The sequence below is a fragment of the Malus domestica genome, chromosome 15, assembly GCF_042453785.1.
Source record: "Malus domestica chromosome 15, GDT2T_hap1".
Taxonomy (NCBI): domain Eukaryota; kingdom Viridiplantae; phylum Streptophyta; class Magnoliopsida; order Rosales; family Rosaceae; genus Malus; species Malus domestica.
The window spans coordinates 24353672-24465219 of NC_091675.1; the positions used below are offsets into that span (position 1 = coordinate 24353672).

Here is a 111548-nt window from a genome sequence, read left to right on the forward strand (position 1 = left end):
AAGGCCCAATCCCGAAGTATCCCGAAAATCCCGAAACACTTTCGGGAATCCCGAATTTCGGGAAATGCACATATTCGGTTCGGTTTCGGGATATAAAATCCCATCCCGAAATGTTTTGGTTTGGGATTCGGGAAAGGAGTTTCGGTTCGGGATCCCGACCCGAACCACCCCTAGATTCACATGACAGTTTTGGCTCCTTTGGTTTTTCATTTCCCGTGAAACATGAGGCTCTCTATTGTGTTGGCTCTCTATTGTGTTTGAGGTGCACGTTTTTTTATTTCTCGTTCTATTATTTTTTTAATAATTATTATTCTTAATTTTTTTAAGTCTTTCAATTCGTTTATTAAAAAGTCAAGAGTCGTGTGTAAAATATGAAAACAAAATGTGTAAAATTACGGACGACGCCTTCCTCCAACAAAGAAAAATCAATCAACTATCAATAAGGGCACCGTAAAAAATCTCATACAAAGAACTTGCCCAATAAAATTACTTTTAATTTTGCCAAAAGGTCATCTGAGCAAAAGAAGATAAAGAATTCAATTCATGTTAGCGGCAAGGGCATAGTTGGCTATCAGAATATGATTTCTTTAAAAAATAAGAAATACTGGTTACTTCTCACATCCTTTTCTATCCTCAGTTTATCATAGAAATCTACTACATTACTCGAGTCATCCAACATTTCATAGATTTAATAACGACAGCATGTCAAATTTGTCCAAAAAGTTGGAATTTATAACTGTGATAATAATAAATTTTTGGTCATCAACTTGATTGTTCTTGCACTAATTGAGTTGACGACCAAGAGTTTGTCATTTTCGCTGTTATAAATTCTGATTTTTTGGTCAACTTTGGCAACATCATAATGATTGCGTGTCTATTATAACAGTTTGCTTTTCGAGATTCGTTCCACTTAGCCCTCATGTATAAACAATCATCGGCCATTGGTTGATGAAGATCCCAAATTGGTTGTAAATACTAGTCATGTAGTTGGACAACTTCCTATGTGCGCACGGAAATTGTGTAGGATGTATGCGCTCTACTCACCTAAAAGCATCTCCAATTTCATGCTTTCTATTTTCAAGTCAAATTTTAGCTAAAAAGACTATAAAGTTAATTTAGGAGACCACTATAAAATTTGAACTCCAATCACACTCTCTATTTTAGAGAGTCATAATAATTGTGAACCAAGGAATAAATTTTTTACTTAAAATTCTATTGAAATTATAATAGTTAATGCTATGAGCTCCTTTCGCACTCCCTAGATTTAGGAGCTCCTATAGGTTTTGCTATCTTAGGAGCATAATAGGGAGTGTGATAAAAATATATATTTTTCAACTTCTCTGCTCCTTATACAGAATTGCTCTCCTAAGTTCCGAATTTTGAGGACATGTGAGGTCCTTTTTTTTTATATGAACTCTCAAATTAATGTTATGGTATATTAAGCTATCAACATAAATAATCTATATCACACCGAAACACAATAATTCTAAAAAGTTAATAAATTAAAAAAATATCTTGCATGAAACCTACCTTCTTTTTCCCCAACTGTCTGACTCCTCCACATCCCCTTCCTCTCTCCATCTGTCTCTCGATTGTTCACTTCCCTTTTCTCTTCTTGAGTTGTTTTTCCCCCTTTTTGCGTATGAAAATGGGAGAGGGACTTGTTTCAAAATTTTCACTATCTTCGAAGATTTTCATATGAAAAAAGGGTTCATCCGTTCAAGAAGAAAGGGATCCCAAAATTTCAAAACCGCAAAATCTCAAATTTTTTTGGTTCCTTGTAACTGGGTTTGAATATTATTGATAAAAGATTGGATGAAATTGGACGTGTAAAATTATTAGGGTTGTTTATACCATATTTAGGGTCTCCGTATTTAGATCTCGTATAAATACTTGGAGGACTTAAATGTAATTATGTAATAAAGGAACGGGCAAATATGTAATAAGTGAGGAGCCTTTATTCTATAAAAGGACTCCTCACCCTCACAATGGAGGGAGACAATTTCTTAAGCCTTCTCACCCTTCTCACATCCCCTCTCATATTAGAGGTTCTCTCCCTCACCTCTCAGATAAATACATAATCAGTGTGGACGTAGCCCAAACCTTGGGGTGAACCACGATACATCTTGTATTATTTACATTACTTACAGATTCACGATCGAATTTACGTTGTTCCAAGACCTCCGGTTTTGTGCATCAACAAGGGTTTTATGCAATTGGATTTTTTTAGGTTTAGATATATTCAATGGGGAGACTAGGTTTTGCATACGGAAATGATTAGACATGACATCAATCCTTCTTCTTTCTTCTTATTTTAATTTTGTTTTATCAATTAGTATTTTGTTTCCATATAACATGAATTATTTAAGTTGATAGCTTAATCTACTTAAGATTAAACTGAGGGATCATATGAAAAAAAACCTCACAGGTCCTTAATTCAGGATCTTAAAAAAGCAGCTCTGTCTTCTTATATTTGGTTAAGATCTCATTTAGAGAGCCCATTAGAGATGTTCTTATACGTGGGTGCCCATTTTCCTCTAATTCATGCTATTTTTTTCGTTTATAATATTTACATATTCATGTATTGTATAAATTTTGAAGCATTGATTTATTTCATTTACAATGTTGTACAAGTAGGGGAAGTGAAGTATTTGTGTAATTTTTGTTTGATATTAAAAATAGAAGTTACAATTTTTTTTCTCACAGGTAGTTTGCTTTTTTATTTTTTGTACTTTTTGAGTCGAGCAGTAGCATTAACATATTAGATTAGTTATCAACGGAGTTTGAATTCACATCGTTATGCAAAGGCACAACATTTTTTCACTATTTTGGTATATGGCCACTTGCAGTTTTTTTAAGAGCGTTTGAGCAAATTAACAATAAATTGCGTTAGTGGTTAGCGTCTTTCTAAACTAGATCCAAATCTTTTTCTTTTGATAGTGTTTTTAAGAGTGTTTGAGCAAATTAACAATAAATTGTGTTAGTGGTTGCGTTAGTATGGGATATGAACCATATTTGACAACAATTGAGTTCAATAGAGTTTCTGTTTACTTTTCGTTTCTGTTATAGGGCTGCGCATCAAGTGGCTTCTTATGTCAAGCGTGTGGGGGTTTTCATATGTGGGATCGTTTTGAACCATAGTGGTTGTTTAATACTATGGCTTCTGATGTAAACATTTCAATTCATCTTTAATAATATTTGAATTTTGACAAAAAAAAGGTAAATTGCACTTTACCACCTCAGGTTTGGAGTCGATTTCAATTTCTTACAATATCTTTAAAATATTTCACTTTCATACCTCAAGTACTATTTTATTTCAATATAGTACATCAGTTACATTTTCCATCCATTGGTCCGTTAAGAGCTGACATGGCTGCCACATTTGTGCCATGTGGCAATTTATTTATTTATTTATGCATTTAAAAATTAATAATTTAATCATAATATTAAATATTATAAAAATTAATTAAAAAAAAAAACCCCTAAAACTAAAACAATTGTCTTCCCCATCCTAGCCGCATTCACCCGAACCCATGTTTTCCCCATCCCTAGAACTTCCTTTCTCTTCATGTTCTTCCATCACCACATGGTCAATCATCGTCTTCATCTCCCACCCGAAGTCGATTTTCATCTTCCACCCAAATTGAGACAAATCTCAGCAAAAAAATTTGAGAATTTTGGGAATTTTCAAAAATAGAATTCAAATCAAGAGAGATTAACATTAACGTACATCGTAGGCTTCTGAGATTTGCTTGAATTTGGCCTCAGCGGCCTTCTTGTTGTTAGGGATTTTATCAAGGTGCCACTTCATGGCGAGCTTCCGAGGTTAGAATGAGAGAAGGAGGAAGAGAAAGAGTGAAAGAAGGAGGTTGCGGGGATTAGGTGGGACGGCGGCAATAGTGTGTAGGGGATGGGCAATAGGTTCCATCTTTACCTTTTTTTCTTCTGGGTAATTTATCTTAGATCGTGTGGGACGGCAGCAATGGTGTGTAGGGGACGTGGCTGCCACATTTTCCATCCCTAGTTGCTGGTTGTTTTTGGGTGAGGTGGGGGTGGTTTGGGGGGTTCAGGGGTTGGGTTGCAAGTGAGGGGAAGGAGGAGGTTGAAGGGAGGGGAGGTGAAGAAAGTGGAGGGGGGTTGCAGGGAAGGAGAAGGGATGAGTTTCTGGGTTTGTTTGTGTCTTTTTTTTTAGTAACTTTTGTTTAATTAATTATTTTTAAATGTATAAAAAATTATTTTTTGCCACGTGGCATAAATTTGGCAGCCACGTCAGTACAAATGTGGATCCTATATTTGCCACATCATCACTTAACGAATTTTCTAACGAATGTATTATATTAAAATAAAATAGTACTTGAGGTATGAAAGTGAAATGTTTTAAAGATGTTCTAAAGAATTGAAATCGACCCCAAACCTGAAGGGGTAAAATGTAATTTAATCAAAAAAATATCTATTACATTTTCTACAATTTAGATGAAATTCAGACGTATCATATTCTTTTGTCGAAAAATAAAAACAAAAAATTCAAATATGACTGGATTGCCCTTATTCTTCTCGCATTAAAAACAACAAGGTCAACGATTCATATTAACCCACGTAACAAAGAATCTCGAAGAAGCACCCCACAAAATACCAACCGAAAGTAAAAGAAAAAGGAAAATAATAAATACTAATTCATAATTACATTTTCGCCGCGTGAGTACGGATTCCAAAGATTCCCTTACTTACCGTGAAAACTCGTTCCCGAGTTAAGGAACTGAGTCAGCGAGTTGACCCGGGGACGCGAGGACCCGCTTATGTGAACCACTGAATCTTTGTGTGTCCTGAATCTCATATTCCATTTAAATTCGGGCCTCTCTGTTCCTTATCAGGTTTTTATCTGGGCAATGCTCGAAGTCGAGATAGAGAGAGAAAATTAACAACAACGAAGAGAGAGAGAGAGAGAGAGAGAGAGAGAGAGAGAGAGAGAGAGAGAGAATGGAGCTGCTGAGCTTGGACTCCAGTCCTCTGTTCGTCCCGAAAACAATCACCGACTTTCTCGCTCAGCTCTCCGCCATTAAAGACGGCTCTCAGAGGTCTTCAGAGCTCGATGGGAACGTGAAGAGACTGGAAGACGAACTCAGAAAGATTGAAGTTTTCAAGCGGGAGCTTCCTCTCTGCATGCTTCTCCTGAGGGATGGTGGGTTTTTGTTCTCTCTCTAGACTCTTGCTCTCTAAACTCTCTCTCTAGGATTTGGTTTTTGATCATATTTTTGAGATGGGTTTTTTATTTGGTTTGATGGGTATGCAGTGATTGAGCGGTTGAAGGAGGAAGGAATGCGGTGGAGGCGAATGGAAGAGCGGCCGGTGATGGCGGAGTTCATACCGTGGAAGGGCAATTCTGAGGAGGACGGAGGGGCAGTTTCGGGAAAGGAAAATATTGACAAGAAGAACTGGATGAGCTCTGCGCAGCTATGGAGCACAAGCATCAATGTTTTTGATTACACCAAACACGACTCTGAACTTAAACCGGTTAATTTCTAAATTCCCCCCCCCCCTTTTTATAAGACTGAAACTTTATTGGGGGTTTTCTGAAATTTCATATTTTCTTGGATTTTTATTTTACAGGGGAATGAGGAAGATGATCGGTCGGCGGCGGAGAACCCAATTGAGCTGAGTAATAAGAAAGGAGTGGGAGGGGCCTTACTGGCATTCAAGGGTCAGAATGAGTTGTCTGGTTTTGCAAACCCACGTTTGAAGGGAGACAAGGAGGTTACCGTGGTTCCAAACCTTTGTCTTATGACTCCATTGATGTCTGAAGCACTGGCTGGTTCTGCAAATGCAAACTCTAAGACCAACCATGGCTGCAGAGGTGGCGGTTCGGGTTCTGGTATGGCAGGACAATTGAAATTACAGAACAAACCCCAACAGCAGCCACAGCAGCAGCAGCAGCAACCCTTAAGGAAACAAAGGCGGTGCTGGTCGGCGGAGCTCCATCGCCGCTTTGTTGATGCCCTTCAGCAGCTTGGAGGAACACAAGGTTGGAGCTTTATGACCCGAAAATATTTTAATTGTGCTAATTGAAAAAAATTGACATTAATTCTCGGACTAAGAATTGGAAAATTTGACGAGTTTCAAGATTTATTGTTGGTTTTCGGAGAAAATGTTTGATCTTTATGCTGCCAAACTACTTGAATTTAGTCCTTTTTTTTCGAATTATTCGAATTGAATGCTCCTCTATGTTTAGATTTTATGTGCTTGTTTCTAATTTGTCTAATCTGTTTTTTGTAGTAGCCACTCCTAAGCAGATAAGAGAACTTATGCAGGTGGAGGGTCTCACCAATGATGAAGTTAAAAGCCACTTGCAGGTTCGTTAATTACTTAAGTTTCTCTTATCTGTAATCACAATTTTCTTTTTCTGACTGTACTGGATGATTGTTTGCTCATATTTTTTTCTGATTTCTGTGCAGAAATACCGCCTTCACATCCGAAAGCTCCCGCCTTCTTCGGCTGCTGGCCAAGGCAATGACTTACTCGTGCCCGTGGATCACAGTGGAGAGCATACTAAGGCAAACAACGCACAGTCTGGTTCTCCACAGGGTCCTCTCCTCGCAGGAGGGTTTGCCAAAGGCCGATCCACAACTGGAGGCGAGTCGGGCGACAGCAGGGAAGGTGAAGAGGATGAGAAATCGGATGGACAGAGTTGAACAAGTGGGAATCACAACCACCACCACCACCACCACCAAGGAGCTGGAGATGTATAGAGTCTCATCAAATCATCATCCCGCATGAGTTTTGCAGATACAAATATCCATGGGGAAAAATCAAAGTCTCTGGATTAGGGAATTATGAGCGTATAGTAGTAATAAGCGGAGAATTTGCCATTGTAGAGCAAGTTTCTTCCTCTGGTTCTTTTATATAGGTTTATTATTATGTAATGTGCCCTTGATTAATGTAGGAAGTAACATGTTAATGTTTCCCAACATGACGTTATTCAGTTTAATGTGTTTCTATGCCTTAGTTCTGTTGTATTAGCTTAATTATGCTCTAATACATGAACTGAAGGTTCAAATTGAGATCTATGGACTAGAAGAAATCTGCTACATACTGTTTTCCTTCGGAAATACATTGCGGTTGCAGATATGACAGTTCCGGACTTGGAAGACCGTAGGATTCGACATGAAAACCTGAGTCCATCCTGAATGGAGAATAGGTATACCTGCAGGCAATTCCCCTTTCCATGTCCAAAATAGAGGGCTTGCCTTGCTTCTTGTGTTAATGCTTGTCATCAAGCTCTGACATCAAAATTTTGTCCAACTGAACTGAATCCTAAAAATCTTGTCCATTTGCCAGTTAACCTTTGCACCTGCATTGTCCTTGAATTCTTAGTAGCATGCCAACTTCTCTCTCTCTCTCTCTCTCTCACTCTCACTACTTTTATTTTCCGCTGCAAGAGCATTCCTAGGGTCAGTGGCACACGTCCACCGACTGTTCCCGACCATTATGTATGCGGAGGCCAACATGTATTCACAGTTAGAAGTAATTGACACGTGTTAGCGATTGATCCTAGCATTTTCTCTGTTGCAAAACCAATGTCACGCTACTATATGTATTATTTTCAATCTTAATGGATTGCCTCAGATTACTCTCCAAACAAAACGGCATGGTATTCGCTGAAGCAATAGCTTCGTTTCTGGTCATGTACACGGTTAGGTATTCGTCAATTCCTCAGAGTCAGCGTCAAATGAAATCTGGAGACCTAACTAATCATATAATCGATTTCTTCTCTCAGACTAATTAATGGGTTACATTAGTTAATGTTATCCATTTAAATTAACATCTTAATAATCCTCATCTTACAGCTAGGACCATGTAAAGACAAAGCAGTCACCTTCAAGATCGCAAATTTTTTTTTTTTTTATTGAATCTCTCAAAAGAGAGTAAGACCTAGTTTGGGAGTGAGGTGCTTAAAAAAAAAGCACCTATAAAAAAAAGCTGTGAGAGTTTTAGGTGTTTGGTAAACTGAAAAAAAAGGGCTTATTTTGGAAGCTGCTGTGAGAATAAGCTGAAATCAAAGGAAAAAGCTGAAGCTGCTATTTGCAGCTTTGGAAAACTGGCTTTTTTTCAAAGCACATGGAGCTACAGTGCTCCTTTAATGAAAAGACCCACTATCAGACTGCTTTTTTTTTCCAAAAGCACTTTTACAAAAAAGTTTACCAAACGTTCTGCTGCTTTATTTCACAGCCGCTTATTCTCACAGCACAGCCGCTTATTCTCACAGCAGCTTTTTTTCAAAGCACAGCAATACCAAACCAGCCCTAAGCCTCCAAGAATCTTATGCTTAGAAAATTAAATATTTCAAACGATTATTTTTTTCCAAAAATTTCAGAAGATGATTAATTAGTACCAAACATTTTCATATTTTAATTATCTTGAATGTCAACTATTTGATTTGGTTTTTATTTATTATTTGTCGGGTTTATGGATTCTTTAGATTGTATGGGAGCACAATCCTGACCTAAGATTTTGGTTGGCCTAAATGTTTGGACTGTCACTGTTTTATACCAACAAATAATCTACTAATAAAGTCTCAACCAACCAATTTTTGGAGCATAAATAACAGAACAATTTTTAAACCAGCAAAGAAGCGATCTACGAGTATGTTTAGAGGGGGTATTGTTCTTGTATCGAGATTTCCGTGGTTAAACAAATACTTGCAGTGTCAAACTGTGAACTTCTACGTCAGCGTTAGTGTCATGTAGATGGTTTGATTTTGGAGAAACTTTTCAGATAAAAACCATGCTGAATATATATATATATATATATCTATATAAAATATGTTCCAATTTTCCTTTTTGGAGTGTATGGTGCCATGCTAATAGTAGTCTCTCAGTTAATATTAATGTTTGCTACGATTATAATGGTTAAACCGGATATAGTGGCAGATTTAGAAATTTTTTTTTTTAATTTTTTTTTGTGGACGAGGTATAAAAGTTTGGTGTGGTGTTATTGTCTCCTTGTTGGTGGGCGGGTCTTAATGAGGTAGCATAGAAGGGATTCAGGAAGGAAGTTAGGATGAAGAAATTTGAGTGAAGTATTTTAATTTGGGTTAAATGGATTTGAAAAGCATGAGAAAGAAAAATGTCAGGTGGTTTCGGTTAGAAAAGAAAATCTGCAGCGTGGTCTCACCCTGTATTGCCTAGGTGATGAGTTAGGATATAGAGAATTTTCAAGGACTAAGTGGACAGTTGCTCACCCTTGTAAGGATCTCTTGTTGGCCTGTTAGTGAAATTTTTTTGTTAAACGAATATACCGTCCCCATAATGTCCCACAATTATGACAATATACATATTTCATATAAGTCATTCTTAGTCGCTATTAACTTGTGTTAGATTGGCACTATATATATATATATATATAATTTTTTAAGCACTTTACTTCCTAATCAATTAATTCTTTCAATTGATGTTAGACCTTGCATTGAGGCCTTTGGAAGGTTCAACTGAGAGCTACGCACTTCTGATTACAAGTCACAAGCGGTAAGGGGTTTTGGAGGGACAAAGCGAGACCGAAATAATAATACAAGCAAACTATGCTAATTTAGTTGGGTTGAGTTGTAAATTTTAACATTTTACTTTGGGTGAAAACTCGATTGCTCGTTTAATAGGTGCGTTGTAAGTATTATTAACACGATTAAAACCAACTAATGCGAATATCAATAATCCCAACACGTAGAACTTGCCCAACATAACTCGCCTTAGAGTGCTTTGGGTGAGTTAGGTTTGCCCCTTCTTTTGGGTGGAAATTTGTTTCAATTATAGCAACCCGAATCTATTAGATTAGCTAACGGGTTGAAATCCAACTCAACTAACCCACTCAATGCGCACCCTAACCCCCTTCCTCTCCCTTTTCCCTCCTCCTCTCCTAACTTTCTACTTTTTTTTTAAACAAATAATATTATCTATACTAAGGAGTGGAAGAGTGTGCTAAGCAAGGTTCTAAAAAATACTATGCGCTAGTCGTGCGGCGGGTGGGGGTCTAGCATAGACGGCTAGGCGGGCGCCTAGGCGGTCTAGGCGGATTTATGTAAATTTATTATATATCTTGTAAATAAGTGTCTATATACACCTAAAAAAAACTATACTTTAATTGTATGGATAATAAAAGAATGATAAAATGCAAAAATAGAAGTAGAAGAATACACAAAGTATATACATAAAAAAAGTTCAATATTTAAAAAACAGTAAGCATATAATCATAATGAGGATGATTCTTGGATGATAGACTAAATTCTTCTTGTTCATGATCCTTGCATTGGATTGGATATAGACTAAATTATTTAACCTTATTGTATCTAGTTTATTTCTTTCCTTTATATGTATCCCCTCAAAAGTGCTCTAATTCGTTTCACTATTGGATGAACTTGTAGTAAATCCATCATTTGCAAATTAGGTACACCATTTTCATAAGTATACCACCATGAAACCAAAAAAGAAAAAAAACACACAATTAATAAAAAAATTAAAAAATAAAAACAGCCTAGGAGCCAGCTAGGACCGCCTAGGCAGCTACCTAGCTCCAGACCGATTTTTTGAAACGATTTGCCCTAAATTGCGGGAGGGCTAACTACACTTGGCACATTTCATATTTTGAATATTTTTAATAGAAGCCACAAGATTTTAATTTTCTCATATTTCTAGGTTTTGAAATTGTATCCATTTACACATTTTATCTAATAAATTATTTAAATGTTCATTAAAGTGATAACATGGTAATCATGTAGCTCGTAACTCGATTGACATGTAAGCTATATTTGCACTATATAGCCTAAAAATCTCATCAATTTAATGAATAAATATACAAAAAATGCAAATTGATATAATTTCAAAATTTTTGGAGACATCGTGAGAAAATTGATGCTTCCTTACTCAATTTAAAAATCACCTCAAAGTGTAAAATGTCGTTGGCCGATTAATTTACAAGAATTAATTCCAGTTAATTCAGCACTTAAATGGGGCGTTTGTTTCACCTCTTTAGGAGGGACTGGACTGGACTGGACTACAGTCCCATGTTTGATAGGTGCTTGGACTAAGTTAAGTGGGACCAAAGGGGACTTGTGTGGACTAAAGGCCTCCTTAAAGGTTCTTAGCGAGGCACTCCCCAAACCACGGGACTTGCTAAGACCTGCTTCTTCCTCCTCCTTGCGAGCCCCTCTGTGAGTTATTGGCTTCTTCCTTTGCTCCTATGTTTTCATAAACGCCGAGAGCCACCATCATTCCCCCTCACCAATTCCCCCTTCCCCTCTTCCTCTCTCCTCGCTTTCTTCTCTTTCTGCTCCGCCAAGATCTGAGCTCGACTCGAACTCGACCGCGTTTCAATTCGAACCTCTGAGATCATGCGGTGCAAAATCCATTGCAGGAAGGAGCTGCGATCACGGTTTTGGATCTGATGGTTTCAGTGTGAGTCTGCGACTCTGTGTGGGTGTGGAGGAATTGTCGTTGCTTTTGTAGACTTTGAGGTCTCTCAATCTCATCGGTTAATCTTGTTATTCTTAATTGTTTTTGGCAGTTAGTAAAAAAAAAAGAGGAAAGAGAAGGAGAGTGTGGGACGGAGAGACCGAGGAAGAAAAGGATGGAGGCTTCCACAGAGAGAGGGAGAGTATTATTAGAAAAAAAAGAAAATATAGAATTAATTAATATAATATTATTAGATATGAATTAAAAAATATAAAATATTATAGTTTGTTATTATCCTTCTTTCTAGTCCGACATTGCATCAAACGTTTCACTAAGTTAGTCCAGCTTAGTCTAATATAAGACAGTCCAGCTTAGTGCTCAAGATAATCCAGTTCGAGATCCGGTGCAACAAACGCTCCCAATTAGTCCAAGTTAAGAACTGCGTGGCGGCGTGGCCTACCAACCGACTCACCGAGGATTGCCTCCAGATTCCTTCCCTCCCTCCGGTCCGACCCCTTCTCTCTAGTTCCGGAACCATGAGAGAAATCGTCACTCTCCAAGTTGGAAGCTTTGCAAATTTCGTGGGCTCCCATTTCTGGAACTTCCAGGTACTTGTACAGCTTTACTCAAAAACCCATTAACTGTTTCTTTCTGCAAATTTCTTAGCATATTCATATATGTTTGAAGGATGAACTACTTGGGTTGGCGGAGGACCCTAACTCCGACCCGGTATTCAAGAATCAGTCTTTGAACATGGACGTGCTCTACCGCTCTGGTGAGACGCACCAGGTTTGCAGATTTTGTAGTTTTTCAATTTATACAATTTAGACAGTTTAAATCAATTGTTGTGCTTATGGTTCACTTTCTTTACGAGACTGGTGAATTTTGACATGAACAGGGCACTGTGACTTACACTCCCCGCCTCGTTTCGGTTGATCTTCAAGGTACTTTTAAAACTTCAATTGGGTTTGTGTATTTGGTGGCTTAGGAGCTCGTTTGGAGTGCTTTTGAAAAGATTGAAAGCTCTTTTTGTGAAAACGTTTTCGAAACCAATCCTTAGTAAAAAAACAAGTGAATCCTGGAAAAAGCACTTAAAGTGCTTTCGGAACCAAAAGCATTTTCTCTATAAGCGCTTTTGTCACTTCCAAACGAGCCCTAGAATGTATGGAAGTCGTAAATTTTCATTCTTTTTGCCTGTTGCAGGTTCCCTCGGGTCTATGAGTACACGTGGCACGTTGTATGATGAGAGTTCATCTGCATCATCAAACATTTACACATGGTCAGACCCTTTTTTTATTGGGGCTTTAAAAAATTGTGAATTTGAATGTGTTACCATATATGCTCTCTTTATTGTTGTATATATGAATTTATTATCCCTTGGACCAATGTGTAGGGGTGGTAATGTTACTACTCAAGTCGCCGAGCCTCATAAGAAGAATTTGTTCTTACAAAGTTTGTATGAGGAAGAGCAGGTGAATCTTTTGACTCTTGGAAATGGTGTCAATGCTGGGGGGAAGAGTTGTCGAGGAGAAATTCATGACAGTGACAAAGTGGAGAGTTTAGAAAATGGGGTCCAGTACTGGACTGACTTTTCAAAAGTTCACTATCATCCCCAGAGTTTATATGAATTGAGTGGATTGTGGGTAGATCCTCAGAAATTTGACAATTACGGGATTGGAAGAGAGTCCTTATCAGCAGGTTTACAGGGAGAAGAAGTTAGTGAGAGGCTTCGCTTTTTCGTAGAAGAGTGCGACCATATTCAGGTATATTTTGTCGTACAAACCATTCTCCTTTACTTTGATCTATTTGCATTTTTCTTGGCTTAGTTGGTTTTGTGGAGGGGTTGAGTTTCGCTCTAAAGCTGTCGGTTGGTGCTAGTAAAGTGAGCTACTAAGGAGTGTGTGATGCCTACTTTGGTATAGCGGCTACTACACCAACCCCGTTTTCTGTTGTACATGCATATTTCACATATGTAGATACTGAAGTCGGAAGGGCTGACAGTATTCAAAGAGTGAATTTGTTGTCCTTCTAAAATTTTCGTTCAAGTTATGGTGTTAAAGATCTTGACATATTTGTGAAATTACTCTCCTTTTTTGGTCTTCATTAATTACTCCACTTAGTGGGATAAGGCTTTGTTGTTGTTGTATTAATTATTCATCTGCAATACAAACCATCTTTTGCTGTCAAATATACTCTACGTGTACTTTCTATTGATCATGTATAAATAGTGTCTTTCTAGTTATGGACAATTGTGTTCACTGTCCAAACTACATAAGCTGTGTTTACATGGACAATTGTTTAGAGACTGAACGCCGCACAGGCTAATACTGACTTTGGTAAGTATATCTTTGTTAGCCTTCTGAACATCTAGGGTAGAAGTAGTATCCAGTATTTTCAGTTTCAAATGAATTTTCAGCGCTCCTTTTTTGCATAAGCCTCTTAATGTTGGTGTTCAACATGAATTTTTTAATGAATAAACTTGAGTCTTTGTGTTTTGGCAGGGTTTTCAATTCATCGTTGATGACTCGGGAGGTTTCTCTCCTCTAGCTGTGGATGTTCTGGAGAGTATTGCAGATGAATACACAAATGCTCCAGTGTTGCTCTATGCTGTGCGTGGTCCTGGTTCTTCCATGGACCCCAGAAGCCAGAAGCAGAGAGTTAGTAGGAAGCTTCACGATGCCGTTTCATTTTCAAAGCTATCATCCTTATGCAAATTGATTGTTCCAGTCGGGTTACCCTCATTGAGTACAAGTAAGAAATCTTGCACTTCTTGAATGCATTATTCATTCAATTGATTTTCAAGTCTCTTCAGATTCATTTTACATGTTGGTCCAACATTGTGATTTTAGAGCCTTTTTCCCCTTGGATATCTGGTGTCATCCTATTTGTCAGGAACTCTGCTTAGGTTGTTAAATGGCCCACCAAAAGGAGTATTGGCATAATTGATATGGAGGCTAGGTCTAAAAGCTTCATTTGAACCAGTGGTTTGCTGTTCAGTTTCTATGAGAGTGTAGATACTCTCTTGGTTTCTCTGTTTTGAATAAGTTACACTTTCTTGTGGAATAATATTCTCTTCACTTGATTTGAAAGGTAAAGCTTCAAGATTTCTCAGCATCAATGATAAAAAGCCTTATCACTGCAGTGCAGCTTATGCTGCTACCCTACATTCTATTAGTCTTCCGTTCCGAATGGAACCACTCGGGCCCACTGCAGACTCATCTTATGCTTCTGGTGCTGTGACTATTAGTGAGGTTGTGCAAATCCTAGCAGGGCAAGCTAGGCAGAACATGGTTGCCATTCTGGATGCTGCAATGCCATCCCCTTCTTTAACTGGTATTTACTTCAATTGATTTTTGTATCAGACCCTCAGTTGTTAGCAGTGATTTTGGTTAATTATTGTCATTTCCAACAGGGAATTGGGTTGGTCAAAATTTAACAGGGAATTTGCAGCCATTGACACCAGAGATAGCAGAAGATGTCGAGGATTTACAGTCATTAGAATCCATGATAGTCCATGGGGCCCTAGGATCAGGTACTTTCTAGATCAGTGAAGCACCAGTTTTTCTTTATTATTTTTTCTTTAGTACCTAGAGAATGTTAAACATGCTCATTCAGGATACTTCATACTGTGCACTTTTGGCACATTGTTCAATGGTTATATTTTCTGAATATGAAATTTAATGAATGCCTAGTTGCCTTAGTGGCTACTGGCTAAAGCAATGTAACTTTGAGCGTTGGTGTTAAATAGATCTAAAATCTTAAGGTTATAAATTTTTTATTTATTTTTTGTTTGGTCATGACATTTTATTCACTAGAAATCAAATCTGGTGGTATCTGTTAACTGGAACTTGGGAGAGACTTAAAACCATCTATCAGAGGTTACAAGATAACTCAGGAGAGACTTAAATCCATCTATATTTCTTGGCAAAAATATCTCCAAAAATTTCGCTCTTGTGATAACTGCGCTCTTCTTCCATCTTATTCTTGTTATCACGTTCACTGTTATTGATTACACTCTGAAACTGTACTGCATTTCATTGATGTATATGGTATAGCTAATTTGTTACTTTAGAGGAAATGTTAGTTTTGTGCTTGTGGAATTACAAGGCCTTTCATTGGTGAAACTTAAAATTTCCACTCTTTTGACATGGTATCCGAACAAATTAGTTTGAGAATTAATGATGAGTTTGGGAAGGAATAAAAGTATGAAATGTACTTTTGGACCTTGTGTGGACCGGATGCTTATTATATTTTAATTCATTGTTTCTGTGCAACAGGAGGTCATCGAGCATCAATTTCTGAAGTTAAGGACACAGTCCATGCTGCCTATGAGCATGGAATAACAAGGCCTATGTTCTGCCATCTGTCAGTGGCTCAATGTCCTCTTCCAATACCTTTGCCTTTTCCTTCAATCTTTGGCAACCTTGTTGGCCAACATGGTGAACTTTTGAGCACGCCAATTGTTGGTTCCCCATCAAGGGGATCACTTGATATCCATTCCATCCCCATGGCAGCTAGGCTACGGTCTAGCAGTGCCGTCTTGCCATTTTTAGAGAATAGATTGGGCAGCCTTCGTAGCTGTGGGATTGCCAGAGGAGCACCTGGGGCGGAGCTAGTTAGAAATTGGGGCTTTGCAAAGGATGAATTGGAAGACATGGGTGAGATGCTGTCTAAAATGATTGCAACACTGGATCTGCGTTCTGAAATGTCCTCTGATTCAGATTAATTTTCCTGTTAGTGTCTCTATGTCTTTCTCTTTCCATTTGTTCTCTGTATATTATATAAGTGAGACAGTAGTTGGTCTCATAGAACCTCGAGTCCAATATGTATGAGTTAAGCTTTCATAGTCTTGTTTTCGGGTCCAATATGCATGGGGAGATTTGTGTGCCTATGTAATTTCTAATCATTTTAGCCAACTTCCCTAGATTGTTGTGGTTGTATATAAACGATGGTCCAATTCAAACGTAGATTCAAAATTCAAAATTATTGAATCAGCTTCGAACAGATGAATATCGAGAAATAGAGATAAAGTTATCATATAAACCAAAATTTTATGGTGATGTATGATGAACATCAAAATTATAATTTAGTTACCGTATTTAAGCCTCTGCTACTGCTAGAGTTATGCAACAAGTCATAATTCTAGTGTGGTGAATTGGTAATACATTGACCTCCAAATATACCAGATCAGGTGCAAGTGCAACTATTCTATCCAGTAACAAATATAAATTCGTAATTCATATTTATATTCACGTAAAACGACACCGCATCATCATGACATGCGACGTTTCAATCAATCAACTTTCTTAATATAATTTAAATTTCCCCTGGCCAAACAAAAACGCAAAATGAAGTCGACGTTTCAACCAATTATTGGACAGCATCGTTTCTTGGAAAGTCCTGCAATCCGAGCCAGTCGACATGGCGGAGTCAAGTAAATAAAAGCGTCTTTGAGACGTCTCTGACGACGGCGGCGAATACCAAATCTTATGTGGTAGAAAATTCGGCGTCTCTTCTCGCCTTCCGCATTGTCTTTCCTAGCATTTTGGTGAAATTCCTAACCTGTTCGTTAAGTTGTATATATATATATATATATATGTCACATGTGACATGTGTGCTGAAACCAACAAACAACTTACATAACATTCTGAGTTTCTCATCAAACTAGATTACTTTACATTCTCTCCGTATATCCATTCCAATTTCTCTTCTTCTTTCTTCAGCCAAGAACAGCTTACATGATTGACTAAGTTTTGAGTCTCTTTGTTTTGCTTAATATGTCTCTGGTTTCAGTCGCAGTTGGTGCTCTCAGAACCGCATTTCAAATGCTATTTGATGCCGTTAAATCAGCGCAGGAGGAGAATAAAACGTTCCAACACCTCCTCAGAGACATCAAATCAACACTAGACTCTCTACAACCACTCTCATAAAAAAAAAAATATAACCCTGAAAGAGGGACTGGAAAATTTCACAATACAGACAGAGGAGGGAGCAAATCTTGTTCAAAAGTCCACACGCCAACTTTGCTGCACTTTTGAACAAGATTTGCTCCCTCCTCTGTATTGCAAAATTTTCCAGTCCCCTCTTACAGGTTATATTGTTTGATGAGGGGTTGTATAGAGTGTAGTGTGGATTTGATGTCTCTGGGGAGGTGTTCGAACATTATATTCTCCTCCTCAACTGATTTTACAGCGACAAACAGCATTTAAAATGCAGCACCCATTTCGACCGAAGCCACATACATTATCTTGAGGAGGGATACAGTCAATTGTTTTCCACTTGATTTTGCTTTATTCATACCACTGCCATCATATCAGTGGCTGGATTGGAGGGCAATTATTAAAAATTAGGAGGGTGATTTTGTGCGTTGGTTTGGGACGGATTGGGATGGGTAAGGTGCCTCAGTCAAACAACTTTTTATATCATCAATCAAAATCTCATCATCTATCTTCTCTTGCATAAACAATCACAACTTATTCACATTTCGTTGATATAGATGTAACCAAACATCCTGATTTACCAATCAAAATCCCATTAAAGAGAGTCTATTCAACTTTTTCACATTTCGTTGATATAGATGTAATGCCTTTTACATATAAATAATTAACTTTAATTTGTTTGTTTGTTTGAGAAATTTGAACCTTTTGTCTTCGCTGTTAATTTCGTTGATATAGATGCATGATTACATATCATTCAATCATTTTTGTTCAAACATGACATCCTTTATCCTAAGCATCTATGTATCAAAAAGAAGAACAAAGATCAAGTAATGAGATACACCAGTCTAATTCAATGAGAAGCACTTTGATTTGATTTGCAATTGAACAACCTTAGATTGTTTGTTTGAGTTCAAATTTAGGGGGATTCTGAGTTTTTTTCCGACCAATTTCAGGCCTTTTCGACCATTTATTGTTCCGGCAAGGGTGATATTCTTACTCTACACCCTCCAATTAGGTTAGATTGTAAATTAGAGCATCTAAGTTTTAGTTGTCCATTGAATTTTGGTTCAGTTTTACTTTAGGCCAACACGGGATCCACCCACTTTGGCTCAATTTTCTATTGTAGAAATACTTTCTGAAAAATGCCTGTTACATGTGTGGTTGGAAAGAAATTATGCAGAATTTTAGGAGGGTGTATTTATTGGGAATTTGAGATATTTTAATAGATTTATAAATTCATGGATTTTTATGGAGTAATTGATTTGTAAAGATTTCATGTTCTCCCTCAAAATTTCTTGGGGAGATCTGAGATTTGTAGATGCTTAAAAATACACTACAAAATCTCTCCAATTCCCTCTAGTTTCTCAACTTTTTCAAATTCTTTAAAATCAAATTCTAATTGAATACACTTAGATGTTATAAACTTCTTTAAAATTCTAATTGAATACACCCAGATTTCTAAGGATTTTAATAAACTATCTTAAAATCCTGATTGAATACACATTGATTTTCAGATAATCACTTAAATTCTTGATTAAATACTCTTAAATTTATTAAAAGAATTAAAATTCTTCAAAATTCAAATTGAATACACTCCCTTTAATTGGGTTTAAAAAGGTTGCTAAGTCCATGGTTGATTCTAATTGGTATACATCCCTTGGATGGTTGCCTTGGCCTTTTAGCCTTTGGACTTTTTGATCGGGGCTTTGCCCTCCTTTGGTTAATATATTTATCTAATTACAGAAAAAAAAAAAAAATCTATGAATGATTACCAAGAAGACAGTCATATATTTTCAATCTGATAGTATTTCATTACCTGATGCAAAACTTTTCCTCTGCCAGTTTATCAATTTGAAATTCCAGGTTATTTGTGGTTTGTGAATTGACAGGTATATATTGAGAAATTCTTTATTTTGAGTATGTTCCTACCTGAATAAGCTTTTAATTAGTTATGAAAGGTCATATATTTTTTGGGTGTTCATAATTTATGACACACACTCCGTTTCTTTTGAGTTGGAATTGAATATTCTGCAAAATTTCATCAATTTCATCAATTGGGTTGTTCGTCTTTTCTGATTTCGAGAATTGTATTATTCTTCTTTTGTGATTTCTGGGTCTTCTTCTGGTTGTACGGTTTCATGGTTTTTTTTCCCCTATACTCAAATTGTTTCGTTTGACAGGAATCCATAAAAAAAAAAAAAATGTTTGAATCTGATTACACACCTCATTATGGTTTAATTTGAATATCTGCATATTTGATTTTGACATTGTTTAATTAGGATATTTTTAATTTGAGTTTTTAATTTGAGTTTTTGAGTAGGAGGTTCATTGATTGTATATTATGGGAGGAAATATAGATTGAAGGTGTCTGCTCTGTTTGGTTCCTGAGAAACTGAAATGATAGGAAAAAGAAAATGTTTTATCTGTTGATTTCTCTGATCTCTTCGTTTTGTTTGAACTTGGTATGTCTCTCTAATCTCTGTTATTGAGGAAGAAATTGGATATATTGTTCTACTTTTTGATTTGTTACAAGTCATTTGATTGTCACTGAATGTGGTCATATTATTTTCCACTTTTGAATCCTGCATTGATCACAGAGGTACACCTGAGCACCCTGCTCGGACTTGCACTTTGGAGTATCAAGAAGGGGCTATTTGCGTAAGTAACCATCTAGAGTTATACATATTCCCGTTAAAACATCCGATTATTTTTTTAGCTTTCCTTGTACAGTATTAAGCACTGCCGATGCATTACGATTAATTAGTTGATTACACCAAAGTGTATGGACTAATCTCTTGATTCAAGTATCATTATGAACACTTAATAAAGAAGTATGTAACGTTAACAGTTAAAAATATTTCCAAAGAAATTGTTTACTGGGATTGCTGGTATCCTGATGTATAGTGAGTGATGATGATCATGATAATTATGTGAAGTTTTCTTGCCTAAAGGTGATGCCTTACATGTACTCATGTATTTTTATACTTGCCTATGCAAAATTAAGGAATTCATATTTATACATAGATAGTGTCTTGCTCGAAGGTGATGCTGATTCAATGATTCTAGTGTGACAATGACATTATGTTGCATTTTTTTATCACAAACTTATGAATTCACAGAAAAAAAATAATGTTATGCAGGTTTTAACATGTTGAACCTTATGAATATTGAGAAGCTCCATGGTAACAATTTCTGAAAAATCTCAAGTTTTAAAATTTTCAAAATTGAGGTTGAAAAACAATTGGAAAGACTAATTAAGGTAGTAAGGTTTGATCGTGGAGGGGAGTTCTATGGCAAGTGTACTGAGAGTGGAATTGAATGATGAATCTATTTCTTTGTCTCTTTGTCAATAAAAAAACATCAGAATTATCATTGAGAATAGTAGGAAGTATGAGATTATAATGACCCGTATATATGATTTCCTATATTTGAAGCAAAGTGTTGTTTGATTAAACCACGAATTACAATGTTTGGAAAAAGCTCTATTGCTATTTCGCGAGGCAATCCACATCAATGTAATGAAAGTGAGGGACCTACGACAATCACAAAACGTCCCAAATAATCGACCCATTTGCCAAGCAGAGTCTCACGAAATCTTCCCATTGAATAAGTTTCTTCATATTGAGTTGGGTTAAAAGCACGGAATGTATTTGCACCATCACCATCTTCAAATAAAATATTTTCTATGATAACACCATGAATAGCGCATAACAGAGTAGTGCCCAACACCCTAGCAACTCCCATCATATAAAATGGGTTCATATGATACCCCCACCGAATTTTTTTTCATTTTGATGTAAAAGATTTATGGATGAACTTAACAATTTGGATAATATATCCAAATCTATTCCTTCTTGATTGAGGAAAGGAGAAGCCGTTAAAAATGCAAATTATATATTGAATCGAGTGCCTACAAAAGTTGTTAAGGTCACTTCTTTTAAAGCTTAGACTAGTAGAAAACCAAGTTTGTCACACTTTCATACATGGGATTTAAATGTGAAGCCCAACTCTACAATCCAAAAGAAAGGAAATTGGATTTGAAAACACTTTGTTGGATATGCAGAGAAGTCAAAAGGTTTTCAATTTTACTGTCCTCATCATTATACAAAATTGCAGAAAGTCACAATGCCATATTCATTGAAAATTATGAGGAAACTTGCGTATCAAGTAACATATCCTATGTTTTTGAGGAGAGAAATGAAGATGCATCAGAAATTGAGAATGTTTCTGAGATGAATCATTCCATTTTGTTACCATTGGCTCCTGCACAAATTGGATCAAGTTCAATTTCAACTACTACAATTAATGCAGCACATGTGAGCGGAAATGTGGGAGCTTGTACCAACTTGTAGAAGCCTGCACTCTCTTCCAGCACCACCAACTATAATTCAAGATAGTATATTGCCCTCTCAAGCAACACTTCATGATCACAATACCAAGCATGCCTGAGCCTTAACAAGTTGTGAGAAAATCCACAAGAACAAGGAAATCAGCCATACCAGATGACTACATAGTTTATTTGCAGTAAATAGAATATGATATTGGTGATGAAAATGATCCTACAAGTTTTAAAGAGGCTATGAAAGTACTAATTCTAGTTTATGGAAAGCTGCAATGGAAGAAGAACTGGTTTTAGTGCACAAAAATAGAATTGGGACTTTAGTTGAAGATACAGAAAACTTGAAATCAATAGGTTGCTAATGGTTCTTCAAGACAAAACATGATTCACAAGGAAATGTTGAAAGTTTAAGGCAAGGTTGGTGGCAAAAGGATTCACTCAGAGAAGAGTGGCTTATAATGAAACATTCTCTTCAGTCTCTACCAAATACTCATTTGAACCAGTGGCTTTCTATACATCAGGATAAAATGAGTAACAATATCTATGTCATCCTATTGATATGGAGGCTAGGTCTAAAAGCTTCATTTGAACCAGTGCTTTTCTATTCAGTTTTTATGAGAGTGTAGATGCTCTTTGGTTTCTCTGTTTTGAATAAGTTACACTTTCTTGTGGAATAATCTTATGTTCACTTGATTTGAAAGGCAAAACTTCAAAATTTTTCAGCATCAATGATGAAATGCCTTATCATTACAGTGCAGCTTATGCTGCTACCCTACCTCCTATTAGTCTCTTATTCCGAACGGAACCACTCCAACCCACTGGAGACTCATCTTATGCTTCTGGTGCTATGACTATTATGAGGTTGTGCAAAACCTATCAGGGCAAGCTAGGCAGAATATGGTTGCCATTCTGGATGCTGTAGTCCACCCCCTTCTTTAACTGGTGTTTACTTGAATCCGTTTTCGTATCAGACCCTCAGTTACTAGCAGTGATTTTGGTTAATTATTTGTTATTTTCAACAGGGAATTGGGTTGGTCAAAATATAACAAGGAATTTGCAGCCATTGACACCAGAGACAACAGAAGATGTCGAGGACTTGCAATCAGTAGAATCCATGACAGTCCGTTGGGCCCTAGGATCAGGTACTTTTTTAGTTGGTCATTCATATAAACTTTGAGTCCCTGATTTCCTTACCTCTTTGTTTTGCTCACTCGATTGTGATTAAAATAGGCAATTCTCTCTTGCTCCGATGGTTATCTTTCGGGACCCTATCTTTGCTAATATTCGTTTAATTACTATAATCGAAAAAAGATAGAAAAGACGACCAACCATATGTATATGAAAATTTGACCAAGTTATAATGATAATGATGTATGGACATGGTTCAACATATTAAGTTGGATTGAATGGTCCGTTTTCTTTTCCTTGGGAAAGCAATTACTAACGCGCGGTTTTACACGGGGAGATACATGGAAGTGGGGAAGGAATGAGTTTAAGCATTGTACAAGCTGTAAATTTGTGGTGAAAGTCGAAGATATATATTAAAAAACTGGGAATACAAGGCAAACTGGTAAAGGATGAGAGACCAAAGAGGTATGAATTTCCATGCTGCTGGATTTTTTTGAGTTAAGCTTTCATAGTCTTGTTTTCGGGTCCAATATGTATGGGGAGATTTGTGAGCTTGTGTAAAATCTTGTAGTTTTTACTTTCGGTTCTAATATGATGTGGATATAAAGGAACTCTCCAATGTTGGAAGTCAAACAGTCTCCAGCAACACAAACAAGAAGCTAACGACTAGATTTGAGTAAATAGGCTAACGACTAGTTTTCTCAAGCTAAAGACCAAGAGACAAATGAAGGGCTGAGATTGAAAATGTGCTGTAAGGCCTAGATTAGAGTAGTACAATGTTAGGTTGTGTTCCTTGTCTTATTCCTAAATTGAGATAAGAATGTTGACTGTAAAACCCTACTACTCTAATAATATATATATATATATATATATATATATATATATATATATAAATGAAATGAATGCTGCTGCAATGACAAGCAGCCATCACTCTTATTCTCATTCCCTTTTGCTCTTAATACCTGTTTGGGCCTAAAAATATTGTTTTGGCCCGAGTTTAGAATTGTTCTCGGCCCAGTGTTGGTTGGGCCTAGTTTAGAATTCTTCTCGGCCCAGAGGCCGTGTACAGGTGTCGTTGGGGGTTATCTAGCTTATGGGCCGCGCGGTCGAAGTTGGCCATATCCCATTGGGGAATTGGGGATGTGGATGAATCCTGTTATGAGAAGGAGTTTCAACAAGATCAGGATGCTGGAATTGAATACGGCATGATAACGAGTTATATTCAAAGTCCTAGTAGGAATAGGATTGGCCGAGATAAAGTTGGATCATGGAAAAGAGTTCTAATCTAGGAGTGATTGGGATTCAATATAGGTTGGCTGCTATAAATAGGGAGGGAAGACATCGAAACAACCCCCTCCAATTCAACACACAAACTGCCCTGCGCAAACTCTCGCTCTACGCAAAACCTCTCAACAACCTTGAGATTTTTGTTTTCCTTTTTCGCCAACACATCTTCAGTTTGGATAAACAGCATTGTGAAGGCAACCGGCAAACATCTTCAGTTTGGATAAACAGCACTGTTGTCGTAGAATCAGCCGACCGTGAAGCACCTTCAGTTTGGATAAACAGCATTACGACAAGGCCGACTGGTTATCTATCTAAGTCTCGGTCGAGAAGGATTTTCGAATCCTTATTGGCAGAGGTCATCTCGTTAGCCTTCTCGGCGAAGCGAGATGTTACAAGTTACTATACTTGACACATTGAACGCCGAGTCGTTTATGATTGGTTATTCGCAATTAGGTTTTAGAGTTCGGTATTTTGACGGCCGAACCACTTTCACAATCAAGACATACATTTGTTTTGAGTATTTGTGTCCCTATACTTTGGTGTCGATTCGACGTGCTTATACTCTCACGAACATAATTACCGTGATCGAATCCGGCGCCGATGATTTGTGAACTTCGCAGAACTAGTAGCTTTGTCTTCAAGCTCTAGAACCTGAAGGCCGAGATGTGTTCCTTCCTTGGCCGTAGTCGCAAGATCGAGAAGTCAACCGCGCACCCAACGCAACATCAACAAATTTTACTCCTCGGTCAAGCTCGGCCGACGAGTTGGCACGCCCCACATACAACCGAAGGACGTAGTTAGTATACTAATTACTCGGCCTGCGCGTCATGTAGGCTTGGTAGTTTTTAAGGTCAACATTTTGGCAAGCTAAGTAGGACCCAATGCTAAAACTACGAAGTTCATGACCATCGAGACATGATTGGTAAAAAAGAAAACAACCATGGGAAGATCAGCGACTGATTTGCCAGTTTAGAGTCCTGGACAAGAGGTGTCACATGCATGAAATCCTATCGTCGCTGTGACCCTTGAGGTTGTAAGTGTGACACACCGAGAAAAAGAAGTGTGCCTCGGTGCCTAGCTTCGAAATACAGAAGTACCCGACCGAACCGCATGCGTTTTCATTGAAGGAATAGTAGAGGATTGCGATGAAGATGGTGGTGAAGGCTCTGATCCTCCGACTAGGTCGTTTCTTTGAAGACGGCTTGACGAGCAATCTCGACAAGTTGACCAGACAGTGGGCCACAAAATGAACAGTTTGCTTCAAGTGATACAAAGCAATGGTCAGACCCAAACCAGATTGCTCGAACTAAGAGAAACATGTTGATCAGGCTCGGCAGCTTCCACTTAAAGGTAATTCCCTACAGGCCAAAGTAGTATCTACTCGACCCAAGGCGAATGACTTAGAAAAAAAGGAAGGATTAAGTAGTAGGTCAGATGGATCCGACCAGAGAGTGGAAGCAACACCCGTTGATGTGACCGAGGTCTAGCAGATGATTGATTCGACCATGAAAAAGAGGCCGAAGTTCCCTAAATTCATCCACCTGTATCCAGCTTATGTGGAAAAGTTCGAATATCCTAAAGGTTTCAAGATTCCAGATTTCAGCCTTTTTGCTGGAGAATCATCCTTATCCTCGTTAGAACATGTGGCTCGTTTCACTGCGCAATGCGGAGATGTTAATAGTGACTTTCACAAACTACGGTTGTTCAACTTTTCATTGACAGGCTCAACATTTGCATGGTATATCAACCTCCTACCTAATTCAATCCAAAGCTGGGAGGAGTTGGTCGAGAAATTTCATGAACAGTTTTATCAGCCAGGGATGGAAATGTCAGTTTCTTCATTGGCTAGGATGGCTCAAGCCTCTGATGAGTCACTAATGGATTATCTTACTAGATTTAAATCGGCCAGCAATTGGTGCCAAGTACCTCTCCCCGAAGTTGAATTTGTTGTGCTTGCTCTGAACGGGCTTAACGTGGAGTACAAAAAGAAATTCTTGGGGGTAAACTTTGGGGATATGTATGAATTAGCCTAGCATGTCGAGCAATATGATTATTTGCTCCGAGAAGAGAAGATCTCGAAATCCCTATCTCTAGGAACGATTTACAAAAATCCCATGGTTAGTTAAGCATCGACTGAAGGTGAGGATTCTCAGTACATCAGCGTGGACGCAGCCGAGATAGTAATAGATAAACCATACATTTGCAAGGCATTGACTCAAATTAATTCCAAGGATGCCAAAACCCGCTCGGCCATTCAAGAGACGGCGAAAACATCGAAAGTTTACACTTTTGATATCACAAAGGCCAAAGCAATTTTCAATCAATTGTTATTAGCAAAGATCATCAAACTTCGGCCAGGGCATAATATTCCCAAGGCTGAAGAGCTTAAAGGAAAGACGTATTGCAACTATCATAACTCGACCAAGCATGCCACAAACAATTATGTTGTATTTCATGATGATATCCAGAGCTGGATTGACAATGGCAAGCTAAAGTTTCCTGAAAAATGAATGACGGTTGACAGAGATCAATTCCCTTCGACAACAGTTGGCATGGTAGATGCCCGTTTGCCCAAGAGCAAAGGGAAAAAGAAAGTCGGGTTTGCCCCAGTACAACACATCTTAAAGAAACATTCCTAGCCACGACTCAAGATCGACCTATTTTCCAATGCGCCACCTACCGGGTTTTCAGGACTGGCTATAGTTGAATCCATGTCAGATTCCAGCGAAGAAGAAAATGACGGGTCGATAGTTTTGTGCAGCAATTGTAAGGCATGCGTTGTATTAACCGAACCCAAGGAGAAACAGCCTTAAACTCAGACGCCGACGTCATGAGAGCAATCGATGACCACGACAGCACCTTCAAAGGAACCTAGTGAAGGCCAGCGCTAGAAAGTGTTTGATAGGCTCGGCCCCAAGAAACAGACGGACGACCCTACCTCGGTTAGACGGTGCCTTGATTTCGACGCACCATTTTATAACGAGGATTATTATTCACGTAATTCTAGTAGCTCAAGCTTATCAGCGAATCCAAAAACCTACAGGCTGCCTAAACCACGTGACTAATGTTGGTATAACTACAATTCTCCCATCGACATGTATACCGCACTTTCCAAATCTTAGAAACGTCGACGTCAGCGTATAGATTGCATGGCTCGACGGCAGGCGGCCCAGATTATTTCGGCCACTTAATGGCAGCCGAAAGAGGCTGTGGGGAGCAGAGATGACCGGCCAACCCCAACAATCATGGCTGAGTTACAAGGGCAGAAGGAAACCAATCGCGACTTCGAAACTACCATCGAAGAGTCCGAGAAGCGCATCAAACTCCTCATTCGGCCTGAGGAGATGAAAGCTAGCTTCGAGCAATTTAAGAAAGAGGCCGAAAGCCAATTGTCCCCATTACCTTTGAAAGAGCCACTAATCAAAGTTCGGCAGAATCTGCACCCCTATTCCTTGGCGAATCTTTGGAATACATGAAAGAGTTTCACAAGAAATATTCTGCCAACGATTTGTATGGTTTACCTAAGGTGTGCCAAGAAGCTCTTGACCTGGCACTAACTTACCCCGATGCTAAACAAATCATCCAAAAAACCACTGATCCAGCAATGAAAGCTAGATTCTAGCACATACGCGAGGCTAAGGTTCTCGGCTTCGAGGTCGACCCATACACGAACATTGACATAGCCGAACTCTTTTTTTCTCTCGAAGACCTTCAACACCTTCGATATCACTTCGAAGTTTTCTCGACCATATCCTTATTCGGTTTAACGGTCGATGAGAAAGATCAGGTGGCACGTCTGGACGCTTACCTAGATATAAGGGACGCCCAAATCGCTTATGAGGAACGAGCTCGTAAGACACTGCAGGAGTAAAATCAGACACCAGGCGCATGTAAGCCCGACGACAACAGTCAAAAGGACATAAGGTCGGATTACATGACACAAGAGCAAGAGCATGTTGAGACACACAATAATCAGGCTGATGATGCTCTAACACACTATGCTATAATCCTCACTAACTAGAAGACGACGACCAGGATCCAATGGGCCTTTCAGTCCTTGAAAATATGAAAATCAGCATGGTCCATGTTCTACCTACTGAATTCCAGCTGACTACACACCAACCAAGTTTCTTGGATGGCGATGTGGTCGCGGAGGAAGCAACACAAGTTGATTTCGTCACCACCACTAAAGATGAGTCAGCAAACAATGATGATAAACTTAAAACAGTCTTGGACATCTTGTTTCCCCGTCCCTCATCGGCTAATCTTCAACATTTAAAGCCGTTGTATGTCACAACCCGCATTGAAGGTTACCCAATCTCTAAAATTTTCATCGATTGCAGGGCAACAGTCAATATCATACCTGTATCCATCATGAAAGCATTACGACGATCCAACGACGAACTCATTCCTTTAGGAATAACCATGAGTAGCTTTGTCGGTGACAAGTCTCAAACCAAAGGAGTACTCCTTCTAGAGGTAAACATTGCAGGTCACAATCACATGACCGTATTTTTTATCGTCGACTCCAAGACTGAATATAATGCTTTGCTTGGTAGGGATTGGATCCATCAAACGAATTGCATCCCTTCTTCTTTATACCAAGTTCTCATTTTTTGGGATGGCAAATCGGTCGTGGTCCACCCAGCTGATACTCAGCCATTTGAAACCAACATGATTCAGGCCCGTTAATATGATGATCACATTGGCTACATTACCCTACAGGGTTTTAATGAAGATGGACGGCCGACTCGGATCTTAGTCCAGAAAACCATCGAGGTAGGTGCTGAGATTGTCCACCAGGATTCGGCAAGACTCGGCTTGGCCAACTTGACCCTACCACTGATGATTGATGTCAAAGGCGAGGGGCGTCGGGCCGCGGTTTCATCCACGATGGAACGCCTGCTGGCCCATTGGTATGCTATTTCCAAGCACCTACATTCGAGCATCAACTTAATTGAATTTTTGGCCGAAGAAGATAACGGCCCGGTATTGTCGTTGGATAAAGTTTAGGCCGCACCGGTCGAACTAGAAGACAGTCGACCTCAAATTAAGGACCCTTTAAAGGAAATAAATGTCAGAACGGTCGACGACCCTCGGTCGTTATTTATTAGTGCATTATTACCCCATACCATGAAAGTCGAACTTTGTCAATTACTCAACGAGTTTAAAGATTGTTTTGCTTGGAGTTATCATGAGATGCCGGGCCTTGATCAGAATCTTGTTGAACATGAATTACGCATCAAAGCTGGTTGTAAGCCTTTTCGCCAGCCCACTCACCGGTTCTTGACCGAAGTACAGCTTAGCATAAAGGACGAACTAGTTCGACTTTTAAAAGATGGGTTTATTCGGACCGCTCGATATGTCAAGTGGCTGGCCAATATCATCCCGGTGCTAAAGAAAAATGGTTCCCTACACATCTGTATCAATTTTCATAATTTGAACCTGGTAATGCCCAAAGACGAGTACCCGATGCAGATCTCTGACTTGTTAATTGAGGCCGCAGCACATCACGATATCCTATCCTTTATGGATGGGCATGCCGGTTATAATCAGATTTTCATCACCGAGGTTGATATCCACAAGACTGCCTTTCGGTGTCCTGGGGCACTCGGCACATACAAATGGGTCGTCATGCCATTCGACCTCAAGAACGCCGGGGCTACATACCAACGAGCTATGAACACTATTTTCCATGATTTAATTGGTACCATCGTCGAAGTCTATATTGACGATGTGGTCATCAAATTAGCACGACGGCAGATGTATTTGGATGACCTCCGTCAGGCATTCCTGCGTATGCGCCGGCATAATCTGAAGATGAATCCCGCCAAATGTGCTTTCGACGTATCAGCAGGGAATTTTTTAGGCTTCCTCGTCCATCATTGTGGTATTGAGGTAGACGACAACAATGCTCGCGCATTCATTAATGCTTCACCACTGACGACTAAGAAACAATTACAGTTATTGCTCGGCAAGATCAACTTTCTCAGACGATTCATTGCTAACTCGGCTGGGAAAATGAAAGCCTTTTCCACGCTTTTGAAACTCAAGGACTCTGACACATTCGAATGGCATGCCAAGCACCAAGAGGCATTCATGCAGATCAAAGTCTCTCTAACGACTCCACACGTCCTCGTTCCACTATGATGGGGTCAACCTCTTAAGCTATATATCTTAGCGGTCGAAGAATCCATCGATTGCCTTCTTGCACGTGATAATAACGCTGGGCGAGAACATGCCATTTTTTACCTTAGCCGAAACCTCAACCCACCAGAGATCAATTACTCTGCTATCGAGAAGCTATGTCTTGTTTTATTTTTTGCCGCATCAAAACTCAGACATTACATGCTCTCGTCAGTCACTCAGGTCATTGCCGAGACCGATGTTATTTGTTACATGCTTACTTGCTTGATCGTAAATGGCCGAATCGATAAGTGGATGCTGGCCCTTTTTGAATTCAGCTTGCAATATGTACCCCAAAAAGCTGTCAAAGGTCAAGCTCTAGCTGATTTTTTGGCCCACCACCCTTCCCCGTACGCATTCGGGGGCAATGCCGTTGACATCGGCCTGATACAAACACGTGATAATTATTGGACGATGTACTTTGATGGTTTCAGTACTTCAGTCTCGGCTGGCGTTGGGATCGTTGTTCAATCCTCTACTCATAATCATTGGTATTTTTCTCTCAAGCTCGATTTTGAATGTACAAATAATCAAGCCAAATACGAAGCCCTTGTTATCGGCCTCAGCGTGCTGCATGATTTGTGGGCAACTCATGTCCTTGTTCTTGATGACTCCGAACTTGTCATTAATCAACTCAATGGGACTTTTCATTGCATGAGTTGTACTCTGGCACTTTACCACATGATTGCCAGCTATTTGGCCGAATCCTTCGACATAGTAACTTTCAAACATATTTCACGAGTTCATAGCATTGACGCCGATGAATTGGCTCAAATAGCTTCCGAAGCCCAACTCATGGGGGGCAAATTAGCTTGAGAAATACTTGTGTTACGACAAGTACATTTAGCCTTGATTAATCAACAAGTTCTCCAATGAGACTGCGTGATCCGTACACAGGTCATGTCTTTGCCGTCGTTGTTAGAACGTAAGGACATTATTGAGGTTTGTGCCGTCCAGGCATTACCAGACGATTGGAGAAGGATGATTATGCGATATATTGATAACCCTAACGAAAAACATAACGGACGGACAAGGGTCCATGCCACAAATTACGTGTTATACCAGAATGAGTTATATCGAAAGGTGAGGACAGGTTACTGTTGCAGTGCCTCGACCTGCAAAAAGCTGCTTAAGCAATGGTAGAAGTACACGAAGGAATTTGTGGAGCCCACCAATCTGGACGAAAAATACGTTGGCTACTTCGACGGCACGGCTATTTTTCGCCGAGTATTCTGAAGGATTGTATTGAGTACGCAAAAGGTTGTGTACAGTGTCAAATCCATGGGCCTATAGAGAGAGTATCTGCCAAATTATTACATTCGGTCACTAAACCATGGCCGTTCCGAGGATGGGCCATATATGTTATCGGTAAAATCACCCCATCTTCTGGTGCAGCCAAACATGCGTGGATACTTGTTGCAACGGACTACTTCACCAAATGGGTTGAAGCCAAGTCATATGCCGAGCTAACGTCCAAGGAAGTTTGTAGTTTCGTTGAAGAAAACATTATGACTAGATTCGGTGTGCTAGAAACAATCATAACAGATAACGGTACGATTTTTAGATTCGACAGATTTAAGGACTATACGGCAAATCTAAAGATTCGACTTGAGCAATCTACGCCATACTACCCGCATGCGAATGGACAGGCCGAAACAAGTAATAAGGTTTTTAGTGGTATTCTTGAAAAGATGATAAAAGAAAGGCCAGACATATGACATTTAAGGATAAACGAAGCATTATGGGCTTATCGAACCTCTCCACGGACAGCCATTGAAACGACTCTGTACGCGTTGACTTATAGACACGACGCAATGTTGCCCGTCGAGCTAAGTGTAAACTCATTACGAATAATTGAACATAATAGTTTGTTCAGCGCCGAGTACAGTCAAGCCATGAGACAAGAGCTAGAAGATTTAGAAGATGCTCGACTTGATGCTTATAATTTATTAGTGGCTCAAAAAAAGATCGCCGATCATGCATATAATCAACGAGTTAGACAAAAAACGTTTGGCAAAGGAGAACTGGTTTGGTAAACCGTACTACCCGTAGGAATTAAAGACCCTAGGTTCGGTAAGTGGTCGCCGAATTAGGAAGGGCCATTCGTTATTCATAAAGTCCTCGGCAAGGGGGCATACCATCTTAAAGATCGAACCGGTATTATTCATAAGTTGCCAATCAATGGAAAGTTTTTAAAGAAATACTATCCAGTCACATAGGAGATGCAAGGATAAAAGCTCATTTCATTTCATTAAGTTCAATTCATTGGTCGATTAATTTACAATAATCCTAGGGTGATGAAGGAATAAGAGATTCAAGAACAGCCTTTAGCTCTAGCCATCTCACCTCGCCCATTGTGACCTCAGCTTGCTGATTCCTCTTGTCCATTTTTAGCTGCTCGACTCACTTCATGCCCGCCGCATATTCGGTCAGGCAAGATTTGCCGCCCGACTCAAAATCCTTCGCAAGCTCAGAAGCAATTGTCGACCTACGATTTTGAAGTTCGGCAATTTGACAGTCAAGGTCAGCTAGGGTCTTCTTTTTTACCTTTAAAACTTTGACCTTCAGACGAAGAGTGTCTCGAACAGCTGTTGCAGCTTTCAAGTCATTGTCAGCCCAAAGAGCCTTCACGAAAATACTAAAATATTCTCGGGTCCGTTCTAAGGCGGACGACCTTGAATGATAGCTTCGGCACTCAGTTGACCGTCAACTCTGAGATCGTTCAGACATGCACCTACCGAATCAATGCCCTTGCGCTCGAGGACTTGCGAAGCTGAGAGAGACAAAAGCTTTTGCAACCGAACAAGAACAGTTGATTCGACGGGTTTAGTTGTAGTTGTCAAAGGACCAGCCACTCCCGAAGTGCTTGATAGAAGAGCATCAAACTCGACTTCCCATGAAGGTTGCACACGAAAACAGTTTAGGCGCAAGGAAAATCATAAAAGAATGTAGCAAGGAGGATTTGTTTTAAACCTGTCGAGAGGAGACTTCGGCCATATCTTCAGGTTCATTGCTCGAACCTAAAGAGCTTAATGGCTGAGCCTAATGTTTCAGACTACTTTTTAATGCATGCGGCCGATGAAGGTTATCTACATTCGATGGCCATTGAGGTGGCCAAGAAATATAGATATCACCTTTCGGCGTATAAAATTTTCGGTGAAATGAATAATTGGGCACCTGACATTTAATATTTTCTCGGTTCAGACTTGTTATAACAAATTGACAAAAGAAAGTAATCAAGCCTTACAAAAGTCGAGGTCACTTCTTGAGAGGGGATGCTGAGATCTTGGTCCTGTGGGTGAATTGGAGTTTCTAACGTCGCTTCAGGTTCAACGATATGCCTCTTTCTGCGGTCGGCTACAGGAGGATTAACCTGATCGGTGTTCGCAACCACGGGGGGAGGATCAACGGAAATAGCTTAGGTTGGTCGAGAACGACTCGCCGGTGGAATCTCGTCACTCTCATCATCCTAAAACAAAAAGTATTAATACTTTTTTGACTTAACAAGTAAATGGATTTGACAGCATAATCATACATATTCCAAGATGACTGCCGAATGTTTTGGATTCTTAGGAAGATTCTTCCCAGTTGAAGGGGTTGTTCCCCCCAGTATAGGTACTCATGTCGACCCTGGAGTTGCAGGTGATTCGACCGATGGTACGGTAACTGGCTCAACCACGACCTTGGGGACTTCAGGTATTGGTCGAGCTTGGGTTGTCGGGCTAGCAGAAGAAGGCTGATTCTTCGCTGAAGCTTGAATAACAGAAGCAGGAAGAGAAACACTCGGAGCAGTTGTCCTAGTGGTGTGGCTAGAGATAACATGAATCTCCCGTGCTCCCTTCTTCGCCAATTACTTGACGCATTTTGGGGGACGGGGAGCTTCACCTGCCATCTCAACGTCCGGGTAAGGTCGTTTACTCGGTGTGTTTTGTGCGACGACTTTGGTTGTCTTAGAGGAAGGGGCCAATTTTTTCTTGACCTCTGCCGGGACGACCACGTCCGCCTGTTTCAGTACCCGAACACCTAAGAAAGTGAAATCTCGTTAGCAAAACCATTCAAATGTTTGAAGAATAAAGGTAGAAATAGGGGAATACCTTGGGGCGCCTCTTTAGATTGAAGGGCGGAGGTTTTCTTGGGCCGGCCACCAAAAATTTTGTTGACTACTTCCTCGATCGAAGAGCCAAAGAAGTTATGCGTATATTCTTCCTACCAGTCGTTGAAGATATCGATGCCGAGAGATTCAGGGATAGTTGGTCGAATGCCAAAATTTCTTACACCGTTCCTGAAATTCTTTCTCGGTGTCCTTACACTCCCTTTCTGAGGAACCAGAGACGCGCATTCAGTTTAGAAGGGAGCGAGAAGAAAGTAAAGGCATCGGTTAACCTTGGAGGTAGCCGAGTTGTCGGGCGGCAAAGTGAGGATGATAGACTTCCCAACTTGCTCGGCGAGCATCACAACCAAGGGGAAAGTCACAAGTTAACATGAACGACCCCCAGTTTTGACGAAAAACGGCATCTTCGCTTTCACTCTAAGTCGATGTAGGAAGTCTGATGGAGCGGGGGTATTTTTGACGACGACATATCAAAAATTCATCATCAGAAAGGATATCTAGGCCGAAGAGGTGCTAAAAGACTTATTCGACTCGGTGATGGGGCACTGGTCGAGAGGCCAACTGAAGGCCGAGCGCTACAGTAGACTGGAAGTCGGAGACTTCTGGCCGAAGTATAGAGAAATAAACCTGCAGCTAGAGTTAGAACACCCATAGAGGTTCATTCTGGTGCGGGTTGATCTTGTTGATGGTCGTTTCTGCCAAGCAACGTAGAAGGTTGACGAGGATGGCGGAACTGAGCGCCAGAGAGTGACCACTAGCCAGGGCTTCCGCCACCGGCATATTGTCAACCAAGCATTTATTCGACTTGGTACAACAGATGAACTTATTGTACCAGTAAAATAGGAAGGCCTCGTGTCCCCCTTCTGTAGACAAGCTTCTCCCCGACCAGCAAAATAGAGGATAAGGGTGTTATAGTTCAGAAAATTCTTGCGCAATTTCTGAAACATCTTTTGAAGGCTTTTGACCTTCTTGGCTCAACATCTCGATGGCCCGATCATCGAACAGCGCCTTGAGGTCAAGATTGGATGGGCATCCAATAAAGGTGGCGTCGACTGGGATGCCAGAATGAGGAGTCCCGATGATAGCTGAGATGTCGATGATGGTAGGGGTCATAAGGCCAAATGGAAGGACCATGGTATTGGTGGCCGAGCACCAGAGGCTTAGAGCTGCCATGAGGAGCTCTTTATCCATTGTAATCTCCATGGTCGAGAACTTGATAGCGTCGTAGATACAAAGAGCTTTCCACTTTTTACCAAAATTTTTTTCCATTCGAACGACCTATGTCACCCAATTCGCATTGGTTGAGGGCCAGGATCCTTGGGGTTTTGTTTGGCACCACTTCGACCAATTGAATCCCTGCAGCAAACCTGCCAAACAGTGTTTTTTGAATAGGTTGGTGATAGACGACGACACCGTATCCTTGAAGAGTGGGCCTAGAATTTGGTGAGTAGTATTTAACTCACAATCGAAGCACAGAGTCTTCATGGCATGCTGATCGATGAAATCCTTGCACTTGTTGCATTCGGATGAGAGTTCTGAGACAAATGAGGCCATTGATGAAGGCTAAAAATTTCTGAGATGGAAGTTTCAGATTCCCTGGTTTTTGAAGGTTTTGAGAACAGAGTTGCGAGAAAATTTTAAGAGTTTTGGATAGCGTAAGGTACGAATGGAAGGGATCTAGGTATTTACAGGCACTTGGGACAGAAGGCTAAATGTTTGATTTTCAAAATCAAGGGTGAAATCAAGCGGGAAAGGTACTAATCATTGTACATGCTCAGAAAATTGAGACAAAAGGATCGATATTTTCGCGGTTTGAGGACGCACGATGGCGTGTTACGGCGGGTTTAATGCGAGAGAAACGTTTCGGCTGTCGTATGTTTTCGAGGATCATGATTAAAAGCTGCTAGGGTAACGAGGGGGTTAACATGTGGCAGGATGATTTGGAAATCGAGATCGTGGGGCTACGTCTCATAAGTGCACATGGTGGTAGTTCCCAAGAGTGGGTTTCACTTCTTCAAAGTCGAGGCTTGAATTAAGGAGTATAGGTTGGCGACCTCAGAAGCAAGGGGGCAATGTTTGGGCCCAAAAATATTGTTTTGGGCCAAGTTTAGAATTGTTCTCGGCCCAGTGTTGATTAAGCCGAGTTTAGAATTCTTCTCGGCCTAGAGGCCATGTCTAGGTGTCATTGGGGGTTATCTAGCTTATGGGATGCGCGGTCGAAGTTGGCCATATCCCATCGGTGAATTGGGGATGTGGATGAGTCTTGTTATGATAAGGAGTTTCGACAGGATCAGGATGCTAGAATTGAATATGGCCTGATAACGAGTTATGTTCAAAGTCCTAGTAGGAGTAGGATTGGCCGAGATAAAGTTGGATCAGGAAAATGAGTTCTAATCCGGGAGTGATTGGGATTCAATACAGGTTAGCTGCTATAAATATGGAGGGAAGACATCGAAACAACCCCCTCCAATTCAACATACAAACTGCCCTGCGCAAATTCTCGCTCTACGTGAAACCTTTCAACAACCTTAAGATTTTGTTTTCCTTTTTCACCAACACATCTTCAGTTTGGATAAACAGCACTGTGAAGGCAACCGGTGAACATCTTCAGTTTGGATAAACAACACTGTTGCCGTAGAATCAATCGACCGTGAAGCACCTTCAGTTTGGATAAACAGCACTGTGACAGGGCCGACTGGTTATCTATCCAAGTCTCGGTCGAGAAGGATTTTCGAATCCTTATCGGCAGAGGTCATCTCGTTAGCCTTTTCGGCGAAGCAAGGTGTTACAAGTTACTATACTCGGCTCATTGAACGCTGAGTCGTTTATGATTGGTTATTCGCAAGTAGGTTTTAGAGTTCGGCATTCTGACGGCCGAACCACTTTCACAATCAAGACATACATTTTTTTTGAGTATGTGTCCCTATACTTTGGTGTCGATTCGGCATGCTTATACTCTCACGAACATAATCACCGTGACCGAATCCGATGCCGATGATTTGTGAACTTCGCAGAACTAGTAGCTTTGTCTACAAGCTCTAGAACCTGAAGGTCGAGACATGTTCCTTCCTCGGCCGCAGTCTCAAGATCAAGAAGTCAACCACGCACCCAACGCAACATCAACAAATTTTACTCCTCGACCGAGCTCGGCTGACGAGTTGGCACGCCCAGCATACAACCGAATGACGTAGTTATCTTAATAATTACTCGTCCTGCGCACCACGTAGGCTTGGTAGTTTTTATGGTCAACAATACCTCATAGAATTACTCACTGAAATTCCTTACAAAACACTCAGAATACAAAACATTAACATGGCCTCAGAGCCTATATTGGATTAAAAACCAGCTGGGCTTTGTGAAGCTGTTTTTAAGGGGAGATTTCGAGTATTTGAAACCCAGAAAGTGATTCAAGAACCAAGAAATGTCTGGATCAAGTAGCAGTAGTGGTGAGCTTAGAACTCCTATTTTTAATGGAGATAACTATGATTTCTGGAGGATAAGGATGACCATCATTTTCAAGTCTCAAGACCTATGGAAAATGGTTCAAGAAGGGTATGAAGTCCCAGATTCAGATGATGAGTCAGAGGATGATGAATAACTCATTGCAACTTGAAGAGCATCTTTGAGAGAAAATGGGATGAAAGATGCTAAGGCGCTGGGGATAATACATAAGGAGCAATCTCAGATGCTATTTTTCCCATGATATCAAATGAATAAACATCCAAAGCTGCTTAGGAAGTTCTTCAAAGAGAATACAGAGGTGACAATAAGGTAACCAAAGTAAAGCTTCAATCTTTAAGATGTGATTTTGAATATACTCGCATGAAAGAAGATAAACCCCTTAATGATTACTTTACTAGGTTGTTGGATGTTGTGAATCAAATGAAAACTCTTGGTGAAGAACTACCTAGGGAAAGACTTGTACAGAAATTGTTAATCAGTTTGACAAAACCCTATGACTCTATAGTAAATGTTATAGAGGAAACCAATGACACTGATACATTTGATACATAAGAGGTTACAGCCTCATCAAGAGCTTTTGAGCAAAGGCTAGAGAGACATGCTGATGCAGCCACAGAAAAGGTTTTTCAGTCAATTCTAGAAAGGGAAGTTCAACTGGGCAATACAGCAGTTTCAAGCAACAAAAGAAGCCATGGAAAGGGAAGTCTAAGAAATAGGAAGGAAGGCCAAGTGAGTCTACCAGAAACAATGGTGCTGGTAGGACAAAACCACAGTGTACAATCTATGATAAGGCCCATTTTGGTGTCTGTTGGTTCAAAGGGAAACCTAAATGCAGTAAATGTAACAAGTTTGGTCACTTGTCCAAAGATTGTGGTTCTAAAATAAACCAACTAGTGAACTATGCATAAAAGACTAATTGAGAAAAACAAAGATATATGGTATATTGACAGTGGGTGTAGCAATCATATGACTGCACAGGAATCCCTACTTATCAATATTGACAAAGAATTCACTGGGAAGGTTAAGATGTGCAATGGTCAACTTGTAAGTGCCACTGGTAGAGGCACTTTGGTGATTGACACAAAGCAAGGAAGGAGATACATCAAAGAGGTTATGTTGGTACCTGGACTTGATGAGAACTTATGGAGTGTGGGCCAAATGATTATACATGGTTATTTCTTACTCTTTAGAGATTCCATGGTTGAAATCTTTGATGACAGGAGTTTGCATAACATGGTCATAAGAGTAGAAATGACAGAGAACAAGAGTTTCCCATTGCCACTCAACTATAATCAAGCTATCTCACTGAGGGCTAGTGTCATTGAAAGCACATGGTTGTGGTACAAGAGATATGGTCACTTGAACTTTCAAAGCTTAAAAGATGTGCAGAGAATGGATATGGTTCAAGGATTACCAAAACTACATGGAGAAAAAGAAATATGTGAAGGGTGTGTTCTAGGCAAGCACCACTGGGAAAGTTTTGAAGCAGGAAAGTCTTGGAGGGCTACACAACCATTGGAAACCATCTATATTGATGTATGTGGTCCAATGCAAACTGCAACAGTGAGTGGTAATAAATACTTCCTAACCTTCATAGATGATTATTCTAGAATGTGTTGGGTGTACTTCATGAGACAAAAATATAAGGTATTTAGTATATTCAAGAAGTTTAAAATGATGGTTGAATTGCAATGTGGTTACAAGATCAAGAAAATAAGAAGTGATAGAGGAGTGAATATACCTAAATTGAATTCAACTCTTTCTGTGAAAACATGAGATTGGAAAGATGGTTGACAGTGGCATACCTCTCAATAAAATGGGGTTGCTGAGAGGAAGAACAGAACCATAATTGAAATGGCGAAATCCATGCTCCATGAGAAAGAGATTCCTTATCAATTTTGTGGAGAAGCTGTGAATACAGCTGTTTATTGGTTAAATAAATGCCCAACAAGTTCCTTGGAAAAGAAAACTCCATTTGAAGCCTTTAATGGAAGGAAACCAGGTGTGAAACACCTAAAAGTGTTTGGCTCAATATGCTATGCACTAATACCATCACACTTGAGACACAAATTGCAGGAAACCAGCAATAAGTGCATTTTTGTAAGTTATGGTAACTGTGAAAAAGGGTATAGATTGTTTAACTTGAAAACACAGAAAATCAATATCTTAAAGGATGTGGTCTTCAATGAAGATACAAGGTGGAATAGGGAAGATGGTGTAAAAGTTAACATATCAGTACCAATGATAATTGGTGGAACTGACAATGTAATTGAGTCACAAACTCAAATCTTTGCTCACTTACCAAATCAATCCCAACAATCTCAGTTGTAGTAATCACCTCAACATACTTCACCTCAAACTTAGAGTGAAAGTTCTCAAAATCCACAGAATGCTATCTCCCAAAACTCCACTCCTAGTTCTACTCCTGTGAAACTGAAGAGCTTGAGTGAGATATATGTAGCCTGCAATTTCTGCATAGTGGAGCCTGAGAACTTTGAAGAAGCTGAGAGTGATATAGCTTGGAAGAAAGCTATGGAAGATGAAATGGCAATGATTGAGAAGAATTCCACTTGGGAATTAGTTAATAGGCCTAGTGAAAAGCCTATGATAGGTTTCAAATGGGTTTATAAAACTAAACTTAACATGGATGGCACAGTGCAGAAAAACAAAGCAAGATTGGTAGCAAAAGGTTACTTTCAACAACCAGGAGTTGATTTCAATGAGACCTTAGCTCCAGTAGCTAGATTGGACACCATTAGAACTCTGATTTCTCTTGCTGCCCAAAAAGGTTGGAATTTATTCCAACTTGATGTCAAATCTGCGTTTTTGAATGGTGTACTTGAGGAGGAAGTTTATGTTGATCAATCTCAAGGTTTTGAAGTCAAAAATGAAGAGAACAAAGTCTATAGGTTAATAAAAGCATTATATGGGCTCAAGCAAGCTCTAAAAGCATGGTACAGTGAGATTGACACTTACTTTTCACAAAGAGGGTTCAAGAAAAGTCCTAGTGAAGCCACTGTGTATGTGAAAGGAGGAAATGAAACTGATGTGCTCATGGTTGGAATTTATGTTGATGATGTGGTATTCACTGGCAACAATGAGAAGATGATGATGGATTTCAAAGAAGATAAGATGCAGAAGTATGAAATGTCAGACTTGGGGTTATTGCATCATTTCCTTGGAATTGGAATTATTTAGGGAATTGAAAGGATATTTATCCACCAAAAGAAATATGCTCAGACCTATTAGATAAGTTTGGTCTTTAATGTTGCAAATCAGTAGCTACACCACTGATCTCAAATGAGAAACTCATTAAAGATGATGGAATAGAACTCGGAAACTCCAATCTTTACAGGAAAATTGTTGGAAGTCTTCTCTACCTAACTGCCACTAGACCTGATGTGATGTTTGCAGCAAGTCTGCTTTCTAGGTTCATGTGTAATCCAACTAAAATTCACATGGGAACAGCTAAGAGGGTACTCAGATAGATTGCAGGAACCATTGATTATGGTATCAAATATGACAAAGGTAAGGCTGCCATTCTAGTTGGATTCTGTGATAGTGATTGGGGTGGCAGTGATGATGATATGAGAAACACTTCAAGGTATGCTTTCACTCTTGGTTCAGGGTGTACTTTCACTGTTTGGTTCAGTGAAGCAGCAAAGTGTTGCTTTGTCCATTGTAGAAGCTGAATATGTATCAGCTGCAGAAGCCACTTCACAAGCTATTTGGGTTAGGTGATAGGAGCATATTTATGCAACTTAGTGAGCTTGCTTCTTGGCATTTACTTAGTTTAACTCTAGTTATTTTAGTACTTTAAGCTATTTTCGTGTGTTTGTAGGTTCAAATAACAAAGTTGGCAACAAAGTGCTATTTGGAGCATTTTGGAGCATTTTTGGGCCAAGATTGGATAGTGCAAGCATGGAGACATGAGGATGGACGTTTTTGAAGATTATAAGGCTAGAAATCAGCATGTGTGTGTGCAAGTGTGTTGACCTACAACTACAAACACTCATCCACTACACCCATTACATCCACTCATTACCAAACACTCATCCACTACACCGATTACATCCACTCTTACATCCACTCATTACCAAACATCCATCTACTACACCTATTACATCCACTCATTACCAAACATCCATCCACTACACCCATTACATCCACTCATTACCAAACATTCATCCACTAAACCCATTACATCCATTCATTACCAAACACTCATCCATTACACCCATTACATCCATTCTACATCCACTCATTACCAAACATCCATCCACTACACCCATTACATCCACTCATTACCAAACATCCATCCACTACACCCATTACATCCACTTATTACCAAACATTCATCCACTAAACCCATTACATCCACTCATTACCAAACACTCATCCACTACACCCATTACATCCACTCATTACCAAACATTCATCCACTACAGCCATTACATCCACTCATTCACTCATTACCAAACATTCATCCACTACACCCATTACATCCACTCATTACCACAACACTCACTCACTACACCCATTACATCCACTCATTACCACAATATACACCACTACCACCTTAATTAGATGGTGGTCCTCTCCCTAGCCTATAAATACATCCACCCTTCACCATAACAAGGGGATCAGAAAAAAATCGATCTAAAGACACTACATTCATATCTCACAACTCCATACACTTACACTTCCATTCCTTAGCCGTGAGCACCATCCATTCATCCATTCATTTCCCATATATCTTAAAACACAACTCCATACACTCCCTTCCCTTGGCCGAGACATTCACCAATCCTAAAAATATTCATAACCTTTCCATATATCCATACACATCCTTAGAAACTTGTGCTGCAACAAGGTGGTGAAAATGAAGGTCCTTGGCGTTTCAAGCTTGAAACTTTGGAGCGTTTTAGGTGTACTTCGTTCTTGCTTTCAATGTCTAAATTTGTTTATCTTTGCTTTGTGAGTATGAGGAACTAAAGCCCCCCTTAGCTAGGGGGAATTCGAAACTATGTTCATGCTTGCAATATGATTTGATTACTTTCAGTTATGATTCATAAGTTGTGATTTTTTACTCATCCATTTGAATTAAAACTGATTTGTGTATGTTGGTTAAGAGTGCATGCTTAATTTTCATGCATAAATCTGATGCTAGGATATAAGGAAGTTTCACCTAATCGTTATGAACTTATATTCACAAGTAGTAAAGGTTGCTCGTCACAACCGTGTTAAGTAAATTCTTGGCATAAGTTTCATGCAATTCATAGTTACAAGTGTTTTGTCAATGCTTATGATTTTCATAGATTTAATGATTCTTGCTTGTATCTCTATTATGCAATTCATGTAGGGAATCTGTGGGGAATGCTTTGGGTTGTTGTATGCAATCATCCAATTCAATGAAATTAGGAAAATCTGAGGGTTCATTAATGCAATTCACAGTTAATCTGGGCCGTTGAGAATTCATAGTTTATTGAAAAGCAACTGGAAATCGTTTTGTTTGCAAGTGTGTCATGTGTGGAGAAGACCTCCCAGCTAGCCTTCCATCCATTCAATTTACTCAAATTCTTGCATATTTCATTAGTTCTTTAATTTACTTGTTTTGTTTTCAAATTCATCAAAACCAAAACCCCCTTTACCTTGTTGAGTTATATTAGTTAGAAACTGATTTAGTTTGTGCTTTTAAGTATTTCGAACCAAGTTGAAACCAAAATTCGTCCAAAAGTGTGTTTAGAGTCCAAATCTGCCCAATTTGTGTTTTTAGGCAGATTTGAGTGTTTTTAGCTTGTTTTGAGTTCTTTGAGTTTGTTTTGAATTCTTTGAGTCTAGTTTAGTGTTTTTAACTTTGTTTATATGTTTTTAAGTCAGTTTAGAGGTTATTAGCAAGCCTTCCTAATCCCCGGTCCATAACGATCCATACTTACATTCTTTACTACAATTGATACAAGAGGGTTTAATTTGTGTGTTAAGTTATTTTCGCACCAAATTTTTGGCGCCGTTGCCGAGGATTAGCAACTTTGCTAATCCCCCGTTGTTTCTTTTACATGTCTTTTGTTTTAGTTACTGACTTTGTTTTTGTTTTTGTCTTTTATTTTTACTTTTGATAAGTAAGACATGGATTTTGCTACCATTCAAGCTCAATTGGCGAAACTTACTTCTCAATTGTCACAACAAGCCGAAAGGACCATAATGCAAAGTATCCCGACATGTGGTGTGTCCTATGGGCAAGGATATCCAACTCATCAATGTTCTCAATTCGCTGCAAATGAATATGCTTGGGGTTATGAAGGCCATAGCCAATCATGGGACAACATGTTTTCCAACGCTTACAATTCGGATTGGAGAGATTGTTCAGATTACATGTGGGGAGAACCTCAACAATTCCAACAAGATGGATATTGGCAGCAAGAAGAGGAGTTATATTCAAGACCTATGTAGCCACCACAACAATCTGCTCAATTCAATTCAGGTACGTCTTTGGATAATGATATGTTTAATAAGTTACTTACTTCTTTGAACTAGGAAGTAGAAAATCAAAACAAAGAGATGCAAAATCAAGCCAAGAAGACGGGCAAATTGGAGATGCAAATTGGGCAGATTATGGAGTTCATGGCACAAATTCAAGAGCAAAGTGAACTCTCCAACTCAACTATTGAAAATTTTTAGGAAGATTTTGAAATCCATGATGCTATCATTTTGGGAAGTGCTATGGAGGTTGGAGCTGACCTAAAAATGTCCAAACATAGCCTAGAAGTGGATGAGGAGCTGCTGATTGAGGAGGAGGAAGAAGACATACACACGACAAGGGTAGAACAACCCTTGCCGCAGCCCCCTAAGCCCTCTAAACCACCCATCACAAGTAAGGACGTCCCAATTTCATTTCATTCTAATGTTATTCCTCCGAATGCACTTTTTCCTCACAGGTTTTTAATTCCCAAGAAAGATGAGAGTGAAAAAGACATTCTGGAAGCCATTCCAAAGGTGCAAAGTGATATCCCAATTCTTGGCACACCAAGTCAAGTTCCAGATTGTGTTGAAGTGTTCAAAGAACCTTGTACACCAAGAAGAAGGAGTCAAGAGAAAGAAGTGGCTGGCGAATGTGTAAATTGCATCAAGGAGGTTGTACATGAGACAACAAAGCCCAAAGAAGTTGAATTTTATGACACGGGACAAGGCCCAACCATCACATTCAATCTAGCCAAGTTCAATATCCCTGCAACCTTCAAAGATGTGGTGTTCGTAATTGAGTTTGCGCCGGAGCAAGCAAGTAAGCCATCTTTTCCAACTTCGATTTTGTTTTCTACAACTTGCTGATTTTGATGATTCAGGCACCTACACTAGAATTTAAACCATTGCCGGATCACTTCAAGTATCACCTTTCGTTTAAGGATTCAATGTGTGAGCACTTTGAGAAGCATGTCGTGAAGAATGTACCCCTCTATGCCGTGGGCCTTGTTCAAGCTTAAATGGAGGTATCGTCCTGCTAGAAGACGTTAAAGCAAGCGCTTCTTAGGAGGCAACCCATGTACTCAAATAAGGAAGATTTTGGAATTGCTCCACGATTGGTTTTGCGTTCCTAAAAACCTTCCCTTTTCCGCAGTTTTATTTTGTCATGATTGTCATTTTTATTTGTTGCTTGTTTAATTGTTTTTGGTGTGGGTTTATTTTGAAACATTGACAGACACGCAAGGTATTTTTACATTCATTTTCCAAAAATTTGATGCGAATAATAACTTAACACACAAATTAAACCCTCTTGTATCAATTGTAGTAAAGAATGTAAGTAGGGATCGTTCTGGACCGGGGATTATGAGGGCTTGCTAATAACCTCTAAACTGACTCAAAAACGTAAAACAAAGTTTAAAACACTAAACTAGACTCAAAGAATGCAAAACTAAACTATAAAACACTAAAACAACTCAAAAGACTCAAAACAACTCAAAACAAGCTAAAAGACTCAAATCTGCCACTAAGAGTGAAATTGGATGAAATAGGTTTTAACTTGGTTCAGAACACTTAAAAACACAAACGAAATCACTTTCTAACTAATATGACTCAACAAAGTAAAGGGGGGTTGGTTTTGACGAATTTGAAAACAAAACAAGTAAAGTAAAGAACTAGTGAAATCTGGATGAATTTGAGTGAATTAAATGGATAAAAGGCTAGCTAGGAGATTCTTCTCCACACACGACACACTTGCATACAAAACGATTTCCAGTTGCTTTTCAATAAACCATTAATTCTCAACGCCCCAGATTAACCGTGAATTGCACTAATTAACCCTCAGATTTTCCAAATGTTATTGAATTGGATGATTGCATACGACAACCCAAAGCATTCCCCACAAGTTCCCTACATGAATTGCATAATAGAGATACAAGCAAAGTTCATTAAGTTCTATGAAAATCATAAGCATTGAGGAGGCACTCGTTACTATGAATTGCATGAAACTTATGCCAAGAATTTATTTAACACGATTGTGACTAGCAACCTTCACTACTTGTGAATATAAGTTCATAACGATTAGGTGAAACTCCCTTATATCCTAGCATCAAATTCATACATGAAAATTAAGCGTGCACTCTCAACCAACACACACAAATCAGTTTTTATACGAACGAATAAGTAAATTGAATTTATAACTTATGAATCACAACTGGATGTAATCAAATCATATTGCAAGTATGAACATGGTTTCGAATTCCCCCTAGCTAAGGGGGGTTTAGTTACTCATAATTGTAACAAAATCAGAAAATAACAAAGTAGACATTGAAAGCAAGAACGAAGTACACCTAAAAACGCTCCAAAGTTTCAAGCTTGAAGCGCCAAGGACCTTCATTTTCACCACCTTGTTGCAGCACAAGCGTCTAAGGATGTGTATGGATATATGGAAAGGTTATGAATGTATTTAGGATTGGTGAATGTCTCGGCCAAGGGAAGGGAGTGTATGGAGTTGTGTTTTGAGATATATGGGAAATGAATGGATGAATGGATGGTGCTCATGGTTAAGGAATGAAAGTGTAAGTGTATGGAGTTGTGAGATGTGAATGTAGTGTCTTTGGATGGATTTTTTCTGATCCCCTTGTTATGGTGAATGGTGGATGTATTTATAGGCTAGGGAGAGGACCACCATCTAATTAAGGTGGTAGTGGTGTATGTTGTTGTAATGAGTGGATGTAATGGGTGTAGTGGGTGAGTGTTGTGGTAATGAGTGGATGTAATGGGTGTAGTGGATGGATGTTTGGTAATGAGTGGATGTAATGGGTGTAGTGGATGAGTGTTTGGTAATGAGTGGATGTAATGGGTGTAATGGATGGATGTTTGGTAATGAGTGGATGGAATGGGTGTAGTGGATGAGTGTTTGGTAATGAGTGGATGTAATGGGTGTAGTGGATGGATGTTTGATAATGAGTGGATGGAATGGGTGTAGTGGATGAGTGTTTGGTAATGAGTGGATGTAAGAGTGGATGTAATGAGTGTAGTGGATGGATGTTTGGTAATGAGTGGATGTAATGGGTGTAGTGGATGTGTGTTTGTAGTTGTAGGTCAACACACTTGCACACACACGTGTTGATTTCTAGCCTTCTAATCTTCAAAAACGTCCATCATCATGTCTCCATGCTTGCATTATCCAATCTTGGCCCAAAAATGCTCCAAAATGCTCCAAATAGCACTTTGTTGCCAACTTTGTTATTTGAATCTACAAACACACAAAAATAGCTTAAAGTACTAAATAACTAGAATTAAACTAAGTAAATGCCAAGAAACAAGCTCACTAAGTTGCATAAATATGCTCCTATCATTAGGTTTGTTCTAAAAAACTTTGGAGAGATGCAAGTAGATGCCACACCTCTAATGTATGACAATACATCTGCCATAATCATGACAAGGAACCCTGTCTTCCATCAGAAGACAAAGCACATCAAAAGGAAATACCATTTCATAAGAGAAGCTTTGCAAAAGAATGTGATTGAACTGTTCTACTGCAAATCAGAAGAGCAAATTGTAGATATCTTTACCAAGGCATTGCCTAAGGAAAGATTCGTGTATCTCAGGGAGTTACTTGGAATGCAAGCAGGAAACAGTTTGAAGGGGAGTGTTGGAAGTTAAACAGTCTCCAGCTACACAAACAAGAAGCTAATGGCTAGATTTGTGTAAATAGGCTAACGACTAGTTTTCTCAAGCTAAATTTCAAAAGACAAATGAAGGGCTGAGATTGAAACTGTGCTGTAAGGCCTAGATTAGAGTAGTACAATGTTAGGTTGTGTTCCTTGTCTTATTCCTAAATTGAGATAAGAATGTTGACTGTAAAACCCTACTACTCTGATGATATATATATGAAATGAATGCTGCTGCAATGACAAGCAACCGTCACTCTTATTCTCATTCCCTCTTGCTCTGAATACCTCATAGAATTACTCACTGAAATTCCTCACAAAACACTCAAAAACAAAACATTAACATCCAACAGTTTTGGGCCAATATATCATGTATCTTGCCAAATACTAAGATGTTGTCACATCGATATTTTCTTTCCTTATATAAAATTTCATTTTAACAAACAAGTATATGGACATAATATCGACAATTATGTAGTTGAAGTCCTATAGCATCAATAAACAACACGTTAACAGTTGATATGTTTGTCGATATTTAAGTGGTTTCGTTTACAACATTAAAATTTATATGTGAAATAGTTATACTGAAATGAGACTATATATATAAACCAAGGCTTGAAAACGCTCTAAAAGCACACCATGATTATGAAGTTCTTTAAGCATTCCGGTATCGAAATTGTCGGAAACTACATGTTCATCTATGGCAACCCTAAGAAGTAGATTCATTCCTCATTTTGTAAGGCTTCCATAATATTCTTTTGTATCTTGTCCACTATCTGGCACGAATGTGTCATAAAATAATTCGTCATCCATCTCGAACGAAAGGATGAGTTTCTAGTTTTCATCTAGGGTTTGCATGTCTAGCTCTAGGGCAAACCAGTAGTAAAAACCCTTGAAGTACATTTGGGAAGAAGGAAACCAAACCACAATACTAGGCATATCAAATTTGATCTCTGTCCAAGAGTTTGAACTTACAATATACACCTCTGCCGTGTGAGGGTGAAACAAAATCCAAAAACCCTCGAAATGCATTATGATCTTAGAACTTTGCAATCTTTAGATTTTTTATCGTATCCAAATCACACAGCTACTCCAGTGGACTGGAATATCTTTATTTATTTCAGGGGAGTGAGATGAAGGCACAACTTCGGAAGAAGCTTGGATTCCTTTAGTGCCTGATTGCATAGAAAAACATATTCAGAGTAATATGTTAGGCAAATAATTCCAAGACAATCGCCTGCAATGTCCAAATACTAATGCTTTAGCCCTAAGGAAACTGGAACATTGAGGAGATCTTGAAGGTAATAGACATCACTATTGTTGTCTTTGCAAGGATCTAGAAGTGACAACAAAATTTTCATGGAGTCATCGTTGGTGTTGTTAAGGTTGCAACGCTTGAAAAGGATGCATGTTGTGTGTAAATTTGTTTGCCAATGAATTTTGGAGAGGTGCACATCCACAAAGCTAGGGTTACTGATGAATTTGTACCACTATTTACGAACACATTTGAATCACAGCAGAGATTTCGGAGGAGGCCATGATAAGATCTGCAGCACCATTTCTTCTGGCATTTTGCAAAAGTACGCCATTTTCTGAGAAATGAACAAAATGGATTCTTAATCACAGGGACATACTGCAAATGAAACGTATGCAAAAGGAAAGATCTAGAAATTAAAAAAAAAAAAAAAAAGTGGTTGCTCTTTTTTGTTTCTTAAAATTTCAAAACAGCGTGTTTGTCTCCTTGCACTTGAGTTTGGATGTTCCTCCTAAGAATAGTTTAGTAGATTATCGCCTTGTCACAAATAGTAGTTGAAATTCTGTTGTTGAGGTTCAGGAAAGAGAGGAGATTGCATTCTCTGAAATTATATAATTAAGTTTGAGAATTGACAAAAACTGGTGTTTCTCTTTCAATGCTTTGAAATGAAGCCAATTGCCTGTAGTGTATAGCTAGAAATGAAATTTGTGGATACAAAAACTAAATATGATAATTGGTGGTTTGAGCTGCCTGCTTTGTGAGAGAATTATCGGAGAAAGAAATGTGATTTGTTTTAGGTTGAATGTGAAGAAAAGAACCATATGCTTCTCTTATTTTCATTTTTATCATTTTGTTGATCTTAATTGAAAATAGGTTTTTTAGTGAAAATGGTCTCTGAAATTTTCCTACCTCCTCATTTTGGTCCCTGAAATTTGAAATAAATAGAAGTGGTCATTGAGTTTATTCTTCATCAATCATTTTGGTCATTTCGTAAGAATTTCTATTAAATGAGGACAAAAATTAAAAAAAATACCCTCAATTTAATAAACCATGGGCCAAAATGATTTGACAAAAATTGAGGGTACTTTTGTTATTTTGGTCCTTATTTAATGGCGATTTTTCAAGGAATGACCAAAATAATTTATCATGGACAAACACAGGGAGCACTTCTATTGATTTCAAATCTTAGTGACTAAAGTGAGGAGTTATGCAAATCTCAAAGGCCATTTTGGTTAAAAAGCCTTGAAAATATTTGTTAATACTACCTTTCATCATCAATTGAGGACTTTGAAAATATTTTTTTGGGGAAATAAGTCAAAATAATTATTTTTGAAATCTAAATTTACTAAAATGATTAGTCTTTCAGTATGTCGTCAATATTTAGTCTTTCAATATGTCATCGATATTTAGCCTTTCAATATGTCGTTGATATATAATTTTGATCAGTTTAGCAAATGAGATTTGATTTCTAATCATTTTAGCCCACCTTCCTCAGATTGTTGTGGTTGTATATAGAAATTATGATCCAATATAAATGAGAATTCAAAAACTAGAACTACTGAACCTGTTTGAACGGATGAATATCTAGAAATGGAGATCAAGTTAAATTACCATATAAACCAAAATTTTATGTTAATGTATGATGAACATCAAAATTATAATTTACATATATAAGCCTTTGCTACGGCTAGAGTTAACTTATGCTACAAGTATGAATTCTACTGTAATACATTGGAAAATGTAAACTGCCATTTGAACTCCAGTTGAAATTAACCCTCTGAACTATTTTTTTTTGTTAAGTTAACCTCCTGAACTATTTGAAATAAGCCAGTTGACCCCTTGTTGGTAGATTTCATCTACTATTTCATCAAATTCAAAGGAAGATTAGTCTTTTCTTCATCAATTCTTACTTGTCAACTATAACCAACAATGTAATTATGACATGTGAAAACAGACAATGTAAACATTTGATTTTTTTATGTTTCCTCAGTATGTTATATATTTTTGAATTAATTTGTGTCCATGTGTCAAAATTTTATTGGCGGTTATAGCTGACAAGTAACAATTAATGATGAAATGACTAATTTGTCCTTGAATTTGATAGAATTGATTCCGCAATCTAACGGTAATGGGTTAATTGACTGATTTTAAATAGTTCGGGGGGTTAATTTACCAAAAAAATAGTTTAGAGGGGGTCAATTTCAACTGTGATGATAGTTCAGGGCCAAACCGCACTTTACCCACATTGGAATACATTGATGCAGAGCTTCCGCCGATCGATAGATCTTTTGTGAACGTATTTAAACTCAGTTCGGTCATGCAATTCCAAGAAATGTATAGATTGGAGCATATACCAGATCAAGTGCAAGTGCAACTACTTTATCCAGATAACAAATATAAACGAGTAATGCTACATTTATTATCTACTTGTATCATAATTTATATGATTCGCAAACGTATGTGAATCATCTCTCTATTAGAAAAATGAACAAATAAATAGGTAAGAATAATATTTTTTTAATATAAATTCATCATTCATTTACACCGCATCGTCACATGCGACGTTTCAATCAGTCAACTTATCACATAGATTCTTAATATAATTCTATCGTGGTCAAATAAAAAAGCAGTGTGAAATCGATCAATGGAATTATAAATTCCTTCCAATTATTCGTATAATAACGGACACTTCAATTATTGGACAGTTCGTTTCTTCTTGGAAACGTCCTGCAATCTGAGTCAACCCACAGAGCGGAGTAAATAAATAAAATGGAGCATTTCTGCTCACCATCGTTGATATGGTGAATGTCGTTATACAGCTAATCATTTGTCATGTGTTATTTCATTTAATTTTAGTGAACTTTCATATTAAATGTTATTTTTTTAATTTAAAAAAAAATAACCAAAGTTAAATAAAATGACACGTAGTAGATAATTAAGTTTACGATAAAATTAAGATGGTGAACAAAAATACTCTCTAAATAAAAGTGTATTTGAAAGGTCTTCTAACAACGGCAACAACAACTACAAAATAATAACAATGAAAGCGTAGTGGGCGACCTCAACAAACAAACCTTTGGTCCTTTTTCGTTTCATGATTCCATTTCCCTAGTCCGAATACACAGTAAGGAGAAAACAAAAAAGTCTTAGGAAATTAAAACAAAAGTACAGAGAAAACAACAAGTTTTAGGAAATCAAACTTCTCAATAAGGGACTATGATCATGATAAAACATCATACAGGACAAAGTACAGTAGAGGATTTTGTTTTGATTCGTTCAATAATTGTTGCAGCCAATTAACTGCCATGACTTCGTTTAGGAAACCAGGCAGCTCGGACCCCTTCCTTTGACTTCTTGATCTTGACAAAACATTTTAGCCAAGGTGGTTTTCCCACATCCTCCAGCAGCAGTCGGCACAAGCATAGACACCTTTTCATCCTTAAGGAGCTTCATCTTCAACTCCTTCAACGGCAAATCCAACCTGACTGTAACTGATGGCGGTTCAGGCACCAGACGAACACTTCACCTTTTGTGGCTGATTAGATTAGTTTTTATCACCAAACTCTCTTCTATTCGAGAGAGAATCAAAGTTTCCCTAAATATGTATGTGGATTCAGTCGTAATGGGTGCTCTGAGAACGGCATTTCAAATGCTGGTTGATGCTGTAAAATCAGTGCAGGAGGAGAATACAGTGTTCCAACACCTCCTGAGAGACATCAAATCTACACTGGACTCTCTACAACCACTCATAAAAAAATATAACGCGAAAGAGGGACTATAAAATTTTGCAATACAGACAGAGGAGGGAGCAAATCTTGTTCAAAAGTCCACACGCCAACTTTGCTGCACTTTTGAACAAGATTTGCTCCCTCCTCCATCTGTATTGCAAATTTGCAGTCCCTCTTTCAGGTTATATTTTTTTATGAGTGGTTGTAGAGAGTCAAGTGTGGATTTGATGTTTCTGGGGAGGTGTTCGAACATTGTATTCTCCTCCTCAGCTGATTTCACAGCACAAACCGCATTTAAAATGCCGTGACCAAAGCCACATACATAATTACGAAAAGAAAGAGACTCAAAACTCAATTCTCTTACATAATCTGATGAAAGAAGAACAGAAATTCCAATGGATTTACGGAGAGAGAGTAAAATAATCTAGCTTGATGAGAAACTGAGGATGTTATGTAAGTTGTTTCTTCGCGACTCGGAGTTTCAGCACACATATATACAACTCAACGAACGTGTTGACCAAATAAAAAACACGAACGAGTTAGAAGGGACATTGACCGGGCGCTATTAGGAGGCGGGATGAGACACGGAATTTTCAAAATTGATCCTATTTTTTTTATAACATAAAAGTCGGTGGTTCTAGAGCTGCGTGTGGCCTCTGAGTAGGCTGCGCGTCTGGACTTGGTTTGGTGGTTTGCACGACTTTGTTTTGTTTTGTTTTGTGGACCTCTTTTGTTGTTTTTTGTTTTTATGATTAATAAAAATTCATGGAATGTTTTTGTTTAAAATTTTATTTTGTAAAACTCTTTTTTTTTTTTTCATTTTCATTAAATAAAGTTGAGTTAGTGTATTTTTTTTTTCTCTTTTCATTGAATAAAGTTATTCGGATGCTTTTGGTTTAAAAAAGTTTTATAAGAGCCCTTATCATTAAAGCTCCTAAGAAATTACGCTAGCAACTCTCTCATTTTCCTTACCAAAATCTTAGATCCACAAAATATATAGACTCTAGCTCGTTGCTCCAACTTAAGGTTGGTGAAAGCCCTTCTCCCTTCTCCTCGCCTTACTATTTTCTCTTCCCATAGATTGTTGTAGATTTATTTTCGTTTTGGTATTTCTGTTAATAAGAGGCTTCTTGGTGAGTTATTAGTGAGTCTCTCCTATTGAGTATTTTAGTTTTATTATTGCTGTGTTATTGGCTCTTCTTGGGTCTACTTTAGTGTTCTTAGTAGCTTTGTTGATGGTGTTGAGAAAAAAATCCGGGGAGACATTATTTGGGTCATTGCCAGTTTCTCTTCGAGTTAGCATTGCTCGTTGCAAATAATGTCTTTAGCATGTTCGTTATGTTGCAATTTCGTGCATATAATTTGCGAAGTGCTTGACTGTTTCTTCATGAACGAAGTTTTTTTTGGCTTTGGAGTGCCATCTTAGTCTTTCGAGTTTAAGTGTGGACGACTTCAAGACCTGAATGCTTTCCTTTGCTTATTCTTGTGCTTGTTTTGCTCTCATATCCACCAATACGGTGGCAACTAGTTTAGCCAATTTGACCCTTAGAACATCTAGACACCATTTTGTAATTATTTAATTTTTAGTTTTTGTTTGCACTTATTTTTTAAACTAAAAAATTTTAGTAACGACCTTTAGTTTTCTGTTAAAAAGAAATGAAAATTGAAAACTACAAGGCCGATTGATCATTATTTCATTTTCAATTTTGTTTTATGTTTTCTGAAATTGAAAACTTGCTTGGTAACTACTTTCAATTTGTAGTTTTTAAAAGCTAACTATTTAAATTAAAAAAAATTGGAATTTCAAGAAAACTAAATATTGAAATTAGTTATGTTTTGAAATATATCAATAGTTATTTTTTAAAATATGTTAATAATTATGTGGGTACAATATTTTTCTGCCATAATTTTGTGAAAAACAATATTACTATATTATTGATTTTTACGTATTTATTATATTTAAAAAATATTATTTGAATTTTTTAAATTTCATAATTTGTGCGATATTAAATGCATAAATGCATGAGTTAAATCTCTTAAATGATGCTAAGGACCTCAATCAAAATATTTAAACAAACAAGGTTTCAGTCTAACAATTAAGCTGATTAGTGACCGAAACCAAAATGACCCTTATATTAAACTCATCTTCACATGCCATGCCATATCATATCGTCCCTTCACATGTTGGTTATCCTTGATAATATGTAGCTTACCACATAACCCCTAAATTGATTATTCTATCCTAATGACTTGCCATACATTTATCCCTCAGATAATCCCACACTAAAGTTCTTATACTTCAATAATATTTCCAAATATCCACATATCATCACTATATATAATAACTTCAAATATGCATGTCACCAAATCCAACTTGCTTGACTTGAAATAGAGAGATATTTGTAAATAGAGTAAAATCACATGATAACTCATGGTTTTTAGTTATTAAAAAATAAGAGTAGTTTGAACACCACACCTTACATAAACCACTCACCTCAATCAATAGCTAAAACCTCGGCAAGACAACCCATGTACCGATCCCCATGAATCCAACTTAATAACCCTAGCTTTCTTTCTCCTTTCTTTCTTTTATCTCTCTCTGTGTAATATACACACACGCATGTATATATATAACTATGAGAACTAAATCATTGGCATGCTGCATGCATATTCTATATGAAACCATTAAGTTCACATTTGGAAACCCAACGGTACTATCTATTTATAGTAGAAGATGTCGGCTCCTACACTTAGAGACTAAGTAATAATATCAATATGAAACCATTAAGTTCACATTTGGAAACCAAACGGTCCACCTATTTATATTAGAAAAGGTCGGCTCCAGCCCTTAGAGACTAAGTAATAATTTTAATATGAAACCATTCAGTTCACATTTGGAAACCAAACGTTACTACCTATTTATAGTAGAAAAGGTCGCTCCAACACTTAGGTTCGCTCCAACACTTAGGGACTAAGTAATAGTTTTAATATAATATGAGTAGATATATAGGTGCTACAGATTTGTTCTCAAACCAAAGGAAGATAACTCTTTTCCTTATGTCGACTGGTCCTGCTTCTAAAAACATGAATCATGCACGCACCTCTCTTGCTTCTGCTTGTGCCACAATTAGTTTGAACTATATGCATAGGACACCTATTCACATACTTGCCACCTCAAGCTAAAACAAATGAAATCTTAGATAGGAAGAATGCCACCACCTATAGACAGCTCTACCGTACTACACCTCCTAATAACACCTCACGCTAAGCCAATATGGTGAGTCAACAACGTGTACTGAAACTTCAGTATGATAAACATACATAAATAGCTTGTAACTTTAATTGCTAAGTAAGTATATATACATGAGGAATACTAGCAAAATAAAATGAAAAACAAACTTCTGTTTATTCCACTAATCCGAAAAACCTTACAATTGTACAATATATATATATATATATAACCCTTAAATCTTTCGTCTAACACAATTTCAGCTCGTCTAGCACCTATTTTGTCAAATAACTCATCTGTAAATAAAAGGGTGAGCGGTACTGAGCAACAACCACCGTTGCTTAGTGAGTAAAACATGTAATATGTCAGTTAAGCAATGTCATTTTATACACGCTAGAAAATATGAGAATAATATCAAAACTTTAGCCACATAATTTCACATCACATCATCACTTTACGCAATCATTATATCTTTCATCAAATATACAACTCACCATATGGTTTTGAGGAATGTATAGACTGCTATAAAGGCAAGACTACCAATCTTAGTAACAAAACTCAAGCCACAAGAAGTAATGATCTCTTAGAGATCATTCACACTGATGTATGTGGTCCATTTCCAGCTAGAACTGTCTGTGGAAACTCACATTTTGTCCTCTTCATTGATGATTTCTCAAGATCCACTTATTTGTATTTGATTTCTGAAAAATCTCAAGTTTTAAATTGTTTTAAAATTTTCAAAGTTGAGGCTGAAAAACAATTAGAAGGACCATTTGCCTTATACCTCTAGCAAAATGGGATTGCAGCTGATCAATACACAACCCTAGGGACACCATCTCAAAATGTTGTTTCTGAGAAGAGAAATAGAACCCTCGTTCAAAAGAATGGTGAGGAGTATGATGTCACACTCCCACTTGCCTAAGTTCTTATGGGGAGAAGCCATTAAAACTGCAAATTATATATTGAATAGAGTGCCTACAAAAGTTGTTAAGGTCACTCCTATTGAAGTCTTGATGGGTAGAAAACCAAGCTTGTCACACTTTCATACATGGGGATATCAATGTGAAGCCCGAATCTACAATCCAAATGAAAGGAAATTGGATTTGAAAACAACAAGTTGTTACTTTGTTGGATATGCACAGGAGTCAAAAGGTTTTCGATTTTATTGTCCTCGTCATTATACCAGAATTGCAGAAAGTCACAATGCCATACATTGAAAATTATGAGGAAACTTGTGTATCAAGTAACATATCCTATGTTTTTTAGGAGAGAAATGAAGATGCATAAGAAATTAGGAATGCTTCTGAGATGAATCAATCCATTTTGTTACCATTGGCTCCTATACAAATTGGACCAAGTTCAATTTCAACTACAACAGTTAATGCACAACATATAAGTGGAAATGTGGGAGCTTGTACCAACTTGCAAGAACCTGCACTGTCTCTTCCAACACCACCAACTATAATTCAAGACAATATATTTCCCTCTTGAGAAACACATCATGATTAGTAATTACCAAGTATGCCTGAGCCTTCACAGGTTGTGAGAAAATCCACAAGATTTACATGGTTTATTTGCAAGAAATAGAATATGATATTGGTGATGAAAATGATCCTACAAGTTTTAAAGAGGCTATGTAAAGTACTAATTCTAGTTTATAGAAAGTTGCAACTAGTTTCAATGCACAAAAACACAGTTTGAACTTTAGTTAAAGATGCAGAAAACTTGAAATCCATAGGTTGCAAATGGATTTTCAAGACAAAACATGAATTATAAGGAAATGTTGAAAGGTTTAAGGCAAGGTTGGTGATAAAAGAATTCACTCAGAGAGAAGGAGTGGATTATAATGAAACATTTTTTGTAGTATCTACCAAAGACTCTTTTAGAGTTATTATGACACTCACTGCACATTTCAATCTTAAATTACATCAGATGGATGTAAAAATTGCATTTCTTAATGGAGAATTGGAAAAGAACATTTATATGAAACAACCACTTGGATTCATTGAAGGGGAGAAAGGAAAATTGGGTCTGTAAGTTGAACAAATCGATACATGGTTTGAAACAAGCTTGGAGAAAATGGTACAAGAAATTTGATCAAGTTGTCATAGCTTTTGGTTTTGCAGAAAATAAAATTAACAATTGCAAGTATATGAAAATTGTGAAGTCCATCTTCATTTTTCTGGTTTCGTATGTGGATGACATTTTGTTAGCTAGTACCAATGTTAATTATTGAATGTAACCAAGAAACTATTGTCTAGTCATTTTGATATGAAGGATATGGGACAAGCTCATAATATTTTGGGGATTGAAATTGTGGATGCAAATTTCTTCCTCCTTGTTCATGGACAAAATTGCACCTACAAAACAAATAACACCTTAGGTCAAGGCCAAGAGTCTCACGTGCCCACGATGAATGGGGGGGCTTTGACAAAAGAACCTTCGATGCCAAAGTTAGAATTTTGAAGGAAAAGTGTTTGGAGAATTTAGAGAATTTAGCAAGAGAATAGGAATTGAGTTTTGGAGAAAATGAGGGTGTTTATATAGGGGTGTGGCCGGCCCCTTTGGGAGGAGATGGACCGGCCACTTGGATGGTTTTTTGGGTGACATTCATGATCTGTAGCTAATTAGTAAATTAATTGAATAATAAATCAATTAATTAGCTAATTAATATAATTAAAAAGGAATGATTTGGGGGTTACCTTGTGGAGAAGATTTGACGAGGATGGATGAAATAGGTTTTGAATAAATACCTATTTTGGGCACCTTTGACTTGATTGAGGGATGGTTGTCCACTGCTTGTACGTAGGAGTTCCGGTGTTCCTCGAGGGTAATTTTGTCCTTTTTACCCTAGAATCCATGTGTCGCCTCCATATTCTTCCTGATTATTTTTGGCTCCACAAATGCACCCACACCTGTTAAGCTGCTCGCAAGAAAAGGCAACAGGTGTTGAGATCTTCTTGCTTTAGGAAACGTAGAATTGTTTCCTATTCTGATGTAGATTCCCTCTTTAATTAGAAATTAGATCCTTCTAGGAAAGGGAAATAAATCACTGTTAAAGTCTAATTAAGTCTACCTTAAGTAGATGATTAAATCAACTTTAGAGAGCAATTTATTCTACCATACAAAAGAGAGAAAGCTAAAGGATATTTGTTCCCCCTCCCCTAGCAATCTTCTACACTTTCTCGTGCAAACGACCGTCTTTCGTTGCTTTCTTCGTCTTCTCCGTGCCGCACCAAGGTAAGAAAAATTTAATTTTCCTTATCTTTTTCTTGGATAGTGTTGTCGCGGGGTAACCATCGAGGTGGTGTAGCATGTCGGCTGGCAGGGGCCAAGAATCTGCTCGGCATGGGCCGAGGAGTGTTATGGAAGGGACCACTGCTTGGGCTGCTCAACTTGGCTAGAGGCAAGGGCAACTGCGCGACTGGGGTCGTGGATTGAGGTGTTAGGGCGTAGTGCTAGGTAGGCTGCATGGCTCATGTCTTTTGGGCTTTTAAACCTAATGCGGGCCAGGCTGGCAATTAAGAGGAATAATGAGGTCGCGAACCTCATAGGCTGCTGGAATGTTGGGCATGCAGGTTTCCTGCCTGCTGGTCGAAGAGAAAAAATGAGGGAAAAACCGTCATAGGTTGAGCTCCTCTACCAAGTATCGTGAATGGCGTTAACTATTTAGTCCTCTTTGCCAAGAGAAATATGGACTGTTCTCGAGAAAGAAGATGAATAGGATTAAGGCGAATGCATTGGCTCATCTGATCACGGTCATGGACGAAAGAAGGTGAAAAAAATAGATTTTCCCTACCTACTAAAAAAAAAAGCCGAAGACTTCCTTCGCTGCTCGTGAGGGTCCGTCTGCCCTAATAAGCTTATGATTGACTTGACTTCTTCTAAGGGGAAGAAAGATGAGGCTGCTAGATCTGAAAAATGATAAGGTGGACTTTGCTCCTAAAGTCTGGTTTACCTTTGGAGAGATTTGCTATTATGAAAAATGATAAGGTGGACTTTGCTCCTAAAGTGACGCCAAGGTCTACTCCACCTGTTGTTGAGACTGATTCACCTGCTGGGAAGGTGGAGGCTGCTTGTGTGGGCAGTTATGAGAAATCCACTAAGCCTGCTTCTAGGGAGGTTGCTGAGATCTATGTGCTTTTGAAACCACATTTGTTTGAAGATATGGACGTTTATGCTAAGTTGATGGCGTTAGAAAGGTTGTTTGCCCAAGTTCCTCTGTGAAGCATACGGCCAAGTATAGGAAGACTGTTCTACTTGCAACGATACAAAAGATGACTATTCTTGTAGCCGAATCTATGCTCCTTGACCAAGAGGATACCAAGGTTGCCAAGGAGGTGGCAAAGGTTGTGGCAACAAAAGGTTATTCTTCTGCTGAGAAAATTGAGAGGTTGGAATATGAGCTTGTCACTTTGAAGGGGTATGATATCTCTGCCCCCACTTTTCTGCAACTTGAGATTGATCGCTAAGAGATTTTTGACTTGAGGACTAGGCTTGAAGTGATCCAAGTTAAGTATGAAAGTGCAGAGAAAGAGATCGGATGCCACATACCTCATATTCAAGATCTCGAGCGTGCCATTTCTGAGCTTAGTTCCGCTATTTATGCAAAGGATGAAGAGTTGATTACTACTTATAACCAAGTGATCCACTTCAAGAACGTCGTTGATAGGCTTAAACCCCAAGTGTTGGAACTCCAAGGTGCGCTGAAGATTAATGAAAGCTTAAATAAATAAGTGGATGAGCTACAGCGCGTCATTGTTGGTCTGCTCGAGGAGAACGAGCAACTGAAATGTGAGAATGCTGGGCGTGAGGCTTCGCTTGTTCAAAGTCAGGCTGATTTCTACAAGTTGGGTTTTGTAGATCATCTCTTTGGTAAGCCGTCTAACTTCGAGTTTGCTGGGAAGACTTCAAAACCTTCTCTATTCCTCCGAAAGGCTTACTACTTTTGAGGCCTTCATTGGTGAAGTAGTCGGAGAGGTTGATGCCCAAGCTAGAGCAGCCGAGGGTGAAGCGCTAGATGATGTCGTTGCTGGGAACGTTGCGGTTGCTGAAGGGTAGTATTTTAGGTAGCCTTTAGAATTGTCTTTGTTTTCCTTGTCGCTATTGTTTTGCTTGAACTCCTTTGGCCTTTACTAGTCGTTAATCAATTTTGCTAGAAAATTTAATAAATTGATTTCCTTCGTTTTTCTCCATCTTCGTTTTTTTTGTTCATGCCCTTACCTTTAGACTTTATAGACCAGTGGCAGGCATGCTACTTTTCTATAAGGAGATAAGCGCGTGTAGCCTATGTAGTCGTAGGTGTTGGTGTAGAACTTTGTAAAGTTGTTAGCCATAAGGTCGGCAACCGAACACCTTACTTACAGAAGCAGACAATTCTGCATGACCACTGGGCTATTAACCTTGGCTTTTTCCAATTCCGTAGGTTGCATAGCAAGTATCACAACACTTTAGAACTTGGTGTAGGTCATTCCGCACTTGGCAAAGGTGAAACTTATCGACTACGTAGCATGTCGGCAATGGATAAAGCTTCGTATATAAACGCTAGCTTATTTAACCTTCCACAAGAATATGCGGTTGTATAAGTCTAGAGCGGCTTTACTGCTCGAAAGGCAAGCTGTAAGCAATCTTCCAGAAATTGCAGGTTACCTTAGTGCACTCGGTAGCAGCTTTAGGATTCCATGGCAGCCGTCCATACGGCGTACTACGTAATGTGCCTCCTCCATCTCTGAGGCCCGATTCCCCACAGATTAGGCCAAGAGACCCAAAATCCTCAGTTAGCTAAGCCTTGAAAAAGACCATTGTGGCTTCTTATAGGAATCCCAGTGTAAGTCATCGTGCACCTAGTTATACCAGGGCAGCTCGGCTAATCCACATCTGGATATTCGAACTGTAAGTTTATCCTTCCACCTTGGAAAGCAGACCTATGTGGTGTCAGGGAATTGGTTTACCCTCTCGCACTGGAAAACAATTAGTTTATCCTCTCGCACTAGAGAGCATGGTTGGTCTATCGGGGGCGCAATTTCTACGATGAGTCCCTGAGAAGGGCATAGTCTTCTTTTGAAGTGCAGGAATGATCAATTGTTGTAAGAATTTAGCTAAGCCAAGTTGTAGATGACTTCTAAATTCCTCATTGAAAAACGAGTGAAACGAACAAGAACTTAGCTGTAAAGTAGGACTGCATAACAACTGGATAGTCATCGGCTTGCAAGGTGGTGCCCATCTAGCTGCTTGAGTCTTCGAGTTTTGATGTAGTGGGAGGTCATGCATGGTACTTCCTCAGATTGTAGGCATTCCACTGCTTTTCGATCTCTCTATCGTTCATGGTGGCAGGGGTGTAGCTACTCTTGCCGCCTACTCTGCTGAACTTGTACGGACATTTCCATATGGGATCCATCTTTCTGGAGCCATTTTTGCGTGCAGTGATGAAGGCTTTTCTTAGGACTAGATCTCCGGGCTGGAACTGCCTGATCTTGGCCATTTTGTTGTAGCTGGAGAATAACTGCTGCTGGTAGGCTGCAATGTGAGTGATGGTCTGCTCGTGCTTCTCCTCTGCCAGATTTAAGCTTGTGGCCATCTCCTTACTATTCTGCTTAATGCTTGGCAGTAGAGAGCTGATACTTAGCTCGATGACATTGGGATGAATGATTGCTTTTGAGCCAAATGCCAAAGAGAAAAGAGTCTCATCGGTTGCTCATCTTTTGGTGGTGCGATATGCCCATAGATATCCGAGGAGTTCGTTTGGCCATTTTCCTTTCTTGTTAGTGAGGGATTTCTTGAGGCAGTCGAGAATCATCTTGTTGGATACTTCAACCCACCCATTGCCTTGAGGATATTTTGGTGTGGACATGTGTTACTTGATGCCATATTTTTGGAAGAACTTCGCCAAATCTTTGCCCACGAATTGTGGGCCGTTGTCGGTGACAAGGGATTGAGGGATGCCAAATTGGTAAACGATGTTCCTCCATATGAAGCACTTTATGTCTGTCTGAGTCATGGTTGTCATGAGCTTTGCTTCTACCTATTTGGTAAAGTAATCGGTTGCCACAATCATCATGCATTTGCCCTCAGTAGCGGGCGGCATTGGCCCTACCAAGTCGATTGCCCACTGCATGAATGGCTAAGGACTCATATGTGGGTTAGCTTATTGGCAGGCAGTACTGGTACCGGCTTGTAGCGTTGGCAGCGGTTACACTTTTGCACTAACTCTTTAACATCTTGATGCACGGTAGGCCAATAGTAACCTGCGTTAAAAGCCTTCTGCTCTAAGGATCGGGAGACGTTAGGCAGCGAAAATGTGGTCAGGTGTAGGATCTTCGGGCGAGAATGTCGTTTCACATGTAGTAACGTACTGCCTTTATTTGGAGCTTTTTAGACTCCAACATTTTCGTGGGGAGTGTGTCATTGACCAGGTAGTATATAATAGAACTTTACCAGTTTGGAGTTGTACTAACCTGTGACACTTCGGCTGTTAACTCCGCCTCTATGCTTGGCTTGTCTAGATATTCCACCAGGATAGAGCTTTTGAGTTGGTGGTCGAGGGTGGAGCCTAGGCCAGTTAGTGCGTTCGCGTGGGCATTATCTGCCAGCAAAACTTTTTACCGTGTACTCCCTAGTAGTCTGGCTGGTGATTAGCTGGGAATCAGAATGAATTGCAAGCTTTTTCATCACCAAGTCTTTTGCCATTTGGAGGCCTGCTATTAGGGCGTCGTACTCTGCTTCGTTGTTGGTCTTGAAGCCTAGAGTAATTGCCTATTCAGGCATCGAACTGTCCAGGGTAACAAAGACCATGCCTGCTTCTTAGCTTTTGTAATTGGATGTGCCATCGACGTGCAAATGCCAGAAGTCTCCATCGGGTGAAGCAGGCGTGGCTAGGGCATGCTAAGCTGCCTCCGGAGCATCGTTAGGTCACTCTGTTGCGTCGCCTAAGCTAGGCGTGAAGGTGCGGTAGGGAACCGTGGAGTTGGGGCCATATTACACGTAGCAGGAAATGCTCAACTGCCAGTATCGGGCTACTTTAGAGCTAAATTATGGCTCAAGGGTCGGCTAGGGCCGTGTGATACACAGCAGGAGGTGGTGCTCAACTTGCCGATACATGTTGCTCCTATCTAGAATCTTCTGGGATGACGAGGATAAAACTTGCTTCCGAGTGTCTTTCTAGTGTTCATCTACCCTTGGTATGCCTTTTGAGCTAAGTTGTTGCGTTCGTAAAAAAACTTTGCACCGCCAGTGTCTGTGATTTATTGTTGTGTGTCTGGATTGGGTGGAATAGTGTGTCATAAAGATGACTACGTGCGTCTGAATGTATAACTTGAGCTTCCAGGTTGCAACAACTGTTGCCAAAGTTAGCTTTTGAATTTCTGGTAGCTGGTTTCCGCATCGAGGAGAACTTTTGAACTGTGGAATACAGGTTGTTGGGCCTCCAGCTCTTCTCGTATAAGGGTAGAGCTTATTGCTGCTTTAGATGCGGCTGCTCATCCAATCAGACCTTGAATCTCCTTCAGAGTAGTGGGGGACTTCATATTCAAGATCACTCAGATTTTCCTTGAATGTGCATCGGCAAACTTCGTCCCAAAGTGCTTGTTTCTCTGCCAAAGCGAAAGAGTCTGCCAGAGTTAGATCTTCGTCCCAAAATGCATGTTTCTCTACCAGAGTTGGAAGGCTGTTATAGCTATCGAGTTATTACATCTAACTATCTTTTCCTTTTCTGCTTTGAACCTCTTCACATAGTCGTGAAGCGACTCCTTTGGGTTCTTCTTGACATTGAACAAGTGGTAGGATTTTTTCTTGATTGAGCAAATAGGATGAATATTCTTTAGTGAAAACCAAAGAAAATTTGTCGAAACTTCGGATGGATTGTGGCGGCAGGGTGTATAACCAATCTTGCACCTTACCTTGTAGAGTGGTGCGAATATCTTGCACATGAGATCGTCGTTGTTTCGATAGAGGATCATTGCGCTTCGGTAGTGCTTTAGGTATCTCCGGGTTTATATCCCCTTTAAATGATGTGAAATGTGGTATGCTGAACTTGCATGGAGGCTCTGCCTGCTCGATCTCGTCCATGAATGATGACCTACTTATGTTGATCATGTCCTATCATAGTGCCTCATTAGTGACCTTGTTCAGTTGGAAATCGCACAATCGCTCGGTCAACAGCCTTTCCACTTCTTTCGGAATTTACCTTTGTTGGGGGTAAAGGAGCTTTCGGCTGCCCCTGGTCTGACCTACTGGTCTAGGCTGTTCTTCTACTTGCTCGGCTCGTCTATGTCGCGACTACGGTGCATGTGGTTTGTTCCTAGTAAGCGAGGGAATTTTTCGCAGACTGCTGGTTGAACTTAAGCCAAACTGAGTAACTACTTCTCTCCGTCATTAGTACTGCCTACTCCGATGTGAGGTGGATGATGCTTATTGTGAGCCTAGCCGTGAATTAACACTTCGCTTCGAAGGTTGCTCATGTTGACTATTGGAGTATGGCCGCAATCATGTATATATGCTCGTCCGTGGGCCTAGTCGAGAGTGCACGCTCATCTGCACGTTAAGACGGGAGTATACGCTATCTAAGGGGCCCAATCGGGAGTGTACACTGCTCGAACGCTCTGTTCGTGGTTGGTCAGGTGGCTGCTTGCCAGGACGCTGCTGAAGAGGTTCTTCGTTTGCCCTTGTCCTACTTTATGACACCTCGTCTGGGGCACATTGCATCTTAGTGTGTTGCAATAGCTGATTCAACAAGGTCGTCTAATGTGCAAAGGCGCTCGTCAATTCTATAACTTGTCGAGACAAATGTTGTTCTCCATTTTGGGCACTTTTGACTTGATTGAGTAATGGTTGTCCACTGCTCGCGTGTAGGAGTTACAGTGTTCCTCGAGGGTAATTTTCTCTTTTTACCCTATAATCCACGTGTTGCCCCCATATTCTTCCTGATTATTTTTTGTTCCACAAAAATCATCAAGAATAGATCTCAAAGGAAGCTGGGGTTGTGGCTATTAGTGAGGTTGTGCAAATCCTATCAGGGAAGGCTAGGCAGAATATGGTTGCCATTCTGGATGCTGCAATGCACCCCTTCTTTAACTGGTATTTACTTCAATCGGTTTTCGTATCAGACCCTCAGTTGTTAGCAGTGATTTTGGTTAATTATTTGTCATTTCCAATAGAATCGGGTTGGTCAAAATATAACAGGGAATTTGCAGCCATTGACACAAGAGATAGCAGAAGATGTCGAGGACTTATAATTAGTAGAATCCATGACAGTCCATGGCAATGCTTATGTTCTGCCATCTGTCAGTGGCTCAATGTCCTCTTCCAATACCTTGCCTTTTCCTTCAATCTTTGGCAACCTTGTTGACCAACATGGTGAACTTTTAAGCACGCCAATTGTTGGTTCCCCATCAAGGGGATCACTTGATGTCCATTCCATCCCTATGGCAGCTAGACTACGGTCTAGCAGTGCCGTCTTGCCATTTTTGGAGAATAGATTGGGCGACCTTCGTAGCTGTGGGATTGCTAGAGGAGCACCTGGGGTGGAGTTAGTTAGAAGTTGGGGCTTTGCAAAGTATGAATTGGAAGACATGGGTGAGATGCTGTAAAAAATGATCACGACACTGGATCCACGTTCTCAAATGTCCTCTGATTCAGAGTAATTTTCCGGTTAGTGTCTCTATGCCTTTCTCTTTCCATTTGTTCTCTGTATATTATAGTTGGTCATCCATAGAACCTCTTGGGTCCTTGACCTTTAATTGGATTTCTTTTACCTCATAGTTTTGCTAACTCGATTGTGATTAAAAGAAGCAAGTCCCTCTTGCTCTGTTGGTTATCTTTCGGGGACCTAGTCTTTGCTAATATTCGTTTAGTTACTATAATCGAAAAAAAGAAAGAAAAGCCGACCAATATACATGATTTTGACCAAGTTATGATGATAATGATGTATGAGCAAACATTGGAAAAGCAATTACTAACCGCGGTTTTACGCAGGTGGAGATGCGTGGAAGTGCGGAAAGAATGAGTTTGACGTGGCTGGAAAGATATAGAGATGAGAAAAAGGATTTACACATGGTCTTTATAGATTTGGAAAAAGCGTATGATAGGGTCCCAAGAGACATTCTTTGGAGGATTTTAGAGAAGAAAGGAGTACGAGTAGCATATATCCAAGCTATAAAGGATATGTATGAAGGAGCAAAGACTGCCGTAAGAACTTATGAAGGACAAACCGAAAGCTTTCCCATAACTGTAGGATTACATCAAGGCTCATCCTTAAGTCCTTACCTTTTTGCGTTGGTAATGGATGAGTTAACATGACATATTCAAGATGATATTCCTTGGTGTATGATTTTCGCAGACGATATAGTGTTGATAGATGAAACTCAGGAATGGGTAAATGCAAAGCTTAACCTTTGGAGAGAAGTGTTGGAATCTAAAGGTCTTCGCCTAAGCCGATCAAAGACAGAATATATGAAGTGCAAGTTCAGTGCAAATGGAGGCCAAAACGAGTTAGGGGTGAGGATCGGAGATCAAGAAATACCAAAGAGCGATCGTTTTCGTTACCTAGGATCTATCTTGCAAAAGAACGGAGAATTAGATGGAGATCTCAACCATAGAATACAAGCTGGATGGATGAAGTGGAAGAGTGCATCCGGCGTGTTGTGTGACCACCGTATGCCACTGAAGCTCAAGGAAAAATTTTATAGGACGACAATAAGGCCGGCGATGCTGTATGGCACAGAATGTTAGGCGGTGAAGCATCAACACGTACACAAAATGGGTGTAGCGGAGATGAGGATGCTTCGTTGGATGTGTGGGCACACAAGAAAGGATAAGATTAGGAATGAGGATATCCGGGGTAAAGTAGGAGTAGCCAAAATTGAAGGAAAGATGAGAGAAAATCGGTTACGGTGGTTTGGACATGTGCATAGAAGGCCTACTGACGTTCCGATTAGAAGATGCGACTATGGGACAGAGGTTCAGGGCCGAAGGGGTAGAGGAAGACCTAGGAAAACTTTGGAAGAGACTCTAAGAAAAGACTTAGAGTACTTGGATCTAACGGAGGACATGACACAGGACCGAGCACAATGGCGTTCAAAGATTCATATAGCCGATCCCACTCAGTGACTTGGATTTTCCAAGTCTCCAACGGAGAAGTTTTCCTCACTTGGGAAATTAAGGGAATACTACCTCAACCTACATGCTCCACTCACAAAGCTTCAACATACAAGCTTCAACAAAAGAAAATTCAGAGAACTTAGCGAAGAAGGCTTTGGTGTATTCAACACAATACGTTGAAATGAAGGAAAGCTATTTATTGATATCCCCGATAAGTCACAAATATGTACATATACATGAGTCAAAATAAACAAACAAGAGGGAGCCTTCACAAAGGTTGCTTAGGAGAAGTCTCAGTAGTCGGTAGAGCCCCAGAAAGAGCAGGCACGGGAGGGGGATCATTTGGAGCTTCAGTACTGGACAGAACCCTAGAAGGAGGAGGCAGCAGAGGTTGATCATTTGGAGCTTCATTACGCGGTACAGCCCCAGAAGACGAAGGCAATAAATGCCTTTGGAACAAACCCACAAATCTCTGATGATCAAGTAAAACCTGACCATCAGATTCCTTCATCTGGTCAAGCTTCCTCTTCATGTTTGTAGCATAGTCATGTGCGAGCCGGTGCAACTGTTTATTCTCATGCTTGAGCCCTCTAATCTCCTGTTTGAGACTCACCACTTCAGCCGCCAATGATTCAACTTGGCGGGTTAGAGCAAATAGGCGTTGGGTCATGTTAAACACAGAACCTGCACACTGAACACTGAGAGCCAGAGAATCCTTAACAGCTAACTCATCAGATCGTTTGGAAAGTAGTCTGTTATCTTTGGGAGTGAGAAGGTTCCTGGCCACTACCGCAGCGGTCATATCATTCTTCATCACGGAATCCCCAACAGTAAGAGGACCAGTAGGGGAGACGAAGGATGGGCGCCATATGTTGTCTGGAGAAGGCGTGGCTGCCTCTTCAACAAGGTTCAAGTCAAAATGACGGTCGGAGAGGCCAGACATTTTCAAAGGTGTTGAAGAGAGAAGAGGTCGGACAAATCAAGATCTTAGAAGTGCAAGAATTGAGCTTCTACTGGTGGAGATTCAAGTGTGCTTTGGAACTTAATGTCAGCCTCTATAAAAATCTGCACTCGACGGAGCTTCAGAAATCGAAGAGGCGTTTGCTTTCTCAAAAGCTGGGCTGCTCAGAGACCACGAGACGTTTGCTTTCTCAAAAGTTGGGCTGCTCAAAGACCACGAAGGCCGATCTCAGAAATCGAAGAGGCGCTTGCTTTCTCAAAAGCTGGGCTGCTCAGAGACCACGAGGGCCGATCTCAGAAATCGAAGAGGCACCTACTTTTCCAGCCTTGTCAGCACCTGTCAGCTTTGCGGAAATTATGGGCATTATGTTGAAGATTTCTGGTGAAGTAGAAAGCACATGAATCTTACTGTTCAATCACCCACTTCCCACACGCAACATTAGCTCATGGGTACCACAGATAACTTTACCAAAGTTCTCTGACAAAGTTGAGACACGTGAAGCTTGCAGCTCCCACTACACCGCTCTAACCAAGAAGGGTAAAAGAATAGCAAAGAAACAGCACTAACAAAGTTTAGACACATAAATTTTGAAGGTCTAGCTACCATATTATTACCCACAAGGGTAAAGGAACAGTACCACTGCTGGATAATTGGAAAGTCCCTGTGTGTCAACCTCTGTGCTTCGTGGCAAGATAGACTAGCAAACATGCCCAACCTTTTCTCACATTCGAGAAAACACTCCCAACAAGATTGCTTGCTCCAAAATCGAAGAGGCACCGCCCTCCGAATCTCGAGAGCCAGACTCCCAACATGATTACTTTCTCAAAAATCAAAGAGACACCGCTCTCCAAATCTCGAGAGCCAGACCCCTAGCAGGATGGCTTTCTCAAAAATCGAAAAGGCATCGTTCTTCGAACCTCGAGAGCCAGATCTCCGACAGGATTGCTTGTTCGAAAACCGAAGAGGCACCATTTTCCCAACTTCAAGAGCCGGATCTCCTTGGATAAAGCTTGTCTGTAATCTTTACACGCAACATCAGCTTTCCAGATACCATAGACCACTTTTTCAAAGTGCTCTGACAAAGTTAAAATATGTGAAGCTGGCAGCTCCCACTACCGTGTTATGACCAAGCAGGGTAAAGGAATAGCATTACTACTTGTTGTTAGGGAGACTCCTATATATGTTGACCTTCATCCCCAACAGACAGGCAGACCTGCAAAAATGCTCAACCCTTCCTCATATCTGAGAGGGCACTCCCAAAGAAGCCTTTCGAAATATTCAGCTTTCTTTCCCCCCGATAATACCTCTGCAAACAAGCTATACTAGAGCAAGAATATCTCATATCATCAGGGTTAAAAGCAAGAGTATCCCATATCATGTTTTTTCCCTGTCTTTTCCTTTGGCCTTGTTCTTACCTACAAGACAAGGAGAAAGAGAGCAATCAGTCAGCACTTGGAATCAAGCTTCCAGTCAGGAACTGACTGCCTGGAACCCCTTACTTGATTACTTACCTGGCATTGCTCTCGAGTACTCATCTTCAACATCTTATGCTTCCAGGGAAGATACCGCATCTGCCTGAGGAACATATAGGGCAAGTGAGAAGGATACAAGGAAGCATGTGGAGACAAGCGTAACAGCACATGTGCCGATACATCCACTACTCTGTCAAAAGCAAAAGTATCCCATATCAGCAGGGTCGAACGTACTATAGATTTGATGGACTTGTTTTGACCCTCAAATTCTTCAGTCGGCCTTATACTCTGGAGGAAACCAGAAAACCCTCCAGCCCAGTTCAAGAATAAGCCTGTGGAAAGTTACTTCTTCAAAAGCAAAAGTATCCCATATCATCTCTTCTCATTTTTCTTCTCTTTATCCTTCATGCTGCCTGCAAGATAGGGAGAATGTGAACAATCAGTCGGAACTCGAAATCAAAGTTCTGATCTGGGACTGATTGCTTGGAGCTCTGATTGCTTACCTTGTCTGTCACCTCTTTCAGCAGATCCCCTAGCTCGGCGACTTGGATGACTCTTACTACATGGTTTGTATCGCGCTTGACCAAGCCTGAAACTACAAGTAAGCTTCAAGTGAAATTGATACATTACCTTGTGCATCTCCACCAGTTAAAGATACCACCCCTGGATGGATGAAGAGTACTTCCAGAGAAGATGCCACATCTACCTACGAGACAGATAAGGCAAGTCAAGACGATACCACACTCCGGAACTTAGAAGTTTCGTGATTACGAGATCATTCTCCCACAATATTTCCTAATGTCATTTGTACTAAATCATTCACTTGTACTCACTAAAAGAGAGCTTGAACCTATGTACTTGTGTAAACCCTTCACAATTAATGAGAACTCCTCTATTTCGTGGACGTAGCCAATATGGGTGAACCACGTACATCTGGTGTTTGCTTTCCTATCTCTATCCATTTATATACTTATCCACACTAATGACCGGAGCAATCTAGCGACGATCACAAAAAGCGACCGTTTTCGCTACCTAGGATCTATCTTGCAAGAGAACGGAGAATTAGATGGAGATCTCAACCATAGAATACAAGCTGGATGGATGAAGTGTAAGAGTGCATCCGGCGTGTTGTGTGATCGTCGTAGGTCACTGAAGCTCAAGGGAAAATTTTATAGGACGGCAATAAGGCCAGCGATGTTGTATGGCACAGAATGTTGGGCGGGGAAGCATCAACACGTACACAAAATGGGTGTAGCGGAGATAAGGATGTTTCGTGGGATGCTTCGTGGGATGTGTGGGCACACGAGAAAGGAGAAGATTGTGAATGAGGATATCCGAGGTAAAGTAGGAGTAGCCGAAGTTGAAGGAAAGATGAGAGAAAATCGGTTACGGTGGTTTGGACATGTGCAAAGAAGGCCTACTGACGCTCCGGTTCGAAGATGTGACTACGGAACAGAGGTTCGGGACCGAAGGGGTAGAGGAAGACCTAGGAAAACTTTGGAAGAGACCCTAAGAAAAGACTTAGAGTACTTGGATCTAACAGAGGACATGACACAAAACCGAGCGCAATGGCGTTCTAGGATTCATATAGCCGACCCCACTTAGTGGGAAAAGGCTTTGTTGTTGTTGTTGTTGTTGTTGTTGTTGTAAGCTTTCATATTGTCTTGTTTTCTATTCCAATATAAGGGAAGATTTGTATGCCTATGTAAACTCTTAGCAGTTTTACGTTCAGTTCTAAAATGATGTGGATATAATGGTAACTCTCCAACAGTTTTAGGCCAATGTATCATGTATCTTGTCTGAACGAATGCTAAGATATTATCACATCAACATTTTCTTTCCATATATAATTTCATTTTTCAAGGACAAGTATATGGACACAATATCGACAGTTATGTAGTTGAAGTTCTATAGCATTAGCAAACAATATGTTAACAATCGATATGTTTATCAATATTAAGTGGTTTTGTTTTCTGCATTAGAATTGATTTCTCTCATATCACTGAAATGAGACTATATATACATATAAACAAAAGCTTGAAAGCGTTCTAAACGCACACCACGAATATGTTCTTTAAGCATTTTGGTATCAAAATTGTCAGAAACTACACGTTCAACTGTGGCAACCATAAGAAGCAGATTCATTCCTCATTTTGTAAGGCTTCCATAACATTCTTTTCTATCTTGTAAACTATCTGGCACGAATATGTCATAAAATAATTCGTCATCCATGTCAAACGAAAGGATGACTTTCTTGTTTTCATCTAGGGTTTGTTTGTCTAGCTCTAGGGCAAACCAATTGTAAAAACCCTTGAAGTACATTTGGGAAGAAGGAAACCAAACCACAGTACTAGGCATATCAACTTTGATCTCTCGCCTGGCGTTTGAACTCATAGTATTCACCTCTTCCGTGAGAGGGTGAAAAAATATCCAAAAACACTCAGTAATGCATTACGATTCTAACAACTTTGTAGTCTTTAGCTTTTCGATCGTAGCCAAATTCCATACACCTGTGGACTTCAATATGCTGTAGCCTTAAAGAAGTTGAGGTTGAGATCTTGAAGGTAATAGACATCACTATTGTTGTCACTGCAAAGATATAGAAGTGAGTCAAGTGACAACAAAATTTTCTTCGAGTCATAGTTGGTGTCGTTGAGGATGCAACGCTTGAAAAGGATGCATGCATGTTGTGTATGAAAATTTGTGTGCCTATGGATTTGGAGAGGTACACATCCACAAAGCTAGGTTTACTGATGAATTTGTAGCACAATTTACGAACACATCTAAATCGCAATAGAGATTTCGGAGGAAGCCATGAGAAGATCTGCAGCACCAATTCTTCTGGCATTTTGCAAAAGTCCGCCATGGACATATGCTACAAATGAAACGCATACTAAAAGAAAGATCCAGAAGGTTTGAAAAAAGTGGTTACTTTTATTTTATTTTATTTGTTTCTTAAAATTCAAGTCGGCATTCGCCTTCTTGCACTCGAGTTTGAATCTTCCTCCTCTGAATAGTTTAGTATAGATTATCGCCTTGTTACAAATAGTAGTTAAAATTCTATTCTTGAGGTTTATGAAAGAGAGAAGATTGCATTCTCTAAAACTATATAATTAAATTTAAGAAATGACAAAACTTGGTGTTTCTCCTTCAATTCTTTGAAATGAAGCCAATTGCTTGTTTGAAAATATTTGTCAATACTACTTTTAATCAGTTGAGGATCTTGAAAATATTTTTTGGGGGGAATTAGTCAAAATAATTATTTTTAAAACCTCAATTTGCCAAAATGATCAACTCTTTCAATATGTCGTCGATATTTAATTTTGATCAGTTTAGCAATTGAAATTTGATTTCTACTCATCATTTTAGTTGTCTTCAATTGTTGTGGTTGTATAGAAATGATGATCCAATTCAAATGAGAATTCAAAATCTAAAAGTACTGAATCATTTTTGAACAGATGAAAATCAAGAAATGGAGATCAAGTTAAATTATCATATAAACCAAAATTTTATGTTGAATTATGATGAACATCGAAATTATAATTTACATATATAAGCCTCTGCTACTCCTAGATAGTTATGCTACAAGTAATAATTCTACTGTGATAAATTGGTTGTACACCTCACGTTTGGTGGATTGGCATGAATATAAGTTGTAATATTGGACTGGATGGGATGAGACTTGACTAGATTTATGTCCGTTGTTTGGTACACTCTAAACCAAACAAAACTGGACTGGCTATGGTTATTATTTAAGAAGTAAATAAACTTTCAATTTTTTTTTCCAGAAAACTTTCAATATAAGACAAACCTTTTAAAAAAAACTAATTCAAATAATAAATCTTATCAAAAAACAAGAAAAATAAATTAACGAACCCAAATAAAAAATATAAAAATATAAAAACGAGGAAGAGGCACAAAGGCTGGTCCTCCTCTCAGCAACAACCCAGCGACCTACCCCGACCCAGTAATCAACTCGCGACAACGCCGATCGAGACCCGCAATAGCGTTCGCGAACCCCTCAAACTGCTCAAAACACGCGACCCATACCGGAAAAACCAAATCTCCGATTCACCTGAAGAAAGGAGATGAGATAACGTCCTGCGAAACGAATTGGCGGAGGTGATCTGCTTAGTAACCCATGGTCGTGTTATGAACTCAAATCGCGTCCTATTACGGAATCAAATCCCGAACTCCTAATCCGGTCCGTGATACAATTTAGCTCATCAAACATGGGTTGGGTTAAAGTCCACTCTAAATGAAAATAACATGTCGGAACCAGCCTACCAAATGAGCTCCAAGCTTTGAAGGGACCAACCCCTCTACCGTTTCTTGTAGAGGTTTCTTGGGCTATACGGTTCATAAAATATGCCTCTGCCTGCCAAACCCATATATACCTCAGTCTGGTCATGCAATTCCAAGAAATGTATAAACTGGAGCATATACCAGATCAGGTGCACCTGCTCTATCAAATAAATATAAATTCATAATTCATACTCATGTAAAACGACACCGCACCATCATGACATACGACGTTTCAATCAATCAATTTAGATTCTTAATATAATTCTATCCTGTCAAATAAAAACGCAAAATGAATTGATCGATGGAATATAAACTCATCCTTTCCAATTATTTTAAACCAGTTAGCCGACTAAATTAGATAATTTTCAAATCTAGCACCTTTTGGTTCATGATCTGGTTCTCGGCCATTATAATTTTGAACATTTGGAGCTATATCATTGTCATTTTATAGGGAGGGTAATTGGTTTCTCACGAATCATAACAATTCAGACACACACAATAATGTTATATTAAAAAAAGAGTTTAAACTCGGAACGCAGTGAATTGAAGAAGATATGCTAACCACCTAGGCATCCGTCATTTGCTACTATCATTATTGATTTTCATGTAAGAGATATGTAGTATAAAGTTCAATAAAAATTTTGAGATAATATTGTGTGAAACCAATTTTTCTTTATATACTTTACAGTCAATATATAAATTTTCCCTAATATATAGGGTTGCGTTTTTTTAATAATCATCCGTTCTCACAAATAACTTGTAACTCAGTTGGTTAAAATCATTCATTTTTAGCCTCGAAGTTCTCCCTCCTCGTAATTTAATTGAATTTATTGTAAGTTATACTATTGTTTATCAAATTTGTGTGCCAACCTTATTTTCCATGTTATTGGTGGAGAAATTATTAGATGGTACAATATTACCACCTGGCACTGACAGCTGGTAGTACCCACCAATAAATGCATGACATGTGGCAAGTTAATTATTAAATAAAAATTAATGGCTGGGTTTTACAAGATCCTAACACCGTCAGGTCTCTGCCAAAAAACTGTTGTGACTGTCTGCCTCTCCTCCTTCCCGATGCCTTTCTCCTCCTTTTCCCCCTTTTCAATTCCAACTTGTTTAAATTCTGGGACCATTCTCAAAAAGTAGGCTCCGCACCATTCACAAAAAAGCAAAGCTTCACCAAGGAAGAATATGGATACTGGTAAAATATTTAACCTATCAGCCTATTTGGTTTGTCTTTTTAGCAATTTCTCTTTTCATTTTTAACTTGTTATTCGACTGCTATCATATGTCTGTTATTTTTGCATCCATTATTTAACCGTTCAATTACGTACAAATTTTTCTTGTACAGTATTCATTGATACCGATAGTGATGAAGAAAATCATGAGAAAGAAGATCCAATCATTGATATAGAAAGTGATGAAGAAAATAATAGAGAAGAAGATCCAGTCATTGTGAATCGAACGGAGAATTTCGATGACATTTTCGTGGGAAAAGTTGTACTAAATGAAAAGGAAGCTTATGATCTCTACAACAACTATGCTACGACATTTGGATTCAGTGTTCGTAAGGGACAAAAGAGATATAATAGAAAGAATCAACTAAGACAAGTTTGTTATCTTTGTTCAAAAGAAGGTTTTAAGGTAGATGGTGACCCGTCAGAAGCAAGCAATTCTTATAAACTAGAGACAAGAACAGGATGCAAAGCTAGAATTCGATTTGCAGTACAAACGGATGGTACGTTGAAAGTTGCTCAATTTTTTTCTCAACACAATCATGAGCTTGCTAAACCAGAAGAGAGGCAGTTTTTTAGATCAAATAGAAAAGTTTCTGAAGCCCAGTTGGGTGTGATTAAAACCATGGCAGCTGCAGGAATAAGAACTACAAATACATATTCTTATTTAGCAGAAGAAGCTGGTGGGTCTCAGAATGTAGGTTTTACACAAAGAGATTGCTACAATGTTGTGAATAAGGAAAAAATGGTCATGTTTGAAGCAGGGGATGCTCAAAGTTTGATCAACCTTTTCAAGCACAAGCAAGCAGAAGATCATATGTTCTTTTACATTGTGCAAGTGGATCAAGAAAATCGAATGACAAACTTTTTTTGGAAAGATGGAAGGTCGCGACTTGACTATGAGTGCTTTGGGGATGTTGTAGTATTTGATACTACATATCGTACCAATAGGTATAACATGATTTGTGCTCCTTTTTTCGGCGTTAATCACCATTGGAAAAATGTATTGTTTGGTTGTGCATTTTTACTGGATGAGAAAACAGAAACGTTTACTTGGTTATTTGATACTTTTTTTGAATCAATGGGAGGTCAAAAGCCAAAGACAATTTTTACTTATCAGTGTCAAGCTATGGCAAATGGCATTGAAAAAGTTTTTTCTGGGGTATGTCATCGTTTATGCTCATGGCACATTTCTCAGAATTGTGCAAAAAATATGTCAAGTCTCTATGCGAACCCTGATTTTAGACGTTTGTTCAATAAATGTCTTAAATATTGTGAGACGGAATTGGAATTCCAGTCGACTTGGGATGAGCTAGTTGCAGAAGTCAACCTTACAGGGTGCTCACGGATGTGCTCACGGATGAATATGTTGTATGCGCTTCGTGCCAAATGGTGTCCGGCATTTAGCCATGATACTTTCACATGTCGGATACAATCTTCACAAAGAAGTGAGAGCACGAATAATGTTTTCCACCAAATTTCTACCAAGACAATGAGACTTATTGAATTTGTGCATCATTATGATAAACAAGCAGCAAAAATGTGTACAAGTGAATCAGAAGAGTCTTATCGTTGCAATCAGGGTCTCCCTTCTAGAGTTGCCCAAAGGAGTGGAATTTTGAAGCATGTTGCTACTGTCTACACTAGGAAAATGTTTAAAATATTTGAAAAAGAGTTTTTGAATAGCTTAGCAGTGACAATGCATGAATATGAGAGTTGTGGTACAATACACTCTTTTGAACTTAATGAGGAGGGTCACACAAGAGTTTACCTTGTCCAACTTAACTCATCAGATGGCACGATTTCTTGTAGCTGCAAAATGTATGAGTCCATGGGTTTGTTGTGTCATCATGCTCTAAGGGTACTAAACGTCAAATCTTGGACTGAAATACCTTCACAACATATATTGAAGCGTTGGACAAAAGATGCAAAGAAAGGATTGCATGCAAATGAGCATAGTCAATTATTGCAGGTAAAAGGTGAACCATCTGTTACATTGCGTCGAAATGCTTTGATGCGAATGGCTTATAATATATTGAGTAAGGGAGCAGAGTCCCAAGGTGCTACTAGAGTTGCCATGAAAAAATTGGGAGAGATGGAGGAATTGATTGAAAAGGATATGATCAAGTCAAAGGGTGAAGTTAATAAAGAGAGCAATGATAACAATGATGATGATTGTAATGCAAATGGTTGCTCAGTTGATAAGCCACCAATATTGAATCCTCCGTTGGTAAGGCCGAAAGGAGTAAGCAATGCCAGATTAAAAAGTGCTATGGAGAAACGAAAAAAAAAAAGGCATCTAAAGATACTGTCTCATCTGGTAAGTAAAATTTTATATTTTTATTGACTATTAGATGTAATTCTAATATTCTTTTTTACTTAAAAATTTTAAATTTGCTTTGTAGGGAAAACCAAGAAGCCAAGCAATATAGGCCCTTCACATAGTTCAACACCATATGATTCAAATTTTCTTCAACAACTCAGTGTACCCACTAGTACAAATGTTACGCAGGTTTACCCAACTATGAGCTTGTTAACAACAAATAGTGATGCATTGCCTCCATCAAACCAAGTAAACTAATTTGTTAGTTTACAGTGATGTATGTTTTAAGACCTTGAATGCTCTTATCTTCTCTAAATTTGACTAATTGCATATCATCTTATAAATGTTACACAGGTCTTCCCAGCTGTGAGCTTGTTAACAACAAACAATCATGCATTGCCTCCATATAACCAAGTAATCCAACCTAGTTTTTCATTTACAACTATGCTACAAGATAGTCAATTTATGGCGAGTCAGGTATTGATCGATTTACTTTGAGAAGGCGGAATTTATGAATACACATGGCAATTCTTGTTTGTTTTATACATTTGTTATATACATGTGGCAGAATTCATCCTCAAGTTTTATCGCACACGAACCTTTTGGACTAAATCCTCAACTCAGCCAGGTTTGATTTGTTTATCACACAAGGCATATTTGTTTTTTTAGCATTTAGTTAATGTGAAGCCATATGTAATGCAGGACTCACATCCATATGTTTATGGGCAACAACATAATCCAGAGGAGTAATTTCTACAATACATTAAGAGTAAATCACTTTTAAATGCTTTTAAGTTACCCTAAGATTTTTCTTGTTTTTCACTACTAAACTTGATTTATTATTTTTGGGTGCAGGTGGAAGATGATATGTTTTGGGTTGGAAACCTTTAAATCTTTTTTTTTTTAATTAGAAGCCTTTACTTATTTTGATTTTGAACCGGATGTATACTGTGGTGAATATTTGTTCGACAACTTTGTTATTTTGGAGGGAAGGAAGCATTGAGATTACAGTAACTGGAAACAATAACTTTGCTCTTAATTTTTTTTCCATATCTTTCTCGTTTTAAGATAGAGTGCGCATGTCATTTGAGTAATGTACTGTCATGCTATATATCATAGTGATTAAAGCATATAAGGAGCAAAGCGCCAAGGCATAAGAAATCATGTCAGCCATACATTGAGTTGTATAAGATACCATTTTGTCTCATTACAATTTACAACCACATGCTCACTTGTACTTACAATAGCAAAAGCCTATTAACACTTTGTATGTCACTACAAAATTGTAGCATTTGATACAACAAATCCAATTCTATACATCTAACCCAAAATGAACGGTAGCTATAGCTGAAAGTAGTAATCTGAAGCAACCCAAAATCCAATTCAAGCTGTCTTTCATTCTTGCAATCTGAGACCTCCCCCCCCCCCCCCCAACAAAAAAAATAGTAGAGAGAAAAGCTTAATCAAATGAAAAAAAATCCCATAGAAGTTCTCTTTTAATCCATGGGCATTATACCCAAAGGACATAGGGCATTGCCTGGAGTTTCATCAGATCTTGATAGACATTCTTTTAATTCCTGGTACATACCAAAATCCCACTTAATCAAATACAATGAATTAGTAAGAACACAGACACTTTATGAGTTTAGTTAAACAAATTGGCAATTCATAAGATTTTGTCTCTTGTCCTTCTTTTCTTTAAGAAGAAAATAATAACAGAAACACATATTTTTGGTTTTCGCAGTCATATTCAAGAAAAAAAATACCAAATTGCAGTAAGATTCAAGCAAAAATTTCCAGTACCTGTAGCATGAGCTTTCATTTTCTTGAGAAATGAGGGATTGGATTGGGAGCGCAACAAAAGCTTTTGGTTTTGGCGAAAAAGGAGGAGGTGGGATACGAGGAATCAATTGCGGCGGAAAAGGAGGAGAAGGCGTGGGGAAGGAGAAGAGGCAGACATCAGTTTTTTGGCAGAGACCTAACGGCGTTAGGTTCTTGTAAAACCCAGCCATTAATTTTTATGTAATAATTAACTTGCCACATGTCATGCATTTATTGGTGGGTACTACCAGCTGTCAGTGCCAGGTGGTAATACTGTACCATCTAATAATTTCTCTTATTGGTAGGGCTGCTAGGCTCTGAGTTGTTTTGATGTAGTTTTTTTTTTTTCTCTTTTGTTTTGGACTTGGTGTTTTGACTTTGTTAATAAAAAATAAAAATTTGTAATCTATATCATATATTAAAAAAATTCCTTGTCAATGTAAGAGGGTACAATTACTATTATGTACAACTTATATACAAAAGAAAACTTAAAAGAACGCAATTAGAGAAAGAAAACTTAAAATTCCTTGTTAATGCAAGAGGGTACAATTACTAAAGGGTTGTTTTATACACACCCCACATGTTGTTGACTGCACCCCACATACTTAGGCCTAGTTTGGTACTGAGGTGATTCTAAAAAAAATGGGTTTCAAAAAAAGTTGGGAGCTTTTTTGTGTCTGGTAAACATTCAACTTCAGCGCTTTTTTTTCACAGTTTTGGGTGAAAAAAAGCCAAGAACACAAAGCTGCAAAACCCAGCTTTGAAAAACCGACATTTTTTCACATCTGCTTTACATAAAAATTTACCAAGCACTATAATACTGCTTATTTTTCAAAAGCACTTTTACAAAAAAAGTTTACTAAACACTCTGCTACTTCATTTTACAGCTGCTTATTCTCACAGCACAGCAGAAGTAGCTTTTTTTCAAAGCACAGCAATACCAAACCAGCCCTTAATACACCCCCCGTTTACTTTTTAGATTAAAATTTATCTTAATACTCCTCACATACTTTCCAATACTACCCTTACACCCACACTCTTTGTGAAATTTAAGATTTCTTTTTATATTCTCTATTCAATTTTCTGCACATTTAGTTTTGTCCACTCGAGGGTTTAGTCTTCCATCAATTTTCTGCACATTTAGTTATGTTTATAGATTTTTATTTCATTTTTTTATGAAAATATGACTTTCATTAACATGAGGGATTAACAGACAGTACAAGAGGAGAGAGCCAACTAGGCTCCTCTTCAATCCCATATTTAAAACCATCAGCACGAACTGCATACTGAGCTAGTTCATGAGCCACAACAAGCACTGTTCTACCATTGACAAGAATACTTCGAAACTTTTTCCCAACTTTTGTATATTCTCCATGATACAACCCTCTGGATCCAGACAATCCTCCATAGACGTAATATCAGCCACCACCACTCCCTTCGCGACGAGCTTAAGAACAATATCTCTATTACCCAAATTAAAAGCAAACATCAAACGTTCCTTTTCTGCAGACATTTCAACGGATTTAACTGAAAGGCACTCCTTGATTCATTTTAATTCGAATTATTGTGAAAGTATTGCTTTTTAAAGCTGAAATTTATTTTACTTTTTATTTTTTTGTTTGTGAATGTTTGCAGTAGGTTTTGACATACCGCCTAACTTCATTGCTCAATGCATCACCATTGACTTCTTGAGAGATCCTCTTGTCCCATAATGCACGTAGTTTGGTGTCGTCGTCGATCTCCAGCTTCTTCTGGGACCCAGTGGTGGGATTCGCAATGTTAAACTTCATGTTTGCTCTGTCGTCGACAGGTGGATTAGAAGCTTCTGGGAGCTTGTTTCTTGAAATTTATTGGGTCCACTAATTTGATTGTTTTACTTCAACTAATTTGGTTTTCGTGGGCTAGATGGTCATTTCATATAAAACTATATGTCATTTAATAATATATTTATATGTGCTGTGTATTCAACAATATATGGGATGCTAATAAAAATACCCTTACTAAATGATATAAAAATTAATTATTAGATTATTATTTAAACTTAAAAAAGGCTAATTTTTTTTATTAATAATACATTATTTAATTTTAAATTTCATCTACAATTTAATTTTCCAAACATTTCTTGCATGAAATTGGCACATGTGCAAGTTCAGGACGTTTACTAGAGCTACCAAATGAACTTTATGAGAGATTTTTCAGTGTGATCATCAAATGAAATGGTACACCATGTGTTTCTATATAAATGATGAGTTATGTGTGTTAAAAGGTTAATAACTTAAAAATTAAAATTTTCCACCACTTACATAAAAACACGTGGTATATCATTCATGTTCCCGTCACAACTAAAAATTTCTCAAACTTAACAGAGTAACTGTTTCTTTTTGCATGTCTTGTCCAAAATGCATGGCAATGGCAATGGCATGCACTTTAATGCACCCAATTATTATCATTATTATTATTTTAAAGGTCATCAATGCTACCAATCATCTTTGTTTGATCGCGTTTTACCAAGTCAATATCAAGTGGTTGTGATCAATCAACAACTTCAGGATGACCCACCGCAGAGTGTTTTTCTTTTTTTCTTTTTTTCTTTTTTTCTTTTTTCTTTTTTTCTGGAAAGAGATGGTCTCTTATCCTTTTTCTTTCAAAACTCAGGAATCAAGTTATCCGTAATGAGAAAGGAATTTTCCATTTCTTATTAAACAAAAAATAAGATTACATAGTGTATATATACACAAAGCTTGATGTACACACTTGTACAAAGTAGATTCTAACAACTAACCAACTATTGACAATTGTAACTAATCTAACCAATTACACAGTAAACTAAGATGTATCTTTGACTATTTTATCCTTAATATGCCCCCTCAAACTAAACTAAGGAACCCGAAGAGAAAGTTTGCTTCTGAGAAAAAGAAATCAAGACTTTGACAAGGATTTAGTACAAACATCAGCAATTTGATCCGGATAGCAAATAAAGTGCACATAAAGAGCTTTGGAAAGGACCTGTTCATGAACATAATGATAGTCAATTGCAATATGCTTTGTTCGTGCATGAAACACTGGATTTTTAGCTAATGAAATTGCAGAGATGTTGTCAACACCATAGTTGGGGAGGGGTTGGAAGAATGAGACCAATATCAACTGACAGCTTACAAATCTAGGTGAGTTCTGCAGCTGTGTTAGCCAGGGATCTATACTATGCTTCTGTAGAAGATCGGGCCATTGTTGGTTGCTTTTTAGCACTCCAACTGATGAGCGAATCACCCAAATATATGCAAAAACCACCAGTACTTCTCCTGTCAATAGAACACCCTGCCTAGTCAACATTAGAATAAGCATGAATACTGAGAGGTTTAACACATTTGGGAAACCAGAGACCTAAATCAAGAGAACCCTTAAGATATCGCAAGATCCTTTTAACTGCTTGAAAATGTGATTGTCGAGGACTATGCATAAATTGACACACAAGGTTGACTGAAAAGGATAGATCAGGCCGAGTCCAAGTCAGGTATTGCAAACCACCAACTAAAGTTTGATACTCAATAGGATCAAATAGTAAGGGAGATGAGTGATTTAATTTGGAGGTGCTTAAAGGTGTGGCAGAGGCCTTAGCACCATCCATCTTAACTGTCTGCAACAAATCAAGGATATATTTTGTTTGAGACAGAAAAATCCCTTTGGAAGACCGCTTAACTTCAAGTCCAAGGAAATAATGCAAGGGACCAAGATCCTTGATAGGAAACAAGGAACTGAGATGAGTAATAATGGCTTGACAAGCTTGAGAAGAAGGCCATGTCACCAATATATAATCCACATACACCAACACAAATACTAAGATAGTATCTCTTTTAATAAACAGTGAGTGATCATTTTGAGAACCAATAAAACCCAGAGAGGATAGAGCACTATGTAGCTTGTCATACCAAGCTCTCGGAGCTTGTTTCAACCCATATAAAGACTTCTGTAAGTGACATACATGAGCAGGTTTAGTGGGATCTTTAAAACCTGAAGGCAGCTTCATGAAAACATCTTCAAAAAGAGTACCATGGAGAAAGGCATTACTAACATCAAGTTGGTTTAAAAACCAGTCAAACTAAACTGCCATGGTCAACAAATGGTAACAGGTTTTGCAACTGGACTAAAAGTGTATGTGTAATCCAAACCTTCTTGTTGATGAAACCCATTGGCCACCAATCAAGCTTTATAACGATCTATATAACCATTAGCCTTCTTTTTTATTCGAAATACCCATTTGTAGCCCACAATATTTTGAGATTGATGAGAAATAACCAATTTCCAAGTACCAGTTTGAAGAAGAGCATTGAATTCTTCTTGCATAGCTTGTCTCCACTGTGGGAATTTGGAAGCTTGCAGATAAGTAGAAGGCAAGTAATTTGGAGATAGATGTGGAGGTAAAGGATGTTTAGTGGAAAGAAGGGCTTTGGGTTTATAAATCCCTGCTTTGGATCTAGTTTGCATAGGATGAATGTTTGATGGAGGGTTGAAGATAAGAGATTGAGAAATGGAAGGAGGGATATAAGTATCTGATGGGGAAGGAGAAGGACATTGAGATGGCAAGGGTGAAGGTATGGAAGATTGAGATGGAAAGGAAGTGGAGGGGGAAGAAGGAGAAACATGTAATTGAGGAAAAATGAGGGTAGTAGGAATAGTAGGTGAAGATAATGGTGGACAGTGATGAGATGGTGGATCTAGAACTTTAGAATGAAAGGAAAATGTAGACTCATCAAACTGAACATGTCTAAAGATGTAAACTTTCTTAGAATGTAAGTCAAGACATCTATAGCCTTTATGATTAAGACTATAACCAATGAAAACACAAGCTTTACCTTTAGGTTCCAATTTTGATGAGGTATATGGTTTTAACCAGGGAAAACATCTGCAACCAAAGACTTTCAGTGAAGTATAATATGGGGGCTTGTGAAACAATAATTCCCAAGGTGAAAAGTGATGCACAATGGGCAATCGATTGATGAGATAAATGGCTGTGGAGAAAGCCTCAACCCAGTAAACATGTGGAACCAAGGAAGCAACTAAAATGGTTCTGGCAGTTTCAACTAAATGCCTATGTTTGCGCTCAGCACACCCATTTTGTTCGGGAGTGTGAGGGCAACTCAACTGATGATGAATACCATTATCCTTGAGAAACGAGATGAACACAAAACTGAGATATTCTCCACCAGAGTCAGATCTAAGTGTAACAATTTTATTTCCCAACAAGTTTTCAACAAGGAGCTTGAAATTTACAAATGTAGAAAACACTTCAGATTTACACTTGAGAGGAAAGAACCAAGTGTACTTAGTGAAATCATCAACAAAGATGATGTAATACCTATAGCCTGTAACAGAAGGAACTGGTGAAGGCCCTCATACATTTGTATGCAACAATTCCAATGGTTTACAAGTGGTACTAGTTACAGACCCGAGTTTAGAACTCTTGCCTATAGCACAATTGGAACAAAAAGACCTGGTTATACTAGTAGAGACAGGAATACTAGATGTTGAAGATAACTTATTCAACATTTTGACAGAAGGATGTCCCAAGCGTTGGTGCCAAACATCCTGAGATGCAGTGATAGAAGCAGCAAACACATATTGATTTCCAGTAAGAGGGAGGGATGCAGTGAAAGGATAAAAACCATTCCGCACATGACCTTTAAAAAGCATCATCTCCGAAGAAAGATCCTTCACAGTAAAGTGAAAGGGATAAAGGTGAATAAAACACCAATTATCAATTGTAAACTGATTTGCAAAGAGTAAATCTTGTTTCAAATCAGGAACATGCAATACATTATTGAGAGTAAATGTATGAGCAAAGGTATGACTTTTCGAAGAGCCAGAATTGAGAATGGGCAAACCTTTGCCATCGCCAATATAAACTTGTTCTGGACCAGTATATGCCTCTGGATTTTGGAGATTGGCATATGAATTTGTCATGTGAGAACTAGCACATGAATCAAGAAGCCAAGTAGGAGTAGCAGGTTGAGAAGATTTGACACTGGCACATATAGCAGACTGAGAAGATTTTATACCAAAATGAGGATTCATGCGCTGAAGATATTGAATGGCTTTGTTAGTACCATATTATATTGGGCCTCGTTACTCGGGCTTCCAAACATTGAGTCTGTGATCTGTGTAAAAGGGGAAGAGCCCTTAGTCTATAAAACGGACTCCTCACCTTCACAATCCTCAAGCCTCAGATCCCTAAAACAGAGGCTCTCACATTTAGAGCAAAGCTTTCTCAAACTTTCTCTTTCCATGCGGGACTCCCCCTCACACTTGTAATTCATACATACAGTTACAGAGAAATACAATTAACATCAGTGTGGACGTAGCCCAAACATTGAGGTGAACCACGATACATCTTGTGTTCTTTACTTTCTTGCAGATTCACGGTCGAATTTACGTTGTTCCAAGACCCTTCGGTTTTGTGCATCAACAAGCTTCATAATCATATTCTCAACAGAGTTGACAGTAAATTCTTCGACCATAACAGCCACCACAAGTGTAGGTTTGGCGTGAATTGTTTGGGCGAGTGTAATTCTGGGGCTGATTTGTAGATCGATAATTGGAGAAATGTCGATCCATTCCACGAGATTGAGACTGCCTAGGGTTGGAAGAAATACAATCCATGGCACACCCTTGGTGTGAGTGGACAGTGTTGAAATTCTAAGCAACAAACGCCTGAGAATTAGGGTTTTGCAATGGTGTAGGCAGAAGACTAGAAAAAGATGATCCAGAAGCGGAATGAAATGCCTGAAATGAAGAAGAAGGCACTGATGGCTTTCGATTAGCCAATTGAATTTCTTTACTCATCAACAATCATGAAGCGCATCAACAATGGTAGATCCAAGAAGAAATTGAATCGCATCAATGAAGGAATCAAATTCAGGAGGAAGACCATGAAGAGTCATCGAAATCAATTCAGAATCTTCAACCAGAGCACCAACATTCGCAAGAGCATCTGCAATAGCTTCAATTTGCTGAAGGTAAGCGGCAGCAGAAGAATGACCTTTGGTAATATTACGAAGTCAAGAGTGAAGTTCATGAATGTGCGATTGAGAAGTTGTGGCAAGACGTGATTCAAGCTTGGACCAAAGATCACGAGCAAATGTGACTCCCACCGTATACGAAATCAAGGACTCAGAGAGAGTAGAATTGATCCAAATGAGAATGTTTTGATCATTCTCAAACCAGGCGACATACGCTGGATTCAGTGTAGGTGTGCGATTTCCAGCGGAATCACAAAGAAACTTCGGTGGAGCAGCCATGGATCCATCAATAATACCAATAAGATTATACCGGCGAAAGATCGGAGCAAAGAGAGCACTCCATGTGAGGTAATTTGTTGTAGTAAGCTTGATTGGAACAAGCGATCCAATATTCTGAATCGTGATGGAAGGAATCAAAGAATTAGGGCACGGAACCTCAGTAGGAAGGGGATGAACTGGAGAAGCTGAATCAGAGGACAGAGAAGGTTGAGCCGCCATAGCTAGGGTTTTGAAAAGAAAAATCAGAGGAAGCGAGAAAGAGAAAGGGAAAAGGGGATCGGGAGAAGGTCGTTAGACAGAGGCAATTGATACCATAATGAGAAAGCAATTTTCCATTTCTTATTAAACAAATAATAAGATTACGGAGTGTATATATACACAAAGCTTGTTGTACACACTTGTACAAAGTAGATTCTAACAACTAACCAACTATTGACCATTGTAACTAATCTAACCAATTTCACAGCAAACTAAGATGTACAGGTGTTTAAAATTTGATCCAACGGTCAAAAATTGTCATAGCTTTTAAAATTTTTTACTAACTTCTCTGCTTTTAACCATTGAATCAATTTTTAAAAGTCCAAATCACTTTATTCTTGAGCTTTGGAGAAAAAGATCAGGAGACGATCTCTTTCCTTTTTTTCTATATCTTCTGTCTATAGTCTTTACTGTCTGAATATTTTCCTTATTTTATTATGCAAAAAGAGTTGTGATGGACGTGTTAATTCGTAAAAAGCTACCACTAATCCCCATATGATACATCTCTTTGGTTAACCTCAACTGTTTTTTCCTGGATACAGAAACCATATGGCTACACTACTACAATATTAGCTTTAGGTGGCGGATGATGGTGGCGGATATTAGAAAATATTGTCAGATAAATTATATCCGACACATCATTTAATTACTGGCGGATATTAGAAAAATCATGTCGGATATATCCGACATAAATTCCTGGCGGATATCAAGAAAATACTGACGGATATTTACTGGCGGATATTTTTAAATCTTTTTTTTTAATATTTTTGACATATTTTGGTGGTTTTTAAGTTAATGGTGGCGGTTATAACTGACAAAAATTGACTATTTTATTATTTTACTTTATGGCTGTTATTATTTTAGTATTCTGGTGGTTATAACTAACATAAATGAAAATTTTATTATTTTAAAATGTTATATTGATTATAAATAAATAAATAAACACATATTTAAAAAAAAAAATTCACTCATGACCCTAAAGTCTAATGAACCCAATTCCCACAAGCCATAAATTTTCTGAGAGAATAATAACAACATACTACAATCTAAAGCTCTATCATTTTTGTAATAAGGATTATGCTCCCTCACAGGCAAACAACAAGATACAAAGAAATTTAAACAATTTTTTCCAATGGGTCACAATGCACATTGTCTGGCGCATAAACACACATGAACATCTGGTGTACTTTATCATGTCTGATTTTATTATTTTAAAATGTTATATTGATTAAAAATAAATAAACACATGTTTTAAATGTTATATTTTTTGCGATTTTTTACACATGCTATCTCATAGTATATACGAACATATTTGACGGTTGGATTGTTGAAACTAGTTTCGTAGAATGCATATCCTATCAAATTGATAGATTTAACAAACACTTAAGAGTTAATGTTATACTTCCATTAAGTATAAAATAAGATTTATCCACTAGTGTAAATATTTTAAATTGAAGATCGAATTCATTCATTGCATTCTTATAGGGTCGAGGAGTGTAGCTATAAAAAATCTTTAAAATCGAAGCTAAAATAACCGTTAAATTGTGATTTTTCGTTTATAACCGTCGAAACTTTTGTTCTGTTACGTAATCTCTGAATGTTTGTTTTTTACGATTTTTTACGTATGCAATCTCGGAGTGTGTACAAATAAGTTTGACGGTTCGATTGTTGAAAAACACTTCGTAGAATGCATATCGCATCAAAACGGTAGATTAAATAAACACTTAGAGTTAATGTTATACTTCCATTAAGTATAAAATAAGATTTTGTGGTATCCACTAGTGTAAATATTTTAAATTGAAGATCAAATTCATTCATTACATTCTTACAGGGTCGAGGAGTATAGCTGTAAAAAATCATTAAAATCGGAGCTAAAATAACCGTTAAATTGTGATTTTTCATTTATAACCGTCGAAAATGTTTGTTCCGTTACGTAATCTGTGAATGTTTTTTTTTTTACAATTTTTTATGTATGCAATCTCGGAGTGTGTACAAATACGTTTGACGGTTCGATCGTTAAAAAACGCTTCGTAGAATGCGTATCGCATCAAAATGGTAGATTAAACAAGCACTTAGAGTTAATGTTATACTTCCATTAAGTATAAAATAAGATTTATCCACTAGTGTAAATATTTTTAATTGAAGATCGAATTCGTTCAATGCATTCTTATAGGGTTGAGGAGTGTAGTTGTAAAAAATCATCAAAATCGGAGCTAAAATAACCGTTAAATTGTGATTTTCGTTTATAACCGTCGAAAACTTTTGTTTTGTTACCTAATCTTCGAACGTTTGTTTTTTGTCATTTTTTACATATGTGATCTCGGAGTGTGTACAAACAAGTTTGACGGTTAGATCATTGAAAAACGTTTCGTAGAATGTGTATCGCGTCAAAATGGTAGATTAAATAAACACTTAAAAGTTAATGTTATACTTCCATTAAGTATAAAATAAGATTTTGTGGTATCCACTAGTGTAAATATTTTAAATTGAAGATCAAATTCATTCATTACATTCTTATAGGGTTGAGGAGTGTAGCTGTAAAAAAATCATTAAAATCAGAGCTAAAATAACCGTTAAATTGTGATTTTTCATTTATAACTGTCGAAAACGTTTGTTCCGTTACGTAATCTGTGAATGTTTTTTTTTTACGATTTTTTACGTATGCAATCTCAGAGTGTGTACAAATACGTTTGACAGTTCGATCGTTGAAAAACGTTTCGTAGAATGCGTATCGCATCAAAATGGTAGATTAAACAAACACTTAGAGTTAATGTTATACTTCCATTAAGTATAAAATAAGATTTATCCACTAGTGTAAATATTTTAAATTGAAGATCGAATTCGTTCAATGCATTCTTATAGGGTCGAGAAGTGTAGCTGTAAAAAATCATCACAATCGGAGCTAAAATAACCGTTAAATTGTGATTTTTCGTTTATAACCGTCGAAAACTTTTGTTCCGTTACGTAATCTCTGAATGTTTTTTTTTGTACGATTTTTTACATATGCAATCTCAGAGTGTGTACAAATAAGTTTGACGGTTGGATCGTTGAAAAAAGTTTCGTAGAATTCTTATAGGGTCGAGGAGTGTAGCTGTAAAAAATCATCACAATCGGAGCTAAAATAACCGTTAAATTGTGATTTTTCGTTTAGAACCGTCAAAAACTTTTGTTCCGTTACGTAATCTCTGAATGTTTTTTTTTTACGATTTTTTACGTATGCAATCTCGGAGTGTGTACAAATAAGTTTGACGGTTGGATCGTTGAAAAAAGTTTCGTAGAATGCATATCGTGTCAAAACGGTAGATTAAACAAACACTTAGAGTTAATATTATACTTCCATTAAATATAAAAAATCTAGTGTAAATATTTCAAATTGAAGATCGAATTCATTCATTGCATTCTTATAGGGTTAAAGAGTGTAGCTGTAAACAAATCATCAAAACCAGAGCTAAAATAACCGTTAAAATGTGATTTTTCGTTTATAACCGTCGAAAACTTTTGTTCTGTTACGTAATCTCTGAATGTTTGTTTTTTACGATTTTTTACTTATACAATCTCGGAGTGTGTACAAATAAGTTTGACGGTTGGATCGTTGAAAAAAGTTTCGTAGAAGGCATATCACGTCAAAATGATAGATTAAACAAACACTTAGAGTTACTATTATACTTCCATTAAGTATAAAATAAGATTTTGTGGAATACACTAGTGTAAATATTTCAAATTGAAGATCGAATTCGTTCATTGCATTCTTATTTATGTTTTTCAAGTATTGATTAGACAATATTTCGTTTGTGTGATGACATTTTCCATGTACAATTATCTTTTTGTTTCTTTATTGCATATTTTACATAGGTTATTATCCATTAAACCAAACAATTATTTATTTTTGACGAAAAAAATATTTATTATTTAATTTTTAAAAACGTATTCTACTTAAATACATATTATTTATTTATTTATTAAACCAAACAATTATTATTTTATTTTTTAAAATCATAACAAAATTTTGGGGGGAATTTAAAATTTTGGGAGGGAATTAAAATTTTGGGAGGGAATTTGGGCGGTGAATTTTTTCCGCCATTTTTGTTCTGTCGGTTATAACCGACAGCAATGAAATTTTTTTGTCGGTTTATATTTTAAAAAATGTTTCTGTCGGTTTTAACCGACGGTACCTAAACCCTTTCTTATACCTACATCCGGCCCCCACTCCTCTCCTTCATTTTTCTGAAACATAACTCTAACTATTGACACACTCTCTCTCTAAGCTCCGAGAAGGAACCCCCACCATTCCTCTTAATTCTGAACAAATCAACCCTTAAAAATTTGAACCCCGAACCCTTGGGACATGGGGAATCAACCTGCAGCGTTGCATGTATCATCGATGCATCACAGTGTGCTCTGCCATTAATGCTGAGAGCTTCAGCTCTCTCGAACTCCATCTCAGGTATGAATTATTTCTCCCTCTTGGTTGTGTGGGTTCTAATCCATCTGTGATGAGTATTATGGCGAAAATCTCTGGGGTTTAATCTTTGTTTTGAATCTGTCGAGATGCCCTGCTACTGCTCAGCCGAAATGCCTTGGCTGGGCCCGAGGCCGTATGAGTGTGTCCGGCGAGCTTGGCATAGCGATAGGCACCAACCCATGAGAGGTTCCATCATTCAGCAGATTTTCCGGCACTGGGTCCTCTTTGTTTCCATGGATTTCTTGGTAAAGGTGTCTGTTTTCACATTTTGCCGACCGCCCACCACCTGTTTGATTAGGGTCGTCAATGAGGTTCATAGCTCCGTAACGAAGAAGAACAAGGAGTGGCAAAAGAAGCTGCCTTTGGTGGTTTTAAGAGCAGAGGAAATTATGTATTCCAAAGCCAATTCTGTGGTTTTTCTCGTTTCCTTTTCGGTTTTGCATTCGCTCTTTTTGGTTGTTCCGTCGGTCATTTTTTGCTTTGTTTTGTTGAAGGTTGAGTACATGAATCTCAACACGCTATGGGACAGCAAATGACGCGGTTAACACGATTATCCGGCGAGATAAGGGCACTAAAACCAGGGAGCTTCTGTCGCCGTGTGTCGAAGGTAACATTGTATTGATTTCTTTGCAGTCTGTTGAATTGAACCTTGAAATTATGCTACTGGGTTGTTCTTATTTCAATGTATATTAGCTCATTGCTCAAGCTTAGGTTAGTTCGTTGTGTAGAATGAATACACTAGAGGTGTGATTTGTATGTGTTTTGGTTCCTCCTCTTTAGTTCGTAAGAAGAGATTATTGCGCAGAAAATGGTTGTTTATATATTTTTTAATTATTAATATATTTTCTGTCGGTTTCATCCGACATGAATGCTTTTATTTATTCTTATTGATAAATTCTCTGTCGGTTATAGCCGACAGAATTCGTGGCGGTTTTAGATTTTCTGTCGGTTTTATCCGACAAAAATTCTCTTATTTATTTATTATAAATATATATCATGTCGATTATAACCGACAGTATTTCTGTCGGTCTTAGAGTATTTTCTGTCGGAAAATTCATTTCCTGACACAGGCAATTCTGTCACTTATTATATGCGTCACTGCATCCATTTTCTGTCGGATTTTGCTTAAAATCCGACAGTAATATACGTTTTTTGTCGGTTTTTGAACCGCCAGTTATAGATAATTTTGTAGTAGTGCTATAATTAGAGGCATCAAGCAAATGATAAGTTAAGTAAATAAAATTCAGGTCTAACAATATAGGCAATTGAATTTACAATTTCGCCTGCTTTGACGGTCTATATTAGTTGTTATCGGGAGATATAATCTTTTTTCTTTTCAATTTAGGAAAATATAATAGAAGTGGGTTTTCGTTTTTTTTTCTGTAAATTTCAATTTATTTAAAATTTTGAATTAAATAACGTAAAGGAGAAAAAAAAATCAGTGCTTGAAATCATTTCTTTAAAAAAGGGAGTTCTAATTGTCCATTCCCCTTCTCTCTTCTTTATTTTTAATATCAAAGAGTGTTGATGACATTTTTATGGTGCAAATAGCAGCTGTATCAGGAAATAAGGGAAGGGTCAATGGTGAGTGAATGAATAGTGTGAGCTTGAAGTCTCTTTTCAATACGTTAAAATATATTAATCCTTGTGATAATATGGGAAACTCTTATTTGACTACTTGAAGATAACTAAGTTGGATTCAGATACCCAAAAAAGGAGGCGTGTAATATCAAACCCACATGTCCACATGAAAAATTTGAAATCGGTTATTTTTGCTGATGGTATTGCACACAAAATTCATACTAGTACGGATAGTGGTTGGTTTGTTGTTAGTTTTTCTTTGGAGTCGGCATTGCTCATTGTCAAAGAGATCCTCATATTCATTATATTAATTCAAGGTTTTGTGCGTAGAAGCTCTCATATGCTAATTCGCAAAGTGCTCTTCCTTTTCATGAGAATAAAATTTCTTTGACTTTGAAGTGACATCTCAGTCCTGAGTTTGGGTGTGAATCATTTCTAAGGTTGGATGCGTTCTTTTGCTTCTTCTCGGGCATGTCTTGCCCCCAATTCCACAAATATTGTGGCACTTAGTTTGGCCGAGTTGGTGTTTTATGTTTTGTTAAGGCCATCTCCAATGGAGAAGGCTAAAGGTCCAAAAGCTAAAAAAATTAGCCTGATTTGTTCAAAATTTCATCTCCAACCGATGACTGACTATAATTCTATGGAGCTTACTAGGCCATTATTTGGCCAAAGGGACATCAGAGTGGCCAAATGTAGCCCATCTTTTATCCCTTTATTGGGGCCCAACTCCTCACTTATAATTGATTCAAATTCAATTACTAGATTTTGAAAACATCCACGTTAGTTTAATTAAATTAACCAATAAAATTAAAGTATAAACTTATAATCAATAAAATATTGAGGGTGCTATGTTTAATTTGAAGTATAAACTTAAAAATAAATTTTTGCAAGGCTATATTTAGCCATTTTGATTGGTGATGGCCTAAAGTTTATTTGGATTAAGAACCTCTTTGATGTTATCTCGAATGCCCTCATTGATATTTTTTAGAGGGTTTATTTTAACATTATAATGGAAACACTGTCGTTTCTGTAAAAAAATATAAAAAAATAGGCGTGTAATAAAAAAACCCACATGTGCGCATGGAACATTTAATTATGGAAAGATCAACGCTTAGCCATGCTATACATTTTTTGCCACCATATCAAAAAGAATAAATGGTTTTGTAAGAGTTAAACAATAGTGTTATAATATGCACATGTACAAGTGTGAACACTTCTCTTTTATGTTATTGTATATATAATAGTATTGGTCATAATTATAATGATGGATGATTGCAATAATAATACTAATAAACGAAAATATACAATTAACCGTGACATGCACCATAAAAATATTATATTAGGATGACCGATAAACAAATGGTGGATAAGATCTTTGGCAACCATCTTCATATCGAGTTCAAACCCTCTACTTCATTTACTATAAATTAAAATAGTGATATATAGCTTGTAACAAGGATAATAATAATAATATACGGTATTAATATCTAAAATAATATATATATATACACACACACACACTAGGAATATGGTTTATGGTTTAGAATATTTGACAACTTAAAATATTAGTTTATATCTAAATGCATACTTGCCAAATGCATACCGGCCACAAAATTATATTAGCTTATATCCAAAAGCTTAAAATATTCGATAACTTAATAAAGTAAAATAGGAAATTGAATTTTTTAATGATTCATGGATTTTAAGTTGGTTTGCTTTATTGAGCTATCAAATATTTTAAGCTTTTAGATCTAAACTAACATAATTTTGTGGTTAACATGCATTTTGTCCTCACTAGGGATGGGCAACGATTATGGCGAGCGAGTAACCGCGGTTATTTACCCATAACCGTTTATGCTCATACCCGTATAACCGAATTTACCCGTTGGATAATTTCCCAAACTGTTATACACATACACATAACATTTTACAAACGGTTAACCATACCCATCAACGTGTACCCATTTAATCGTAACCGTTTAGTACCCATTTACCTTTTTTAACCCGTTTATCCTTTTTTTTTTACCATTTACGCATTTTTCACCCGTCTACATGTTTTTTAACAACTTGAAAATTAAAATAAAAAAACAATTTGTCATAATTTTTTTATTTTTTTTTGAAAGTTAAACGTTGTTATAGGTACATTCATCATACATTTCCATATTTTAATTTTTTAAGTCTTTATACAATTTCAAACATTGAAATAAATAATTTATGGACGATATTTTTAACTGTTATCTATGAAGGTAATATAATATTTGCTAAGTATTCTTGGGTTACGAAAACTATTTAGAAGATAGTATTCTTTGGTTATGAAAACTGTTTAGAAGACAAAATTCTTGGGTTATTTAAAGTATTAACACAAAATATATAATTAGCAACCATGCACTATAGTGAATAGCATTGATCTAAGTTTTGTCCGATAGAGAACATGGTTTGTGTTAATTTCACATATATAAAATAAATGGGTAAACGGTTACCTATTTATAACCGCAGTTAATACTCATAACCAATCATTTAAATTTCACAGGTAAAAGGTTATACACATAACCGTTTAGGTGAGCGGGTGACCGCGGGTATTTTGCCCATCTCTAGTTCTCACAAGTCCTCAAAACAACGACCTTACGATAGAACCATAGTAACATAATAGAGTCACGCTCTACTAAGGTCCTCATTTTGAGGATCTGTGAGGGCCAAATGTATATTAGCCACAAGATTATATTAGTTTAGATTCAAAAGCTTAAAATATTTGACAACTTAAAAAACCAAAACAAGAAAATGAGTTTTCTATGAATTTTAAGTTGGTTTTGGTTTATTAACTTTTTAAGCATTTGAATCTAAACTAATATAATCTTATAACTAATATATTTTTGGTCCTCATAGGTCCTCAAAATGGAGACCTTAAGAAAGGAGCTCCAGTATACCCATAGATCATGGAACAAATAGGGTAATAGAAGAATGGATGAATATAAATTGTCCTGGATCACTACTAAATACTAATTAAATAGAAGATAAAATTAATTAAACTGTACTCCAACATCTCTACTACGAACTCTTTGGAAATATGTCTCTCCTCTCCTGCCCTCTCCAATCAAAACATCTCTAGCTGTGTATGCATGCAGGCGCTATGAACTGCACCAAAACAAAATATAAAATAATTAGGAGGCCACCTTAAAAATTAAAACCCATATATACGTGCTTGCATGTATCGTTTTCATAAGAAAACCCAGTTTTCAAATCTGAGTCTGAAAATTACAACAAAACAAGCAAAACTTCTACGTGATACATCAGAGCTCAGACCAATATATAACGGGTTTCACGTATTAGAAAATCCCCATTACAAGTTTCATGTTTACTTATCAACTGTTGAGAATCAAACACTTGACTTTTGGATCATCATTTTCCACACATGCCAAAATTGAAACACTCTTCATTAGCTAACTAGGTGGAGAGAGACAAAGACAAGGGTACTTCGGTCATTTCACACAAAGAGGGAAGAACGATCGAAGCAGATAGTGAAGATCATAAATAGTGCTGCGACTGTCAGTGGAAAATGCCTTGAAGAAACCACTCAATAAAACGAAGAAGAAGAAGACGACCCACGTAATCCTGTTTTTAAATTTCTCTTTCACAATTTGGACCATCAAAACAACACCATACAATCAATGCGTGCACCAAATTAGCTCAAGCAAGCATCGCCATCAACTGCGAGCGTATATTTCTTTATTTGTATATTCTGACAAAACATAATTAACCAAAAAAATAAAAAGGAAATAAAATATATTGATGCATGATGAAGGAAAGGGATGTCACAAAGGTGGGGGAATTGAAACCTCAGATGTTATTGATGACGGTCAAGAGGGGTGCATCCCTCCCTGGCTGTGAAAAGACAATAATTCCCTCAAACCTAACCTAACTAAACCCCTTTCTTCTGAGTATACCCTATCATCTATCTCTATGCAATAAAGAGTTTCATGAAAAAACAAACCCAAATCCTATGTCCACACAAATCAAAACCATCACAACATTCATAAATGCAAAACCCTAATGCGTACAAGGAAAATGAAACTCATTTACACCCCAAATAGAATATTAGTGTGACGGTATTTTAAACTAATTCAGCACTATTAGGTATTAAAAATCAAATCATCATAACATTCATACATACCCAACCCTAATGTACAAGGAAGGAAACTTATCTATATCTAGATAAATGCCATTGTGGCGGTATTTTAAACAACTTACGAATTGAAATATATTTAATTATTCCACGTATCAATGCGTTATTGGTTTAAAATACCGCCACATGCAAAACCATAAGTTCATAAATGCAAAACCCCAACAAACCCTCATGTGCAAGTAGGGATACTTATCTACATTTAGGATGTCAATACAACGGTATTTCAAATCATTCATGCACTAATATATTTTGGAATTTTTTTTAAACATAAAGAGTGTTATTGACTTAAACTGCCGTGAAATTTGAGGTGTAAGTTGTGTGCAAGACCCTCAACAACAATTAGAACAAGAAATTAACGAAATTGAAATGTATGAATTTTCATCTCAGAAAAAAGGAACAAGCAAAGGGAGGAGGAGGACACATACCTAGAATGAAAATTAGTCAAATGAAAAAGCGGGGAAGGCAAGGAAGAGCTGAAGAAAAACCCATCAACAAGAGGGACCCACACTCCTACCACCGCCTTCCTCGCCCAGATCGGACTTTGCCTGCAACTGGGGTTGCTGGGGCTGCTGAGCCTGATGCTGCCCTTGCGGCTGTTGGGTTTGGAGCAACAACTGAGACTGAAGCTGCAGGTGGAGGTGGAGGTGGGGATTATGGTGAGGCTGCTGCTGCTGAATCTGGTGGTACGGACCGCTATCAAACCCCAGAGCCAAAGACGGCGAAACGGCGTTGCCCAACGCTCCGGCCATCTGAGTGAAGCCGCCCACAGTGACCGAGCCAGGGGACGAGTCAAACCCACTGTTGAATCTCACATGGTCCTGCGCCTGCTGCTGCATTGCCTGTTTACTCTGATCAAAACTCCTGAACATCTCCTGCTGCTCCCTCGCTGCCACGGCCACCGCCAACTGCTGCGCCTCAAAAATCTGTTGTTGCTGTGGCTCTCGAATCATCAACTGCCCGGAAGCAGCCCCGGTTGGAATGCCAATCATCGGAGACATGTACGGCGAAACGGCGGAAGAAGCGTTTCCTTGGAGCTGCTGAGCCATGTAAGTTGGCGGCTGGAGGATGGAGAGCATACCTTGTGGGCCCATGTAAGTGGCGAGCTCCTTCTTGGCATTGAAAAGGTCGGCCTGGACTTCCTTGAGCCGCTGCTGGAGGATGGAAATGAGTCCAACGCAGCCGTAGACGGGGTCGCGAAGGCGGGCCTCCGCCTCATAGGCCAGAGAGTTGACGGCGTCATCGCGCTGAGAAGCGCTGAGCTCGTTGAGGATCTTGGCGACATTGCTGGCACCGAAGACCTTGTGGACTTTGGAAAACTTATGGGGATTGTCAGGTGGGAAGTAAGGCGCGAAGACGCACTCCTGCGTGCACTTCCGCCGCAGAAATTTGCACGCTGCGCAAGGAGAGTTTGACGACGACGACGACATTATTTTAATAAAAAATTAACCACCTGCAATACAAAAAAAAAAAAAAAAAGAAAACTCAGAAACCCAAAACGATTAAATTAAATTATTAGAAATCTTTCCCACAAGTCAATATTCGATAATTTGATACAACGCAGGAAAGACAAATGGACTTTCCACCAAGGACAAAACTAGAGAGAGAGAGAGAGAGAGAGAGAGAGAGAGAGAGAGAGAGAGATTAATCTTGTGTAAAATAAGCATTGAAATGTGAGAAATCAGAGGGAAATGGAAAGGGGATTTTTCAGGGAAGCTTCACAGATTTTAGAAAGCCGACATGGTACCATATAATCAAACAGTTTCTTCTAACCAAAGCAAAGCGATAATATTATTAAGAAATATGATTTTATTTTATTTAATTTTTCAGAAGAAGAAAACAAAAACGAAACGAATCGTTTTGGAGTATCTGATGATCATCGAGTGTTGAAGCTTCAAAAATTGCAGATACTGTCAGAAAAAAAAAAGCTTCAACAACAATGGCTTCCTTTACACACTGCACTCACAGAGAGAGAGAGAGAGTGAGAGAAAAGGAGAGAGAGAGAGAGAGAGCGACAGTGGAACGGAAAACAATGAAACGAGAGCTAATTTTCTGTCAATTTTACCCAAACGGCGTCGTCGAGAAGAAGCTCTCTCTCTCTCTCTCTCTCTCTAAGAAAACACTCCGCTGTGTTTGTGTGTTTGCGTTTGTGCCTCACACACACACACTCTCTCTCATCTTTCATCTCTCTCTCTCTCTCTCTCTCTCTCTCTACTTCATAGGTAAGGAAATCAAGGAAATCTCAGATCCGCGTAAACGACAATCAATCTGCAAAAACCGAATCGGAAAAAACGGCGGTAAAAACCTCAAAATCTATTAATCTAACCTTTATTTTGTACCTTCGATTTTTAACTTAATCAGCAGAGATTGCTCCGATCACAGTCGACGGCTCCACCTTCTCTCTCTCCCCAAACCGTCAAAGTCCATCAAACACCTGCGATACGACACAGAAGTACAGAACCAGAAACAAACACTGAAATCTTTGAAGAAGGAAGGCGTTTCGCCGATAGGGAAAATGGAGATAGAGATGAAGGGAGGAAGAACAAGAAGGAGAGACCTGTGAGAGCAAGAGAGCGAGAGAGCGCTCGATCCGATCTTCGCAGGATCCCAAACAGAAGAAGCAGAGAGAATGGAAAAACACAAATTTTTATTATTTCGAAGATATGAGAAGAAAAAAAATGAAATTAAGATTATATAAAAAGAAAAATGATGAGAGAGAGGAGAGAGAGGGAGGGGGGGAATTTTTTTTATAAGCGTAATGTGACCGTTGGATTGGGTTTCGGGGGCTTTTTTGGTTTTTTATACGGTATGCCATTACGAACTTAACAAGGAAGGACATGTTCATCTGAGCGACCATTTAGTGCCTTCTGAGTTTCCTCTTTGTCTCTGTACTGTCTGCGTCAATTGTCGATACTACCCCTGTTTGTACGCTTTGCTTGCCTTGGTTTTCGATGCAAGCCTCCTTATTACCTAAATACCCGTATGTATCTCTCTTTTGTCATTTTCCCTCTTGATTCATTTACACTTGACTAAAGCTCTATCATGAAATTGTATTATTAGGTGGTTCTTAACCAAAAAAACAAAAAAATATTGAAGTAGAAAACAAATATATATAAAGATAGTTTACCGACTTGGGTTATAACCAAGTTAATTAAGCAGTGCGCTTCTTTTGATACTTCAGTTCGAATTCTAAAACTTTTCGCACTCTCTCGTAGTTTATTTGGCTAGAAATGCCCCTTTTTGTACACAAATTCAAATTGCGTCATCCCGCGTGCGCACTCACGTAACTTGAAGTTAATTAGAATTTCTCTAGTACAAGAAAATTTGATTATTTCTTATTATTAGAAGGTAATCTACTTTTAATGGAAATGTTGTTAATTAGGTTCCATAAATGATAAAACAAAATTTAATAATCATTCCTGGTAAAAGTCATGAATAAATACTATGTTGTCACTAATCCAAAATTAATAAATTAATTGTGCAGACTGTTGCTAAACTAAATTGCAACCAATACTAATAGCTGGATAAGGTATGCAAACTTTGAATTTCAAATAACCATATCTGCTTAGTTTATTATCTACCATTATCATCTCTGTCTTTTCTTTTTCTTTTATGTTGGAGAATATCACTTGGTCAGTTGGTTGATATTTGGCTTGATATACCAAATATTTGGCTTGATATGCCAAATATTTGTCAATTATATTAAATTTTCTTAAAGAATAGTGAACACAAGTTTAATAAGACTACTTGTATGGTTTAATTTTAAAATATTTCTCAAAAAGTACTTGATAATTAATATTGTTAAAAGTTACTGTCTGGTACAAAAAGTCTATTCGCAGGCATACAAGGCAACACTAATAAGCAAAAACGAAATAATGACATGAAAACACTCAGCGAAATTACAGAAAATAAAAACTTTATCAGAAATTAACATTGTTCATCAAAATTTTAGCGTATGCAGGGAGGCTAATAACCAAGTATCCATATTTCATATTACATATCGTTTTGGAACTACGTAAGATCGATGTGTATTAAGAGCCGATTTGGTGGGCTTGATGGAACTGGGTTTTAGGGATAGGATTGGATTGGTTAGGACTTGTAAGATAGGACAGGACTTGTAACCCATGTATAAAGATAGATTAGATAACCCAATCTATTGTGCACTTATAACTAGGGGTGCAACTCGGGCTCGGGTTGGGCGGGTTGGAATGTTAACCCAATCTTAACCCAACTTTTACAATTTGGGCTCGGGTTCATGTTGGGTTTCATTCGGGTTTATTTGGGCTCGGGTTTAATTGGGTTAGGGTTTACTTGGGTTGGGTTGGAGTTGCCCAACTTTTTCAAGTTTAATCTTGTAACAACTTAGTTTCCAAGAATTCCTAAAAAAATTAAGTCAAGTAGCATCAAAGCTAGCTAACTTTAATTTCATAAATCAATCTACTATAAGGCTTTAGGATTTATAGACTATGAATATGGGTTGACTAATCAAATCCTCTTATTCCCTAAAAGCTTAAGTAATTATAAAGGGTAATTTATTAAAAAAAATATTAGAAAGTGCATTGGTTTTTGGACTTGGCTCACTTAGGTGTAGTATGAGCAGTAATTTATGTGAGTTACAATCTAGTTAGATTGTGTTTGGTTAGTCGGGTTAGGTTTGGACGGACTATAACTAAAAAAAAAACTCATTTGTTCGGGTTTAAAGTTGGGTTGGACATGAACGAGTTCGGATTGGTCCAACCCAAGTTGCACCCCTACTCATAATCAATCATGTCCAATCCTATCATTCTCACATTTAACACAACAAACAATGGACTGAACTGAAGAAATTTTAATTGATCACAATCTATTCCATCCAGCCTACCAAATAACGCCTAATGGATCACAAGCTTAAAAGTTTGAAACGAAATGCCAATGCACATATAAGTATTAAGTAATTACACACTGGACCTCGCTGGTTCGTGGCATAAATATTCCTTTTCTAGTAGCAGCACGTTCGGATACCATTCACGTTAACTCTACTCAGCTAGGATAATGCTAGAGAGACTAAACTTTCAAACTAAAATATATGTCACAAATATAAAGTAAGCACATTAATAATCCAACCATCAACACAACATCATTTAGTTTACAAAATTTAGTTTAGAAATTCAGTCTTAATAGCATTATTCAACCAGTAAATTTATCAAACTACCACTCTTCACTGTCTCCACACACTACTGCACCTTAGTAAATTGACAGTTGTCACTCTCAGCTGGACACCGGGGCAAAATGGTAAACCCACATTCCCCAGCACATCGTTTCTCGATTCGCCTACTCATACTCCTTCAACCTTCCTTTCAGGCATCAGCAGCGAGCACGAGTTGCGAGAGAGACAAATGGGTGGGATGGAAGGGATGACCTGCTATTGCCGGTCAGACATCAGTCCTCCTCAGTACGGTCAGAGATAGGCCCAAGCACAGTCGTTTTGATTGCCTTTTCCTTTCATTTCGACGTGACCAAACCTTAAGCTTCATCCCGAGAACTGATGGGTGGTTGCATCCTCAGCCGTCAGGGACTGTCACCGCTACCGGCTAATCACGTCGCTCCCTTTGACCGCTCAGCTGGTCAATTAATTTATTTTAATTATTAATTAATTAATTAAATTAGTAGTAATTATGCTTTTGTGTTTCGAGGCTATAAAGGGTTAAGAAAACTTCGAGTGTGTACGAGTCTATTCGAGTCGGCATGTGACCGATCCGAGTACCATGACCTGGTGTCCTTATTTGCGTCAAAACATGGCGCCAGGTGTGACTTCTCAAGTAGCTGTTCGTGAGCTGGTACAAGAGTAAAAATTGCTCCTCGAAGTTAGGCGTGGATGAGTTTGTGCTTCTTAATTTGGTAAAATTTGTAAAACACAAGCTTTGTAAAATTACCATATGCTGTAAAAAAAAATATATATATATATATATATGCAACGGACTATTTGAACTTCAAATGTGTGACAAATTGGCAACTGTGTTCATTTTCATCTACTTTATTTTCTCTTGAATAACATGTGATAAGAACATTGACTCTTTTACGTATATTCTTGCCATTTCACGGTTCTATACCGCAATTGGTTGCAAAATCCCAACCTTTTTCCCTATGTTTTATATTGGATTTAGTAGCTTACAATTGTGAAGCTTTCTTGAGCACGAAGGAAAAGAGATATAACTATTTGGACTGTATTTTCAACAACATTATTATTTAGAAAAGCTAGAAAGATACTGTTATAAGACGTGTCATCATTAAATTAGGATTGTCAAAACAACAACAATAATCAGGTATCAAAACTCATTCAATTCAATAAAAACAGTTAACACTCAACCAAGGCTAGTGATATATAGTATATACCAACTGTAATTTTAAGCATGCAACGAGGAATTCATGTATATATTTATATATATAGTCAAATAATTGTTACAATTCGTGTATTTATACATGAAATATTTTAAAAGTCAAACTATCACTACTACAAAATTATCTATAATTGGCGGTTCAAAAATCGACAAAAAACGTATATTACTATCGGATTTTAAGCAAAATCCGACAGAAAATGGATGCAGTGGCGCATATAATAAGCGACATAATTGCCTGCGTCAGGAAATGAATTTTCCGACAGAAAATACTCTAAGACCGACAGAAATACTGTCGGTTATAATCGACAGGATATATATTTATAATAAATAAATAAGAGAATTTTTGTCGGATAAAACCGACAGAAAATCTAAAACCGCCAGGAATTCTGTCGGCTATAACCGACAGAGAATTTATCAATAAGAATAAATAAAAGCATTCTTGTCGGATGAAACCGACAGAAAATATATTCATAATTAAAAAAAATATAAACAACCACTTTCTGCGCAATAATCTCTTCTTACGAACTAAAGAGGAGGAACCAAAACACATACAAATCACACCTCTAGTGTATTCATTCTACACAACGAACTAACCTAAGCTTGAGCAATGAGCTAATATACATTGAAAATAAGAACAACCCAGTAGCATAATTTCAAGGTTCAATTCAATAGACTGCAAAGAAATCAATACAATGTTACCTTCGACACACGGCGACAAAAGCTCCCTGGTTTTAGTGCCCTTATCTCGCCGGATAATCGTGTTAACCGCGTCATTTGCTGTCCCATAGCGTGTCGAGATTCATGTACTCAACCTTCAACAAAACAAAGCAAAAAATGACCGACGGAACAACCAAAAAGAGCGAATGCAAAACCGAAAAGGAAACGAGAAAAACCTCAGAATTGGCTTTGGAATACATAATTTCCTCTGCTCTTAAAACCACCAAAGGCAGCTTCTTTTGCCACTCCTTGTTCTTCTTCGTTACGGAGCTATGAACCTCATTGACGACCCTAATCAAACAGGTGGTGAGCGGTCGGCAAAATGTGAAAAACAGACACCTTTACCAAGAAATCCATGGAAACAAAGAGGACCCAGTGCCGGAAAATCTGCTGAATGATGGAACCTCTCATGGGTTGGTGCCTATCGCTATGCCAAGCTCGCCGGACACACTCATACGGCCTCGGGCCCGGCCAAGGCATTTCGGCAGAGCAGTAGCAGGGCATCTCGACAGATTCAAAACAGAGATTAAACCCCAGAGATTTTCGCCATAATACTCATCACAGATGGATTAGAACCCACACAACCAAGAGGGGGAAATAATTCATACCTGAGATGGAGTTCGAGAGAGCTGAAGCTCTCAGCATTAATGGCAGAGCACACTGTGATCCATCGATGATACATGCAACGCTGCAGGTTGATTCCCCATGTCCCAAGGGTTCGGGGTTTAAAATTTTAAGGGTTGATTTGGTCAGAATTGAGAGGAATGGTGGGGGTTCCTTCTCGGAGCTTAGAGAGAGAGTGTGTGTCAATAGTTAGAGTTATGTTTCAGAAAAATGAAGGAGAGGAGTGGGGGCCGGATGTAGGTATAAGAAAGCGTTTAGGTACTGTCGGTTAAAACCGACAGAAACATTTTTTAAAATATAAACCGACAAAAAAATTTCATTGCTGTCGGTTATAACCGACAGAACAAAAATGGCGGAAAAAATTCACCGCCCAAATTCCCTCCCAAAATTTTAATTCCCTCCCAAAATTTTAAATTCCCCAAAAAATTTTGTTACGATTTTAAAAAATAAAATAATAATTGTTTGGTTTAATAAAAAATAAATAATATGTATTTAAGTAGAATACGTTTTTAAAAATTAAATAAATAAATATTTTTTTGGTCGAAAATAAATAATTGTTTGGTTTAATGGATAATAACCTATGTAAAATATGCAATAAAGAAACAAAAAGATAATTGTACACGGAAAATGTCATCACACAAACGAAATATTGTCTAATCAATACTTGAAAAACATAAATAAGAATGCAATGAACAAATTCGATCTTCAATTTGAAATATTTACACTAGTGTATTCCACAAAATCTTATTTTATACTTAATGGAAGTATAATGGTAACTCTAAGTGTTTGTTTAATCTATCATTTTGACGTGATATGCCTTCTACGAAACTTTTTTCAACGATCCAACCGTCAAACTTATTTGTACACACTCCGAGATTGTATACGTAAAAAATCGTAAAAAACAAACATTCAGAGATTACGTAACGGAACAAAAGTTTTCGACGGTTATAAACGAAAAATCACAATTTAACGGTTATTTTAGCTCTGGTTTTGATGATTTGTTTACAGCTACACTCCTTAACCCTATAAGAATGCAATGAATGAATTCGATCTTCAATTTGAAATATTTACACTAGATTTTTTATATTTAATGGAAGTATAATATTAACTCTAAGTTTTTGTTTAATCTACCGTTTTGACACGATATGCATTCTACGAAACTTTTTTCAACGATCCAACCGTCAAACTTATTTGTACACACTCCGAGATTGCATACGTAAAAAATCGTAAAAAAAAAACATTCAGAGATTACGTAATGGAACAAAAGTTTTTGACGGTTATAAACGAAAAATCACAATTTAACGGTTATTTTAGCTCTGATTGTGGTGATTTTTTACAGCTACACTCCTTGACCCTATAAGAATTCTACAAAACTTTTTTCAACGATCCAACCGATAAACTTATTTGTACACACTCCGAGATTGCATACGTAAAAAATCGTAAAAAAAAAACATTCAGAGATTACGTAACGGAACAAAAGTTTTCGACGGTTATAAACAAAAAATCACAATTTAACGGTTATTTTAGCTCCGATTGTGATAATTTTTTACAGCTACACTCCTCGACCCTATAAGAATGCATTGAACGAATTCGATCTTCAATTTAAAATATTTATACTAATGGATAAATCTTATTTTATACTTAATGGAAGTATAACATTAACTCTAAGTGTTTGTTTAATCTACCGTTTTGATGCAATACGCATTCTACGAAGCGTTTTTCAACGATCGAACCGTCAAACTTATTTGTACACACTCTGAGATTGCATACGTAAAAAATTGTAAAAAACAAACATTCAAAGATTACGTAACGGAACAAACGTTTTCGACTGTTATAAATGAAAAATCACAATTTAACGGTTATTTTAGCTCCGATTTTAATGATTTTTTACAGCTACACTCCTCGACCCTATAAGAATGTAATGAATGAATTTGATCTTCAATTTAAAATATTTACACTAGTGGATACCACAAAATTTTATTTTATACTTAATGGAAGTATAACATTAACTTTTAAGTGTTTATTTAATCTACCATTTTGACGCGATACACATTCTACGAAACGTTTTTCAATGATCTAACCGTCAAACTTGTTTGTACACACTCCGAGATCACATATGTAAAAAATGATAAAAAACAAACGTTCAGAGATTAGGTAACAAAACAAAAGTTTTCGACGGTTATAAACGAAAAATCACAATTTAACGGTTATTTTAGCTCCGATTTTGATGATTTTTTACAGCTACACTCCTCAACCCTATAAGAATGCATTGAACGAATTCGATCTTCAATTAAAAATATTTACACTAGTGGATAAATCTTATTTTATACTTAATGGAAGTATAACATTAACTCTAAGTGTTTGTTTAATCTACCGTTTTGATGCGATACGCATTCTACGAAGCGTTTTTTAACGATCGAACCATCAAACATATTTGTACACACTTTGAGATTGCATACATAAAAAATCGTAAAAAACAAACATTCACAGATTACGTAACGGAGCAAACATTTTCGACGGTTATAAATGAAAAATCACAATTTAACGGTTATTTTAGCTCCGATTTTAATGATTTTTTACAGCTATACTCCTCGACCCTGTAAGAATGGTAATGAATGAATTTGATCTTCAATTTAAAATATTTACACTAGCGGATACCACAAAATCTTATTTTATACTTAATGGAAGTATAACATTAACTCTAAGTGTTTGTTTAATCTACCGTTTTGATGCGATATGCATTCTACGAAGTGTTTTTCAACGATCGAACCGTCAAACTTATTTGTACACACTCCGAGATTGCATACGTAAAAAATCGTAAAAAACAAACATTCAGAGATTACGTAACGGAACAAAAGTTTCGACGGTTATAAACGAAAAATCACAATTTAACGGTTATTTTAGCTTCGATTTTAAAGATTTTTTATAGCTACACTCCTCGACCCTATAAAAATGCAATGAATGAATTCGATCTTCAATTTAAAATATTTACACTAGTGGATAAATCTTATTTTATACTTAATGGAAGTATAACATTAACTCTTAAGTGTTTGTTAAATCTATCAATTTGATAGGATATGCATTCTACGAAACTAGTTTCAACAATTCAACCGTCAAATATGTTCGTATATACTATGAGATAGCATGTGTAAAAAATCGCAAAAAATATAACATTTAAAACATGTGTTTATTTATTTTTAATCAATATAACATTTTAAAATAATAAAATCAGACATGATAAAGTACACCAGATGTTCATGTGTGTTTATGCGCCAGACAATGTGCATTGTGACCCATTGGAAAAAATTGTTTAAATTTCTTTGTATCTTGTTGTTTGCCTGTGAGGGAGCATAATCCTTATTACAAAAATGATAGAGCTTTAGATTGTAGTATGTTGTTATTATTCTCTTAGAAAATTTATGGCTTGTGGGAATTGGGTTCATTAGACTTTAGGGTCATGAGTGAAATTTTTTTAAAAAAAAATATGTGTTTATTTATTTATTTTTAATCAATATAACATTTTAAAATAATAAAATTTTCATTTATGTCAGTTATAACCGCCAGAATACTAAAATAATAACAGCCATAAAGTAAAATAATAAAATAGTCAATTTTTGTCAGTTATAACCGCCACCATTAACTTAAAAACCGCCAAAATATGTAAAAAAATATTAAAAAAAAAGATTCAAAAATATCCGCCAGTAAATATCCGTCAGTATTTTCTTGATATCCGCCATTAAATATCCGCCAGGAATTTATGTCGGATATATCCGACAGGATTTTTCTAATATCCGCCAGTAATTAAATGATGTGTCGGATATAATTTATCCGACAATATTTTCTAATATTCGCCACCATCATCCGCCACCTAAAGCTAATATTGTAGTAGTGTATGTATATACAGAAATTGGTAACGGATTTTCATCAACGTGGTATGAACTACAAAGGACGTCAGAAGTTAAGTAAACGTGACGAGAAGATTAATGAGTGGGGCCCACCAAGAGGGAGACAAAAGGATGGGAGGGAGGGAGAAGAGGAGAGGTGGTGGTGGTGCGACCAGTACGTACGTACCACTGAACCTCGAAGGACTGAGGTATACAGTATATTGCTATGTTAATGTTTATTTTATTAACACAAAACGTCACGTATTATATTTTTGTACTGTAAATCATGATATGTTGTGTCTTGTTAAGCAATTGCGTGCTCACATATTAACCTAATTCATTTGCTTTATAAAATAAGTGATCAGATTTTCTCTATTTTTGTCTTTTATTTCCTACTTTTCATCTTTTTAATTCTTCTTAAACGACAAATCAAATCTTTTTTTAATTCTTCCAAATCCTTTTCGTGTGGAATGAAAGCATAACCAAAATATTAATTTATTTGTAGATTACTAAAGCTTAGCCATTGAGTCTAACATTACATATATTATTTAATATATCTTTGTATCTTTCTGATTTGTAGTGTGTACGCTTCGTTCGTAGTGATGATCGCTGTATGACATCATATATCTGGATCCAAAATTTGATTTTCTCATAATCAAATATATATTTTTCTTCTTTTTGACAAAAGGAGAATTAGAGAAATGATCTTCCAGGGATCTTTACAGACATATAGGGTTTGTTTAGAAGTACTTCTATATTAATCAAAAGCGTTTTTGAACAATTGTTTTTTAAACTAATTTTTAATAAAAATGTAAGTAAATTATGAAAAAAACACTTGAATTGGTTTTTGCACGAAGCACATAACCGGTGAGTAACTTCAAATGCTTTTAAAACCCAAAAACATTTTCTCTAAAAGCGTTTTTCAGTCATTATAAAAATATTTTCTAACGAGCCCAAATGATAATGCATATATTATAAAGGAAACGAGAGATGACATTGACTGAATACGTGTAAATCTCTTTCTACTTGAAAACGAGTAATGTTGGGCCGTGATACTCATACAAGGCCTCGTATAAGACGTGTAATATATATGTAGTAGCCATTGTTTTCACATGTACGTACGGTCACATAAAATAAAGATTAACAGTAATATTGTTTTCTTAATGCTATTAAGTTGCACATGCATTTGTTAACCATTGTGTTATCACATCAAAACATGTAGATGAAAATGATGCCATGCCATTTCTCCAAAACAAAAACTCTCTAACGATCATGCCAACAACACATGTTGATTAACAGTCATTGTCCTCTTCTGTAAATTGATCGAACCCAAGTTAAATTTCAAAAGCAAACTAAATAAAAATCTAGTTACATGCCAACAATCCAGTAGACCACGTGACAAACAAACAAAAAACCTAAGATTTGGGGGAAGATAGAGAGATAAGAAATCATGGAAATCAAGCAGGCAAGAACCTCTTCTTCTTTAATCAGTTATTTACCCTTAGATAGAAGGATTTATATGAAGAGTGAGGATCCTCTTCGGATCCTTCAATCACATCCGTTCATCGTATATCGTGCAGTCAGTTTTCGTCAAATACTATTTAAATTCAATTTTCAATAAAAGAATTTACAATAATTTTTTACCACACGATATACAATGAACATATGTAATTTGAGGATTCCCGAGATCCTCACAAAGAAGATCCGGCGAGCATCCTCACTCTTATATGAAAA

The 111548-nt window shown here is 37.8% G+C and overlaps 6 protein-coding genes and 3 long non-coding RNA genes across 13 annotated transcripts; 6 read left to right on the forward strand and 3 right to left on the reverse strand.

The window, feature by feature from the left end:
- Window positions 1–3559: 3559 nt before the first annotated feature.
- LOC139192127 (uncharacterized) lies at window positions 3560–3949 on the reverse strand. Its single transcript, XR_011575967.1, has 2 exons — window positions 3731–3949; window positions 3560–3631 (listed from the first exon to the last, which is right to left on the reverse strand). It is a non-coding gene; the product is annotated as an uncharacterized lncRNA (long non-coding RNA).
- Window positions 3950–4678: 729 nt separating this feature from the next.
- Window positions 4679–7055, forward strand: LOC103401340 (transcription factor HHO5). 2 transcript variants are annotated; one of them, XM_008340052.4, is made up of 5 exons: window positions 4679–5179; window positions 5291–5511; window positions 5608–6019; window positions 6271–6347; window positions 6450–7055. In XM_008340052.4, exons 1-5 carry the CDS (start codon window positions 4978–4980, stop codon window positions 6684–6686), a joined length of 1149 nt encoding a protein of 382 aa, XP_008338274.3. In that variant the 5' UTR covers window positions 4679–4977; the 3' UTR covers window positions 6687–7055. The 2 variants fall into 2 exon arrangements, with proteins under 2 accessions (XP_008338274.3, XP_008338276.3); XM_008340054.4 differs by having other exon boundaries at window positions 4780–5179; window positions 6274–6347.
- A 4761-nt stretch (window positions 7056–11816) lies between these two features.
- Window positions 11817–16439, forward strand: LOC103401339 (uncharacterized). Of its 3 annotated transcripts, none has more exons than XM_008340050.4 (9): window positions 11817–12043; window positions 12123–12224; window positions 12334–12379; window positions 12639–12714; window positions 12829–13198; window positions 13937–14186; window positions 14526–14768; window positions 14848–14967; window positions 15713–16439. In XM_008340050.4, exons 1-9 carry the CDS (start codon window positions 11972–11974, stop codon window positions 16159–16161), a joined length of 1728 nt encoding a protein of 575 aa, XP_008338272.3. In that variant the 5' UTR covers window positions 11817–11971; the 3' UTR covers window positions 16162–16439. The 3 variants fall into 3 exon arrangements, with proteins under 3 accessions (XP_008338272.3, XP_017178830.3, XP_008338273.3); XM_017323341.3 differs by having other exon boundaries at window positions 11822–12043; window positions 14875–14967; XM_008340051.4 differs by having other exon boundaries at window positions 11956–12043; window positions 12123–12210.
- A 1040-nt stretch (window positions 16440–17479) lies between these two features.
- Window positions 17480–20395, forward strand: LOC139192607 (uncharacterized). Its single transcript, XR_011576822.1, has 2 exons — window positions 17480–19263; window positions 19972–20395. It is a non-coding gene; the product is annotated as an uncharacterized lncRNA (long non-coding RNA).
- A 10081-nt stretch (window positions 20396–30476) lies between these two features.
- LOC139191796 (uncharacterized) lies at window positions 30477–31130 on the forward strand. Its single transcript, XM_070812816.1, has one exon. The coding sequence runs from the start codon at window positions 30477–30479 to the stop codon at window positions 31128–31130; it is 654 nt and encodes a 217-aa protein (XP_070668917.1).
- Window positions 31131–38853: 7723 nt separating this feature from the next.
- LOC139191797 (uncharacterized) lies at window positions 38854–45365 on the forward strand. Its single transcript, XM_070812817.1, has 7 exons — window positions 38854–39450; window positions 39964–40152; window positions 40252–41048; window positions 41243–41363; window positions 41515–41619; window positions 44566–45138; window positions 45228–45365. The coding sequence occupies exons 1-7, from the start codon at window positions 38854–38856 to the stop codon at window positions 45363–45365; spliced, it is 2520 nt and encodes an 839-aa protein (XP_070668918.1).
- A 21105-nt stretch (window positions 45366–66470) lies between these two features.
- LOC139191798 (protein FAR1-RELATED SEQUENCE 5-like) lies at window positions 66471–78730 on the forward strand. Its single transcript, XM_070812818.1, has 3 exons — window positions 66471–66798; window positions 76415–78618; window positions 78704–78730. Exons 1-3 carry the CDS (start codon window positions 66471–66473, stop codon window positions 78728–78730), a joined length of 2559 nt encoding a protein of 852 aa, XP_070668919.1.
- A 1045-nt stretch (window positions 78731–79775) lies between these two features.
- On the reverse strand, window positions 79776–80589 carry LOC139192321 (uncharacterized). Its single transcript, XR_011576385.1, has 2 exons — window positions 80425–80589; window positions 79776–80198 (listed from the first exon to the last, which is right to left on the reverse strand). It is a non-coding gene; the product is annotated as an uncharacterized lncRNA (long non-coding RNA).
- A 16276-nt stretch (window positions 80590–96865) lies between these two features.
- Window positions 96866–100932, reverse strand: LOC103401341 (LOB domain-containing protein 36). 2 transcript variants are annotated; one of them, XM_008340055.4, is made up of 4 exons: window positions 100770–100932; window positions 100552–100646; window positions 98641–99665; window positions 96866–97167 (listed from the first exon to the last, which is right to left on the reverse strand). In XM_008340055.4, exon 3 carries the CDS (start codon window positions 99640–99642, stop codon window positions 98704–98706), a length of 939 nt encoding a protein of 312 aa, XP_008338277.1. In that variant the 5' UTR covers window positions 99643–99665; window positions 100552–100646; window positions 100770–100932; the 3' UTR covers window positions 96866–97167; window positions 98641–98703. The 2 variants fall into 2 exon arrangements, with proteins under 2 accessions (XP_008338277.1, XP_008338278.1); XM_008340056.4 differs by having other exon boundaries at window positions 100539–100646.
- Between the last annotated feature and the right edge of the window lie 10616 nt (window positions 100933–111548).

What these genes read in the sequence shown, in the direction of transcription:
- LOC139191797 (XM_070812817.1), top strand. Translation starts at nt 38,854, where the DNA reads ATGACTGCACAGGAATCCCTACTTATCAATATTGACAAAGAATTCACT. An exon ending in ACATGGGAACAGCTAAGAGG is followed by an intron (nt 41,364 to 41,514) that starts GTACTCAGATAG and finishes CTCTTGGTTCAG; the next exon opens with GGTGTACTTTCACTGTTTGG. An exon ending in CCTTCAAAGATGTGGTGTTC is followed by an intron (nt 45,139 to 45,227) that starts GTAATTGAGTTT and finishes TTGATGATTCAG; the next exon opens with GCACCTACACTAGAATTTAA.
- LOC103401340 (XM_008340052.4), top strand. Translation starts at nt 4,978, where the DNA reads ATGGAGCTGCTGAGCTTGGACTCCAGTCCTCTGTTCGTCCCGAAAACA. An exon ending in CATGCTTCTCCTGAGGGATG is followed by an intron (nt 5,180 to 5,290) that starts GTGGGTTTTTGT and finishes ATGGGTATGCAG; the next exon opens with TGATTGAGCGGTTGAAGGAG. An exon ending in GCAGCTTGGAGGAACACAAG is followed by an intron (nt 6,020 to 6,270) that starts GTTGGAGCTTTA and finishes TGTTTTTTGTAG; the next exon opens with TAGCCACTCCTAAGCAGATA.
- LOC139191796 (XM_070812816.1), top strand. Translation starts at nt 30,477, where the DNA reads ATGCTCTCGTCAGTCACTCAGGTCATTGCCGAGACCGATGTTATTTGT.
- LOC103401339 (XM_008340050.4), top strand. Translation starts at nt 11,972, where the DNA reads ATGAGAGAAATCGTCACTCTCCAAGTTGGAAGCTTTGCAAATTTCGTG. An exon ending in CGTTTCGGTTGATCTTCAAG is followed by an intron (nt 12,380 to 12,638) that starts GTACTTTTAAAA and finishes TGCCTGTTGCAG; the next exon opens with GTTCCCTCGGGTCTATGAGT. An exon ending in GTTACCCTCATTGAGTACAA is followed by an intron (nt 14,187 to 14,525) that starts GTAAGAAATCTT and finishes TTGATTTGAAAG; the next exon opens with GTAAAGCTTCAAGATTTCTC.
- LOC103401341 (XM_008340055.4), bottom strand. Translation starts at nt 99,642, where the DNA reads ATGTCGTCGTCGTCGTCAAACTCTCCTTGCGCAGCGTGCAAATTTCTG.
- LOC139191798 (XM_070812818.1), top strand. Translation starts at nt 66,471, where the DNA reads ATGACAGTCCATGGCAATGCTTATGTTCTGCCATCTGTCAGTGGCTCA. An exon ending in GTATGAATTGGAAGACATGG is followed by an intron (nt 66,799 to 76,414) that starts GTGAGATGCTGT and finishes TTTCTTGTACAG; the next exon opens with TATTCATTGATACCGATAGT. An exon ending in TAAAGATACTGTCTCATCTG is followed by an intron (nt 78,619 to 78,703) that starts GTAAGTAAAATT and finishes TTTGCTTTGTAG; the next exon opens with GGAAAACCAAGAAGCCAAGC.